Source organism: Engystomops pustulosus, chromosome 4, assembly GCF_040894005.1.
Source record: "Engystomops pustulosus chromosome 4, aEngPut4.maternal, whole genome shotgun sequence".
NCBI lineage: Eukaryota > Metazoa > Chordata > Amphibia > Anura > Leptodactylidae > Engystomops > Engystomops pustulosus.
The window spans coordinates 180,145,373-180,289,551 of NC_092414.1; the positions used below are offsets into that span (position 1 = coordinate 180,145,373).

The 144,179-nt window shown below is 43.1% G+C and overlaps 1 protein-coding gene across 1 annotated transcript; it reads left to right on the plus strand.

The window, feature by feature from the left end:
* Positions 1-11,812: 11,812 nt before the first annotated feature.
* PRLHR (prolactin releasing hormone receptor) lies at positions 11,813-109,878 on the plus strand. The gene is made up of 3 exons (XM_072148801.1): positions 11,813-12,360; positions 62,082-62,915; positions 108,581-109,878. Exons 2-3 carry the CDS (start codon positions 62,500-62,502, stop codon positions 109,212-109,214), a joined length of 1,050 nt encoding a protein of 349 aa, XP_072004902.1. The 5' UTR covers positions 11,813-12,360; positions 62,082-62,499; the 3' UTR covers positions 109,215-109,878.
* Positions 109,879-144,179: the final 34,301 nt, after the last annotated feature.

The following is a 144,179-nucleotide window of genomic DNA, read 5'->3' on the forward strand; positions in this document are numbered from 1 at the left end:
TCCTGTTTTGGGTAAAGTAACCACTAATGCTTGTACCAATTCCCTGGTAATTCGACCAGATGACATAAAACCACTGAACATTCTCTCAAGATATGGGGCAAGCACACTGTTATGGGCTTTATAGTAATTTTTTGAAAAACCATCTTGGCCTGAAGATGTATTAAGCTTCAAAGGAAATAACTTTAAGGTCTTCCTGAGATGTGATGGGAAGGATATTTGGGTACTCTGATCAAAGGACAATTTTGGAAGTTTAAGAAGGACGAAAAAACTACTGATGTCACCCTCCTCCAGCTGTGGCAAAGATGGATCATCTTGCAGATTATACAAAGCACTATAATAGTCAGCTAAGACATTAGTTATACGCTGCGGCTCCATAATTCTCATTTGAGACGTGTTGTAAATATATGGGACATGGGACTTTTTTGCCAACAAAGTGCCCGAACTATTACCCAACCAGTAATTATGGAAGTTCAGTTCATGCAGCTGTGTAGAAGTGGGCGAAATCTCAGAAGCTCTGTGGCGGAGAAAGCCTATTTATTAAGTCTATGAAGTTCTGCAAGATGTTCTAATAATTTGGTCTCCTGTTAGGAGAGAATTAATTTAGCGTAAGCCGACTGGTTGATGAAATGACCCCACAAGGTGGCCTTATGCAAACACCATAAAGTAAGGGTCGTCTACCTCTTTGTTATCATTAATCATAAAATAGTTTGCAAAGGTAGAGGTAGCTGGGGCATACTTAGGTGGTTGACAATATAAATATTCAAGCGACAGACTGATTTGGAAGGAGCAGCAAATTATTTTCTCACTGACAGCGAGATAGGTGTTTGATCCAACCAGGAGATCACCCCTATAGAAGCCTCTGAAATTTTAGGGAGCATTTTGTCAAATTGTAACAATTTTCACAGAAAAGCAAATGAAGTATAATGTTCCTGCTAATGTTCCCTCTAGGTGGCGCTATTACAGTTGGTGGTGGTGATTCCCTATTGGCGATTGTATACTTGAAGAAGAGAACTTGGCATTTCATACAGACCTTTTTTGGCTATGTATTCAACCAGGATGAGGTTAACTCCTACTTCCAGCCCATTTCCTATCTTATAATATTGTGATATCGTATTGAACTGCTTTAGTGAAAAAAATAAATGATGATCAACTAAATGTGGGCAAACCTGTAAACTCTGCGCTGCATCCCAAGTTCATCTTGCTGCAACAAAGATCTTTCTATTGATCTTCTTACACTTAGGTCTGTAACCATGACAAGAGGACATCCTCTACACCTTAAGAAAAGACAGTTTCCCATTGTCATAGACAGGGATTCTTTACTGTAAGAGCAGCGAGTCTGTGGAACTTACTCCATGAGATGCTTTATTGCTTGACACCCTGGACAAGTTTTGGAGGGATCTTGATGCCATTTTTGAATGGAAAATTATCACGTTATGGGAACTAAGTTTTTTGAGATGGGTCAGGAATTTATTGTGACAAGAAGGGATTTTTTCCCCCTACTATGTTCCAGTTAGCTTGAGCCTTAGGCCTTATGCACATGAACGTGTGCAAACACGGGCCGCAAACCCAGATAGATGTAAAAGTTGGGGTGTCTGTGCCACAAATCTGGGCAGGAACAGGACCTGCTCTATAAATTGTGGAGAAGCTGCCCAGTTTGATCATGGTGCAGTGAGAGACATTGTGCTCACCGCATAGTGCCGATGAACAATGCACCTCTAAGGCAGCTGACCTTTTTGCATCTAGCTCACAGCCGCTATATATGGCAGTCCCCAGGTTAAGTCGGGACTGTATATTTTATAATTGTAACCCCAGTAAAAAAAAATTTGGTCTCTATGACAATTGGATTTTAAAAATGTTGGATTGTCATAAGAACTAGGATTAACAATAAAGCTTAATTGCAGACACCTGTGATAACTATTATAGCTGTTTATTGTAGCCTAAGACTAAAGTACAGCAAATTACCAACATCCAGAGGTCCGTTTGTAACTAGGGGTCGTCTGTAAGTCAGGTGTTCTTAAGCAGGTGACCGCTTGTATGTGAATGAGGTTTTGCAGTCTTTTTTATTTACCTTCCTCAAGATTAACACTCCAGGATTTTAGGTTGGATAAGAAGTTCCTATGTTTTTAGTCAACCTAATCTACTATAATAGAGAAAAAAATGTCTTCTTATGGATCTTCTACACCTATTCCTGTAGGATACTGCCAGGAAAAGAGGGCTGTTTCCCGAACTCTGTATAGCAGAGTGGGTCTGGAAATGGCAGACGCCAGTAGGATTACCATCATATGCAGTAAAGGGAACTAAGTGGCATGGACTTCCTTCATAGACAGCCCTCTTCCTGCCACACAACGTACACTCACCAGCCACTTTATTAGGTACACCTGTCCAACTGCTCGTTAACACTTAATTTCTAATCAGCCAATCACATGGCGGCAACTCAGTGCATTTAGGCATGTAGACATGGTCAAGACAATCTCCTGCAGTTCAAACCGAGCATCAGTATGGGTAAGAAAGGTGATTTGAGTGCCTTTGAACGTGGCATGGTTGTTGGTGCCAGAAGGGCTGGTCTGAGTATTTCAGAAACTGCTGATCTACTGGGATTTTCACGCACAACCATCTCTAGGGTTTACAGAGATGGTCCGAAACAGAAAAACATCCAGTGAGCGGCAGTTCTGTGGGCGGAAATGCCTTGTTGATGCCAGAGGTCAGAGGAGAATGGGCAGACTGGTTCGAGCTGATAGAAAGGCAACAGTGACTCAAATCGCCACCCGTTACAACCAAGGTAGGCAGAAGAGCATCTCTGAACGCACAGTACATCGAACTTTGAGGCAGATGGGCTACAGCAGCAGAAGACCACACCGGGTGCCACTCCTTTCAGCTAAGAACAGGAAACTGAGGATACAATTTGAACAAGCTCATCGAAATTGGACAGTAGAAGATTGGAAAAACGTTGCCTGGTCTAATGAGTGTCGATTTCTGCTGCGACATTCGGATGGTAGGGTCAGAATTTGGCGTCAACAACATGAAAGCATGGATCCATCCTGCCTTGTATCAACGGTTCAGGCTGGTGGTGGTGGTGTCATGGTGTGGGGAATATTCTTGGCACTCCCTTGGTACCAATTGAGCATCGTTGCAACGCCACAGCCTACCTGAATATTGTTGCTGACCATGTCCATCCCTTTATGACCACAATGTACACAACATCTGATGGCTACTTTCAGCAGGATAATGCGCCATGTCATAAAGCTGGAATCATCTCAGACTGGTTTCTTGAACATGACAATGAGTTCACTGTACTCAAATGGCCTCCACAGTCACCAGATCTGAATCCAATAGAGCATCTTTGGGATGTGGTGGAACGGGAGATTTGCATCATGGATGTGCAGCCGACAAATCTGCGGCAACTGTGTGATGCCATCATGTCAATATGGACCAAAATCTCTGAGGAGCTTCCAGCACCTTGTTGAATCTATGCCACGAAGAATTGAGGCAGTTCTGAAGGCAAAAGGGGATCCAACCCGTTACTATCATGGTGTACCTAATAAAGTGGCCGGTGAGTGTATACCGACTAGCAGGAGTCCAAAATAGTACTCTGTAGAAGTAGAAGTGTTATGTATACTAAATGTGCCTTGCAAATTGTGGATGCAGTAGGAAAGGCTCCCTTTTCCTCCTTGCCAGGACACCTTTGGGCACTCTTTCACTGCTCCTGAGATGCATATAATAGTTTTGTGCAGGAATTGCATTTTGGATTTACATGAAATAAAACAGGGTATAAAACTGAATCTTCCTGGTCCTGTATTCAGTTTGTAGGATGAGGTCCAAGAGAAATAAATTTTGTTCTTGTAGGGTCTCCTTGACACAGATGGGTTCTCATCTCAATAATTACAAGTGAATCATTGCATAATGCACTGGTCACCTGATTAGATCCAGGGCCGCCATCAGGAATTTCTGGGCCCCATACAGGCAAATAAAACCAAAAACAAATAATTTTATATTACAGGCATAAAACCTTTATGTACTTCACAAACGCACACTTAATTTTCATTAGCAGTGTGTTGTGAGGAGGAATTGTTATAGATATTTCTGCCTGGTAATCAGATACAGACATAAATCTACCTTATTACAAGGTTACATCGCGTGATGTTGAGTGGATGCAATAAGTCTGTAATGGCCACAATACTGATAAGCGCTATCAGAAAACATGAAATTCAGATATAAACCAGTTAAGCTTAGCAAAGCTGAGTTTGTTATTTGGCACAAGGTATTGTAAGAAACCTATACATTTCTGCAGAGCGCCGCAGCACACACCGGAAGATTCACTGCATTATTTATGTATATTATAGGTCCGTTAGGCACAGGCCTTGGGATCCACAAGTTAGCTGAAAAGTCACCATATGCCAAAGGGTCTAATGAAGGAGATTAACGTGTAAGCATTAGGGGTGAGCCAACCTGAACCCCATTGTTCAGGACCATGTTGAACATTGTGGGTTCAGGTCTCTGAACTGCAAGACAGACTAGAATCCAGAGGTCTGTGTTTGGGTTTGGTTTTGGGCTCATCCTCAAAAGCTGGTTGATGGGATGCTGAGATTTTCGCCCCTAGTAGAGGGCTTCAACTGTCATTAGGGACAGTCAGGCTTGTATTTACAGTACAGGTAGGTAGGGAGAGCCATAAAAAAATTAAAGAAATTACAACGTCCTTTTCTTTGGTTAAAAAAAAAAATGTTATTCAATAACCATTTAATGATTTAAGTGCAAAATGGGCCATAGAAGGCCCTACTTGTTTTCCTAGCCTCTGTGTCTGATGTACCTCTGCTATTTTTAATGTTTTTTTAATAATTTTGTGTAGTGTGTAGTGGAGTGGAGGTGTTTTAAACATTTTGTGGGTCATTTACTAAGGGCCCAAATCGCTTTCTTTTCGTCGGGTTTCCCGTATTTTTCTGATTTGCGCCGTTTTTCCCTGAATTGCCCAGGGTTTTTGGTGCATGCGATCGGATTGTGGCGCATCAGTGCCAACATGCACACAATGGAAATGGGGGGGGTGTGGCCGTTGGAGAACACAGCGGATTCTGAAAAACGCGGTATTTAAAAAAAAAAAAAGTATCGCTTGACACGCGCTTACCTGCACCCAGGTTAGGAAGGTGAACTCCAGCGAACTCCGATGGACTTCAGCGCAGCAGCGACACCTGGTGGACATCGGGCGCACTACCTTAGTGAATCGCCGGTAGACCAGAAACTTCGACGGAGAACGCGGCGCTGGATCGTGACAGGACCGGGTAAGTAAATTTGCCCCTTTGTGTAAACTTATATTGAATTTCTGGTTTGAAAGGTTCCCATTCTCAATTTTTCTAGATTATTGTATATAAGTTGGGTATTTCAGCACAACTGTTTAGCTAAAAAAGAAGCACCACTTGGCTTGTACTCAAGTATATTGAAAAAAAAATCTCTGTACTCACCTTTCCAACGCCTCCCGTAGGTCCACTACTTGATCCAGTCCCACCGGCAGCACCAGGTCAGTGAGTGCACACAGACTATGATGTTGGCAAGTGCTGATGTCATAGTCTGTGTACCGCCAGCACACACGGACCTGTAACTGCCGGTGGGACTCGATAAAGTAGTGGAACCGTGGGGGAAGGGAGGGGCGTTGGAAAGGTGAGTACAGAGTTAATTATTTTTATGTGCTGGGCATGGGGCTGACAATATACAGAGGCTGGCTGACTATATACAGAGGCTGTCAAGCTATATACTGGAGCTGGATGGCTATGTACTGGGGGAAGAGCGGTGGCTATATACTGGGCACAGGGGGCTGGCTATATACAGGGGACTAGCTGACTGGCTATATAGTGGAGGCTGGCAATAAACAGGGACATCATGCAAACAGGGCGACAGCTCCTCCCAGTGCTTCTGTTTGCTCTTAATTCTTCTCAATTTCTTTGGTTGTTCCTTTTGGACTAAGTTGCTGGTCCCTCTATGTAATGCATATCATGTCATGGATATCAGTTGACGCACATCAAGATTAAAAGAGCCACCCCCAATATAGATCATGCAGGTCACATTTATTCTTCATTAACCATCTATCTTGATAAAAATGCCACAGAATATTAATACACGAAACTGAAATGAGTGTTACCCATTCATCAGGCTTGAGGGCATATGAAGAAGACACATTGCTAACCTTTAGGAGCCTCAGGAGCCTTGAAGGTCATTTTCCCCATACAGAGAGGTCAGAACTATTAACAATGTGACACTTATGTGGCCCTGATTCTATTTTGGGTTCCAGGAAATTTGTTGCACCAGTAGGTAGAAATATTGGTTATTATCACCCTAGATGTCCAGGTGTAGAAGACAACCATGAGATGACTTGACAATGTATAATATATAATAGATGCTTGATGACATGCTTGTGAATAGATACTGTATATGACTACATCATGGCAGATATTGTATAGGGCTGAAGGTTGCGTCTTTGCTGATCACGACAGCTCAGATATACAGTACACAGCACTTGTACCAACAAAGACATGAAAAGAAAAAAAATGAGTACAAAGTAAGTGGCCAGCAAGTCCCAGCAACACTTATAATGGAAAGCTATGGAATAGAACAAGATGTTACTCATTAAGATTTCACAACCAATGGACTCGGATTGGATTTGCAGCCACTTGACAACCTGTGTCTTGGAAGTCAATAGAGTAAAGCACAGGAAAAATATTATACAAATTCCAGAATACTACCGGATCAGTGCAGATCCATATACAGATATCCATATTAATTGTATAGAAGCAGTGTAAACATTTTCTTAGGGCTACAATATATAATATTAATAGAATAGAGTCCTACCAGTTCTAAAATGTATCTGGGGCCCATTACTACTTTAGACCTTGGCACCCCAGAGGATCTGCTGGTACTCGAGAGGAGCAAGTCTAACCCGGTATAGGATCTGTCAACTCTCCTGACATATAAATACTACAGGCAGTGCGGAGTCATGCTCCACTGAGAAAAGAAAAGGCAATACTTGGTTGTCAATCATATTATCTGGAAATCTCAAGCCTATTGATCATCGTCACTGCCATGAAAAATCCTCACTTCATGGTATGCTTTCCCTTCCACACTGTACTCCATATAGCATGTGGGCATGTGTGCTGGAAATGGTTAAATATTAATGTATACTAACCATATTATAACTAATCTTGTCACATAGACTAATATAATATTGGACCATGGTAAGCCAGCATCAGTGGTGTGTTCAACGTTTTGATAGGTCGCAAGCGTAGTCTTAAAAACAGATAGCAGAGTAAAAATACAAATGAAAACACCAAAAAAATCATAAAACCAGGTTACATTTACCACCACAGACGGACAATGTTGACATTTTTCACAGTGGCTCATGCTATATATCATGCTGATAATTGTATTGTTAAGTATGTTAGATCACTTCTTGGTGCATATTACACTATAATTATGGTACATTTTTCTTATTGTTTTATATGTGTGTTGTAAACAAGGGCATACACAGATGTCAGAGGGCCCTGGAGCGAAATGGAATAGGGATTCCCCCCATTGCATTTTCTTTATGTCAAGGTTATTTTGTGTTTGTTTTCATTTATTACAAAAAAAATTAAAACTCACACTCCACATCACCTGCATTCTGTACACCATAATATTCCACATATTTATACCAGAGAACTGATAAAAATACAATGATAGATTCCCTTTACAATGAAACTGGCTATCTGCAGCCACCACCAGGGGGAGCTCAGTACATAGGAATTAATAAAGAATCCATTGAGCATTTTGAATTGACTTGCCCCCAGTGCAGCAAGAAACCCTCGGGAGCAAAATAACATCAGGTTCAGACCCCCTTCCTTCCATGGGCCCCATAACAATTGCACGGTCTGCCCACATCTTAGTTATGCCTCTGGGTAGAGAAAATTGTTAGTGGTATAAAAGAACTTGCATAACCTCCCTGAAGTCTTTCCTCTGCGACTTGAAGATTACACTTCATGCATTCTGATGTTATGATACATTTTGTGAAAAAAAAAATCAGCTCCACAGGTTACGTATATATAATCAGCGGCTGAGGAGGGCGCTCATCTGCACGTACGTAAGTGCAGCCTAAGAGCAGTGGAAGTGTTAATCAGTGTTGGTAATGCTGCACATGTAATAAAAGAGGTAGCCGACCCTCAATTCTGCTTCTGCCCGCACTTAAAGAGAACTCTCACCTTCCCTCACTTGTTTCAGGAAATACTTGGATAAAGAATAAAACTTCTAGAATAATTTTTTTAGAAATTTGCATTGTGCTGTTTCTCTGTTTTTCCTCCTAGTAATCAATGAATAGATTGACAACTGGGTGTTACCAGTTAGGGTAGTGTTGTCAATTGAATACAATCCAAAGAATAACAATAAACAATAAAGACACAGCACAACGCAGAACACTAATAAAAGGGAACACCACCTTTCAACAAACTTTGCAGAAATCAGAAGTACCGTGTGTGTATCTGAGAAATAACATCAGTTTCTGGGCATTAAGGAACTTATAGGGGGAAATTTATCATAAGTCTCTTAGAGCAGGACTGTTCCGAGCTGCACATGGCAACCAATCGGAGCACAGCTTTCATTTTCCCACAGCCATTTTTAAAATTAAAGCTGAGCTCTGATTGGTTTCTATGGACAACTAGAACAGTTTTACCTCAGAAACTTGATGATAAATCTCCCCCATAATCTTTCTTTTCTAGCTGCTCTGCAGTCTCCGGGTGGGTGTTTGCAGTTGGCTCGGAGCTACCGACATGGCTTTTAGGACTCGCTGCTCCCCCTCCCTCCTCCATAGAGCTAATATGTAGTCAGGCACATCAGTCAGCTTCTGTCCGACTTGCTAGCAAGACACAATTTAGGAGAAATTTTAGTGTAGAAAAGCAGACGGCAGGAAGGAGGATGCAAATAAGTGAAGAAAATAAGACTTTGCTGAGACAAGATATGTTACAGTTTTTGTGTTTCCGTGTACTCTTCATTTATGCAAAGTTTATTGAAAAGATAAAAACAATTTAAGCCCTTCAGAATGCAGCCCTTTTCTGCATTTCTGATTTTTACTCCCCTCCTTCCTAAAGCAATAACTTCTTTATTTTTACATTTACAGAGATGTGTTACGGCTTGTTATCTGTGGGACAAATTGTACTTTTTAGTGGTGCCATTTAATATTCCATGCAATATACCTGAAAGCTGGAAAAAATTCCAAGTTAAAAATTCAACAGGCTAAATGCTGGATTGGTGTCAGCACTGACTGCGGCAGTAGCAGGCGGGTATCAGCTGTATTATACAGCTGACACCCGCTGTGTATGGAGAGAGCTCAGCCCGTGAGCTCTCTCCATACATCCCTCACAGCATTAGGACAACATAGTTTGTCCTGGTGTGCAAAGGTGTTAACAGGATTCTGTCACCAGATTTTACCCCATTTACCTACTACTCCCCTCAGGTAGGGCATGGAATGTCCTTTCTAGAATTCCTCTTTTATGTGAACTCTCACAAATTTTCCTATTTTAAAAAAATTATAAAGTGAAAATGTGCAGTGAAGAGTCATATTTACCTCAGTTAAGTCATGCTGGATATTTTAAGAAGCTTTATAATAGCTCTTGATAGCCCAATGGAAAGAATCTCCTCCAGTTTGGACCTTGTCTGATTTGGCAGAGATATCAACTATAGTCTGACGGTTTTTCTGGTGCCAAATATTGTAAATACTGTGGGCCAAGGCATTCACTTCCCTGCCCGCCAAAGTGGCGTAAGGGCCTAACAACCTCAAAAAACCTCAAAACAGGTTGAGGTGGAGCTTTATAGTTTCTGAAGTCCACTAACTAGATTATAAAGCCCTACTTGTTTATACATTGTCGCTGGGGCCCATTACTAATAACAGAGGGTCCACTGGTACTCTAGAGGGGCCAGTCTAACCCTGTATAGGAGATGTCAACTCTCCTGACATGGAAACACTTTGGACAGTTTGAAGACATTCTCCATTGACAAAGAGAAAGGCAATACTTAGTTATCAATTGTATTATCAGGAAATTGATTTGCGTATTGTCGTGTATATTGATTATTGACACTGCCATTAAATCATCATCAATTCATAGTTTTGTATAACATCCACAGCCTAGTCTATACAACATGTAGGGTATAGGCACTTTAGGACTGAAGCAGGGGTGTAACTACAGAAGTAGCAGTCATAGCAGCTACTATGGGGCCCACAGTGTCAGGGGTCCCCAGCATACCACCTGACAGACAAAAAAATAGAGAATGTCCACCTTTATATACATATTATGCCATGCTGCATGTTGTGCAGCATAATATGTATATAAAAATGCACAGTACACAACATGAATTGGCAGCTCAGATAAGAAATTTTGGGGGAGAGGGACAGGACAGCATAACGGAGGGACTATGGATATCTCATCTCTAATTCCTTCCGTGTACTTTCCCCATGTGGTCGGAAGACACGGGGAGAGAAGTGTATAAATGTATATTTTAGCCCATAAATGTGTGCGCATAAATTTATAAATGTGTGTAATAGTGTATAAATATGTACATTTTCTGAAGGGGAAGAAGGGCCCGATTCAGAAGTCTGCTATGGGGGCCCTGCCTCTCCTAGTTACGTCCCTGGTCTGAAGTGACTCCTCCCCTTGCACCCTCAAAATTTGACTATTCTATGCTTAAGTTTAATGGGGTAAAATCTGATGAAAAATATCTTTAAATAGATAAGGAGATCCTCACATCCGGTCAGGAGACAATTTTACACTAAAGGGATTTTCCAACATTAAAAATAAAAGTCTTGCAGGTGCAGGCAGGTGTACCAATCCGCCTCTCTGCTGCCTGAGGCAAATTATAGAAAGATGCTCCTCCCCCTATTTGAAGAGTTATATACTGTGCTTAGTGGTAATATTCAATTTGGGTACCCACAGATCACAAAATTGGTGGAGAAGCCAGTCACACAAGCTCCCTGCCCTATAATGCTATTTCCAGCAGCCCCCTGGACTAAAATGCCCCCTTTCCTGCATCTGCCCCCTTTTCTGTGGCCCCCTCCTGATACTGCTGCTTTCTGTTGTCTATCTGTATAAGAAGAGGGTTACAGAAAAGGGGACACTATAGCACCCCTTTTTCTATAGCTCCACATATCTATAATCTCCCCTTGTCTTTGGCTTTTTCACTATAAGGAGAAATCCACTGCAGAGCTCTCCTTTAATGAAATCATCAAAGCAGAGCCCCCTATAATGAAATGTCTACAGCAGAGCGTCCCCCATTAATGAAATGTCCACTGCAAAGCCAATGTCCACAGCAGAGCCTCTTTAATAAAATGTCCACAGCAGAACCCCCTTTAATAAAATGTCCACAGTAGAGCCCCCTTTAATGAAATGTGTAGTGCAGAGCCCCTCTTTAATGAAATGTCCACAACAGTGCCCCTCACTGCCTTTTACCTGCACGGATGCAGAGGTAAATATAGCAATGTTTTTTTTTTTAATGTTTAAATTATTTCCACGTCCCTGTCTTGAGCCAGGCGGTGTTACCGAGGGGGTGCAGCACTGTCCCAAAATGCTGCCCCCCTGTCAACCAGCAGGGGGTGTCCCGTGGAAGCAGCTCAGTAAAAATGCTCAGTGTTCACCTATGCAATGTACTATACTTCATAGCAACACTTCTGGTTCTACCGGATCAGAAGCCCCAGAGACTTCAGAATTATTTTTCACCTGAAGATTTTTAGGAAAAAAGTGTCAGAATCTAATGAAATTATATGTATTCTTCATTAATAAAGACATATACTTTTTCAATTACAGAGCCGAATTTGTCAAATTTCAGATATCCCAATGTCTTATCTTAGAATATGACTTGGAATATGAACCGATGCATCTGCAGGGGGTTGAGCTCTGCTACATGTGTGTACACACTATATAATGATGTACCACCTCCTCTTCTCACCAGCATTAATGGACGAGAGCTATAATAGGATCAGTGCATGCGTCTCTCCAGGTAAAAGCATTAACTCTTGTGCTGTTACATACTCCCATCAGATCACTGGGAGGGATTTACAGGCAGAATAAAGCCGAGTGTCGGACATAAACTTGTATCATGCAGAAGCTTTCTGTCTGGGGAAAGAGCAAGAAGCACAGGACCAATACAAGCTCTCAATGAGCAATTCTACTTCTGAGTAACCCTCATCCCTCCGGATATTATAGAGGAATTATTCTGAATCTAATCTAATGATTCACACATCAATGAAACAACTTTGAGGCTTGGAAAGTCTATTGATGATCTCCTGTGTATGGATTTCCAAGAATTGAGCAGACACATATCTGTTGATGATCCTTGTGCAGACTATGAGAATTTCGTGAACATGTAAGTAACCATCTGTCTTGGTTTTCTTGGCAGAGTTTATCGTTATACAAAATCTTTAGAACTGTATTTTTTATATTGCACCTAGATCAGTATTTTATGTATTGTGCTGTGTATTTTGGGGATGTAACCGGCTTTGGATCTGTTATACTATAGACATAGTGACATCTCTTCTGATCTGGATGAGTTGTCAGCAATGTGTCAGTCTGTCCCACTTCTATAGGGGGGGCATTGAATGAATCGGATTGTCAGGGACTGTCACAATTGTTGCATTGTGTCTTATGAAGATGGCAGTGATTGTATCCACTAAACTATAAGTTACATTGTATTAGGCTGATCCTTCACATCTGTTCTCAGTAGTGATTGATAATCTCATGGTATTCACAGTACCTACATAAGAGTCTCTACATGTGATTTTTACAATGTAAATAGGGGGAAACGGTTGGGGAATATGCCCCAGGTACCGGAGAAATGCCAATAAGATTTTATTCCACTTCAGGATAAAAGGGGTTTTCTTCCCATTTCAAACAAACAATGTTATTTTTTGTATAATGAAAAGTTATATACCGTAATTTTCCAATATGCTTTCTGCATCAATTCCTCACAGTTTTCTAGATCTCTGCTTGCTGTCATTCTTTATGAAGCTTCTATTTTTACTTCCAGTGGACATAAATCTGCCCATGGTCACACAGGTGCACGGCTCTGATTACTCTTTATGATATAACGAGCCGCGCACCTGTGTGACCATCTGGAAAACCAGGAATAGATGCAGAAAGTATATTGGAAAAATGCAATTTTCATCATACAAAAAATAACAGCAATTTGCCGAAATGAGACTACCCCTTTAAGTAAATTTATATATTTTGACATGTGAAGAAAAGCTCAGCTAGGACTGTTCATGTATCATATATTGAGCGTCATTTATTAATTTGGGCGCAGGGTGGGGCTGGAAGGGTGCTATTCTTTTCCGTGTGATTTAAGTTTGTGGCGCAAGGGATTAATGATTTGGCACACAAAACAAAAGATTAAGAACTTCCGCCACAAGATTAAGACTTGCTTTGAGCTGCTCTATTTTTGCGCAACAAATTGCACCACAAAACTAAGCGGAAAAATAAAAAAAGTGTTGGATGCATAATTTTACACCCAAAAACAGAACAAGTTATTATTGGCGCCCACTAGAGATGAGCGAGCACTAAAATGCTCAAGTGCTCGTTATTCGAGACAAACTTTTCCTGATGCTCGAGTGCTCGTCTCGAATAACGAGCCCCATTGAAGTCAATGGGAGACTCGAGCATTTTTCAAAGTTAGCAGATGTATGCAAACATCTGCAATCTATTCTTCACTGTTCCGTGCATATATTACCTCCCGACAAGTTAGCAGATGTGAAGAACAGTGAAGAATAGAATAAAAACAGTGAACACAGGATCATTTAAGTGAAAAACGCAGTGAAAAACACAGTGAAGAATAGATTGCAGATGTTCGGCACATCTGCTTACTTGTCGGGATCCGTGCTGCTGCTCCCCGGTGTCTCCGTTCTGCCCGATGTCTTCGTGCTGCCCCGGTGTCTCCGTGCTGCCCCGGTGTCTCCGTGCTGCCCCGATGTCTCTGTGCTGCCCCGATGTCTCCGTGCTGCCCCGATGTCTCTGTGCTGCCCCGGTGTCTCCGTGCTGCCCCGGTGTCACCGTGCTGCCCCGGTGTCTCAGTTCTGCCCGATGTCTCCGTGCTGCCCGATGTCTCCGTGCTGCCCCGATGTCTCCGTGCTGCCCCGGTGTCTCTGCTGCTGTTCCCCCAATGTCTCCGTGCTGCTGCTCCCCGGTGTCTCTGTGCTGCTCCCCGGTGTCTCTGTGCTGCTCCCCGATGTCTCTGTGCTGCTCCCCGATGTCTCTGTCCTGCTCCCCGGTGTCTCTGTCCTGCTCCCCGGTGTCTCTGTGCTGCTCCCCGGTGTCTCTGTGCTGCTCCCCGGTGTCTCCGTCCTGCTCACCGTGTTCTTCAATGTGTTCTTCACACATATATATATATTGTTCTTCACATAGTATTTTGTTCGCACCGTTCCGCACGTATCTTCCGACAAGTAAGCAGATGTGCCGAACATCTGTAATCTATTCTTCACTGTGTTCACTGTTTTTATTATATTCTTCACTGTTCTTCACTGTGTTTTTTTAATTAAATGCTCGATCTCGAGCAGGGGAAATACTCGTCCGAGCAACGAGCCGTTTCGAGTACCTTAATACTCGAACGAGCATCCAGCTCGGACGAGTATACTCGCTCATCTCTAGCGCCCACCTCTTTAAAAATTAGGCACATGAGGTGCAGGAAGGGGGAAAAAAAGCTGGCAGCACGCGTGCGCTGCCATATTGGCTAAGATTGTCCCCTTGATGTCATTGGGGATCGGCGATCTGTTGCTATGACAGCTTCAAATAATACAAAGACTCGAGGCTGTCTCGTTTTACACCATCTATTACAATGTGCGATTTGCACATTGTAATAGATGATGTGGTAAATCCCCATATACTGCTATACTGTGGTATGCCAGTATATGGTAGGATTAATCATAAAACCTATGGTTAAAGTAGGGGGTCTGAAAAATTGTAAAAAAATAAATTTAAAAATGTTTTTAAAATTTTATTTAAAAAAAATTAAATTCAAATCACCCCCCTTCCCTAGAACTGATATAAATATAAATAAACAGTTAAGATCATAAACATGTCAGGTATCACTGCGTACCAAAATGTCCGATCAAAATATAATAACGGTTATTCCCGGCGTTTAACCTCGTAACAGAAAATAGCACCTAAAGTTGAAAATGCCCCTTTTTTGCCAATGAGAGCCATAAAATCCAAGCCCACAAGAAAACTGTGCAAATGCTTTTTTTTAACAATTTCACTGCATTTGGAATTTTTTTCTTGCTTCCCAGTACACGGTATGGAATATTAAATACCATCACTATGAAGTGCAATTCGTTACGCAGAAAACAGGCCCTTGCACAACTCTTTATATTGAAAAATTAAAAAGTTATAGGGGGTCATTTACTAAGGGCCCGAGTCGCGTTTTCCCGACGTGTTACCCGAATATTTCCGATTTGCGCCGATTGTACCTGAATTGCCCCGGGATTTTGGCGCACACGATCGGATTGTGGCGCATTGGCACCGGCATGCACGCGGCAGAAATCGGGGGGGGGGTGGCCGAACGAAAACCCGACGGATTCGGAAAAACCGGCGCATTTAAAAAAGGAAATTGTGTCGCGGAGCTTGCACTCACCTTCATCCAGGATAGGATCGTGAACTTCAGTGCATTTCAGGGAACTTCAGCGCAGCAGCGCCACCCGGTGGACGTCGGAGGAACTACCTTGATGAATCTCGGCCGGCCCCGAATCCAGCGCAGAGAACGCGCCGCTGGATCACGAATGGACCTGGTAAGTAAATCTGCCCCATAGATTTTTGAATGCGGGAAGTAAAAAATGAAAATGCAAAAACGAAAAAGGGCTCCTTTTGAGGTGTTGAAGGACATTTACCACCAGTATGAAGGATTGTAAACCAAGCACACTGACAAACTAGTGTGTGCACCCTCTGCCAGGATCTGCTCTTCTCTTAGCTTCTCATGCCCTGGTTTTTATTATAAAATGAGCCAGAGGGGCTCCTGGCTCCATGGGTGTTAATAGAGCCTGGAGCCTCCCAGGCTCATTTGCATAATGTTTAAAGCTTTTTTTTTCTTAAACAAGGGCATAGGAAGCTTAAAGAGGAGCAGGTCCTGCCAGAGGGGGCACACACCAGTATGTCAGTGTGCTTGTTTTTCAATCCTTCATACTGGTGGAAATGTCCTTCAACACATTAAAGAGCAGCCCTTTTTCGTTTTCGCATTTTCATTTTTTACTTCCCGCAAATTTTTCACTGATATTATATATTTGCTTTTTAATAGCTTCCAACGTTTTTTATTTGTATGCATATAGCACCTACAACATTTAGAAGATAGAAAGCCCCCCCCCTGCCACAAGCAAACTGTCCCCTTAGTGCCCCCCCTTCCATCTCCCACATAGTGGATGCCCTCCTCAACACCCGCCTATGTTAGATCCCATACTGTACAACACCCCCTTGTGGCTGACACAATGTATAATGCTCCTCTTCACATACTTTCTGTACTGTCCTTGTCCCATTCCTCTGCAGCAAGTACATTGCACCTCCTCATGCACAAGCTCCTAAGAGCAGTGGCACAAGTATAAGGGTGGAGCCAGATGGTAGGAATGCAGAAGCAGGTGAGGTGGGAACATATCATGTGAACCCAAAATATGGGAGTATTCTACTGAATCCAAAGATTGTGAGAAAAAATATATATGTAGTAATCAACACTTATACTCATTATTGCTGAACTACTTATTTGTATGTTTTACTGCTTCTTAGTTGTTAATTGTTTTTAGTTGTGAATTGTTATAAACTTGCCAAAATGATCTACCAAGAAAACAATACATTTTTAATGAACCACAAGTAAACATCGGCAGCACACACAGCAGGAGGCAAAATTGTGTTTACTGTCCCCAATTCTCTTTAAATTACAGTCCAGATCAATTCATTTCAGCTACATGTATATATTGTACATGTATATAGTGGAAAGAAAGATTTGTCCTTATGGTGAATTTGAATTCCAAGATTGTTGGATTTATTAAAAAAAATGTGTGCATGTGGAAATGCTTGATTTCCCATCCTAAACCTGGATTATTCTTAACCCATTTCTCCTACATCTATTTTTAACCCTTGTTTTTTTAACTTTAAAAGAGCCCTCAGTTTTATATTTTTTTGGCAGTGTAGCTACACGAGAGATTGGTTTTTAAGGAAGTGTTGCCCTTATTCTGTGCAGTCTAGACAGTCTGATGTATTTAGCATTGTGTGTGCCAAAAAAGTGGTGCAGCCACCATAAGTTGGGGATAGGTTGGCAGCGGAACACAGGAGCTTCCATTTCTTTGCTTTCCCACAGTGCTGTCGTCATGTCCTGATCACCTCCAGTGTCAGGTCACATGATACAGAGCTGACCCGGCGCTGGCCACGTGTCATGCCACAGCTCCGGCATCTGAATCAGATGCCAAGAGAAGACAGAGAAACAACCAAGTTAAGTATTTTTTTTAAACTATGGGAGCCATGTTATTATAAAGGGGGTCTGTACTAAACAATTCAGTCAAAGTTCTGTGGCTACTATAAGGGTAACTAGGACTATGTGGGGTGGTCACTGGGACTTGGTGGTCTAGGTAGTGAGTTACCTTGACCTGGTAATGTATATACGTAATAGTCATGGCTGGGGCACTGTATATACGTAGTAACCTTGGTTCTGATAATGTATTTATGTAGAACATATCCCCAAGTCATACGTAATATTATAGGTTCTGTGCAAAATGATTTATTATTTTAGTGTTTTTATGTACCAAACGCCAGATCATTTCAAAACTCTGGACCATTGAGGAGAGCAAAATATCTTTACAGCCATGGTCAATGGACTTAGACCCATACTAACACTACACACATCACAAATTTAAGAAGGGAAACAAATGTGTAGGAGGAATTGGGGGCAAAATTTGTAAGGAGCCCTGAAATTCCTAGAGAAGGCAACTGGAAAACTGCTTCAGCTCCAACAGTATATAAGGACTCTCACCTAAAATAAGATTGACAATAGCCTTGAAACAAATGTAGTTATAGCTGCCGATCCTCGACGTCAGCGTTCACCCTGGATCCAGGAGCCCAGGAGGATGGTAGCATAGTACAAATGACCCAAAAAAGAAGAGGATGTGACGATGTTTCAATTCTCACTCGGAGACCAGTCGTCCAATATGGACGTACCGCTCCTGTACAGTGCCGTGCACTCATTGTGGTGTATGGGGGATGTATATATCCCCCGTATAAATATGTCCCCCATGCGTTCGTGTAAATACAGCCTAAGGCTGCATTCACACTACAGTATGGGGGACGTATATACGTCCAACGTATATGCGGCCGATATACGTCCCCCATACACTTCTATGGGCACACGTGCGGCACCGTACCGCTCCGTAGCCCGGGAAAAGATAGCAAATTTCCTATCATTTCCCCTATTACGGCGCCGCGGCCACACTTCGCTATGGAGAGGGGCGGGGGTGAGCTGCGCTCACCTCCTCCTCTCCCCACGCTGCCATGTGCCCGCCGTGCTATGGTGCGGCGGGCACACGGCAGTCTGCATGTAGCCTTAGAGTGTGTATTGCACTTGCAGCAAGTAGGAAGCTTGCTCATCTGCTTTTGGTCATATGTCATATATGCCACAGACCGAGCACTAAAGACCGAGCCTGCTCCCACCAGTTGTCTTACAGCCAGTAACAAATCAAGAGGAAGAACCTGAAACATGACTGACCTTCTGAGACATGTATAGAATAGGGGAGAGATAAAGGCAGGTGGGGTTGGAATATTTTACAATTTTCTGTGTTTTGTGTTAATCTCTATAAAAATAATTTTCTATATACAGTACTCTGATTTGTATAGTAATGTGTTTTTTCCAGCACCGTTTTCCATTCCATCTCACTAAATACACCAATGTGATGTAAACTACCAGACCAATGGATTAATTTCCATACAAAATGTTTTCAATATAGCCTTTAAATGGACTATGGTTACCTTCAACATAAAAAGAAATAGATTGTGTTGGGCCCCCACCAGATTGTTTACTCAGGACCCCCGACCAACCATAATCCGGCCTTGGCAGACAAGCACATTGCCTTTAATGAGCTAAATCTGTTCTAAATTAATAGGTGCAAATGAATGCAAGGTAATTATTATTTAATAGACACTGCTGATATAATGGGACAAATGAAAATGAAATATGTTGAAGCAGCTGTTATTTTTTATTCAGTAACATGCACAATGGTTTAGAGCATGGTGCCACTTAGCTTCCACTAGATGTAGCCAAAAGCCAAAAAAGGCCAATTTTTTAGGTAAACAGCAATTCTAGCAATACAGTAATCAACAAGCAATTTAAAAACTGTGCAGACGGTATACAAGTTGGAAATTCACTGGTATGCACTACCGGGCCGGCTGCATTTACCCGGCCCGGCCTCTTGATGTATTGGGCATGGTCTTGCACAGCATTTCTTTCTACACCAGGCCCTACCTGCCATAGAAATAAAGGCAGCCAGCGACTTATATTTTTCTATTGAACTACTGGTGTGATGCCAATTTTTTTGGTTTTTATTATTGATGGATTGATCAAGTCCACCAGATGTGCACCCGCTGTGGTTGCTGGTGAATATGTAAATACTGTATATTTATCACACAAATACTGTATATTTATCACACAAATACTGTATAAAGATCACACATATACTGTATAAAGATCACACATAATACTTCATTATGTAAAGATTCTTACCTTTTTTCTGCTTCTTTCTCCTATAATGAGCAGTGTATCTGAAATACATTTGAGCTCAGTCCACTTCAGGCAGATAAGGAGGCAAGATCTGTAAATAGTTAAATCATTAGATACTTTATCAGGTCCCTTTATCTCTGAGCTGTCAGTGGCTACAGGACAGAAAGCTGATTTAAACACAAGGCTTGAATGAGGGATAAAAAGAACGACAGGAACATATTTCTTTAATAAAGTATGTGCAAGGTTTAATATTATCATCTGCACTATTCATTTATAACGTTTTATCAAAAGGTGAATTACAGTTTAAATATAATCATATAAAATAATGTATACATTATACGGCTGCATTTACATAAATGTGTGCTCACCCGGCAGAAGTGCTGGAAAGGAGGAGGGATGAGCGCTGCTGACGTCTCCCCTCTCCATAAGGAACAGCGCCCTATGGCCGTTCTTACAGCCGAAGATAGGGCAGGCTCTATGTGTGCTTACCGTACCGCCACTGGGCGCCATAGTCATCTATGGGGGACATATATCCAGTCTCCCTACAATGTAAATATGAATGCAGCCGGAAAACACACATTTGTATTGTAAGACATACAAAGCATACAAACAAACTGTATAAAATATACTCATATAGTATAGGGCATATGTATAAATGGGCACTACTAGGGTTGATGGACCATTGCATGTGAAGGTTACCTAGGTCATCATACCAGAAGTTAAGACTTTGTGACTCCGTGAATCATTGTGCAATCTGTAAAATTCAGCCACGCTATGGTCTGTGATCCAGGATCTGACCATGGTCACATGTCACCTGTGATCGTTTTTATAGTGCAAGAGGTAATTATTTATACACATCAGACTCCACTCATTTATATATTTTCCTGAGGCATAACTGCATTGAGAAGTAGTCAGTAGCTCAACATTTCTGGATGTATTTATGTTTTGGTAATTGGTGCATAAGCAGTAATCTTTGTAATGCTTCATTTACAAAGAGATGCATTATAAGATTGCCCTGGCCAAGAATGACAAACAAAGCTATCTATGTAAAAAATAGAATGTGAATCCTCCGGCAATCCCCATTGTGAGCTAAAAAAAGCTCTTAAGAACCCTCAGTCCATAGCATGATGGGCAGGATAATAAGATAGGATAAAGGCAGGTTTGCCATGTTTTCAAGCCATCAAATAATTAAATTTACCAAATCTTTAAAAACTTTAACCACAGGAGATATGTTTATGTTGTCAATGCCAATAGAAAATCTTTCTTGGAAATCGAATTACTATTTTTTATATGCGCAACATGTGTTAGGTTAAGTTCCCTCTACCATCAGCTTTTCCATTTCTACCTTCCGCCCAAAAAAGTAAAAAACTGAAGTTGAACGGATCCTTATAAATCCCAGCTCTTGGCAGCACTGGCCCATCCCTATTGCACTTGCATAAAATTACAGTATTACCTTATAATTAATCCCTTTGTGGCACCATGTTTAGTTTTGGAGGCAAATTGGTGCCTAAAGAGGTTGTCTGAGAGATATATAAAAAATAGCAAAGTGGCCGGGGGGGGCTGCATAAAAAATTAACATGTACTTACCTTCCCTGTCCCTCTCGGTGTCTCAAGCCACTATCTCTCCACAAGTGCCCCTGTTTTGGTGGGCGTGCCAGGCCGCCCCCAAATTTTCTGAGTACAGCTTCTGTGACCTGTAACCCACTTCCCACTCTCCCAGGCCACAACGCTATTTTTTATATATATCTCAGACAACCCCTATAAAGATACTATCTGCATAAAGAGCCGTCTGTGTCTAGAAGTAATATGAACATTTGAGTATATCAACCTAATGGAAACATGTGGATTATGCATTATTTTTATAGATAACACTTCCTAAAGAGCATTTACAAAGCTAAATCTCAAGGCATAAACATTCAGATACCTACAGAATCTTATAGATGTAATGAAAGCAAATTTAGGAAAAAGGTGTGGAAGAAAAATTTTTTATATCGGTGTATATTTTTATATATGGAAAGTCCACAACAGCACAATGTCCAAAGGGGGGGGTGCAGAGGCCTCAGAATTCGGGGTGGGAACCCATGTATGCATAAAATCCAAAAAATGAAGCAGCACTCCAAATCATAGCAGGTAAAAGTAAAGAAGAGTTTGTTCCAAAACTGGCAAAGTTTCGGTGTTGGGAAAGGTGGTAAAACACCAAAACGGAATAAACTCTTCTTTACTTTTACCTGCTCGGATTTGGAGTGCTGCTTCTTTTTAAGGAATATATATGGTTTTCACTGTGGGTGCTCCAAATGACAATTCTTCTTTATTCTTTGGGTTTGCATGATCACAGGATACAAAATTTATACAGATTTTAATAGATTTTTAAAAAGTAAAACCTTTTGTACAGAGACCTGAAAATGTTGCATTATTTTGACGCTCATAACTTTTTCTTACTATGGGGTAGGGGGCTGTATAAGGTGTGGGATGGGATGATCTATATGGTACATTGCTACACTTTTGGGGACTATACAACCTATTGATCAGTTTTTATAACATTTTTTACGTCTTGCAAAATGTTGAAAAAGTGATAATTAGGACATTTGGAAACTATTTTTCATTATTGAGTTAAACAACGAGAAGAATTGGTTTTAATATCTTTACAGATCAGGACTTTTGGGATGTTGTGGTACCTAACATGTTTTGTTTATTTACTTTATATCAGTTCTAGGGAAAGGTGGGTGATCTGAAATTTTAGAGATTTTTTATTGTTTTTACTTTTTAAAAAGTTTTATTACCGTTACTTTAACCTTTGGGCTCTGATTTGTTTTTACCATATACTGCAATACAACTGTGTAACAGTGCTATGTATCTGTAACAGTGTGCCACCAGCACACTGTTACAGATCTGCATAAATGACAGCTCCTGCAGTTTTATCTAGACTCCAGCAGGCTGTCATGATTACAAATTGTAGCACCCTGATAAAGTCAAGGTGAGAGATAATATCATCCAATATGGCAGAGCCACACAAGCTATTGGCTTTTAAATGCCTCCAGCAGCATTGCCAGCAGTGTTTAGCGGGTTAATACATGTGATCGGAGCCAACAATGATTGTGTATGTTAGCCATGGGTATTTGCTTTACTTTGCCAATGTACTATTGTGGTGGTTTGTGTAATTCTCCAGGCATAAACAATGAGATACTTTACCGGCCTTCTATAGTTAGTTCTATAGCTTTATTGTATAGAATGGGGCAGAGTCAGCATGTAATGTACCCCCACCTGGTGTAAATAAGACAAGGAAATCCACTCTGTAAAAAATCAAAGAAGCACATATGTATGGGTGCCATAAGTTAGAGAATTGGGGCATCTACTGTTCATCACATTGAGACCCCTTTGACCTAATGGACACAGTCCCATTTTTCAAATCTGACATATGTCATTTTAAATTGTAATAACTTTGGAACACTTTAATATACGAAGGTTGTTTTTTGTGACACATTGTACTTCATGTTAGTTGAAACATTTGAGTGATGTATTAAAAAACTGAAAAATAGCAAGAATTTGTAAAAATTTGCTCTTTATAATTTTTGAACAAATAGTCACACCACACATATGCCTTAATAAATAGCATTCACCATATGTCTGCTTTATGTTGGCAACATTTAAAAAAGTCTGCACTAGCTGACCGATCACAGCAATTGCTTGAGAGCGGGCTTCTATTCCTCCCCTGACATGTTGCTGAGAGTGGCTCTCAGAAACCACTGGAACGTTGATCCTGTCATTCTACGTTTTGTTAGGATGACAGACAGAAGCCATGACGTTCCACAATGTCTTGTGCCCATGACGTTGGGTAATGTCATGGTGGTTTAAGACGTTAATTGTAATCAAATTGGATTTAATTCGATTATCCTCCCCAAAACATTTAAAGGAAACCTACCATTTCAAATGGTAGGTTTAAGCTGTAAACACCGAGCACCAGCTCAGGGTGAGCTCGTGCCGGTGCTTAGTTTCGTTAGTGTTAAAACCGCGGTATCGCGGTTTTAACACTTTTTAAACTTTATAGCAGAAGCCGCTTCGGCGCTGCGCGCGACCGTGCGCGCGCAACGCCTGCGGCATTTCCTATGTAGGCGCGCGCACGATCGTGCGCACGCAGCGCCGAAGCAGTTTATGCTATAAAGTTTAAAAAGTGTTAAAACCGCAATACCGCGGTTTTAACACTAACGAAACTAAGCACCGGCACCAGCTCACCCTGAGCTGGTGCTCGGTGTTTACAGCTTAAACCTACCATTTGAAATGGTAGGTTTCCTTTAAAATGACTAAAATACTAGTGCACATTCCAGGAAATCCATATACAGTCTATCCCAAGGATATAGACTGATAGATTTTGTAGGTTTGAGACTGATGGCGCCCATTGACTTTCTGGACACCAAAATGTCCATTATTTGGATGGAAAAAAATCAATGTATGTATATATAGTCTGACAGGGTTTCCAATGCAGAGCCTAGAAATCATTTGTATCCTGCACATACCAGACTTTCTGTAAGTAAAGTTATATAATACAAGTCATTATGTTATAATATCACATTATTTGTAACTGGCAGAGGCATAATGATCAGGAATAAAAGCAACTAACATTGCAAATAAATAAGTATTGTACAATCCTGCACGCTGTTCATATACTCCACAAAAGAGTAATAGAAAAGATGAATGCTATACATGATTATGAGAATAAAACCGTGCCATGATGTATAGCAATCCCTTCTTTTCTACAAACACATGCAAAACACATTGAAATAATGAATATGACAAGCAGATCAGTGTGTGGGGCTAAATAAATAATGTAAAAATGAAAATATCAGCATACCAAGCCGATCCTCCACACACAGCCTGGCATAGCTTCTTACTACGTAGCTGCCCAGACTGCCATAGCCACCGCTTGGAAGAAATACACTGTTTCACTGTGCTTGTCCACACTATCCTGTCTCCTGAGCCCGGGCCACTGCCAGCACTGGGCATACCTGGGGCAAGTGCCAGGGGCCACATAAGGCTTTACATAACGAATACAGGGGGGTGAAGGGGGCTGTATCTAATGAATCCATAGGGTAAGAGGGGGGCTTTATATAAAATATTTTTATGTGGGATGATAAACTAGGGAATATTTTAGGGAACAGGAGACTGTTTTAGTTCCTGAATTTTTAATGCTGCCACATGAGTTCACTACTAAGGGGCCCACTGAGGCTCTGTCGCCAGGGGTCTACGGAAACCTGGAGCTGATCCTGTCCTGAGCAGTAGTTTTCCGACCTCTATCTGTGAGGATGAACAGAATTTTTCTTCAGTATAAATGTTAAACACATTTACTATATTTATCATTTCATTTACCCTAATCGTGTTATTGTGAGTCTTGTGTGGAGGAAAGCTTAAGGATCCATTATGCTCATGGCTCGGGTGAAGATACATATTATATCAGCATTACTTTCTGCAATTTGCTGTAATATGCCCTTAAAAATGAACCAATATACGAACAATTTGCTAAACAAGAGTCATGCTTGGACTAAAAGTTCCCTTCCTTATTCGGCTCTTATGACTATTATCGCCTCCAGATTCTAGGATTATATGTATTAGCAGAAGACGTAAATGTAATACCACAAGAGGATGTAAACGCGGAGCCCTGGAGTATCATTTAGAGGCGTACGTACGGTCTGTAGCTATTATCAGATGCATATTGTGTTTGTCACTGACGGCAATCTTGGAACTGCATCAATTTCTTTAGCTAAAACAACTGTTTTATTTGAGGAAAACAGAACTTTAAAAACCGCTTTTAAAAGCCCTGGTCTAAAAAGATTTTTCCATGTTCATAATATATGGTGGAAGTAAAAATTGAGTCTGGGGTCTTCACCAAAACGGAGGTTATTATGGGTGTAGTTTTACAGAGGAAATTCGTGTTAGTCAGAAAATGCAATTAAGAAAAGCTAAGACCCAGTTCGCATCTTTGTTACATGTTCAGTTATTTTATTCAATTATTTTAAGCCAAAACTATGAGCGGTTGAACACATAGAACAGGCGCAAGTCTTTTCAGCATCAGTAAGATATAATAGAAAGACTTTCCCTAAAGGCGATTTTGACTCAAAATAACTGAAGGAAATAACAGAGGACCTAACGGAGATGTGGACTGGGTTAAGAAATACCATCCACAGATTGTGGGTGGCCCTGGTAGACAGACCCTCTACAATCAGATCTGTACTCCTTGCCATGCATTGCACACATTTGATAATATAAGATTACCCAGTATTAGAAGTGCAATATAGGGCAATTAAGGGGGCACCCTATAGTCTCTGGCAGTTGGACACCCAGCAATAAGATCTTTATACTGTATCCTTTGGTAAGGGGATTCATGTAAATTATAAAAAAATAACCTTTAATATAGCCTTGAGAGAAAGATGTCCACTTTTTCATTATATTGAAAACTCAACTCAACTGCCTTGGGTGTTTTAACTCCTTACAGATCCATATGTCCAATAATTTCAACAATACTCTACCTGAACTTGCCCCACATTCTCCATCTATGGTCCACAAGTTCTTAATCACATAAGAATAAGACCAGGGGTAGGTAGGCAGCAAGCTGACTCTCCTGCCAGCAATGTTGATGCTCTCAATCCATTAACCCCTTAAGGACGCAGCCATTTTACAGCTTAAGGCTCAGTCCCATTTTTTAGATTCTGACCTGCGTCTCTTTATATGGTTATAACTTTTGAACACTGTTACTTATCAAAGCGATTCTGAGATTGTTTTTTCCCCACATGTTGTACTTCATTTTAGTGGTAAATTTTGGCTGATAAGTTTTGCATTTATTTACAAAAAAAAGAAAAAAATTATGAATTTTTAGAAAAATTTGCCATTTTCGAAATTCAAAATCACCGCGTTTTCAGGCAGATCGATTTACCACCTAAATAACTTGCAGAAAAACATTTCCCATTTGTCTACTTTACATTTTCATAATTTTTGAAATGCTTGGATAATTAATTTTGACGTCAAGCGGCCTACAAATTGAATAGCGATTTTCCGTATTTTCAGAATTGACTATTTTGGGGATAAATACTGTTTGAAATCAAATTTTAGGTTTTTAGCAACAAAAACCCCCTATATAATCAACCCATTTTCAAATCTGCACCCCTCAAACTATCAGAAACAGCATTTACAAAGATTGTTAACCCCTTGAGATCTTTATAGTAATTGAATCAAAATGGCGGTGAAATTTAGAATGGTCAAATTTTGTCGGTTATAAGTTCATTTAGCCCTAAAATTTACACATTTCCAAAAGATAAAAAGAGAAAACTCACCATAAAATTTGTTCTACAATTTCTCCTGAGTGCAGAGACCCCCCACATGTGGACATTACTTGTGTTATGGGGGCACAGCGAGGCGCAGAAGGGAAGGAGCACCCTGCAGCTGCCAGGATTTTAGTTTTCTCGTTGCCCCCTTTTGAAGGCTATAAAATTTTCGCTTTTCCGTTATTTGGGTCATGTGATGCAATTTTTTTGCGGGATGAGATGCTTTTTCCAGTGTTACCATTTTGGAGTTGGTATCACCTATTGTTGAAAATTTAGGAACTTTTTTTGAGGTCATGAGTAGAAAAGCATCAATTCTGTACTGGATTTTTTACTTTTTTTTTTTTTCGTGTTCACCGTATAGACTAATAATCATGTTATCTTTATTCTATGGGTCGATACGATTACGGGGATACCAGACATGAATATTTTTTCTTATGTTTTACTAAATTTGCCAAATAAAACCCTAATGTGGGGAAAAATCTATCATTTTTGCATCGCCGTCTTCCAAGTGGCATAACATTGTTACGTTTTTGGCTACAGAGCTGGTTGATGGCTTGTTTTTTGCAAGACATGTTGTTCTTTGCAACAGTATCATTCTAGGGTACATATGTTTTGTTGATTACTTTTTATTGCATTTTTAGTGGGATATAATAGGTAAAAATCATAATTTTTGGTGGGTTTTTGACGTTTTTTTTTTACGGCGTTCATCATATGGGTTCAATAGTTATTTAGTTTTATTCTATGGATTGTTACGGACGCGGTGATTCTATATATGTGGGGTTTGTGTTTTGATTTAGACTTTTTTGAGCGTTATATGTCTCTTTATATGTTTTGGGGCTTATGGGCATTTTTAGTGATTTATAAAGTAATTTTTTATTGAAAAACATTTTTTTTTAACTTTTTTTACATGATCTACCATGGGATATGAACAAGCAATCATCTGATTGCTTGTTCTTGATAATACTCTGCAATACTAATGTATTGCAGGGTATTATCAGTGCCAGATGCATAGGCTGACACTTTGCCTTTAAGATGACATCACAGACGCCATCTTAAAGGTAAACCCTCCAGGCTTCTCTGGGGTCCCGATCGGACCCCAGAGGTGCCAAAACAGCGATCGCCCCCCCCCCCCCGAAAACGGTGCGGGGGGGGCGATCGTGGGGTAAAGACCCCCAGAAGGCATGTTAAATGCCGCGGTCGCGTTGACCACGGCATTTAACGGGTTAAACACCCGCGATCGGAGCCCACTCCGACCGCGAGTGTTAGCCGGGGATGTCAGCGGTAAATTACCGCTGAAATCCCGCGGCTAACGATGCCGGTTCGGCTGCTGTGCAGCGCTGAACCGGCATCGTCTCTGCGCCGTAGCTGTACTGCGCTGAGCGCTAATCGTCGGAAGCTGCGCAGTACAGCTACAGCGCGGAGCGCTAAGGGGTTAAATACCCCCTGAGGCCTTCTCTACTTTGCCATGATAACCTACTACTTTATCTGGTTCGGTTAATTGCAAAACAAAGGTTAAAATTAAGGCCAGTTGCATTAAAATTCTCTAGTGGACTCAACCCACATGAGTCTTCAGGTTTAATTTTTTTCCAGTGAAGTAAAAGTATGGAAAACGGAGTCTGGTAATATTAATATCTTAGAAGTGTAGTGACCGCTTCCCCTCCGTTCCGGTAGTTCTGCTCCCAGTGTCTGTTGTATTCTCTCAAAACCACAGAGATTTCTAAGAGAGGGCACTCAGTCAACCAGTGAGTGGGGTAATGGGGTCATCAAATTTAGGGATCAGATATCCATGTAACAGATCCAAACACAGATATCCAGGTAAAGCTACAATAACTAGATATGGTTCCCAAGAGTCTTTAAGAAAAGTTTCTGCTTCCAGAATGCAGCACTTTACATTGATTGTGTTTGTGTCACCTTGTCTTTCAGGATAATTTGTATATTTATGTCTGTGCCATTCTCAGACATCGGTAGCAGTAACTAAACGGGATGTGTCCTCATTTATCACGGAGCTGGATAAATCCCATGTGTTAGAGTCTAATACTTACAGTCCGCAATATTTAGTGATCCATCGATAAACACAAACAAGAATATTAACTGTTGCTGCCCAAGAACAAAAAAAAATCACATTATGGGATCTATTTAGAAGCAGTTGTGGTAGAGATGATGAAATGTTAATGTGTCCGAGAGAACTGTGACTCCATATATTGATCGAACATTGGACCCTCATTCATGTGAGTAGTCAGGGGCACACCCTTGATCTTTTAGCTGTGACATCACCAGTCACAGGATAGCTGATAAACTATTGTGTGCACCTCTGTGTTCTCCACTTGTCCTCTCAAAGGTGTGGTTCATTCACAAGATCCTGGTGGTCTTATATCTACTGTCTGCTCATTCTTAATCCAGGCCAAATCCAACTCTCAAGTACCTTAAGCACATGAGCACTGGAGAACATTGATTCCATCTCTAAGTGAGGTAGATATTTCAGATTTATTTTAATACCATGATACATGTCACATGCCACCCTGGCTTCCTTTAGGCATATGATATGGGAATGTCCACTATTGCAAATATTTTGGACTCAAGTTATATCCACATTATCTGATATTGTAGAGGTCACTATAGACTTTACCCCTGCAATTTGCCTTCTTGGTCCGCTTGAAGAACTGTGAGGATCTTTCTCCTTGAGACACTGTTTATGGCTCGTAAGGCCCAAACCAAAATGGAAAAACTAGTTAATGACATCATCACCTATGAAAAATTGGTATATAAAAATAAACACGCCCCCGAGAAAATAAGTAAAACTTTGGACAGGTGGCGTGATTCCCCATTAACTATTTACTCGATATCGACCCTCACCTACCCGCTTGACACGTAACAGTGATCACTGGGAAAGTACTTTTCCTTGTATACATGTCCGTCAGTAAAATGATAAACCATACTTATGCTCTGCTGTTTTAAGACATCACAAGTAGAGATGAGTGGAACTAACATTCGTATTCGGGGTTGGGGTTTCCCAGACATACTGGCAGCCAAACAGTCACTCTTGACCCCCCCCCCCCCAAAACAACTAGCCATGACTATGATTGGCCAGAGAGTGCTTGGTATCTTACCATAAATTGAAATGCGGCTCAGCTGCAAACAGGCCATATAACCGATGAAAGTGGCGTCACAGACCATGGAAGAGCCGCTTACTGGAGCATCTCTGCCACTTCAAACAGCTGATGGAGGTCAAGTAGGCACAGAACATTATCATAAAAATAAATAATCCTAAGGCTACATTCACACGGACGTATGAAAACGTCCGTATCCGTACCGTACCGTACCGTTTTTTTACGGATTACATACGGCCACATTAATTTCAATGGACAATACGTCTGACCATTTATATTGCCGTTGTTAACTCCGTTCCGTACCGTACCGTATACTGGCCGTATAAAAATATAGAGCATGTCCTATTTTCTCCCGTATTTCAGTTCCGTATGCCCTAGAAGTCTATGGGGACGTATAAAATACGGGTTACATACGGGTTACATACGTGCTGCATACGGATGAAAAACGTCACGTATATACGGCCCGTAAATACGGGACTGGAGAAATCATACGGTCGTGTGAATGTAGCCTAAGAGGGAAAAAAACCTCTTTACCACAGGACGGCTGTGGGACATTCAGTAACTACCAGACATCTCATATACAAAAGCTTTTTGTATCTTTGTGCAATCACTCCAGCAGAGGTGGTCGTATACAAGTCTTGTTTCTAAGGGACCAAATGACTACATTTATGAAAAATTATCCTCACACGGGTAATTTTTTTTCAAATAACATCTAATTGAAGAAATGTTTATATATGGCAGATTAATCAAATTGAATGTAAATGTCCAGAGAGAATACCCTTTTAACCAGTTTTTTGGTGCAATTAGTTTAATGGATGTGTCCCACATTTTTGTCAAGTTACTGAAATAAATATGCGGCACAGTCCGAATTGGTACCAGAATGCCCCTCTATGTGCTTTACACAGGGCAGCCGTGCCACAAACCTGGCGCAGGCACTTTATAAATACATGTGCAAGTCTTTTGCAAGTCCTTTCTTGTGCAAAGTCAGACAAAACTGGCACAGCCAGTTTAACCCCTTCCTGCACCTTAACATAACTCTATGTTATAGGATGCAGGTTGTTTTCACATTTTGATATAGAGTAACGTCATGTTGATTGCCTGGGCTCAGAAGCTGAGCTTTTGCGATCACCGCGGGATCCCGGTAGTGTGCAATAGCCGGGATCCAGCAGTACAGGCCAGGATTGCAACTACCGCGATCACCAGAGTTAAAACCTATACACACCATGGTCATAGTGACCACGGCGTTTACACTGTACTACCGCAACAAACGGCACCCTCCGTGCAGGGCACAGAGGTGCTGATCGTTGCCATGGCAGTCCTCAGGTCTGATGAAGGACCCTAGAGCTGCCTTCACTAGAGGTCTGCTAGATTGTGCTGAATGTACAATCTAATAGTGCTAATATCAGCCTATGCAGAAAGCATAGGCTGACTATATAATATGCTGACAAAACATTAGTATTGCCGTAGTAGTATTTTTTTTTTTTAAAGTGCCATCCCATATAATTAAATACAAGATAAAAAAGTGAGAACACAACACATTGGGACTTATTTACTAAGTGTCTGCGGACCGCTATTCTGTCGGGTTTCCCGAATATTTCCTTTTTGTGCCAAATTACCCTGGGTTTTTGGCACACGCGATCGAATTGTGGCGCATCGGCGCCGGTTTGCATGCGACAGAAATCTGGGGGGGGGGCGTGCCGTCGGACAACCCGACTGATTCGGACAAACGGTGGAATTTAAAAGCGAAATTGTGTCGCAAGATCAAGCACTTACATGCACCAGGAAGAAGAAGGTGAACTCCGGCGGTTCTCAGCAGGGAAGCAACACATGAAGGAAATTGGACGCAGCAAACCCGAATCCTCGTCGGACAACGACAAGAACGGGTAAGTTAATCTGCCCCACTGGGTATCACCACGTCCGTAACAACCCATACAATAAAATAAAATTGTCAATGAACCCGTACGGTAAATGCCGCAAAAGAAATTCACAAAAATGTTGACATTTTCACATCTGACCTCATAAAAACAGCATAAAAAGTGATCAAAAAGTAACATTTAACCTAACATGATATTAAGAAAAAGTACAGCTTGTCCCGCAAAAAATAAGCTCTAAAACAGCTCTGTAAACAAAAAATAAAAATTTTAGGCCCATTAATACATAGTGATGAAAGAAACAAGCAAACTTCTCACAAAATGAGTACCATAAAAAAGATATATAAATGGGGCACCGTTGTAATCATGATGACCCATAAAATAAAGATTTTCATGATACTGTAAACGTCCGGGAAAAAATATGCTAAAAACCATAAGCAAGAATTTATTTTTTGAACCCCCACCAAGAAAGAGTTAATAATATCTGATTATTAGCTATGGAACCCCCATAAATATTGTACCTGAAAAGTGGATCGCATCCGCAAAAAAAAAATCCCCCATATGTCCAAATTACAAAAAAATAAAAAAAAAACATTTTATAGACTGTAAAATGCGACAATGCAGATCTGCTCTGAATTGCGCTCCTTCCCTTCTTTGCCCAGCCGTGTGCCCATACAGCAGGTTACCAACACATTTGTGGAGTTTTTCATCATTTAATTCTTTGTGTCGGTTTAATTTTTGTCCAAAATTAATGCATTGTCTAAAAAAAATTACCACTTGTAAATTAGACCTCAAATTCGTTTTAACCCCGGTGAAACAACTAGAGGGTTAACACACTTCTTTAAAGTTGATATTTCACACATTGAGGGGTGTAGTTTTAAAACGTATAACCTCCTATAATGACACAGGGCAAATTTAATATGGTCCTAAAGCCATAAAAAGGCTTGGACCTGAATGGGTTCATACATCTGGCCCGATATGTTTCCACCCATCAAGTAGCCTTAAGATCCCACTTCTATAAAAAAGGAGCCATTGTTTCCCAAAACAAGACATAACAGCCTTATTCACTATACTAAAAGAATCTCCATTTCTTTCAGAGATTCTAAGCAGCTAATAATTTTATGTTGACTCCTGTATTGAAAGGCAAACACAAAAGATTCAGAAAAGGTCTTTTAACAAGACTTTGCCCTGAAAAGACAATAATATCATGTTGCCGGAAATGTATAGGCAATGTTCATTATTGGAATTACATAAACAGGTTTTTGATCTGGGATAACAATGGAATTCTTCTGCAAATTCTGATCATTATGGAACAACTAATCTGGGATTGTCTCCACGTTCTCACAGGTTATTTTGACATTTTTATATTTTTATTTCTCTGTGATGATGCTTGGGTCAGTCGCTATAAAAGTAGATAGAAGCCAAATCTATGTACATTACTGTGAAAATAACAGAGTAAAAAGTACACTACATACTTGACATTTTGCCATGAAATGTCATGTAGTTTTATGTAAATACGTCTTGTAGTAAAGTGCCTGTAATTACCTGTCTTTCCTTAAAGCGGGTGGAATTACAATATTCTTAATTGTGCGCCTCTTTGTTAGATGCTTCTTCCAGTTTTATCCTTGAGAGCATCACAAAAATGGCCACATTCACAATGATGAGAAGCCGTAAATCCTTGCAAAGTGGAAGTAATTCTGTAATTGATGTATATGTGAAGGGTTTGTGTGATCAAAATGTCCTGAAGATACCCATATAGATTCTTTAGGCTTATGTATCATCGGTCCCCTTTCAGACTTCATCCTCTGTCTGTAAAGTGCAGCAGAATGTGATGTTGACTATGATTTCGTATTTATTTTGTATTCTGTCTTGTTCTAGTCTGAATGCTGCCCTATTTCAGTCCTGGCTGTCTGAATTGAATTCCACCCCACCTCTCTGTCTCCTGCTGATTTTGTTCTGGGTTGCAGATGGTTAAGCTAGTTGTGAGGGACAGATGATTGCTGACCTTCTGGTCCATTTTCTGTTTGGGTTAGATGTTATAAGGGCTGATCCAATCACGCCATGACTCTCACTTTGCCATAGGAAGTTGATGTCACCCTTTTGTTACATACCATATAGGGTAGTATCGGCAAGTAGATAGGGACAACTGGTAGTGTTTACCATTATGGTTTTACTTTTTGTTTCCTCGCCCAAAGTTCTTTATCTTACATTTACCTACATTAAACTTCATTAGCAATTTCTCTGCCCAAGCCTTCAGCTTTCATAAATCCCTCGGTAATATTATAGTATCGCCAATGTATGAATTACTTTACAGAACTTAGTATCATCTGCAACTATGGAAACTCTACTGTGTAAACTCTCTACAAGGTCATTACTAAAAGTGATGGCCTATCATAGGGCCCACACTTCTAGTCTTTAGTTGTTTGTCATTCATGTTTGAAAAATAATTTTAGATTGCTTTTACTTTCTTTCAATATTTCTTTAAGTCTCTCAGTATTTTTGCTGCGTTTATTTTTTTTATAAAGTTCATTTCTTTCTATAATCAATATATAACGTAATGCCTTTCGGCTCACTTTCATGTTTTAGTAAATTAACAATTTAAACAACATTATTAATGATTATTGCCAGCCTTACTATATTTGTTAACTGCTTTGTTTTTTTTTCTGGTACAGGAGCTTTTTAGAATATTTTTGAAAATGTCTCATTTTCAGTACTTTTGTTTTTCATGCTACTGTCCCAGTTTACACCTTAAAAGTCCTCCCTTAGCAGTTGAAAATGTGCCCTCCTAGAGTGTTCATTACCACTCTACTAGCCACTAACATCTAACTACTTAGTAAATGATATTCCGAAATGAATGATGTTGTGATCACTATTTACCCAGGTGACCCCAAACCTTTAAGTTTGATACCCAGTCAGGTCTATTGGTCAAGATAATGTCCAAAAGCCCCCCCCCCTCCTTGTTGGGTCTTGTACCAGACATGTAATTGTTTTTTCTTATTGCCATAAACCTGCTGGTTTTCTGCAGGTTTCTGACCCACCAGTTTATATCAGGGTAGATGAAGTATCCCTTGATAAGTATTTCCTTGAGTTTGTTATGGGTCCCCAGACAAAATTTTTTAAAGGGAAACTACCACTTGGGTAGTCAAGATATACTTACAGTTTAGGGTTAGTAGAATGTAACAGGACAGGTAAATTGCGTCATTCAGGAGAAAAACTACTTTAAAAAATATGCTAATTTGCTCTGGGTGCTCCTGTGTACATAACACAGGCAACCTGGCACTTCTTCATCTAGTAATTATGCAGATCTTCATTCTTTTGTCCCTCCCACCCATCTGCCAGAGAGTCAGTGACATCAAATGCGGCTTGCTTAATAGTGATGTACACCACGCATGCGCGATAACAGTAACAATGATGGGCAGCCGCATCTGCTAGCTTGGTTTCACAAGACTTCCCATCTCGCTTCATTTAGTAATTATGCATGCCTCCATTCTTCGATTCACTAGCACTTGTCACGGGTGCCTTGGTGACCTCCCCCCCGCGTCGCAGGGGCACCCGTGCCACGCTTCACGGCTGCCCCGGTTCCCCGGCTTCTTACTTACCCCGTCCTGTTCCCACGCCGACTCCGGCAGCACGGCGCGCGCGCCCCCGCCTCCTAGGGCGCGCGCGCGCCACCTTCGGCAAATTTAAAGGGCCAGAGCGCCACTAATTGGCGCTGGCCATTTTCACTAGAACTACTTAAGCCTGCCTCTTCCTGTATCTCTTGCCGGATCTTTGTGCCTCACAGCTTGAGTGAAAGCTTTACTGCGATTAGCCTGCGTTCCTGTGTCTCCTGCGTTCCTGTGTCTCCTGCGTTCCTGTGTTACCTTAGCTCCTCCGTGTTCCCGTGTACTAGTGATTCTCCATGCTGCTGTCCTGTGTGCTGTGTTCCCGTACCCATCTGCTTGGACCTCCTGTTGCTGACCCCGGATTGAACTCTGCCGCTGCATCTCTGCCGCCTGCCCTGACCCTGTGCCTGGACTTTGACTACGAGATTGATTGCCGTTCTTGTACCTCAACCTTGGCCGCCACTGCAGACAAGTCACGCCTAAAGGAACGACCTGGTGGTACCACGTCGCAGCTTGTCTAACCCGCTTTGCGGCGGGCTCTGGTGAAAACCGGGTACCACTTAGACTCCGGTCCCAGGTAGTGGCTTGTGTCATCGTCTGCAGTGGTTCAGTGGATCCACAACCCGCAAGCCTGACAGCACTCTCTTCTCTCCCACCCATCTGCCCTTAGTGACGTCATCCAGCTTTCGGGAAGCCTCGTGAAGCAAGCTGGCAGATGCAACTGCTTGATAGTGATGTATACCGTGCATGTGCGAGACTTCCCAAGAGCCGGATTATGTCACCATCATCGTGCACGCTTGGTGTACATAGCTGTTAATCATCTGATGTCAATGGCTCTCGGGGAGACGAGTGGGAGGGAGAAAATAATGGAGGCGTGCATAATTACTAGATGAAGAAGCGCCGGACCGCCTATTTTATGTGCACAGGAGCATCCCGCGTGAATTAGCATATTTTTAAAAGTATATTTTCTCTGAAATTACGCTATTTACAGCTTAAAACCTGTCCTGTTACAGACTACTAATGACTGACCTGTAAGTATAAATTATGTAGATCCCCACTACACAAGTGGTAGTTTTTCTTTAAGCTGCTAGAACCGTGTAGGAATATTAGTATTCCTTACGTGTGTATAAATTGTCTACATATCTACAGTTTGGAAGCGACTCATACATCCTTTTCCATAATACCTTTACTTATACAGAGATAACTTTCAAGATGCTCTGTCTGAAATCGCACCAGAAGTCTCATGCCTGAAAACCCGGCTTCACTTGAGCCAGAGATATTGTAATAAGAGTTTTCTCCTACAGGCAATCTTTTCATGTTGAAATAAAGGACCTTTGCTCTCGGATGGCAGTTATGTGAAAATCATACTAAGTCCCTGTGGACAGGACTGAGAGGAACAATCGTAGGATCTGAGAGGTTCCAGAAGTAACTTCCATTTATTATTATTTGCTTCAAGGGATTGTACATTACTTTCTACTATCAGCAGATGTTCTGGGGGTTGTTTCTATTATGAATTTTATGATTTTAAGAGGTAGGAGCTGTAGTACAGACACTGTAACCAGACATAGCCTACGAGACTCCTATTGACGCCCCTTCAAATAGCTTGCCTGGATTAGATACATTTTGGGAAATTTTTAGTTAATTCCTTGAAGAGAAATAGAAATGTGATTTAGCCATTTCTAAGGCATTACAATCGAATAACGTCATGCCTTTCCCAACTAGAAAAGGACCTTGAAAGTGTTTATAGAAATTCAACATGGAATTTATGCAATAATCATATGTGAAACATTTAGATTGTGACACTATAATAGCTGATTTTTATTCAGAAATAGAAATGTGCCGAAATGTACCGAAATTTGTGTATAAGCACAAAAAATGTAGTGACACCCCAACCTCCCCTCCCCCCTCGGCTGAGTGTCCGTGCAATCTGCTGGCCGGCGCCCACTATGATGCCACAGTGTTGTTGGTAACATCATGCGTACCAGCGGGCAGAGTGCATGGACGTGCCTCTAACTGCTGTTACACACAGAGAGAAGAAAGAAGAGGAGCTGCGCAAAGCATCGGGGAGGGCTGGAAGGTGAGTATGCCTGGCTGCATGGGGCATTTCTTAACTGGGGTGGCTGGCTGCATGGGGCATTTCATCATAGGGGTGGGCTAGCTGCATGAGGCATTTCATAACAGAGATGACTGGTTGCATGGGGCATTTCATCAGTAGGGAGGTGGCTGACTGTATAGGGCATTTCATAACTGGAAGGGGGGCTGGCTGCATGGGGCATTTCATAAAAGGGGGCTGGCTGCATGGGGCATTTCATAAGAGGGCTGGCTGCATGGGGCATTTCATAATCAGCGGGGGGGGGGGGGGGTGCTGGCTGCATCGGGCATTTCCTGAGGGGCTGGATGCATTTCATCAGTAGGGGGGTGGCTGCCTGCATGCATGGGGTGTTTCATTACTGAGGTGTCTGTGACCAATGCATTTCCCACCCTAGCACCCCAAGCTAGTCAATACGTTTTCCAAGTTATTTGTGGCAAAATTGGGTCGACTTATACTCAAGTATTTTTGGTATATGCATTTTTAAGCAAAATAGTTTCTCATTGTATTTTTTCAGCTTCTTTCTCCTGTCATAAGTAGTGTAGCTTTCTGAGTTCGCTCCACTTATGACAAAAAGGAGTTAATGCATTACACACTATCAGGTTCCATTACATAAACTGCTTATGTAAGGAAGAAAGGAAAGGGAAAAGAACGATGCATGGTATTTCTTTAATAAACTATAATACAAAGTTTACAATTATCATCTTTACCATCATTTGTGAAATGTTGTCAAAAGTTTAGTTACATAATCATTAATTATTTTCCTATTACTCCAAGTCCCTGCATAGTGCAATGTATAGATGAGATGCCACTAGTTTCCAGACAGGTCAGCAGCACAAATATCCTCTAATTAGAGAAGTGTGAGGAGGATACTCGCCTTGTTACTGCCTTTGGATGATAGGTTTTGTATTAAATCCTGAGAGATTGCAAAGCTATTAATATATCACTTACACAAAGAACCGCTAATTTACATGGCTGCTGTGCGGAACAGATATACTACATATAATAGGTTTTAGCATATACTGGGTGTTAACAAACACAGATATAAAGATTAAAATATGTTATGATAGTATTTATCTCTAGAAAAAGGAAAAGCTATTTGCACTACAGTAAAAATAAATTATTATACATTGATTTGGAAGTGATTTAAGATGCAGTACCTGGGCACAATCCACAGGCTAGGGCATAGCTTCCTAATGCGTGAGAGTCCGACAGCTGGGACTCCCATGATCATGAGAAGGAGACACCCCAGAAATTAGGAGAATTAGGATTCCCTTTCTCACTAATGGGTGTAATGGCAGGCCAAGGCTGCTCCATTCAGTTCTATTGCATCGGCTGGAGCTAGCCTAGCCCTGTGTTTGACTATCTATGGCCACTTTCATAGAATTAAATCGAGAAGCAGGGAGCATGCTCAGCCTGCCGCTACAGCCATTAGTCAGACTGGGAGCCCATTCTCCAAATTGCTGGAGTATCCCGTTTTCATGATCGGTGAGGGTCCCAGCTGTCAGAACCTCACCTTTCAGGAAGCTATCCCTTTTCCTGTGGATTAGGAATAACTTCTCAAGTTACAACTCCTTTAAATCCCAAGGGCTATACATTTTTTTTCATTGACAGAATGTTCTAACGGCTTGTTTTTTGCAGCATTAGTAGTATTTGTTAATGGCACCACTTAATGTAATGTTCTAAATAAACATAGAAAAATAATTTGTGCAGTGTAATATAAAAATATAAAACAAATGTTTTGGATTGTCCAGCTAAAGAATATATAGATCTAGTCATAACAATGTGTATAATAAAGCATCACCCAATGGGCTATAGTCTAGTGACAATACACAAGCCAATGTGTAGAAGCCAATATTCTCTTTGTCGGGGGTTTATGTGATTGCTTGGTATATCTATTGGAGGAAGCCTTAGTAGTTTATCCTTGCCAGTTTATTACTCCTCCGTGTGCCTGTGCATTTGTTTGATTGCATCATTTTATACAACTGGGAAAATGTATTCATCCCGAAAAACTCAGCTGGATGGCACACTGATCTCAATGGCACATTAGCACGCAGGTCAATGAGTAATGTAGAGCGAGGTGTGATTAATCCATGCAGGCTGTGAATACGCTTAATATTGACAGGATGATGCAGAAGGACTTAAATGATCATTAACATTGCTAAGTGCCAGATAGCTAAATGAGATTAAGTCAGCCATTTAGTGATATACTCATAGATGATTGCGGCAGTCACTACGCCATGCTAGAGCTCCTTTGTGTCTTGTTTACCCAGTACAACAATTATTCCTCCTGTTAAAGAACCTACCATAAACATTTATGAGATGTCACTGCCATATGGCAGCCATGAACCTGGTGGAGACCATGGATTGAAATTTCATGATAGACAAAGTATCCAATGGCTGATGGGGACCCCCATTCATTAATAGATAGAAGTTGGGTATGCCTAATTAATGAAGACACATTAGGGAGAGAACCTGCACATAGTGGAGTTTGCCTCACTGATAGTAAATCTGGGCCACTGTACTTAAAATCTGTTTACAAATTTAGATGATATCTTTTGCATTAGTTCTAAAAAAAAAAAAAATGGGAAAAAATTGGGAAAAATTCACCATTTTCAAAGCTCTAAATTTTCTGCGCATGTCTATTCTGCTCCATTCATCTTTATGGATCTGATGGACGGACATGCACGGCCGTCTGCTCCACTCATCTCGGGGACCAACTATGGGTTCGACAGACGTACCTCGGACCCCATCAGACCCCCCTGTTTTTGAGATCTGTGGGGTTTTCATCAATGAGACCCCCACTGGTCTGCAGGGAAAACCCTTTCAGCCCAAGACACTGCACTGCAATACTAATGTATGCTGATGCATACACAGACAGTTCACATTCAGACCTCAAGAGGATCTGACTGGAGGTGTGATTGGGAGCCCCAGTGCTCTCCGCAGATCCCGGGGCTGTGCTAAAGATGATCGGATCCCCCTGGTAAGCTTGTGCTGTAAGGACTGTGCTGAATCCCTTTACATGCCATGACCATGCTTGACCAGGGTGTGTAAGGGGTTAACACCCACAATAGAAGGCAGTTGACACTGAATGCTTCTGGCACGACTTCGCTAAATGTATGTTGATTTGCTCTAAGTTGCATGCAAAATGTCCATTTGCAGGATGGGGTTAAGCAATTTGTGGAAAGCAGCTTTATTCCACTGACAGCTGGGGTATAAAAGAAGCTGGCAAATTGTCTAGTGACTCTCTACAGACAGTCCCTGGATAGTCTAATATCCTTAGAGAGCTGAATTATAAAGGGAAATATTCTCTTGGTATGGAAAGAGGTAATCATTAGCCTCCTTATCTGTCTGAAGTGGAGAGAGCTTAGAAGTCTTTCAGATACACTGCTCACTGCAGGAGAAAGAATCAGAAAAAAAGGCACAGAGAAGCTGCTTTACTTAATAAGGTATAGTGCAAAATTTACTAGTCTCATCTGTTGAAATAAAATAAATAAATGGCTTCAGAGGTTTCGTTACTGTTAGGATCAGTGGATCCTCTGGACCACCGCGGGAGATGTAACTAGCCAACACCCGGAACCGGAGCCTAGCGGCACCTGGTATTCACCAGAGCCCGCCACAAAGCGGGTTGGACTTGCTGCGGCAGGATACCACTAGGTCGTTCCCAGGTGTGACTAGCCCACGGTGGAAGCCGAGGTCGAGGTACCTTAGCGGATGACAATCTCGTAGACAGGTCCAGGCACAGGGTCAGGGCAGGCGGCAGAGATGCAACGTCAGGTCCAAGTCCGGGGTCAGCAACAGGAGATCCAGGCAGGTGGGAACGGGAACACAGGCACACGGAACACAGCATCACGGCAACACAAGACTCAGGAGCGGGAACACGCAGGAATGTGCAGGAATACAGGAATACACAGGAACGCAGAAATACTCCCTTGGAAGCTTTCTCTAAGGCTATGAGGCATAAAGATCCGGCAGGGGACACAGGAAGAGGCAGGATTCTTAAAGGTGAGGTGTTCAGCCAGTGCACCAATTAGCGGTGCGCTGGCCCTTTAAATTTTCGGCAGGAGCCGCGCGTGCGCCCTAGGAGGCGGGGACGCGCGCACGGCAGTCGGGGGAAGAGCAGGAGCCGGGAGAGGTGAGTGAGGAGACCGGGCTGCAGCGGGGGCACATGGGGGAGCACGGATGCGCCCGCGATCCGAGACAGGGATCGCGGGAGCACCCGTGACAGTTACTCTTAAAATAGTAAGTTTGCACAGCGGCACAGAGGAGGTAACATGAGCAGGCACCATTGCCTTTATGTTGTACTCCCCACCGGCATTCCAGTAGTCTGATAACCTGATGTCTGCATATGTCACTATGATTTGTCATCCTGCTTTTCCCCCTCTTGGATATATTTCTCATTATACAGGATGTGAGCGCAGCATCAATCATCTGTACACAGCATTAAATTCAGCACGTATTCCATTTTAATGAGGCCATTTACAGAATTCACTCACAGGGACAGCTGATAATTACAATGAAAACGTTGTTATATGTCTTTTTTATAATTAAAAACTCTTAAAATGGCAAGATCAAATTTTCTTGATGAAGTGGAAAAATTACACAGTAAGTAAAAATATATAAGTGTAAAATAAATAAAGCTGCAATTAGACTGACGGGAGGAAGGTGCCACAAGGTACAGCGATCTGCAGGAGATAGGCCCTCATTCACACAACCGTAAAATGAGGGCTATCAGCTAGCTCACAAGTCCAGTAAGTCACGTTGCAGTATGCACACACGTCTGACCGCACCATTAGCGTGGCTGTAAAATAAAATATGGAGCAGGTCCTATTCCTGCCTGGACATGTGACTCAACCACACATTTCTTCCCCTTATTTCCAACCGGCTGAAAAGGGCCTCAAACTTACCCCTGTTTGTGCACACAGTCATGTGCATGAGGAGTGCATGAGGCCTTACAGTGAACATGTGTCTGATGTGTAGGACATATGGTATAGATCTGGAGGAGCTGAGCCAAGAGACACATTGCTTTATGAGAAAAGGTTTACTAAATTGTATGTCCTATTCCTTTGGATTTTCTGCTATTTCTATACAATCTCCAGTAGGCAGTCATATTTAGTGATTGGCAGTCTTTCCAGAGATAGTCATTTACAAAATGATTAGAGTCACCCACTAAACTCCTATGCGTAGAAAGAGCAGAAGTAAAATCCAAGTTATAGTGGGTTTCAGTTATTTGCTTATATGAGGGAAACACTATAATGTTGATCTGTCATCTAAAGGGTAACTGTCTTTTAAAAATGTTTTGATATTTTGTATTAGTTACCGGAATCTGACTCATTTTACTTCCAACAAGCTATCAGCCTCTGTCAGTGATAACTCAGATGACCAATGCTATGCTCATTCCATCCTCTCAGTGTTTAAGATGGAGTGAGAATTTATATATTAACTGCTCGCTCCATGGCCTTGAAATACTTAATATGGAGCCAAACCTTAGTTGCGCTGGCTGTGTTTTGGATCATTGTTTTACTGGAAGACCAAACCACGACCTATCTTCAATGTGTTTATTGAGAGAAGGTTTTTGTCCAAAATCTTGTCATACATAGCCCCATCTGTCCTCCCTTCAATACAGTGCAGTCATCCTGTCCCCTTTGCAGAAAACCACCCCCAAAGTAAGCTTCAAGTTTGGGACAATGTTTTTAGGGTTATACTCACCCTTCTTCTTCCTCCAAACCCAGCAACTGGAATTGATACAAAAAAATTCTATTTTGGTCTGATCTGACCACATGACCACCTCCCATGCCTGCAGATGGTCAGTGGAGAATTTCAAACAGGCCTGGACGTGTGCTGGCATGAGCACAGGGATTTTGCAAGCCATGCATGTTTTAAACTATGATGGCTTAGTGTGTTACAGTAGCATTTGAGACTGTGTTCCGAGCTGGCTTCAGCTCATTGACCAGGTTCTCCTGTGTAGTTCTGGACTGATTTCTGACCTGTTTCAGAATAAATCTTACCCCACTAGGTGAGATCTTGCATGGAGCTAAATCAAGTGTTTCTTCCACTAACAGAGTGCCCAAGAATTAATATTCATTTAGTTATCTCCACAATTACGTGAAACATATAGTGGCCACCTTGTAAATAAACAATTTTTTTGCAGGTTATGCCTGCTTGTGTGATTCAGGGTTACATTTTAGGTGGGCCCCTGATGTGATGCTGCATGTCTTCCCATAGTGTATTAAAAAAAAAAAAAAAATTGTTGGAAGATACTGGACAAAATTTTGGCAACCTAGGAAATTTTGTGGACAAAGCCTATGAGAGCAAGAAATGTGACACCTACTGACTTTGTTCAAAACACTTTTCTCCAGTTAATAAAACAATGTGGTACCTGCGCCACCGATAATTAAAATGTTATACATTTTAATTATCGGTGGCGCAGGTACCACATTGTTTTATTGATTTTAGTGGCTCCTTCTTTAGGTGACACACACTATAGATCGGGTGCAGGTCACCATCTATTAGTACCAGCGACTCCCCCAAAAAAACACTCATTATACACTTACACATTAGCGCCAAATCCAAAAACGCTCTGTGTTTACAACTTTTCTCCACTTAGTTATATCTATTTTGCTGAAGGATTCGTTCCTTACTATATTTGACCAATCACATTTTTAAAAATTCTTCTAAAAAAGTAGAGGAACCAGTAAAAAAAAAAGTGCATTGCACAGGGGGGTACCCTAGGTCCAAAGTCTGTCAACAGTTACTGCCCCTTATGTGGAACTTGAATGGTTTGTGGAGTACCAAATACACAAATAGATTTGTTTCAATTTTTTTAGCCTACATAGGATATAGGATGTATATAGGAGAAATAATAAAATCCAATGCCTAAGACTTTGTCCAAACGCAAAAAGAAAAGAAAAACATTTGAAAAAAAGAGACAACAAAATAATAAAAGATTCTAAACCTGATGGGCTCAAATCAATGGTTCTTGGCAAAATACCATTGCCCACTGAAAATATATTTAATCTAAACATCAGCCATGAAGAACCAAAACAGGTTTGTATGCCACTTGAAGAAGTAGAGTTAGATTTTCCTAAGACTAACTGTACCATCGAAGTCCCAGATCTAGAACTTTCACCCATTCTTTAAACTGTACAGCCAGAATGTCTAGAGATGATAACAGTATTGAAAATAGTTTAACATTAATAGTTTAATAATTCTGAAATCTATGGTTCTTCTCCCAAAAGTGAGGAAAAAGACTTCCCTGATTACGGGGCTTAAGATAAACTTGTTTCTGAATATACAGACATTACCCATCCAAGACATACCCCCATCCTGTACGAGGAAAAGAATTAATTGTCTTTGAAATCGGCTTAGACCAACTGATACAAAAACTATCTTGTACAGTAAAGCATGGTTTTTTTACAGTTTTATTTCAGTTTATGTTGCATGTTGGAAAAGTCACTACTTTGGGAGAGTCAGCCAAAATGTTGGAGGAAGCCACTTATGAATGTAATTTTTGTAGCTATTTTATCTGCTTAACCTTCATAGAATTCGTAAATCATCTTATTATTAAAAATTATTTATTCCGAACCATTGACCATTGATGGAGTTAAGAACTAAAGGACACTATCGGTAAGATTGCATCATTCCCAGTCTGTGTTGTGAGTGACAGTCAGTCTGATTTCGGTATGAAATATTGCAGTTATAGCATGATAGACGTAGAAATCAACAAAATACTTGCGTTCAATATCCAACAAGTGGGTCTAGGTGTCACTTCAGTGGGGCTAGAAAAGGTTGCATTCAAAAATGTACTAGACAATGTAACATGCGCCGAAAGACGTGTCTATAAGGAAACATATTTGTGAAGAGTACAAAGGTATTACCCATGAATTTGACATCTGGCCAAAAGTGTGGGGGAAAAAATCTTGGCTGCCGGCCGCAAGATGAACTGCCAGGAACTAGTTATTTGGTCCAATAAAAAAAATTATGGCTTTGCAGCTCAACCTGTGGGGAAAACTATACTGTCCAAATAAAAAATGGAATTCCCTCCTATATCACATTGTAAATATACATGAGAAGATGCTGACTTTGGAAAGATGAAATGTGAGCATGATGCTTTGTTAGTGAAAAAGACAATGGCTGAATAAAAACACCTTCTATCTATGATCCTATCTCTAGAATTGAATTAGATTCCAGATTACAAAAGGACTTGAAATATAGTGTCCATTTTTGCCTCACTGGATGTCTGGTGGTCTACACAGTTCAATATTGAAATACAGAAGCAAGCAGAATCACTTCTTTTGGCTCGATATGTATGCCTGTACCGAATTGGCGGCTCTTGACCACAAAAACTCTTCAAAATTAAAAGCAGTAAAACAAAAAATTTTAACACAAAAAGTCAAAACAGGCCCAGCCTCCAAAGGGGAGAAAGGAGCAGATCCATTTATGAGCCGTTAAATCAAGATTTCAATTTTAATATCATACAGGAAGTTGTGGAGACACCATTTTTACTGGGCCACAAGGAGAGACTCCTCTGAGCCCAACATTGCACTATTTTCCTCGACCAAACATGGAAGAAAATAATATGAGGCATGTCAGTAGATTCTACGGTCAGGAGAACGCCACCTGAAACTTTCATTTTTATACCTTATATATGTTTTTTTGACATTATTCTAGTATTATCTGCACCATTCAAGGATGATGAAAGGGTTTACCAGGAACATACATCAATGATCAAAGTGTTATGTTATAAATTGTGGTAATGTAATCACTAGCCCCAAATCACATAGAGAATGTGCGAGGGACTGTAGGGGGGATTTTTATTTAATTTTCAAAGCCTCTTTCCTTCTGCCTCTGGACCAAGCGGCGAGAAGTCAGGACCCCCCTCTCAGCGCGCTCTTTTTGCCTACCCTCAGGATGGCATCTTTGGAGGCCCAGGTGCTGGAAAGAGTGGCATCTGAGGGGTCTGCATGGCTTGATGACCTGCTACAGCACCTCGCGGCTGCATCAGCCCCCCTACTGCAGCGCGCCCCAGAAGACCCCACATCCGATATGCAGGCCGCTACCCCGTCCATCCAGCCCACCCAGTGCTCCTCACCTCAGCTGGTTGCAAAATCTCCTAATGAAGATGTGATCCCCTGCAGTGAAGATATAGATGAAGATGTGATCCCCTGCAGCGTGCCAGCCCCTGGTGATGAAGAGGAGCAGCTGGATGCCAAGTGTGGGAGGCCCATGCGAAGAACCCGCCCCCCGGACCGCCTCAGCCAGGGATCACCTCCTTCCAGCAGGCGGCGCAGAAGATGAACGAATCCCCGGCTCCACATGCAGCAGCAAGGCCGAATACCAGCAAGGAATAGCGTGGGACGGACCCCGACGTTTCCCCCCACTTCCCCCCCCCCCACTACCTCTGGAGGCTTCGGGCCTTGGCTAGGCCTCAGCCTCGATTAGCCCCCGACCAGGCTCCCGCCCCCGACCAGGCCCCTCGCCACGTCCAGGCCTCCGGCCCTGATTAATCCCCCTGCCCGGAGTAATTCCCCGCCCCTGACCAGAGCAGGCCTCAGGCCTGGAGTGGGCCACAAGCCTCCCCCTTTCCCTCCAGAACAGGCCTTAGGCCTTGAGTAGGCTACAAGCCTCCCCCAAGGGCAGGCCTCAAGCCTACACCCCCCATCCTCCTTCCCTCAGCAGGTACCGGTCACCCACCCCCTCTTTCCCAATCCAGGAGGCCCCCAGGGCCCTCACTCAGGGCAGGCAACATGCTCGTCGGCCTGACTCCCCCTCCCCCCCAGGTCTTTTCCCAGTTGCAGTTCACAGGGATTCCAGGCACACATCCCCAAGGGACCATCACGGCAGCTCATTTACCCCACAGAGGCCATACCACAGTCATAGGGGTGATACTGGCTCTGAGCTCTCCTCCGCAGGTCACAGCCACAGAAGACATCACCGTTATCGCTACAACCAATACCAGAGCTCCTCCTCGTCAGGTTCAAGTGGCCGCTATTCGGCGCGTTTTCACGAGTACTCATCATTCCCGGGATCCACATCGCCGGCATAGATCGTCCCGGTACCAGCCCAAGCATTTCAGAAGAGCTTCTAGTCACCGACCTCCCAGAGCACCTATGGGCAGACCATCGCCTTCAGCTTCTCTCCAGTCCAACACCCGCGACCAGAGGCCTTCAGCAACGGCCGTGCAGAAGACAATTGAAGGAGAACGAAGATCATCACCTGTAGCCTCAGCCGCCCGCAGCCATCGTTCACCGCAGCTCCACCCATCAGCGCAACCAGCGCAGACAACAGCATCCGGTGAGTTCAGTGGTCTTCCTTTGTGGTCGACCATTACCTCTCACAAAAACACAGCAGACATGATCACTTCTATCAAGTCCTTCTTAGCGCAGTTAGAAGGTAGCCAGGCTAACCTGGGGGGAGGAGACACAGATCAGGTTAGCGAAAATCTAGGGTCAGGGGACCCTTTTCCTCAAGGAAAAGTTCTATTACGACATCTGCATTCCCATGGGCTGCTCCATTTCATGCTATTATTTTGAACTTTTTAGCACGTTTTTGGAATGGCTCCTGGGACACGCAACGGGAATTTACTCCACAACGCATTACCTGGACGATGTTTTGTTTGTTGGTCAACGGGACTCCAACACCTGTTCTCTCCTACTTGAGACTTTTACATCCCTGTACATCATTGGTGGCCCCTTGTCACCTGACAAAACAGTCAGTCCGGTTACCACTTTGTCTTTCCTGGGTATTGAATTAAATACTTTGGAAATGACATTCAAATTACCTGAGGAGAAAGTATCCCATCTGTGTCTGGAAATTGAATCCATTGTATGTAAAAAGAAAGCAGCCCTGCACCAGTTCCAGGTCCTCCTGGGCCTGCTAAACTTTGCTTGCAAAGTCATACCCATGGGCAGTGCCTTCTCCCGGAGGCTGTCTATAGCTACAAGAGGCACCCAGAACCCTAATCATTTTATTAGAGTTACCAACCCCCTGAAGGAGGACCTCTCAGTTTGGCAGGTGTTCTTCCAGGATTTTAACGGTTTTGGCATCCTTCAAGAGATCTAGTCTTTTTGTCTCTTCTTGCCACTCTCACAGTTTTGCTGCCATCTATGGTAAAAAATGGTGCAGGGGTTCTAGGCCCACGGAATGGTCACAATTAGGCGATACTAATAACTTAACTCTCCTGCAGCTTTTGCAGGTATTGGTAGCTCTAGAACTCTGGGCACCTCTCTTAGCAAACAATCGGATACTTCTGTGGTCTGATAATAAGGTGGTAGTGCAGGCCCTTAACAGCCTTTCCTCACCCTCCTATCCGGTGCTTGCTTCAGGAAGCTCCACGGGTCTCCAGACGAGGTAGGGATGGAATGCTCACAGCACTCATGGAAGCTGGTCGGGAACAGCTTGTGCAACTAATGAGTAAGTCATTATCCGAAGCAACTTGGCAAAAATATTCAGCAGCCTGTAACCATTGGTTAATCTTCACTGGCGGTACCATACCTGCAGAGGAATCCCTCCTCCTCAATTACACTCTTGATTGGCTAGTTTCTTTAAAAAATCAAGGCACTTCTTTTCACAAGGCAAACGTTAGTTTAGCGGGTTTAGCATTCATGTTAAATTTACATGACTGCAGGGATATTACAAAATAATTCCTGTTAGAACAATTGTTAAAAGGGTGGAAAAGTATGGGTCTAACACAAAATTCCTGTAGACCGGTGTTCCTTCCCTTACTAAAACGCATTATCGTGGCTTTGGATGGGGTTTGCAGCTTAGCTTTTGAGGCTTCCTTATTCAAAGCGGATTTCTCCATATCCTTTTTTGGGGCCCTTCGTATCGGCGAGTTAGTCCCTTTTAGCAGCGCTAAACAAGGTGGTTTACTTCAGTCGGAAGTCATTGCCTCCCCATCTCGGTTAAAATATGCATTCACTATTCCAAAAAAGAGATATTTGGCAGGGGCATTTGGTTGTACATCTTGCCTTTGGGTTCTGACCCCTGCCCCGTTTTCCATGTATGTAATTTCATACAGCTACGCCCAGCGGGTTCCAATAACTTCCTAGTACACAAATCGGGCGCCCCCCTTACTTGTTTCCAAATTTATTCTGTTTTCAAAAAAACCTTATCCTTTTAGGCCTGAACCCAAAAGAATTCAGAACCCACTCATTCCGCATTGGTGCGGCGACTACTGCCCACTCTTGTGGAATGAGTGCTGATGCCATAAAATCACTCAGCCGTTGGAAATCCGGTTGCTTTAAATCTTACATTTGGCCAGACCTTAACCTCTTGTTTTAATTAGCCTTCCTCTTTTCAGGTTCTGTCAGGCATGTTTGGATAGTGGGCCACTCATATATTTATTTGGGCGGAGAGCTGCGGTGCGGGCATGTGGACGGAACTTAGGCCTATCGAATGCAAAGGTGCAGTGGCGCGGCACACACGGCATGATGTGGTCTCAGGTCCTGGCATAGGTAGCGGAGATCAGTAGAAACTGTCAGGAGCAGGTGGTCGTCATTTTGCATGCTGACCTCGGCCCGGGTAAAAGTAGGGGAATTGATCTCCCTTATGAAGCAGGACCTTTCCCGCTTCCCTTCACTATTCAGGTCAATGTCTTTGGCATGGTCTGAGGTCATACCCTGATGCCACTGGAGAGGAGGCAGGGATTATGAAGTGATTGAAAGAGCCAGAAAAATCCTAAATATTAGGATTTCAAAACATGTAGCTTCGCTAGGAGGAGTGTCTTTTTGGCTTACAGACTTGGAAGGGGACAACCAGCATCTGTCAATTGGGGACGGAGTTCACCTGAATCCTATCGGGATGGATATTTTTTTGTTGGACCTTCAGGAACTGCCGGAGAAAGCTATGGCTTTGGCATGTGTGGGGGGTTGCAGCCGGCGTTAAACATTTTTTCGAAGCGGCTGCTCCTGTGGCAGATTTTCACATGCCCGTAAGCTAAAGGAAAGTCCCAACATGACGTCTGCCGTCCAGCAGCCGCCATTTCGGGCGAAGGTTTTTTTCTACAAAGAATTGTTTTTTCTTGTTTTCAAATGTTTTGCACTTTAAATGTTTTCTTATTTAATTAACTAAGGTTTTTCCAAAAAATAAATGCTGTGGCCTATCCACATACCCACAACAATTTAATGGTCCTTGTCGTTCAATATCGGTTTATTTTGGGGGCATGGCAAATCCCCGGTACTGGTACTGGTCTACAGGTCCCTACAGTCCCAGATTTTTTTGATACAGTTATTATTATTCTGCCTTGTGATCTGATGTCTGAATATACTGTTGCTTTTCTTTAGTTTAATGTTGCCAAAATTTGTTGCAGGTAAAAAAAAAATGGAAAACTTGGACACATTTTATCTGAAAATGGCAAACTTTTATTTTTCTACAGTATATTTAGTCATAAACTTTCCAAACTACCTAAACGTTTTAGATTTTAAACATCTAGAGCCATATCAGCAGCTTCAAAGTCCTCACCTCAATAGAACTCAACATATTTTCCTTTGTGGTCAGACATTTTTTTCCAATGTAATTCACCATACAGGATACAGCAAATCTAAAAACAAACACTGTAGCCATCATCAAATTGATAGTAGACACCAACTGCAGGTCATTTTAAATTATTATCTCATATGATGCTCAAATTCAAATCAATTACGTGTCATGTGCCAGGAAATGGTAGATAATGCACCTGTCATTTTGGCACTGACTATATCTGAATTAGCATTTTACCTAGAGGCACATTAATCATGGCATGGCACTAAGTGTATGTATGATGGTACTCCCCAGGCATGTGTATGCTGGTCCCCCCAGCCCGGGCACCCGCCAGATCTATCAGGAGGCTGCCCCGAAGCACATCTGCACCAGGTCTAAACCTTCAACATCATTCTCCTACAGTCAATGTAGAATTAAGATCCATTAGTCTGCAGTCATACAGCAGGTGGCAACATCGGGATTGGACAGAAGATCCACTTTATCATTCCCATTGTGGATCGTTCCTGTGCTTTATGTTCTCTGATTGTCAGGACTTCTGAAACATGAACAGACTACAATGTGTTTCCATATTTTGATGTATTGTGCTGCTTTTAGAGATTGAATTAAATGCGCAACCAGATGTCATGTCATTCACCCATTGTATGTAGGAACATTTGAGCCATTTATTTCCAAATGTCTAATACAATTTTCTTCAGTACAAATGTCCAGAATTTCTCAGAATTTCCTGAATTTTTTAAAAAATATATCAATCTCTATAGTAGGGCTGTCATTTTCAGTGGAGTACAAGTAGCAGTCTCATCTGAACACCACAAGAATCATCTGCACAATAGAAAATAAACCCATATTTATCCAATAAATTACACATGAGCCAACTAAATATGTGTATAAAACTACAGTATTTTTTGAACTATAAGGCGCACCGGAGTATAAGGCGCACCATCAATAAATGCCTGCTAAAACATCAAGGTTCATATATAAGGCGCACCGGAGTATAAGACGCACCTGATTATAAGGATGACTGACCAGCAGGTGGAAGACCTGTGCACAGTTCAAGGCAGCTGCTCTCTGTAAGTATGGTTCATATATAAAGCGCACTGGACTATAAGGCACACCTTTAATTTCTGAGAAAATCAAAGGATTTTTTGTGTGCCTTTTATTCCGAAAAATATGGCAATAACATTTGATTTGATTAACTTTTACCAGGTTATGTTGTTTACTAGGGAATTGTACTTACCATGGTTAACCCCGGAAATTGAGGCCAATCATTGTGGAGATTAAAAGTTGTGTTACTTTCTCGTGTACTTTATGTTCAATTCCTTACTATTTCTGATTATAAGTGGCCTCATTGTAAATACAACTGATTTTAGAGGGATTTCTTTACTGGAGCATTTCCTACAATCATTTGAGAGCAAGACTAGTTTTGTACTAGTTTTCCAGCCTTATAACATAAACCTGAACAGACCTGAATATGCACCACTCACACATATATGTGCAGCTCCAGCCAATTGGAAAGGTAAGAAAGAACGCAATGGCCCAGATATATTAAAACTAGTGCATTGTGTATTATGTTTCTTTGCACTTGCTTTGTGGATGTTGCAGCACATTATTCAATAGTGTCAGACGCTCTTCGTTAATCAAGTCAGTTTTCAGGATGACACAGTTGCACCTATTTATTTGGGTACACTTGGTTTAATGCTGTTGCGACAGAATAAATGTGGAGCAAATTAGGAACACACAGCATAGTATGAAAGTGTTAGACAAAATGCAACTACAACACAATTGGCACACGTACATAACAAATACATGTCGAAGCTCCAAAGACACAATAATGTATTTGGGCCATGCTGTCCCTGCCTATTATTGCAATGACCCCCAATTAAGCAGTGTTCCCTTTTCTAAATAATATAAAGGATAGAAAGAAGGGGAAACTAAAGCAGAGTCAGAAAGCAGAGTCAAACCAAAAGGGTATGTCAGAGACAACATCATGATCAGGTGAATATTTGGTGAGGTCAAAAACTAGTAGGCAATGTAGTACCAAATCAGGGAACAAAGGGTGGACAGGAAACGTATCAATAGTTTAGGCAATTATAGTGCAGGTCAGCCAACAGCTACAGCCAAGAACAGGTGCAACCACAATCACTGGCAGAGAAACCCAGCCCCAAGGATAGCTCTATAGCTGGCTTATGAGATCATTAAGAGCCAGATGAGCAAAATACTTCAAGGTTTCAAACCAATACTACCTCTCAGACTAGCATTGCAAAAAGGGAATGTGGCAACTCATTTATTAGATGTGGTCTTACCAGCATTTTGGAGAGCACTTTATAAGCTTTCTTTTTTTTTTTTTTTTTTTTTTTTTTTTTTTTTTTATTGTTTTTACAAAAAAATACATACTCTATAGTTCCAATATTTAAACTCGACAAAAGGTAAACAGCAATTGCATTTCAATTGTTACATATCATACATAGTTCATACAATATTCACTGAACCTTGTAAGGGGTAGAAGATGTAAAAAAAAAGAAAAAAAGAGAAGAAAAAGAAAAAGAAAAAAAAAAAAAAAAAAAAAGAGAAAAGAGAAAAAAAAATAAGAATTAAGGAAAACACAGGGGAAAAAAAAGATAGGTTTTATGATTGACTCTCTGGTGTCATCATTGAATATGAGAGGGATTTTATGCCATATTCCTATCATAACCTGGCCATGATTTCCACAATTCATCTAGCTCGTTACTCTTTATAATACCTTGTTCCCCAAGGCATTTTTCCATTCTCCATGTGGAATTAACCAAAGAAATTATTTCAGTAATAGTCGGATTGGTTTCATCCTTCCATTTTTTAACAAGTATAACCCTAGCTGCTGTCAAGATTTTATTAATAACCCATTTATATTTATAAATTTTCTTTTGTAAATCCCTTGTCACAATGTTTAAAAGTGCCCATTCTGGTGAAAGTCCAAGGGAGCCCCCTGCTACTAGTTCTATAATTTTTCCAACACCCTGCCAGTAGCTACTTAGCTTAGGGCATGACCACAATATATGGTATAGAGTTGCTTTTTTCCCACAACGTCTCCAACATAAATCAGATTGATCAAAAAACATGTTAGCAAGCCGTGCAGGAGGAGTATACCATCTCATATGAATCTTGATTAATATCTCATGATAATTTAAGCATAACGTATTCTTATTAATCTCTCTAGTAGCATTAAGCCAGTCCGCTAACGGAAAAGGTCTCCCTATTTCCTGCTCCCATACAGTCATGTATCCAAGTTTCCCATCGCTAGAGGACTCCACAAGTTCTGAATATGCTATTGATATACCACCTTTGTATTTAGCTTTTGATGTCAAAAACCTAAAAAATCTGGATGGATTTAACTCATTAGTTCCAATGCACATAACGTTTCTAACCGATCTTACGAAGAATTTCAGCCTTGCATACACCATAAATTCTGTAGCTGGAATACCAAATTTTCCCCTTATGAGATCAAACATGCATATACCATCCTCAGTCCAAATATCAGCTAATGTTGAGACCCCCTGCCTTTTCCAGACGTTCAGATTTATATCACTTATACAGGCACTCAGAGTGGCCATTCTCATATCTGATGGTTCAAGTATTAAGTGTTTTTTAATCCTCTGCTGTTTTCTACAAAATTTGATCCATACCACAAGCATTAACCTTGTGGTATCGAGAAGCTGGATATAACTTTTCTTCAGATCCAAATTAGTAGCTATGAGCAGATCTTTTAATAACTCATATGACGCAAACTCCGCCTCTATCTGCATCCAGTTTTCCGGAGGGCTCTCTATCCAGCATCTCTTGCAAGCCTCCAAGATTACCGCTTGATGATATATCAATATGTTTGGGAGGCCTGCCCCTCCCCACCATCTATTCACATATAGTGTTTGGCTGGAAACTCTTGGAGGCTTGTTATTCCAGACAAACTGGATCAAAATTTTCTTAATTATCTTGAGAGTGGACTCTGCAAATGATAGGGGAATACAACGAAAATAGTATAGTATTGTAGGAAGTAGGTTACTTTTGATGGCACTTATTCTCTCAAGCCATGATAATGAATTTGGTAGTTTTTTAATCAAAGTTTTTAATTTATCTATCAAGTCCGAACTATTCAAATTAATAATTACTTCTAGAGTAGGTCCTAACATAATTCCCAAATACTTTGTACCGTTTTTTGCCCAGGCAAAAGAAAACTTTGAACTGATTTTTTGTTTAAGATCACTAGTTTCATTTATCAAGAAAATATTACTTTTTGTTTCATTTATTTTATAATAGGATAGACTAGAGTATTTAGTAATAGTTTTCCTTATCTCCTCTAGAGAAGAGAGTGGATCCATACAAGTGATGATTATATCATCGGCATATAGCCCTATCACATGTTCTGAGTCTCTACTTTTGATCCCATGAATGCCTGGATTTCTTCTTATGGCTTGGGCTAGTGGTTCCATCATTAAGTTAAAAATCAATGGAGATAGAGGACATCCCTGCCTCACTCCATTTGATATAGAGAACTTTTTCGAAATAAGTCCCATTCCAGACACATATGCTTTCGGGCAAGAGTATAGGGACATTATTAATCCCAAAAATATGGAGGAGAAACCAAATTGAATCAGGACAGCTTCGAGGAACCCCCAGTGCACCCTGTCAAATGCTTTTTCAGCATCAATTGACAGGACTGCACATGGGGATTCCTGAAGCCCCGCTAATTGTATTAGGTTAATTATTCTGCGTGTAGCGTCCCTAGTTTGTTTTCTCGGCATAAATCCTACTTGATCTAAATTTATCAATGTATTTATAACTAGGGACAGTCTGGAGGCTATTATGGACGAAAGGATTTTTAGATCACTATTTAGAAGGGAAATTGGTCTATAATTATCAGGACGAGTTGGGTCTTTATTTTCCTTGTGTATGGTGACTACTTTTGCCAATACCATTTCCTCTGGAATTCTCTCCCCTGCCCTAAATGTGTTAAACAAGTTGGTGAGGTGAGGTATCAAGGTGTCCTTCATTTCAATATAGTAATCATTCGAAAAACCATCAGGGCCCGGGGATTTCCCTTTTTTTAATCTTTCAATAGCCAGTTTAACTTCTCCCAGCGTAAATGCTGCGTCCAGAATCTTATTTTGACCAGGATTCAATTCTGGGAGACCCAGGGTCATCAGATATTCCTTCATACTTTTGCTTGAAGGGCTATCAACTTCTCCGGCTAATGCCAAATTATACAAGTTTGAGTAGTAATCACTGAACCTATCTAATATTTTTTGTGGGTCATATATTTCTTGACCATTAAATATTAATTTATCAATTTTCCTATCTATTTGTTCTTTCTTTAATTTATTAGATAATACTTCTTTGGCCCTCAATCCTACTTTATATTTTGTCATTCCTGATTTAAATAGGTTCTTAACATAGTCCTTTTCCATAAGCTGTTGAAGACTCTGTCTTAACTCTAATAAATGAATGTTGATTTGATCTGTAGGAGATTTTTTATGTAATTCTTCTAAACATGCAATTTTTCCTATTAGGGAATCTCTCTCTTGATTTTCTTCCCTTTTTAAGCGATGATTTAGCTCTGAGAGAAGGCACCTAATTACTGCTTTATGTGATGTCCAAAGTGTCACTGTTGACAACAGGTTTGCCTCTTTCTGGTAAAAATGTTCCTGTATAGCCTTCTCAACTCTATCTCTATATTTTTTTAAAGTCCTAAACTTTAATCTCCAATTATTATTAGAAAATGGGATTTTATGCATTATTACAGTCATGGTCGTTGGTGCATGATCAGAGCATGTGATAGGGAGAATTTCTGTATTTAGAATTCTATTCAATAATTCTATCCTAGAATAGGATTGATGTCTGTTAGAGAAGAAGGTATAATTTCTTTCACTACCATGTGCATATCGCCATATATCATGCAGATCTTGATCAATAAATAATTTTTTAAGATCGATATGAGAAGTATTAATTCTATTGGAGCGGTCTATCCGAGAATCAATCACCGTATTAAAGTCCCCAGCTAGTATAAGTTTACCTTTAAGGGTATCTTTTATTTTATCTAATACTTTCAATACAAACTTTTTCTGGCCCACATTCGGCGCGTAGATATTAACTATGGTAAATAGTTCATCAAAAATTTCGCACTCCAATATGATATACCTGCCTTCTTTATCACTTATATTTTTAATCAATCTAAATTTTACTTTTTTATTTATGGCTATTAGTACTCCCCCTCTCTTTTTTTTTTTTTTTTCATTTGCCGCAAAAAATATTGTCGGGAACTGGGAGTCAGTGAATCTATAATTATCTTTGTCTAACAAGTGCGTTTCTTGTAGGAGTACTAGGTCACAATTATTTCTCTTAACCTCTTTCCAAACTGTGTGTCTCTTTACTGGAAGATTTAGGCCACATACATTCCAACTGAGAATATGCATGCTATCCATTCCCATTAAATTTTTCAAGATACCATCCGCCTATTCTCATTCGCCGCAGACCCTCATCTGATATAAACAGTATGATAACACCAATTTTTATTGACATAGGCTTTCTAAAAAGAATTATATATGCAATGAAGAAAAAACAGAGAAAAAAAACAAAAAAGCACAAGAAGAAAAAAAGAATACGAGAAAAAAAATATTTACATCCAGCTACCGCCCATAGGGGGCTATGGGACCAATCTAAAGCCAGGATCAGACACTATCTATCTGACACCTGGCCGGGAGAGATCGTTCCGCCGAACAGTCCATCATACTTTCTGCCAATCAATTGATATTTTTTTTGGTAATAAGCTTTCTTGACAGGTGCTTGTCATTATGCATATGAGTTTCTTTGTGAAATTTGGTCAGGGGCTACTACTATTGGTACCTTTTTAATGCAGCTGAGCCCCAGAAATAAGTAAAAAATGAGAAAAGCAATGCACGGATAGACATGGCCACAGCCTCAGCTCAGGCAAGTAAAAATAATAAATGCTTATAGAGCCACTTGGAGCTTGGCAGTCGACATCATTGCTGATCTAATATTAAATCTATTGTGCTGTATTGTAGAGATGTGTAATCTAATAGAGCTGGATTAATATAACCTTAGACTACATAATACACACTTTATATGCCCTTCATTTTCTGTGTCTGGCAGATCTTATTGAAGAATGACCTTTCCTCTCGCCTTCTTTATAATATTCTGCAGTGAAGTTGCTTCCCCGGGGCTTATTCTTCTGTTTCCTAAGTATCTCTGAATAAGTCTTTGTAGTATAAACATATACTGTACTAATTACTCTCCCGCTGGGACTAAGACGCCCCAGGCACGTCCAACGGCATCACAATCTCCTCTCCTAATATGTGAGTTTCACAGTTTTGTGCTCTCATCTCCTTCTTTGCTTTCTTCTGAGATGCCGGCTGTTTTAGCCTGTGTGCACACAATATTATATGCGCCTCTCAACACAAGAGTCAGATCAGATGATACATTCTTCAGATATTCTTTAATAGATTGAAGTTTAAACTTTGACTTGGTTGCTCTAGGACTTTACCATGTTAGACCAAGTGGCTGTCATTTAATAGTCTATAGGGTCTATAGTTTTTATAGAGGACCATAGAGGCCAGACAAAACTATTACTATTACTACTGTGGGTAATCTGAACTAAAAGAAAGATGAACTATGCTCTGCAAAACACTGGGGGAGATAAAAAAAAAAAATGTTAAAATATTTATAATGGCAGCGCGGTGGCTTAGTGGTTAGTACTACAGCCTTGCAGTGCTGGTAACCTGGGTTAAAGTCCCAGGGTGAACATCTGCAAAGAGTTTGTATGTTCTCTCCGTGTTTGCGTGGGTTTCCTCCAGGTCTTCCAGTTTCCACCCACACTCCAAAACATACTGGTAGGTTGATTAGATTGTGAGCCCCATTGGGGACAGGGAACGATTTGGCAAGTTCTGTGCAGCGCTGCAGAATCTGTGTGCGCTATATATATATATATATATATATATATATATAAAAAAAAGAATTATTATTAAATTAAAAATTGCCTCCAAATGAATCAAAACAATTGTAGCATAACCCTCCTTCCAGAAGTGAATTATACTGTAGGCGGTCCGGGCCTTCTTAGGGGCCCCTGGCCACACAAACCAAACACCAAATTTTATAATGAAAAGGACTTTAATCCTTGAAATCCTTGTGCATCTGTTCCTGCTCTCAATGCACATGTCCACAAGAGCCATTTCAGGATTTTTGAAGATCCTCCGAAGGTTCTGTAACTGCAGATTGAAAGTAGGGAGAAGGGAAGGAATTATTCTTAAAGTAATTATTATAATTATTATAGTATACTATAGCACAGTATACAAATACAGCACCAAAACCAAGCTCAGTACATAACTATAGGACCAAACTAAGCTCAATCCATAAATACAGCAGCAGGACCAGGCTCCCTACATATATATATATATTATCCCAAATGATACAGAGCTCGACATAATTAATTTAAATAGATTCACTGCCACAAATAATGACTTAATACATACAGTGCCACTTACATTACATTGATACAGACAATATAAAAAAATGGAAACATATAGTCCACTGATCTTAAATTATTACACGCAGTGCCCCTTATAATGATAAGTACAATGCTCCTATGATAAATTATGATATACATAGCCCCCTATAATGAAATATAGCCCCAGTACCAAGCTGTTTACAGAAATAAAGCACCAGAACTAGACTTTTTACACTAGGCTATTGATTTTTGTATAATTTTAGAACAAGTGGATATTCTGGAGTACCATATTTTTCGGACTATAAGGCGCACAAAAATTCCTTTGATTTTCTCAGAAATCAAAGGTGCGCCTTATAGTCCAGTGCGCCTTATATATGAACTGTACTTACAGACAACAGCTGCCTTGAACTGTGCACAGGTCTGTCACTTGCTGGTCATTCATCCTTATAGTCAGGTGCACCTTATAATCCGGTGCGCCTTATAGTCCAAAAAATAAACCCCCTACCTTATACATTTACCCATAATCTCTCTATATACTGATTTACATAAACACTATTGTGAACAAAATATTTGGACTTTTTAGCCCAATGACAGTATGAGTTATGGATATGAAGTACAAACTTTGTTGACCTCCTTCAATATTCATTGCAGACCTTATTCATTTCTATCTTTTTATCTAGCTGTACAGGCCTGTGAGCTGCGGCAGCTGCTTTGATCTCGCACAGATACATAACATTAAAGCATTTTCTCTGAAATTTCATTACCGTTTGTCTGATCTTGCTTTTTGTTGCTCATTACACTTCTAGAGACCCCAGGTGGGAAATCACTCTGCCATTCTTTATCTTGTGCGAGAACATATTGTACCAATGGCAGTGATGTGAGAGTTTGTTAAAAGTGACTTTGTGGGTGTCAAAAATCTATAGTTTCCTGAATAAATAAGTTTTTTTTTATAAGATCTACAAGTAGCTGGAGAATACAAAAACACCCTCTCCATCGAGCAGCATTGATCCCCCCGCATCACTGAGCAGAAGTAATAAAATCCTCCATTACATCAATACAATATGTAAACATATAGATAGAAATGTCAAATGGAGCTCAATAAACCAAGATTTAACCCTCTAAGGGTGCAATCACAGGTTGTGGTTTCCAAATGCAGTCTCATAATCCAAAAAGTGAATAATAAAACGGAGAGAAGTAACAATTTTGGATTAAATATTGTTTTTATTTCTTCATGGTCAATAAAAAGGGATTGGCTGGATTCATTTATTCTCTACCCCTTATCTCTGCTCCGGTTTTCCACATTAATGACCAATGTTTTTTTTGTCAATGCCTTCTACAATTTCCAACTTTTTTATTTCTCTGTCACTACAGTATGAGGTCTTGTTTTTATGGAACAAAAAGTAGTTTTTAATAGCCCAATCTTGGGTTTCGTATATATCCTACTTGTGAACTGTTATTAACCCTTTCTGTGCAGCATATTTAAAGAAAAGAACACAAATCTGACAATTTTTAATAAAAGTGTTCTGCCTTTATCATCAAACCTAAATGCAAATGCTAAATGCAGCTGTGCCACAAAAGGGTCATGTGAGACACAAATGTGGCGCAGACCTTGCTTAAATACCTGTGCAAGTAGTTTGCACAAGAACATGCAAAGTCCGGCAGAAAACTGGTGCACGGCCCTTAGTAAATGTGCCCCATAGTGTTGATTATACGATGATGGTAACAGTAGGGGCAGTAAAAGTTAGGAAAACAATCCATGCCTTTAGTCTATTTGATCCTTCACTGCTGCCCATACATCTAGGGGAACCTGAATGTATAACTAGTGACAAGATATTGGGGCAGATTTACTTACCCGGTCCATTCTCGATCCAGTGGCGCGTTCTCTGCGGAGGATTTGGGTTCTGCCGGGATTCACTAAGGCAGTTCCTTTAACGTCCACCAGGTGTCGCTGAAGTTCACCGTCCTATCGTGGGTGCAGGTAAGCGCGTGTCAAGCAGCACTTTTTTTTTAAATTTTTAAATGCAGTGGTTTTTCCGAATCCGTCGGGTTTTCGTACGGCCAAGCCCCCCGATTTCCGGCGTGTGCATGCCGGCACAGATGTGCCACAATCCGATCGTGTGCGCCAAAATCCTGGGGCAATTCAGGGAAAATCGGCGCAAATTGGAAATTTTCGAATAACCCGTCGGAAAAACGCGATTCGGGCCCTTAGTAAATGACCCTCATTGTACTTACAGTTTAAACAAAAGTCCACTGTGTTGGACTGAAAGCTATTCTTGTGCCACCAGATTGTGGTCTTGTCATAGCATACTGACGCTTGTCTCACTGTTACTTGAACACGCATCTTGCAACTGCACGTTTGTAAATGTTTTCATTTTTACCTAAATTATCTCTTTCTATTTTTTTATAGATATGAAAACTTTACAACAAGCCAACAGAAGAATTCAGAAGGACTTTGCTTCGTGAGGAAACACTGGTGATATCATACAATGTATATGCCATGAAGAAGAAAGAGGAGTGGTCTCTTCTTCACTCTTTGGGATAGTCATCTTCAGATAACTTCCCATATACCTAAAATGTCCCTCGTTAAATGTATAATGTTTGGAAGAAAACCTCCATATTAAATATATATGAACGAATATTACTGCCTTACTACCCAATATTGGCTTAGGGAATATATCAGCCACATACACATTCATGAAATTATAAGTTGTGTCTGTGACCAGTTAAGTCAACACCAAAAGACGTTCTTCAGATGTGGAATTACCTTCAATTTATTATCTCAATGTAACAATAATATGGCTTTTCTATAGACACTGGCTGACAATATGGAAAGCACCAGCGGCAGGAGCTATGGAACGGCCAATCTCACAATCTACATGGTCAAACTAAACAGCTCCAATTCAAGCTCCGTGTTTATCGGAGTCCAGCTCATCCAGTCCTACAAGCCGCTCATCATCCCATGCTACACCTTAGTACTATTGATTGGAATATTTGGGAACTACTTGCTCCTCTATGTTATCTGGAGAACCAAGAAAATGCACAACGTCACCAATTTTTTTATTGGGAATCTGGCTTTTTCTGACATGCTGATGTGTGCCACGTGTGTGCCCTTTACCCTCGCCTATGCCTTCAGCTCCAGGGGATGGGTATTTGGGAAGTATATGTGTTACATTGTGTTCCTGATACAGCCAGTAACAGTGTACGTCTCTGTCTTCACGTTGACAGCCATTGCTGTGGACAGGTAACAAATCTTTTTTGGTTTATTTTATGTCACTCTTGTACATCTACCTTGTACATTTACACAAATCTATTTTACGTTTGGTAGAAATTAGCAATCATTTAACTATATATATATATATATATATATATATATATATATATATTAGACAGGTCCATATTGTGATTTTTTTGCAACATCTGTGCTGAATGGTGTCATAAAATGTAGATAGGGCTTCACTGGACCTCCATATATAATGTTTAACAGAGGTATTTTCTCTTGAAGTACATATGAATATACATATTAAACTGGAAAGGACATGACCTTGTGGTTTGGCCATGAGCTAGCTGCACAAACTGCAAACGCAAACTCATAGCCCCATTGCCTTTTTTTTGGACACATTCACGGTACAGTCCATGCACTGTGGGGCAACATCTTTGCAGTTTGGGTAGTTACTTCCTATGCAAGGTGAGCAGGGCCGCCATCAGGGGGGTTTTAGTGTGACTGGGTTCAGGGGGCCGCAGAGGAAGAGAAGGGGCCCTAAGTCACATAAAACCCTCCTTGCTTCCCAGATGCAGGGAACTCACTGTGCACACAGGGCTGGATTTTCCTTCTGTGGGCGGGGGGCAGGGGGGTACAAAATTTACCCCAAACTTCCTAGTGGCGGCTCTAAAGTTGAGCAGAGTTCACTGATCAATGTCAGACAAGTCGCAAGCAACTGCACATGGCCCCTTGATTGTAGCCTGCAAAATGCACAGGTTTGTGTGTTTGAGGCCTTATCATTTATTGTGGATACAATTTTAATGGGTTCATAACCAGTTTTTTACCTGAACCTTTGCTATGCATTACCCCCATTTTTCTATAGTTGTCAAAGGATGCCTTGATAACCAGGGCTGAATCAACGGTATTAAATGCTTTCCATCAAGTACAGTGCCATAAAATATGTGACTAAATTAAAGTTCTTGAATGATTGCATTGCATTAATATTTACATAGTTAGTATAGTTGAAAAAGCACATATATCCATCAGGTTCTACCAAGGAAGGAAAGGGAAGGGATGGGAAGAGGAAGGGGTGTAAGGGAACACGATTCTATATAATAACATAACCATAAATGTTATTTTGCTGTAAGAAGGTATCTAGGACCTTTTTGAAGCTTTCTGCTGCCCCTGCTATGACCAGCACCTGAGCTCAGCTATTCCACAGATTCACAGTTTTTATAGTAAATCTATGAAAGATAATATTTACTAAAAAGATACCTTTCTGGCCATCAATACCCTGTGCCTGCCAATATTGGCAGTCTTATTAAACCTGCTAAAATATGAATAAAATCTTGAGCCCATTCTTTGTCTGGAACTTTATCAAAAAGACAAATACATAATATCAAAACACAAAACTGCTACTATCATATACATGAAAGAGACCTTTGAGGGTAAAGGACCATACAGAATTGCACTTTTTTAGACCTTTGTTGTTCATGTTGACCTTGTGACTTTCATTATGTTCATTATGTTCGTTATGTTCATATATAACATTTTCTATGACATAATGCAAACCTATGAGCCATCATGCCAGGCAACTGCAGTCATGTACATATCTTGTGCCATTTATGATTGACATTCACTTTGATGACATATGACATACTCCATAGAGCTGCTGTACTTAGCATAATGATAAACCTGGTTGAGTCCTCCTAAGGATTTTTTCACTTCATGCTAAACCTAAAATTTCCCTACAGTGGACATAATTTTAAATTCTTAGCTTGAAAGTTTTAAAGATTTCGTATAGCACATTGAGGTGGCACCTATCCATATTTACCTTTTAATGAGCCTCATATAATTGGGACTCCAATACAAAAATATCAAGGGGGCCATATAATACGGTGTAACAAGGTGTGTTTTAAGAAGCCTCTTCTAGAATATTGTCAAGATATTTGGTCGACCATTTTTGAAAAATCCAATTTTACTTGGCTCCTATAAATTATAGGGTTTTTCCTTTTGCCTTTTTCCATGCTCAACTTCACAAGACATGAATTTTTTAATTCTTCATCTGGTATTGGCATATTTCCTGTGGCCTCATTTTTAGGGTAACAGTTTTTGACACCATTTCCGAAATAAAAATGCTAAAATTATTCTACTTTAGCAAAGTAAAACACAACTTTTTAAGAAGAATTGTAACGGTACACAGACAACAGAACTAAAGTCTCTGTGGGAGGAGTCCAGAAGGAGGAGTCTGTGGACCAGTTGACCCTCTGGACCACCGTGGGAGATGGAGATGGTACTATCCGACACCCAGGACCAGAGACTAAGTGGCACCACCTGGTGTTCACCAAAGCAGGATGGTCTAGCTTCGGCGGGGTGCCACCAGGTCGTTCCACAGGTGCGACTGGGCCTGCGGTGACAGCCAGGGAAACAAGCGTTGCAGGACACAGTCCAAACCTGGGGATGACAGCAGAAGTGCAGTTTGGAAGAATGACCTGGAACTCACAGCAGACAAGCAAGCAGGACCCAGGCAGATAGGAACGGACAGGTCCTTGGAGGAGAGCTGGTGACTGGAAACGCTGGAAGACACACAGGAAACACAGAGGCGTCTGGAAACACTGGAGGACACACAGGAAACATGGAGGCGTCTGGGAAAGCTAGTGGGCTTTCTCTTCCTTAGGAGCAGCTTTAGGAAGCTAGGTCTGGAAATTCAGGAAGACCCTAGGAGAAGATCCGTCCAGACGGGAAGGGAGGTGTGGGATTGTAAGGGTGAGCCGGATTAGCCAGCGGGAATCAGGAGGACGCTGGCCCTTTAATGCTAGGAGAGCCGGCATGCGCACGCTCTAGTGAGCGGGGACGCGGGCGGCCTAGTAGGGCAGCAGGTGCGCGGCCTAGTCGGGAAGCAGGAGCACTGGAGAGGTTAGTCCGCAGGGAAGGGCACAGGTGTACCCGCCATCTGTACCGAGGATCGCGGGTGCGGCCGTGACAAGAACCTGTTTGTTTTGTGTCGCCATTTTTGAGAGCGATAACTATAGTAGAAGAATAAATCAAAACCATTCAGTTCTCCAGGTTGCTCTATGTTACATCCACGGGTGCATCCAAGGCAGCCAGGACAAAGGTACAGCACCATCCAAGAATAATAATAATGTACTCCTTTGTTGAAATATTTGTTGGAAATTCCACCAAACTGACGCGTTTCAGTGTGCAGACTGTCACAATAGAGAAAGGGAATGGCCCTAAACCTATAATCCCTGTCACCTACCTTACAAGCCTCGAATACCCTAGTGGTCAGAGACTTCTGGTTGACAATCCCTACACTGACTGAGTTCACAGGATTCATACTCATCCTGCATCCCTAACTGGTTAAAGGGTTCCTCTCATCTCCTGAATCATCTTATTGCAAAATCATACAAAACCATAGTAGTGAGCACTTTATAAGCTTTCCCGAAGTGTGGCCTTGACTCTTGGTGTACATGATTTCTTCTTATTTAAACAGGTAGCACCTGCCCTTTAAACATGACTCAAAGAAGCTATAGAAAAAAGATAACGAGGCACAAAGATACCCGGTTCAGAGGAGTTCACAGAAAGTGCATTGTCTGACAATAATGCACTGTGCCGCGATTCACTAAGATCGTGCGCCCGATATCCTGCATGTGTCGCTTCCCCGCTCAGGTCCGACGGAGTTCACCTTATTCTTCCTGGTGCATGTAAGTGCATTGTCTTGTGACACAATTTGAATCTTAACCCTTTAATGACTGCCCTATCGGCTTTTTACAGCGGTCATTAACGGTACTTCTTCTGACGCAACGCCTTTTTACGGTGGCGGGTTAGAAGAACATTTATGGACCTCGGGTCAGTATAGTGCCGGTGTCGGGCTGTGATATCACATTCCAGACCCGGCACTAACACCCGGGATCGTAACAGAGATCTCGGGTGTTTAACCCCTTACATACCCTCCTGCCTCAACCCCGGGGTCCGGCGAGTGCCCCGAGGCCGTCAGCTTCTCTCCCCGCCGGGTTCCACCTCCTGGCAGGACCCGGCTGTATGTAACTGAGCATGCTCGTCAAACTTTGAGAGACTAATGTTTATCAGCTCTGTGCGCATCATATATCTGGCAAAGTCTGACATATCTGACCTCCCACCTTGTGTCACCAGATTACCTTGCAATATCTCTGGGGCATGTAGATTCTCTGCCATATGGGGCTGAGATGAATCAGGATTAAATGAGATAGCATAAGGGTTAGGCGGCAATTTAGTCTCAGGATGATCCACTCGCTTGATGCTAGAAATTAAGTTGTTCTCGGTAGCTGGCGTCATCTGGTACTTCACAGGCATGGCCGTGTGGTAGGTTTGAAATTGTGCTGGAGATGATTGTTTTAGCACATAGTTGGCGGTGCAGTCATCTGGGTCGATCACTTCTTCAGGGATGGAGCAGTCGGTAACTTGGACTAATGCTTGCTCAAGAACCTTTAACTTGGCTAAGGCAGCTGCTTCCTCCTTTTCCATTTGGAGGATTTTCAGTTGGGCTTCTGCCTCCGCTTGTCTTTTCACCATTTTTGCTTCTTTCTTGGCAAATGAACTTCTGACACTAGCTTCCTCTGCATGAGCACGGATTTCTATAAGCTTGTCGTGTAATGCAGACCTACTGGAGCGGGAGGTTCTGGAGGTTCTGGAAGATCATAGTGTATGTTTGGTTGAAGTGGACCGGTGAGATCTTACTTCTTGTAAGTGTGCAATGCGAAGTTCTGCCTTATTTTTGGCGTCTTTCACCATGGTATCCTGTGTATGAAGTAAAGTCTCTCTCTTGGCTAGCTCTGCTATGGCATCATCAAATTCGGTGTTACTCAGGAATGTGATGTACTTTGCAGACAGCCGCTGGTAGCGATCATAGGCAGTAGATAAGCGAATTAATGTTGTACTTAATTTGGCTGCGTCACTGTCATAGTGTGAGATGGCTGCTACACAGTGTTCAATTCTTTGCCATAAATCATCAAGATTATCACAGAACTCTTCCTTAATTACATCAAAGTTCTCTCTGATCTTTTGTGTGGGTTTGGTAACACGTTGAGATTGTACGATTTGTTCTTCCTGGAACACGAACTCTGTATCTTGCACATCTGTGGGTCCGGTAACAGGGTGCACTTTGCTAGTTGCAGTGACAGAGGATTTTATAGAGCTTTTTGTGGACATGTTAATCCTTGTCAATGTGGTACTGTCTTTTTAAGATGGGGTTGCAGCTTGTTCACAATGGTGAGGAAGCCACGTGCTGCTAAGATGGTGGGCAGCTATTTGCTTGCAGACTATGTGTGGATCTTGCAGGAACTGCAGATTCAGCTGTGTTTTGACTATTCTGCCACAGATATACGTTGGCGAAGACCCTGATCGGTTGTGAGTGCAGTCTCCGTATAAACTGGATGGTAGATAGTAGAACTCGCTGACATTCATTGCACAGCGTTGCCATTTGCATGAAGGGAGGATGCAATGGATGTGCTTTAGGTTCAGTTTAATGTCTTTACCTTAGAAATGCGGCCATGCGGTCAAAACACATTGCTACTGCACAGTGAGGAGGAATATGTCTGCTACAGTCACAAATGGGGGTCAGCATGAGGAAGGAGGAAGTGATCTCAAAGAAAGAGGAGGAGAAACTGGGCAACAGTGCATGATGGGATAGCTAGCTTAAAGATACAGCAAGCAAATGATCAAACAATAAAAACTTTGACCACTAGGTGGCAGCATGCATAACATGAGAATGAACATATCATTGCAGACTGAATGTACAATTCAAGACCAATAACAACATATGACAGGCTGTCACAGCATACCTCAACATCCTAGAAAAATGACAGGACGCATAAAATATAATCTCATCATAAAGCAGACATTCCGTAAATGAGAATTATCAAGCTCTTTGGGTGGTTTTACTTCCTGTCTGGAAAGCAGAACATTTCAAACTTGGAAAATGAAAAATTTTTACAAACTTTTGCAAAATTTTCACTTTTTTTCACAACAAAACGCAAAACTTATCACTTAAATCTTACAAACATTCTCAAAATCACCTGGATATGTTAAAGCGTTCCGAAGTTATAACCAATTATCATGAGACAGGGCAGAGTTGAAAAATCAAGTCCGGTCATTGAGCTAAAAACTAGTGTCGGTGATAAGGGGTTAAATCCCGCACTCAGTCCGAATCACTCGGATCGTCTGACGGCACGCCCCCCCCCCCCCCCCCGATTTCTATCACATGGAAGCCTGCGCAGCTACGCCACATTTTGACAGTGTGCGACACAATCCCAGCGCACACCCCTGTTAAATACCTCTTAAAGCTGCGCAAATCCTGAAAAACCATGAACAGTCCGGCTATCTGCAACCCTTGGTAAATAAGCCCCAACACGTGCACCAGTAGGCACAGTTTCTGCACTGCCTCTGGTGCTCTGAGAAGCTGATTTACCTAAAGGTAAAAAAAACCTTTATATAGCATATCATTGTGACCATTCAAATATATGAAAGGTTCAGGTCGATTGGACTAAGACCCTGATTTTGTGGGGGAATTTTACGATGAGTGGCTGACCCCTACATTCTGGTTTCTGTGTTTCAAAGTGAACCCAAACCAGTCAAAATCGGTGTGTAACACAAACACTTCATCAGAGCATCCATAGTCCTGCAAATCATCCATTGATAAAATAATTTGTGTGCACCTGCTTTGCTTGTACCATCCACTGGATACCTCTGTAAATGTAAAATGCACTGAAGCACTTGATATAAAAAGTAAAATAAAAATTGTTCATAGAGAGGTAATTGGCCATTAGTTAAAGAAAGCGAATACTTTGTGCAGTCCCACTGCTTCCCCTCAGTGTAGTGCAGTCATATCTGCCAATTATCTTATATTGGATTCATTCGAGCATCCTGCATTACATTCTGCTAATGGTGTTCACTTTAGGTTATTTCATTTGCTAGTCCCGGCCATCGGTGTGCGGGTTTGGAGTCAGAACAGTTATCATTGCTTTGGCTTATCAGTTAATGGGATCGGCTGCAGTGTGGTCTCTACGCTCACATAAGACGACTAGAGGCCATGCAAGGAAGTAAACAGACCAGCATTACCCGAGGTATACTTTATGATGTGTCTGAAATTGGTGGAAACTTCATTTTTTGGAAAAAAATATAAGCATGTCTATTATTACATATATGTTAATATCCAAGAAAATCATTTCTGTTATAAAGGAATTACATGATATAGTTATGTGGTCATATCTCAACCCAACAGTGCAATTCTGTATTATAGAATGCCTGGGTGCCCACATAGATGGCTTTGAGTGCTACCTCTGGCACCCATGCCATAGGTTCGCCACCACTGACATAGGGGGTGCAACACAATACTGTCGCACACTGAATGATAAATGTGGCACACAATCTTTCAGAGCAGAATTTTGTGGCGCGGATGCAGTATACCCTACGCACAAAACACAAAATTTTGCACTAAAAGTACCAGACCAAGCACCACATTTATCATGCAGTGTCCGACAGAAGTGTGTTGCACGCTCTATGTTAAAGGTGCACCAAAAGAAAGTTGGTGCACTCTGTCGGGGCAGTGCAGGGAGCGCCAGATTCATGAAGAACGGGCACCAGAAATCCTGAATCTTGTACACTCTGCACACTACACAGGTTAACTGCACATTGGGGCACATTTACTAAGGGTCCATGGACCGCATTTCTGCCGGGTTTCCCGACTATTTCCGTTTTACACGACATTTAACAGGGGCATTTGGCGCACGTGACACAAATCGGGGGGGGGGGACTGATTTGGACTAAGCGCAGGATTTAAAATTCAAATTGTGTCACAAGACATACACTCACATACAACGGAAAGAAGAAGGAGAACTCCGGCGGACCTGACCGGGGAAGCGACACATGTGCAAGCAAGATCGTGCAAAGTGAGACAGAAAACTGGTGCAGGGACTTTAGTTAATGTGGGTCAATGAATCCTATCACTATGAGTCGAGGAAATGAACAAGGTAAAGAAGATACATTTCATATTCTTTCTTTATTACACATGGTAGAAAGTAGAGGCTTAACCTGTGTGCTGTCTGCAGAGCTGCAAACCACAGACACTTGATGTAAATGCTACAATTGTAAGCTGTGGCCTCCTACCCGCCGCATTGTTGAATCAGGATAGTTCGGCTCACTACTGCCTGTGATGTAAAATCCTCTGAGCTGTGTAAATGTACAAAATTACTTAATAGTCCCAGATAATGGAAAGGTCGAGGATTCAAGTTGTCGCCCTGGAAAATGCCGCGTCTAATGTCTTTTTTTTCCTATTAACCACTTTCTTCACAGTCAGTGATTTATATTACAAGCTCTGCAGTAAATGCATTTTCGTCTGATGTAGATACATGCAATTGTTTTCCTTTATCCCCACCCCCCCCCCCCCCCCCGTTCCTAAGCAAAGTTGCATCAGATTCTGCACTCAGTATGATAATTAGGCTCTATATTGTCAGGTGGGTGGTCTGGGACAGCCTGGCACTATCCACTTGACAGTAGAGGCCCGAATGAGCACATGTTCCCATGATGGGATGAGCGAAGAACACGTGTACAGTGCAGAGCGCACATGCGCCGCTTTGCTCGGCCCGGCACGGGAGCACGTGCAGGATCTCCATAGAAAGCTAGAGGCACCTCTGGTCCTCGCATCCAGCCGAAAGCATGAAGACTACGATGTAGAAGGTGGGACTGCAAAGGCTTGTGGGAGGTAGTCTACTCCACGCCCTATTAACCTCCGTAGGTTATTTACACTACATTACTTTATTTAAGTTTTTAAAATGTTAGGTTAGGGTCTAGGATAGGTAACATAAAGATTAGGGCAGAACCAGGCAGGAGGAATCTACTTCTGATGATTCCTTGCGGTATTTAATTTTGTTTAATTTGATATTATATTGTCCGATACACTCACCGGCCACTTTATTAGGTGCACCATGCTAGTAACGGGTTGGACCCCCTTTTGCCTTCAGAACTGCCTCAATTCTTCGTGGCATAGATTTAACAAGGTGCTGGAAGCATTCCTCAGAGATTTTGGTCCATATTGACATGATGGCATCACACAGTTGCCGCAGATTTGTCGGCTGCACATCCATGATGCGAATCTCCCGTTCCACCACATCCCAAAGATGCTCTATTGGATTGAGATCTGGTGACTGTGGAGGCCATTTGAGTACAGTGACCTCATTGTCATGTTCAAGAAACCAGTCTGAGATGATTCCAGCTTTATGACATGGCGCATTATCCTGCTGAAAGTAGCCATCAGATGTTGGGTACATTGTGGTCATAAAGGGATGGACATGGTCAGCAACAATACTCAGGTAGGCTGTGGCGTTGCAACGATGCTCAATTGGTACCAAGGGGCCCAAAGAGTGCCAAGAAAATATTCCCCACACCATGACACCACCACCACCAGCCTGGATCGTTGATACAAGGCAGGATGGATCCATGCTTTCATGTTGTTGATGCCAAATTCTGACCCTACCATCCGAATGTCGCAGCAGAAATCGAGACTCATCAGACCAGGCAACGTTTTTCCAATCTTCTACTGTCCAATTTCGATGAGCTTGTGCAAATTGTAGCCTCAGTTTCCTGTTCTTAGCTGAAAGGAGTGGCACCCGGTGTGGTCTTCTGCTGCTGTAGCCCATCTGCCTCAAAGTTCGATGTACTGTGCATTCGGAGATGCTCTTCTGCCTACCTTTGTTGTAACGGGTGGCGATTTGAGTCACTGTTGCCTTTCTATCAGCTCGAACCAGTCTGCCCATTCTGCTCTGACCTCTGGCATCAACAAGGCATTTCCGCCCACAGAACTGCCGCTCACTGGATGTTTTTTATTTTTCGGACCATTCTCTGTAAACCCTAGAGATGGTTGTGCATGAAAATCCCAGTAGATCAGCAGTTTCTGAAATACTCAGACCAGCCCTTCTGGCACCAACAACCATGCCACGTTCAAAGGCCTCAAATCACCTTTCTTCCCCATACTGATGCTCGGTTTGAACTGCAGGAGATTGTCTTGACCATGTCTACATGCCTAAATGCACTGAATTGCCGCCATGTTATTGGCTGATTAGAAATTAAGTGTTAACGAGCCGTTGGACAGGTGTACCTAATAAAGTGGCCGGTGAGTGTATGCATCCTATAAGAAACTATGTATCAAAATAATTTTAGGACAACGGGTCTCTAGGTCTTTTTAAACACTACATCTATACCTTGTGACAGGGAATAAGTTACAGATTACTAAAGGTCTAGAGACAGGGACAGGGATTCCACTAATTTCTATGAGGCTTCCAGACAGTGACCTTTTGCAGCCCGATAGAAGTAAATTGACCCCAGTTCAGCATTCAAATCCATGCACTCCATTCTCAGAGAACGAAAGATACCTTGCTCTTTGATCAGCAGGAGTAGACGTCCATAGTGACCTATTTGCAAACAGTATGTTATAGAGCAGGGGGAGCTGAGCAGGTTGTACGTAGTGTCCTCTCTGCAGGCAGCATGTTATAGAGCAGAAGGAGCTGAGCAGGTTGTGTATAGTGTCCTCTCTGCAGGCAGCATATTATAGAGCAGGAGGAGATGAGCAGATTGTACATAGTGTCCTTTATGCAGGCACCATGTTATAGAGCAGGAGGAGATGAGCAGATTGTACATAGTGTCCTATCTGCAGGCAGGAGGAGCAGAGTAGATTGTACACAGTGTCCTATCTGCAAGCAGCATGTTATAGAGCAGGAGGAGTAGAGTGGATCGTACATAGTGTCCTCTATGCAGGCGGCATGTTATAGAGCAGGAGGGGCTGAGCAGATTGTACATAGTGTCCTTTCTCCAGATAGAGCCAGCCCAGTGATCTCAATATAATTCATCTGCCTGTAGATGGTTATATGTTTTCAATGCTACAATACTTTCAAGTTTCAATAATATGAGAGTGCAATAATCCATTGGAAAAGCCAAAAAAAGCTATAAACTTGTACAAAGTGATGTCAAATGACATCTACAGCTGCACGAATTATTTTTAGTAGATGTAGTGATTACATTCACATAAATACTACTACTAAAAGCTACTTACTGGATGACTGAATGGACTAGAATTGTGCTTATTTACGTCTTCTTTCCATCCGCTGCCTGCCGTCACCATACTGTGCTGACACAGGGAAGAAATGAATATCCTGAGCATCTGATTTTATGCTTTTGTCATATAATGAATGGAAGCAATTGGGATGTGTAATTACAACCTATGGAATTTACTGTCCTATGTTGGAGTCTGTATCCATAAACAAAGACTTTACTTTTGTGTTTTCTGAGACTTTTTGTCTGGATTTTTGTTTATTATTTCTATTACTAAATTTTACAGAAGATAATTGTCCACAAGCTGCAAGCTGTAAATATAAATGCGATATATAAGAATAAGAAACACATTAGTGCACATATAGAGGCATAAGTTGAAGTTACAGGCCCCCAAGTATTTGTTTATGGAGGGTTTTTACAAATGGGACCTCTTTTTACCCTGTGCACCCCATCGATTTACAGCCCTGGACAGATTTCTAGGAACTTAGCAGGTAGTACACAGTATCTACATGTTATATAGTAGGAGGAGTAGAGTAGATTGTACATAGAGTCCTATCTGCAGGCAGCATGTTATAGAGTAGGAGGAGCAGAATAGATTGTACATAGAGTCCTATCTACAGGCAGCCTGTTATATAGTAGGAGGAGTAGAGTAGATTGTACATAGAGTCCTATGTACCCTCAGGCAGACACATACATGCATAGGCAGGATTTTGTGTAAAATGCCCCATCACAGAGATAATGGGGCACATTTACTTACCTGTCCAAGTGTATTCCCCATTCCGGAGTTTCCGACCGGAATGTACTGTGCCACGATTCACTACGATCATGCGCCCGATATCCTGCATGTGTCGCTCCCCGCTCAGTTCCGCCGGAGTTCACCTTCTTCTTCCTGGTGCATGTAAGTGCTTGGTCTTGCGACACAATTCGAAAGTTAAATCCCGCGCTCAGTCCGAATCAGTCGGATCGTCCTACGACCCGCCCCCGATTTCTGTCGCATGAAAGATGGCGCTGATGGGGAAAAATCCGATCATGTGCAACACAATCCTCATCTAAATCCCTGTTCCAGCAGCGCGATCCCCGAAAAGTTGGAAAACCCGACGGAAATGCGGCCGCGGGACCCATAGTAAATGAACCCCATTATCATGCTTTTTCAGTTCAGGCTTTCTCAAGTTAACTTTTGCGGTTCACATTTGCTATATTTGCTGATTTTCTACATCCAAAGTCAGCAGCATTGAAGCAAATCTGCTTTTAAAAAATCTAGTTAACAAGTCCGATGGGACTTATAGTGACAGCAATTACATTTAGTTACTTTTGGAAGCATAAAGGGAACAAAATAGATGGTAATTAGGAAACACTTTAATACACTTTTAACAACTTGACTTCGGGAAAGTAGCTTTTTGAGGTATACAAAGCTGGTTAATTATCTATATGCTTTGTCCTCTCATATCCTTATAATAATGTGGATGGGTGACTCTCCCCCAGGACTTAATAGTTTAGTCTCTTTATTCAAGATAAATTTCATTTTAAAATCTGAATATTGTAGGAAGTCAAAAGTATGAACTAAAAGTTAGATGCTATCATATTTAAATGGATGTTTTATTATGTAAATGGTAACTTTGCTTTAAGAGGTGCTTTATATTTCTAAAGTTCGATTATGTTTGTTCCCCAGAAACCTTGTGGCAGCAATATGCAAAAATATTTTCTGAACTAAACACAAAGAATATTTATGGCCAATATGAATTCCCGTAATGCTCAGGTATCCAACCCAGGAGACCAGAATATTAAATTCCAAGGTCCAAGGTTTCTGAGTCCAGTAGCTCTCTGTGCATGCTAACAAAGCTCTTGAATAAGAATGACACTGGGGAACTGATTATAATAAATTCAAGAGAACAAAAAGTTTATCATTTTTAATGCATCAAATATTAATTAATTTAACTTCCCATAGAGGAATACAGATGAGTCACTTTCAGTTGTATATATTAAAGCAATCCATAATGCATAGTTAAAATACCAGCTGCCATATTACATTTTTATGTGAGTTCTCTTAATCCTAGATCACTCCACATTTTTGTAATGGCCACCACCTCCTCCAAGTGTATACACAGTGTATAGAGTCGGAGTGTTATTATGTCTAACTCTAACCCCATCAGCCCCTACTATTTAGCCGATTACACTGCTGTTTTTTGGTAGTCCTAGACAATTCTTTAGTCTCAGACACTCCTCCAATCTTCTTCGGTAGTATGAACCCTTCCCTTGTCTTTGGTAGTCTGTAACATTTGTCTATGTGCTATGATAGTATGAAGCACTGACCTTGTAAACTTTGAACGTGTTAGACCGTTCCTTTCTATGGTTTAGTAGCTAAATAAATTCCCCTTTCATATGTTTGGTAATGTGATACATTCCCCCATATTCTTTGGTTGTCCAAGACAATCTCACCTCACAGAAAGGGGTATGAACAGGCTCAGCTCCAGGTATCAGTCGGCAGAACCTCAGTGGGCCCCTTTGCAGTGAACTCACATGGCGGTGTTAAAAATTCAGAAACTAAAACAGTCTCCTGTTACCTAGTTTATCATACCAAACAGCTCCCTCATGGTTATTTTACATAAGCCCCTCTCATGCCCTATGGATTCCCCCAGTGATTCCTTATGTACAGCCTTATGTTGGCCCTCCTAGCAACTATTGGCACTTGCCCAGGTACGCCCAGGGCTGGTGACGGCCCTGGGTATGAATGATTTGTGCTAGAGGTGTTTAGTGGGTTTCCAAGGGGGCTAGATGTGCCTGACGGGTTCCCTTTAAGATATCCACCCAAGAGTTCTTATAAACTCCCTCACCACTTAATGTCAAACAGTGGGCCCAGCCTCTCTTAGTAGTACTCCGTTGTTATCTTCCAGGTGATCATTTTCCCCAGAGGTGACCATCCATGCAACTCCAGGTGTGAATATGTGCTTTCTCAGAATATGTTGGAATATGATAGGCAATCATTTCCACTGGAGCTAGTTATTGCACTGGTAGCAATATATGGCATTCATTTGCAGTCACCAGAAAACTAATCTCAGTACTACAACCACAAATGCTATGAGAAATCTATATACGGTGTCAGGATCTGGGGTTTTATTCTCTCCAAATGTTGTACAGAAGCAAAACATAAAATATACACCTGCCCATCTGGGAACTAACTAAACAGAAATCGGTTTCATCACCTGTAATAACAAGTAGTTCACATAGTTCAGACAGTCCAAGACAGCCTCCAGCAGGAGCAACACACCTTTGTGGCTTTCCAGCCAAGCTCTGCCATTGTCTGCTCTAACAGCAGACTCCTTATGCTTCCGGGATAAGGACAATCTCAGTCAGCTGGGTTTCTTCAGGTGTGTCCACAAGATGTGGACTGGAGGGGATGGGAATGGCAAGGCCCTCTACCAACCTACCTGCCTGCTTGCTGAGAAACAAACAATCTCTCATCTCACCCATCTGAGCAATCTGGGTGAGATGTTCATCCTTTCCAGTAGCTGACTGGCCATGGGTTTACAACTGAGATACTGTATGGAGACCTTGAGGAGCTCATTCTACAAATGACTTCTTCAAAACCTTCTGTTTGGTTACAGATTGTATGTTAATAGTTCTAATTTACATTTCTAATTAAAACCATCTTCAAATTAGTCAATGTTTAACCTCTCTCCTACCGGAAAAAAAACTCATTATAATTTATTTTCAGGCTAACATCATCCTGGGAGAACATAAATGCAGTATAATTATACATCCATGTTCTTTTCTCATTGAGCTGGTGTTGGACACCCGTTTCTATATTATATGGATTTAATAGGTAAGATGGGTAATTGAATTAAGACATCTCGACAACTGAGAGCTGTGCGAGCACTGTCTGCTCATAAAGAAGCAAGCATAATGTCTGTAATTTTGTGCTATTAGCCAGACGGCCTGTAATAATGATTATTCTCCTTTAAAACTTATCGAGTGTTTTGCTGAATAGACGCAATCATTTCCACCGTATTATACATTTCCCAATCTTCCCCGAAACCACGCTCATGAACCTTTCCTGATCCCTGGCTTTGTTACTACTGTCTGTATCTATGGATGCTCCAACTACCTACAAAATGAACAGTCAAGGACACAATGCAATAAACAAATAGGAAAACATCAGCCAACTAAGTATTTCAGATAAAGTCAGAAACGTAAACATATTCCAGATGCCCAGACAAACCAACAAGAGAGACAGAGTGCACCAATGACTGCTCAGGTATGACAATCAAAATAAATTTTATTTCTATCCAAACAACAAGCGACAAGTAACACATACATTTAAAAGCAATTAAAACATGTAATGTACAAAAAATGCAGGGTGTCACCCTTGAGGAAGTCGCCTTGCGCGACGAAACGCGTAGGGAGCCTTTTACCCCTGCTCTTTCCTCCACCTGTATGCCTGCCCTGTAGCACCTTATTGGGTAACTAGGTATTACTGCATCATGGCTGACCTTTTTTGCACTAAATACTTTTATATGTGCCTAGGGATGTTTCATTTACTGTGCACTTGCACTTTATTCACCTAATTGACACTTTGCATAATTGTTCTATTTTCTCTACTAAATATTTCGTATCAACGCATACCTGGTGCAAATTTTGTGCGGGAGGAATCATAGTTCACCATTGAGTGTATTCGCAGGTGGTAGCACTGTGTAGACCTACACCTTGGTCTCCGGTTGCATTTTTTGTACATTACATGTTTTAATTGCTTTTAAATGTATGTGTTACTTGTCGCTTGTTGTTTGGATAGAAATAAAATTTATTTTGATTGTCATACCTGAGCAGTCATTGGTGCACTCTGTCTCTCTTGTTGGTTTGTCTATACATTTCATGCACCAGCTCAATTGTACCATAGGTAGTGCTGACCATTGAATTGTGTAAATGGAATATTCCAGATGCCCGTAATAAAACATAATTCTGTCATCTGTAATCTTAGTATCATAGTAAAAAAAGGTTGGAAAAATCAGTCCAAGTCCATCCTACTAAATGATACTGTGTTGATTGAGAAGAAGGTAAAAACCCTGCAAGGTTGATGCCAATGAAAATTCCTTCCCAACCCCAAATATGGTGCTCAGAATAACTCCCTAAATCAACAGAAAACACTAACAAAAAGTTCTATTCCCATAAAATGTGATATTATTGCTCTCCAGAAATGCATCCAGGCCTCTCATGATGGTGAGTCTTCAAAGTACGACTCACCATCTTTATATTGCACCAGATGAATCCCCCAGCATCAGACACAATGATTAATCTGGCAGATGGAGAATGGTCTAGTTCTACTCTGCACTGGCATAAAGACCGACACATTAATATATCTCCCCCAGAGTTTTTTTTTTCCTTTCCGTTAATTAATATGTCACAAGGTTTAAAGGAAGCTTGAAAGGATTTATTATATATAGTACATAGAAGTATGTGCCGTGACTTCGGTATCACATTTCGGTATACGTTTACAGCCATACTACTCACCATCTTCCTCCTTATCCAGCTTTACATGCCTAGCACATACTCTCTTGTTAACATTTCAAGGACCAGTGACCCCACCAAATATATGCCCCAGTCAATCATCAATAGTATATAAGGCACCTTCTTCTGCAGGAAACTGCCTGAGCACTATCTCCTTATTTATCCACCTGCCCTGACCTTGGCTTGTACTTAGTCTATGCTGCTGCATTTTCCTTTAGTACTACGGTGGTGTTGTCAAGGAAGATAAATATTCAGGCACAAGAGAATAAGGGAACAGGCATGGAATTCCTGTCACAAGCTCAGCAACTAGGGTCAAAGTACAGGGGTCAGATACAGGTTCAGACTTAAGGATCAGATTGGGGTTCAGGCCTGGATCAGGCAGGATACAAGGTTTGTGGTTCCAGATCAGACTGGGGTCCGAGGTTACGGATCAGGTGGGATACAAGGTACAAGTACAGGTTTAGGGTTCCAGACAGGCTGTATACAGCTATAAGTATAGGATTGATGTTCCTTATCAGGTTGGGGTTCAGGGTTCTGGATCAGGCAGGATCCAGACTCAGCTACAGGTTAAGGCTTCCAAAAAGCTGGGATTCAAGTCCAGCAAACACAAACATACAGAAGTACTGAAAGTAACAGCAGAAAGTATAACTATACCTGAGTAAACTGGTCATAGGCTATTTATCCAGTTCCTGGATGCCGCCCTAGCAGGTGACTGTCTCCTCATCACTGAGCTCAAGATTGAATAACCCAAGTTTCCATAAAAACAGATATTGCAAGGATGCTGTAGGTGTGGCTCAGAAGCCTTTAACCAGAACCCAGATCTTACAGGTGTCTCTTAATTTCTCTAATTCTTTTCCACTGACTGTCAAAGACAACTCCAGGTAGTTGTAGATGAAACCTAATATGGTATGCCATATTTTTTGGACTGTAAGGTGCACCTGATTATAAGGCACACCTAATTATAAGGATGAATGACCAGCAGGTGGCAGACCTGTGCACAGCTCAAGGCAGCTGTTGTCTGTAACTACGGTTCATAAATAAGGCGCGCTGGACTATAAGGCGCACCTTTGATTTCTGAGAGAATCAAAGGATTTTTTGTGCGCCTTATAGTCCAAAAAATATGGTAACTCATCTACTGTATAACAATTGCATGTTCTTCTACATTATAAAGCAAACAATGGGAAAACCGCCATACAACAATACACAGAAATAGGCCTCCATTTAGTGGAAAGGGATCTATTCATGGTTATACTGACCCATCAGAGTACTAGTGGAACCTCTGATGGGCCCATTGAAGCCAATAATTAGCTATTAAAATCCATTTCTTGGGCTCATTAAACTTTCCACAAAGATCCTATGAAAGATATACCAGGTGTGTGCAATCAATAGTGAATATGAAATTATCTGTATAGAAGGAGGACGGGTCCTTAGAAATATTTTCTCTGGTAGACCCAAGGTGGATCTTGGTCTGGTGCTGTTTCGCGAGGGCTCAATGTTCAGAATATTTTACTTTAAAGACCATAGATGAATTTGTTTGACTGTACAAAAATAAAGATACATGATACGCTTTTGGGTGAGCAGGACCCTATGAATTCCTTTCATGCATACAAATGGCCAATTCAAAATACAGTATGAAAGGACTAGTTTTATTTATCAGAAAAAATAGCATAAATTTGAATTTTATTAAATTTGTATAACATAAATTACTATTTTATTCAAATTTTATTTTTTACCATAAAGGCAAATCCTTCAATGAATTAATTAATTAGATACAGTCAGTAATGTATTTATCCAGGAATATTATTACCCAATTCACACCTGCTGCAGGAGGTCTAAGTCCATTCATTGGAGAATGAACACATCATAGTCTCTTGAAAGGCATAATCATTGACTAATATCCAGTATAAAGCTTAAGTGTAATGAGTAATAAAGATAATCTCTACCATCCAAAGATAAAACATTGCCTTGGTTACAATTCACAATCTGTATCAACATGACAGTGTCTTCCTGTTATGGATAAGTATTAGCAATGACTAAAACCCAGCAAGCACAGTGGCACACTAATAGGAAAAATGGACCATGGAAATAAAAATGGGCATTACTCCCAGTACCAATCTACATTCAAGAGGCTCTGCATTAATAGGAATCTTATTATCCAATATATCATTATTTCTATTCTTGTGCTTATTTACAAAAAAATCTTATTCTTATTAAAGAATAAATCCCCTTTTCAGGTGTCACTCTGTACTTGCCTGGTCTATCCTAGCTGGTAGGAAATTCTCTTCCTGAGAGGGATAGTGGCCAAATATCAAAACCACGAGTACAGCAAGGTACAAGATCACAAGGCAAACAGATAGTCAGGAATACAGGCCAAAGAATACAGAATGACAAAATAGCACAGCAAGCTAAGAACAAGGCTATAGCAGGCAAAGAGTACTGATTCACAAGACGTTGTATGAGAATCCATAGCCCTGGTCCAAAAAGTGATTGGATCAGAACTCTGACGTCAAACAGGATGGCAAATGGAGAGTGCTGTGAACCACCAATAATTGATATTGATCAGGAGGAGAGTGTAGGGATCATAAATATGAATGGCAGGAGCAGGGTGCAGGGATCCTCGATACAGGCCTGAACCCTCATGTTTCTCGCTTTCCTACACAACCCACAAAATCATGTCCTCTTTTCTCACACATTCAAGAACTGCCGTGTTACCCTTTCTTAACAAACCTGCAAACTGTGTCTCACATTACGCACTTCATACCTTAAAATCTATGGTGTAAAGGGACCAGATCCTCCACACAATCTTTGAACTACTCTGGCTCAGCTCATGGCCATAAATATATTATATGATGTATAAACTACGTTTTCCCTCAGTAATAGTAGTAGATGAGTTCTAGCATTCATCAAAGACAATAACATGATACATTCCATTTTGCTGTAAAGGAGTTAGAGGGATATTATATAACTGCCACTTGCAATGTGAAATGAAAAACCATTGATTTGAGCTTACGGTGTGAAACTTTACTAAAGGCAATATCAAAAATGAGTTCCATAAACTAACATAGCCTTGTATTTCATGCAATTGCAGTTTCCATAGAGACCAACCAGCTTTGAAACTATTTCTGCAATGTCCTTGTATTTAGAAAAGAAATTAAGCAAAATCCAATTTATGGTACATCTGGATTTCTTTGGGTTTATTGGTAAATGTACAGTATTTGTGTTCTAGCCTCTTGTTACTATACAACCCGTGTATATTTGTTATTATTGACTATTCATATTTTGTTAGGAAAATATTTCATATATTATGTGCACCCAAAGATATACAAGCAGGTATATGTCACCTTTAAGCTGGTTATGAAATAGAAACTTTGGACAGTTAGATTATTTTATGAAGACTATTACATAGATCAAGATACAAATTGAGGTTCAGTTCTCACCAGCATCCGGGGTTTCTATTTTAGGTGAACGTAAAAAAGAACAGAGGGTGAATGGAAAATCTTTGGTTTACCTTCTGTTCCCCATTGACTACAATGTATGGAAGGTCGCCTTCTGCTATAATAGCAAAAACATCAAATTATTCTGCCAGGTTGGATTTTTGTAAATGTTGAAGGTGCCTAATTTCTAAAATTCATTGATGTCAAATGACAGACCTCCCTCCACCCATTGGAAGCCATTGGACTATAGAGCTAGGCAATAGTTATAGGCTGCCATCAATCAGTGATTTGTTCTTTAAAATACTTTTCCAGCCATTTAAAAGTTTTCTTAAAAAAACAGCTCAAAAAGGTTATAAAATATGCTATATAAGCCATACTTATAGTATAGATGCCCATCAGTACTTTTCCAACATATTTTTCTGAAACCCTACCAATCTGTATAAGATAATTAGATGCTTCTTGAAACAAAAAAGGACCGATCACACCCATACCCATTCACTGGGAAGTATTCTGCTTAGTATTGTAAGCCAAGGCCAGGGGTGGGTCCTAAACATAAAAGAGGTAAAAAAAAACTTTCTATTATAGAAATAGTAGTGAAAAATACAGAGAAGAAAATTGCCAAAATTGACACATATCATTACTGATGTATACTCTATACCAGTGGTGGCGAACCTATGGCACAGGTGCCAGAGGTGGCATTCGTAGACCTTTCTGTTGGCACTCAGGCCATCACCCAAGCACAGAGTTCAACAGACTGGACTTGAGGCCTCCTTCTGCAGTCCAAGGTAGTCCACCTACTGCTTTAGACCCTGCAATTCTACCTGTTCAGGGAACCTTGGTGGAAAGATACAATAATATTCCAAAATTCTCCTCATTCTTTCTACTGTATTGTTGTCCTCAGGATGCTGATGAGATTGAAAGCTGTGACAGAGCAAGGGGCAATAAATTACTTAAATTGTTGGCACTTTGCGATAAATAAATGGGTTTTTGTTGTAGTTTTGGCACTTGGCTTCTAAAAGGTTCACCATCACTGCTCTATACCTACCATGTACGAGTATTTACCTTTCCCACATAATTCAGTAAGCTTGGTTTAATGATCTCAGTGAAATATCAGAAGCATTCAGGTAATATTCAGATACCTAAACTATGTAAACTTCATACAAACTGGTAGCGTTTGGGCACCAATCACTTGGCCTATACTTAGTAGTTACATGTACCAGTCACCTCATAAAAGATTACTGAAAACCAACCAAAACTGCATTGATAGTTGGCCATTATGTGTAATATGTGGTTGAACTGAAGATTTATCAATGAAAGCCCGGAGTGCTCTCTCAAAAAGACGGTCCCCGACTTAAGTACAACCACCTTATAGACAAAACTTTCTTCCCACTGTGATTTCTGGTGAGGCTCTCTGGATAAATTAGTCCCATGCAGCAACCATCAACTCTACAGTGTCTATAATAAAGCTTTATTGATAATCCTTGTTCCCATGACAGCACAAAATTTCGAAAATTAAATTGGCACAGGGGCAAAAAAAAGTTGTGTCTGGAGCTTCAATTAAAAAATATTCCACTTTCGACTTACATACAAATTCAACTTAAGAACAAACCTAAAGAACCTATTTAGTACATAACCCGGGGACTGACTATATAGCATGTAAGTTCTAATCTCTACTAAGTGCACCAACAGCATTTGCCACATTTTTACCATGTAATATTTACCAAATGATCCCACAAGTACCAACTTTTATTTTCCATCAAGATTATCCTTACATTAAATAATAGTTAAACTTCTCATGTATGGACATCTTCGATTATTTCATGTTGTCGGCACAGTTACTCATTTATGGAAAGATAAACCAGCTTTTCCTCCAGTTTGCTAATCTCACCTTATGTGTCCATCCATGTGAAGGTCCAAATTGGAGAGTGATTGTTTGTTTGTTTGCTTCTCCGGATGAGCAGCAGGACGGTTACTTGTATGGCCAATGCAACGTACACTGGATCGATGAATGTTGTTTACTTGCCATAGGTTACTGTAGTTTGCCACTTAAATGATAAATAACCCCCTTGGATTTAATTATCGGGCTGCTATTTGTCTTGTTATCATGTCTGGAACATTGGGCTCAGTCCTGTCTATTGATCTGCTGTAGACAGCCAGACCTGCCACCACTACGAGATGTTTTCTCAGCAATGACATAAACAGGGCCGGCGCTATGGGTAGGCAAAGGTGGCAATTGCTCAGGGCCCCCTGAAAGGGGAGAATCTCTTCTTTCAAATGAATCTTGAATTTTGTTTCTAGGTGCCAGGGATCCAGAGATATTCAGGTTTAAAGTGAGAATATCAGGTGCCATTTTTATATATAAAAATCACTGCCAACAGCAGTTCAACAGTTATTATCTCCATTTTCCTAAAACTTAGAAACACAACTTTAGATTCATATAAAAGAGGAGACTCTCTTCTTTCATAGGAAAAAAGAAGTGAGGTTCTATGTTTCACAGAGCCAGAGATACAGCCCCCTGAAGTGCACCCCCCCCCCTCCAGATTCTTAGCCATCAGGCTGCGGGAGCATTTGCTGGACACAGGAGCTGCTGCACCTCAGAGATAATGGAAATATTCACTTTATATGTTGCTATATTTTGAGAAGGGATAATATGAACTAATATTCATGTTTTTAACCCTTCTCTATGCAGAACTATCTAAGAACACACTTTCTCTCTTATTCCCTTTTATTTTGTGATAGTTTTTTGTTGTTGGGAAAATTGACTGATACAATGAACATTCAAACCCAGAACATGTCCATAAAGTTATATGTAACACCAAAAACACACACATGTTCTGGAATAAAGTTTTTATTTCCCATCATCCTCCATTACTTACACCTATGTTATGAGGTTCTCACTCTCCTTCTTATGATCCGCGGAGGGTTCTGTTATTGTGCGGCTAATACAATGGCGACATCTAAAAGTGACTTTATTATCTCATTAGCTCGGTTTATGGATATTTAGTTATTTATTTGGGTTACCATTGTGTAAGGAACATACAATAATAGATCTGTGTGAATTTTGTAACTGAAAAGCAGATATCTAGTTATTACAGTTTTAGTGATATTATGTGGATTTATTTATGTGAACATATCAATATGGGACATTTGTGAACTCTACACATGTCCATCTATTACATTTAGGAGATGTGAAGGTAAATAGTTTCTGTTTGGAGCACATTTTTTGCCATCAAAGTCAAATTTTAAGTATTTTTTTGTAAAATGTTTCATTTCGAATCAAAGTTGCATGAAGGCGTCTATGTCCATAAACTCTTTGATGCTATTTTGAAAATGGGGCAAGTGTCTGCTTTCAGAAAATATCAGTCCCTCTTCCCAATGGGCCTCACAAGTCTAATCAGCCTACCAGTAATTTTTTGGAATGTGGGAGAAAACCGGAGGACCCGGAGGAAACCCACGCAGACACAGAGAGAACATACAAACTCTTTGCAGATGTTGACCAGCGCTGCAAGGCTGTAGTGCTAACCACTGAGCCACCGTGCTGCCCATCAATCTCAGATCAGCTATCTATCTCCTATAAAATTCTGCAAAATTACAGTTTGTTTTACCATACTAAAGGGAGCCTCTTGCTGACTGTGACTGGTCATAAAATAGTTTTATTTTGGGGCCCCACTTTTAGTTTTGCCCAGGGCCCCACTTTGTCTAAAACCGGCCCTGGACATAAATATATTGATTGGCCTTTAAAAAAAAGGAACGTGAAGACAAGTATCAGCTTCTAAACTGCTTGTGTCTGCCACAACTAAATCTCCATGAACTTGTGGCTGAAAACCATCGCTTTTATCATTCTTTATGAAGACATTAATGGGGTTAAATTTAGAAGACTCAACTTCACCTATCTCTGGTTTGCACAGTATCTTTTTTTTTTTTTAAAGACCAATCCTTTATCTAGACCAGCTTTTCTTTTCTTATATTTGTATAGGCCATAATGTGCCCTCTATAAAATTCTGAGAAAAAAGTCTTTGACTGCCTAGTGGAGGCATGTCTAGCAGTTGATTAAAGTAGTTGCCCACTCTTTAACATAAGTTTCCCATGTGTCTTTACTGCCTTAACAATAATCCCTGAATGGTCATAAAGTGGATTCTGCATTCCTGATACTAACTTTAATACTGTATGCAGACTCTCCATGGATGAGCTCTGATTAATAGGAGGGGCTGCAGCAGAAGATTGACTCATCCTACTCCCCCCTCCCTGTGTATGTCAGTCTGATGGACTGTGAGAGAACGAGGCATATATCTCTATATATATATTTATATAGGGCAGCATAGTGAGAACAGGGAAAGCCTGAAGCTCTCAAAGGAGGACATGGTACAGTTACAAATACATGCAGAGACATGTCTAATAGAAGAGGTTTATTAAAAAGTGGCCAACTCCTTTAACTCTCACCAAGAGGTACACTACCCAAAGTATGCTTTCCTAGCTCTTTCTGCCCTATTGTGTCCAATCGGACCACATGTGTAATTATTAGAGATGAGCGAGCACTAAAATGCTTGGGTACTCGTTATTCGAGACGAACTTTTCCCGATTATCGAGTGCTCGTCTCGAATAACGAGCCCCATTGAAGTCAATGGGAGACTCGAGCATTTTTCAAGGGGACCAAGGATCTGCACAGGGAAGCTTGGCCAAGCACCCACCTCAGAAAAGGATGGAAACACCACGGAAATGGACAGGAAACAGCAGGGGCAGCATGCATGGATGCCTCTGAGGCTGCTTAATCGCACCATTATGCCAAAACTATGGGCAACAGCATGGCAATGACAGAGTGACCGAATGAGGCTAGATAGCATCTAAAACATCCAATAATTGACCCTGACACTATAGGGGACTATGCAGAGGCAGCGGAAGGCTAGAGAGTGTCTTGGCAACATACCCCAAATGGACTCAGGCTTAAAACCAATGGGTGGCAGAGAGGAACCAAAGGAGGTGAGCAAAAAGCGCTCAAATAATATCGGTAAATGATAAAAGTTTGCCAGTATATTTTGTGGATTACACAGCAGGGTGGCGACAAAGTTGATGTGGAAGCCATGAAAACAACCCAAAATTCTGCCTGACACAGCTCGTTTGATAAGGAGACCATGTATGGAGGCAGTGAACTAGTAGTAGATTAAAGGTGCTGCAGTTAAAACTATGTTAGTTGGATCTTGGGATGGAGCTGGCGCTCCGCTGCCAGGTGAGCTTTCGCCAATCCAAGCCCCTGTCTCTAGGCTACTCCCCAAACAGCACTTCTAAGAACCTTTTGTATAAGATCAAGTGTAGTAGCGTTCTTATAAGTTTGGGTTCTGGCGGGTGAGGGGAATGTAAACAGATGCGCAAGAAGCGCTGAAATAATATTGGTAAATGATAAAAGTTTGCCAGTATATTTTGTGGATTACACAGCAGAGTGGCGACAAAGTTAACATGGAAGCCATGAAAACAATCCAAAATTCTGCCTGACACAGCTCGTTTGATAAGGGGACCATGTATGGAGGCAGCTATATGGACTACTTTTGGAGGCAGCTATGTCGATGACGTGTGGAGGTAGCAATGGAGACAACGTGTGAAGGCAGCTAAAAAGACGACGTGTGGAGGCTGCTATGGAGACAATTTAATTTGGATAGTGCCTGTATGTGGCAGTCCAAAAAAGTTTTCAAACCAGAGGAGCAGGTAGCTGGTCCTCCAGAAAAATTAGATAGATTGAGTGCCTGTATGTGGCACTCCCAAAAATTGTTTAAAACAGAGGACAGGGTAGTTGGCCCTCCAGAAAAATTAAATACATAGAGTACTATAGCCAGAGCCAGTTGGCCCTGGCAAAAAAATAGCCAGTTTCCTCTGCTTTAGTGTACAAAGAGGAGGAGAAGGAGGACAATGAGGAGGAGGAGTGCATACATTATTCAGGTTGAGCTTCTTTCACCTGGTGGAGAATGGAAATGCGGAGAAATCCAGGCTTTATTCATCTTGATAAGCGCCAGCCTGTCAGCGCTGTCAGTCGACAGGCGTGTACGCTTATCGGTGATGATGCCACCAGCTGCACTGAAAACCCGCTAGGACAACACGCTAGCGGCAGGGCAGGCAAGAACCTCCAAGGCGTACAGCGCCAGTTCGTGCCACATGTCCAGCTTTGAAACCCAGTAGTTGTAGGGAGCTGTGTGATCATTTAGGACGATGGTATGGTCAGCTACGTACTCCCTCACCATCTTTCTGTAAAGATCAGCCCTACTCTGCCGAGACTCGGGACAGATGACAGTGTCTTGCTGGGGTGACATAAAACTGGCAAAGGCCTTGTAAAGCGTACCCCTGCCAGTGCTGGACAAGCTGCCTGGTCGCCTACTCTCCCTCGCTACTTGTCCCGCAGAAGTACGCCCTCTGCCGCTAGCGCTGTCAGAAGGGAAATACTGTTTCAGCTAGTGCACCAGGGCCTGCTGGTATTCATGCATTCTCACACTCCTTTCCTCTCCAGGGATGAGAGTGGAAAGATTTTGCTTGTACCGTGGGTCCAGGAGAGTGAATACCCAGTAATCGGTGCTGGAATAAATTCTTTGAACGCGAGGGTAACAGGATAGGCAGCTTAGCATGAAATCTGCCATATGCGCCAGAGTCCCAACGCGCAAGAATTCACTCCCCTCACTGGCCTGACTGTCCATTTCCTCCTCCTCCAACTCCTCCAACTCCTCTTCTTCTGCCCATACATGCTGAACAGTGAAGGACTGAACAATGGTCCCCTCTTCTGTCTCGCCAACATTCTCCTCCTCATCGTCCTCCACCTCCTCCGATATGCGCTGAGAAACAGACCTAAGGGTGCTTTGGCTATCAACAAGGGAATCTTCTTCCCCCGTCTCTTGTGACAAGCGCAAAGCTTCCGACTTCATGCTGACCAGAGAGTTTTTCAACAGGCCAAGCAGCGGGATGGTGAGGCTGATGATGGCGGCATCACCACTGACCATCTGTGTTGACTCCAGGCATGGCACATGTGTCAGTCTGCTGAGTTGCAGAGCTGCCACCAGGTTACGGCCGTTGTCACACACAACCATGCCTGGCTTCAGTTTCAGCGGTGCCAGCCACAGATCAGTCTGCGCCGTGATGCCCTGTAATAACTCTTGGGCGGTGTGCCTTTTATCGCCTAGGCTCAGCAGTTTGAGCACCGCCTGCTGTCGCTTAGCGATGGCACTGCTGCTGTGCCTAGAGCTACCGACTGATGGCGCCATGCCCACGGATGGTAATTCAGAGGAGGAGGTGGAGGAGGGGTGGGAGGAGGAGGAGGCATAGTAGGCCTGTGAGACCTGGACCTAGGTAGGCCCCGCAGTCCTCGGCGTCGGCAGTATATGACCAGCCCCAGGGTCAGACTCGGTCCCAGCCTCCACCAAGTTAACCCAATGTGCCGTCAGCGATATATAGTAGCCCTGCCCGGCAGCACTCGTCCACGTGTCCGTGGTCAGGTGGACCTTGTCAGAAACGGCGTTGGTCAGGGCACGGAGGATGTTCTCTGACACGTGCTTGTGCAGGGCTGGGACGGCACATCGGGAAAAGTAGTGGCGGCTGGGGACCGAATACCGAGGGGCGGCCGCCGCCATGAGGTTTCGAAAGGCCTCGGTCTCTACCAGCCTATAGGGCAGCATCTCCAGGCTAAGCAACTTGGAGATGTGGACGTTGAGGGCTTGGGCGTGTGGGTGGGTTGCGCTATACCTCCTTTTGCGCTCCAGCGTCTGGGGTATGGAGAGCTGAACGCTGGTGGATGCTGTGGAGGATCGTGGAGGCGAAGATGGGGTTTTCGCACGGGAGGTGTTTGGGCCAGGGTCCTGGGCAGGGGGCTGACTAGCAGATGACACAGGGGAAGGAGCAGTGGTGTGCCCGGCCGGAGGTGAACGGGCTTGGTGCCATTGAGTGGGGTGTTTAGCATTCAGATGCCTGCGCATACTGGTGGTAGTTAAGCTAGTAGTGGTGGAACCCCTGCTGATCCTGGTTTGGCAAAGGTTGCACACCACATTCCTTCGGTCATCCGGTGTTTCCTTAAAGAACCTCCAGACTTCTGAAAATCTAGCCCTCGCCACGGGAGCTTGACTACGGGCAACATTTGGCGCTGATGCACCAGCTCTGGCCCTGCCTCTCCGTCTGGCCCCACCACTGCCTCTTCCAACCTGTTCTGCTATAGGACTCGCCTCCGTCTCAGAAGCACTGTGTTCACCTGGCCTATCAACCCAGCTTGGGTCTGTCACCTCATCATCCTCCGATCCCTCAGTCTGCTCCCCCCTCGGACTTCCTGCCCTGACAACAACTTCACCACTGTCTGACAACTGTGTCTCCTCATCGTCCGACTCCTCTTTACACACTTCTTCCACTACGTGAATAATGTCATCATCACCCACAGACTGCGACTGGTGGAAAACCTGGGCATCGGAAAATAGCTCAGCAGCAGCAGGACAAGTGGTTTGTGACTGTGGGAAGGGTCCAGAAAACAGTTCCTCAGAGTATGCCAGTTCAAATGCCAAATTTTGGTGGGAGGGGGCAGACTGGGGGGAAGGAGGCTGAGGTGGAGGAGCTGGAGGAGTGCCGATTTCGGTGACATGGGTGGACTGCGTGGTAGACTGACTGGTGGACAAATGGCTAGAAGCATTGTCCGCAATCCACGACATCACCTGTTCGCACTGTTCTGGCCTCAACAGTGCTCTACCACGAGTCCCAGTAACTTGAGACATGATGAACCTAGGGAGTGTACCTCTGCGGCGTTCCCCTGCTCCCCCATCAGCAGGTGGTGTCTCACCCCGCCCAGGACCACGGCCTCTGACCCCTGCAGTAGTTGGACGCCCACGTCCATGCCCTCGTCCTCTACCCCTAACCCTCGGGTTAAACATTTTCCAAATTAAAGTGTAAACTTGAAAAAAAAAAAATTTTGTGTTTATTTTTTTTTATTTTTTTATTTTTTTTAACAAAACGATGCTATCCTATTGCTATGGCTAGTTTCTAACCTACACTGACAGCACACAACTGGATTTTGTTCTTTGCAAGAGGAGTTTGAGCTATAAAATGAAATAAAGGTAAAAAAAAAATAAATAAATCAGCAGACTCTGCCTAATTCTAATCAAACCCCTAATAAATTGTCCCACTTCGGTGTTTGAGGTGGATATGCATGTCACTAAGAGCTAAACACAATGGTCGCAGGTCTCCCAGCAAATTCCTCACAGTATGGTACTAGCTGCACTACTAGTGCCAGCAAGCCCAGTCACAAGCAAACAAAAAAAAGGAAAATATAACGCTATTGTAGGCCTAAGTAAGCCGTTGGGGTTCTCCTATGGCTATTTTGTAGCCTACAATGAGAGCACACTGCTTTGCAAGATGAGTTTGAGCTATAAAATGAAATAAAGGTAAAAAAAAAAATAAATCAGCAGACTCTGCCTAATTCTAATCAAACCCCTAATAAATTGTCCCACTTTGGTGTTTGAGGTGGATATGCGTGTCACTAAGAGCTAAACACAACGGTAGCAAGTCCCCCTGCAAATTCCTCACAATATGGTACTAGCTGCACTACTAGTGCCAGCAAGCCCAGCCACAAGCAAATTAAAAAAAAAAAAGTATAACGTTATTGTAGCCCTAAGAAGGGCCTAACACTATTCTAATAGAACACCCTAACGCTTTCCCTGACCAGCAGCAGCTCTCTCCCTAGCGGCATCCAGACACAGAATGATCCGAGCAGCGCGGGCAGCGGCTAGTCTATTCCAGGGTCACCTGATCTGGCCAGCCAACCACTGCTGTCGGCGTGTAAGGGTATCACGTCATGCTGGGTGGAGTGCAGAGTTTCTTGGCTTGTGATTGGCTCTGTTTCTGGCCGCCAAAAAGCAAAACGGCGGGAGATGCCATTTTCTCGAGCGGGCAAAGTATTCGTCCGAGCAACGAGCAGTTTCGAGTACGCTAATGCTCGATCGAGCATCAAGCTCGGACGAGTATGTTCGCTCATCTCTAGTAATTATGTATTCATTATGGTATTGTTGTACAGCAATTATTACTTTGTGTGTGCATATTAGAAATTAATGTATTACTAAGTTGTGTATCGTACAGGTATAAAATGTTAGTAATAACTGTTATCACAGTTATCACCATGACACTCATCATCTCATAACAAAAAAGCATCTTTGTAGGCATGACATGCCAACATGTATTCGCTGTCTATCAAGTTTGTTCTTCAAATAGTGCGGTATACCCAAACAGAGGACAGATGGCTGAACTTTTAGCAGCTTCCATGTAAGTGTCTTATCGATTCTGCAGAGGTGTTTGATTTGATAAATCCAATCTACTTTCTGCTCACATCACAAAGTCAGTCAGTCCACTCCTTTCATTAGACTTCAAAGTGGACTTGAAATGTGCTGACATGACATTGCCCCGTACATGGTACTAGACTGGCTAATGAGGAGTAAGACAAGGATTTTTTAAAAAGTAAGGTCAACGAGCTTGAATCTTCTCATTAACCTCTGTCACATCTCTTCCTGCCACTCATAGGAATTCAACCTAGTCATTGAGGAGAACTCTTGAGGATCACATTGAGGGTTTGCACTGGGTTGAAATGAATATTCACATGTCAAGCAATTCAAGCACATATTATCAGCATAACTTTTCTAAATTGACATTTATTACAGTTAAAAGCACTTATTATAACAAAAGCAGAAACGTTTCCTATTAGAAAGTCTCTGAATAACTAATGGAAGCTAGATGTATGACTTACCGATCTGAGATCTACTTTGAGCTAAAAAGGAACACTCAACACTGCATTTGAATCCTTATATGAACTCTGATACTAATAAGGACTAATATTTTTGCCACCAGGTAATAAATAGAGTCTGTATCAATAAGTAATCACTCCTAGAAAAGCCATTTAGTGCTAGTCCTACCTATATAAGTAAGCAGAGAAGTCTATTTTTGAGGCTACTGGCAAAGGTGCAGGCCCTAAGCTTACCCAGAACATCTGTCCCTGCCTACTCACCCGGCCCTTGCTTAATCACAGAAGGCACCTGGACGACAATGCCTACTTTGGGTATGTGCACAGAACAAAATTGAGTCAAAAACAAGATGGTGTTGAGGTACAGAAACGTAAAGCAAAGAATAGTCAATAATAAAGCTAGGGTCAGAGTACACAGCAATACGCACAATAGAGAAAGTAGGACAACAGGTATCAAGAGACCAGTATAACCAGTTTCTGGCCCACTTCACCACAGGTGAGAAAGACATTTGTCAAACATTTTCAGGACAGAAATTCCAGAACTTTGGAAAGAAAAGAGCGAGTAACACACTGGGGCACATTTACTTACCTGGTCCCTGTGCAATCCCCGATCTGAACTGTCCGACAAGGATGAACTCTGCCGCGATTCAAGAAGATTGTGTACCCGATTTCTGCATGTGTCGCTTCCCCGATCAGGTTCGCCGGAGTTCACCTTCTTCTTCCTGGTGTACATATGTGCATGACTAGCCACACAAATTTAAAAGCTAAATCCTGCGAGTAGTCCAAATCCGTTGAATCGGCCGATGGCTGGCCCCATATTTCTTTTGCATGAAAGCCGGCGCGATTGTGACACAAAACGATCGTGTGCCGCACAATCTCCGGTGTGATCCCAGAAAAGTTGGGAAAACTAACATAAATGCGGCCGCGGGATCCTTAGTAAATAAGACCTAATATGTGCATAGCTCTATTTGTTTTTAAGGTGTCCATTATTCTGTTCAATAACAGAATAGACTAACAGACACCAGTATAAGTGTGAACTTAGCATAATGCTGCTTTACTGAGAATAGCTCTGCTTTGTAATAATGCAACACAGATTTATAGACTATAGAAATCACAACACATATATGTCTAATACAGACATACACACACCTATACAGTATATGTATATCACAGGCATTTACACAGATATATATAAAGCTGAGTGTGTATGTATGTATGTCTGCTAAAGTCTGCTAAAGTTTTTAGCTGAAATTTTCACCCAGCGCTTTCCAGAATACACTTATTAACCACCATATACAGGAGCCATTGTCTCTTGCTTCGCCTGTGGCAGTTAAAAGCTGAGCCGTGATTGGTTGCTGCTCTGCCACATCATTAATAAGAGCTCTGAGCTTTGATTGGTTACAATAGGCAAAAAGTATAAGACGCTTAGGGGGAGATTTGTCTGAGGTAAAACTGCTCCAGTTGCTCATGGAAACCAATCAGAGATCAGCTGTAATTTTACATACAGTTTTGGGAAAATAAAACTTGAGCTCTGATTGGTTGTTATGGGCAACTAGAGCAGTTCTGCTCTCAGACACTTCTGATAAATCTCCTCATAGACAAAGTGATAGTCAAAGACAAAGACAGTCTGAGACAGTCAGAGACAAATACAGAGACAGCCACAGTCAGAGACAGGGACAAACAAAGAAAACCAGAGACAGAGACAGTAGGAGACAGAGACAGTCAGAGACAGACAGAGACAGTTGGAAACAAAGACAGAACCAGAGACAGTCGGAAACAGACAGACACACAGAGAGACAGTCTGGAAGATGCCTGTAGCCATCTGTCAAGAATGGTAGAGGTCATGTGATGGTCTGGGGTTGCTTTAGTGATGGTAAAAAGGGAGATTTGTACAATGTGAAAGGGAATTATAAGAAAAACTATCATTCCGTTTTGCAACACCAGGCCATACCCTGTCATACCCTGTGGATTGGAGCCAATTTCATCCTACAACAGGACAATGACCCAAAGCACCTCCAAATTATGCATGAACTATTTAGGGAAGAAGCAACAGCTGGTAATCTATATGTAATGGAGTGGACTCACAGAACTCACAGAGCAGGGATGAGCACAGCGGGCCATAGCGCTGTCTGGCACCTATCATGGACTCTCAGTGTTTCTTTACATTGAAACAAGGGGTGCTGACATTTTTCAAAACTGTACCAACTACTTTTTTTCCCGATTTGCACCATCCAAGACCAGTGCAGAGGTTCCGCCCTAGGTCGTCGCCTATGGCAGCCGACCCCTTGTCCTGACCATGAGGAGAAGCCATAAATATCAGAATGTGATGCAAAAGTTTTGTGTGAAAGCAGGTTCACAGTCTAATAATAAGAAGATAAAATGAGAAGAGATTTAGGCAGGAGAAGAGTGTTCCATATCTTACTTAGGAGCTATATAACATTCAAAGATTGAAATTTAGCTTTTTTAATTATTGTCAAACCTTGGCAGATTCTCAGATCTAATCTAATTTTATCCTTCTCAGATGAAGATTTGATGACAGGTCACAGTACTGCTGGCTCTCTCCGAGCCTAGAGATTAGATACCTGCACTATTTTCAGCCCTTCAAAATAACACAATCTTGACAAGTTCCTGATAACCAGCTTGGTTATATTTAACCACTCTAAAACTATCTGTATTCAATTAAAGGTCTCTTTAATCAAAAGTGTCTGAGAGCAAATTTTTTCTAGATGCTCATGGTAACCAATCAGAGCTCAGTTTTGATTTTATAAACTAATGCGGGAAACTGAGTGGTTACCACTCACAACTAGAACAGTCTTGCTCTTAACAAATACCCCCCTTAGTTTTCTGCATAATAAATGTAGCGGTTTCCTAAAATGTATCATTATATAGATAAGAAGTACTACACATTTATAATATACCTTGTGTCTCTTGTACTCAGAACCTCCAAGATATTCATTTTTTTCTGCACATAGCTACTTCTGCTCTCACCTGAGAAGTGGATCCATTGTCATGTAAGCTAAATACATTGTATATGTATAGCTGCTGAACATTCAGGCTATGCAACACTCTAATGGATAAAGTGCCTCAGCAGAGCAGTGGAAGTGCAGCAATTAAGTAAAACTGTGAATATACCGCAATGAGTTATGGCTATGCCATACTGAAGAGCTGCGCCATTGGTGTAACAGGGGAGGACCAGAGATGTAGTGAGGGTTGGTCCTATGGTAAACCAGAGTTATAGCAGAATTGAGGCTGCAAGTTTAGCAGGACTAGTGTAACCACTAATGTAACAATGCTACCCAATAACGTAGTAATGATAGTAACTGATCTAGCAGAGTTACACAGCAGGGGACACTGAAGTAAACCTATATATTAAGGTTACATTCTGATTCAGTGTTAAATAATCATTGTGTATGGATTCACTAGTGAGTGGCCAAAGGAGAAAAAGAGATTAGATTGCAGCAGGTGAGTAAGTAGATTGTGGTGGTGTAGAAAGGTAAACTCCCTTACAAACACCATATAGTGTTTTTAGAGAGCTTATTTGGATTGACGCATTTCAGATCTAAGTATCCTAATGCCCAAGTTATTATTTACTGTCCCTCTCAAATAGTTTGAACCCCTTAGATGTTCCAGTCTATAGCAATCTCCCTCTTTAATTACTCTGTAACAAAGTGGGGCTCCTATTACCAGTACCGGTCACAAGCTATTGCAACCAGAATAATTTTCTGATTAGGCAATGTCAGAATCGGGGAATAATACATGATACATTCCTGCTGATTCAATTTCCCTAGCTGGACAGAACGAAAAAGAAACAAAACAAAAGTTATTTTTTGAATACTGTAAAAAACATACTTAGTAGCCTCACAACATAATGACCCTCCAGCTCGTGGTCACCACTGGCTTTGTATGCTGAAAGATAAAAAATAAAATCCTAAAACATTTTTTTTATTGTAAAAAACATTATATTAAAAAAGCATTGAATAAGATAAAGGCACTTTATATGTCCACCCTAAAAAATAATAAATACATTCTCCGTGTCCCACCCCGGTAACCCCAGCGTTTTGCAGTGAGCACGAGCCCATAGCAATACATGGAGGTGTGCGACAGACGCAAAAAAAAAAAAATCTGAGGAAAAAATTATTATATGCAGGAGGGCTAAAAAGTCAGAGAAGACATTTTGTAAGTAGAGCATATTACATTGGTAATGTTCTGAACTAGTGGTTACATATACCAGTAACAAAGCTTCCAAACCTGTGTATAGGTCACTACATCAGCCTAGGCTGGAACAGGAGTTGTGCTGCTTCGTGACGGGACAGATAGATATTTTAACATATGGAACACCATTAGGTTTTAAGCTGAAATATATTTCAAGCGCCAACATGTCACATTAAAAAAAACACATAGAGCAAATCAACGCATGTAAACATAATAGAAAGTGGTCCATTTCTCTGGTAACCAGTGAAGACATTCAGCTTAGAGGACAGAAGGAGTCTCAAGAGTAATTCCCACCAGCCTCCTCTAACAAGTAATAAAGGGAACATCCATTGCAAGGCAATTAGTGTCTCGTGCTCCCATCACATCACATATGCTTCTCTCTAATTAATGAAGAACACGGATCTTCCTCTCGGGGCCAGGATTAGTTTTCCTGGATACAGTAAATACCACTGTCGATAACTTGATGAGCCAAGAATGTTTCAGAGAATCCTATTGATTCTTTTTTGGCTCATATTAAAGGTTTCATTAGACAGTTCCGGCCTGTTCGTTAGTAATACTTGGCCGAGGGGTCACTTCTTCTGCTGCAGTGTATTGTAGCAATAAAGGAAGGTTGTGACACCGTCTCTGGTAGTAACCGGAATGTGACATTTAAATCTGTTGAGCAGTGCAGCCTTGTGGGGTAACAATGTTCCACTAATAAAAGTGCTAAAGGGAAACTGTCATCACGAATTTCATTTTTAGCTGATGACAGGTTCTAATAGCCTATGCAATGATGAGTTTAAAAATGCCTTTTTCTACATTTTGAATAATTTACGTACTTTGTAAAAGTGTGTTACACTTTACCTGGCTCCCTGCCAGCACAGTCCAGTGAGTGATGGGGAAGGTCAGTTACTTAAATTCCCATCTCCTCGATTTATCTTCTCCTCCTCCTCAATCACCCTGCCTCCACCTCTCCCCTGTTGATTCCCCCCTGCCTGCGTCAGCTAACCGCAGTTCTATCTCTAGCACAGCCAGCACCATCTACCCGTCACGCAGACATGTCACCCAGACAGTGACGACATGTTCCTCTGTCCCCACTCTTACTGTGTATGTTTCACGTTTTGAGAATTGCTTGTGGCGGTGAGGTGACATAGATAGGGGGTAGCGAGCAATAAAGAGAGGGTGGGAGGTGATGAATGAGGAGGAGGGGAGGATGAATGCTAGCAATCTCACTCACCACCCCTTGAACAAGTGTAATAGACCTGTATGGGGGCCTTGAGTTAGCCTCAGTTGGTGTAGTCAGATCAAAGCCTCTGTACATGGTCATGAGGCCTAAGGAATAACAAGAAGTCTTGGAAGCCACTTTAATTTTTTCATCCTCATTGAGTCCGCCTGGGATTACATGAAGAGACAGAACTTTTGAGAAAGTTTACATCCACTTAGATCTGTGGTTAATTCTCCAAGATGTTTGGAACAACCTCCCTGCAGAGATCCGTTAAAAACTATGTATAAGTCTACCTAAAAGTATTGAAGCTATGTTGAAGGCAAAGTGTGATCACACCAAATTGGGCACACTCACGATACAGTGAGGCGTGGTGCATGCACCGTGTCTCTCTGCACAGTCAATGTGCCACCTGATGCGAAACAAATTATAGACCAAGTCCTATTTCTGCCAGGGTTGTAGCGTGACCAGTCTTTTTCAATTGACATGGGCGGGCTCAGCAGAGCAGGGTGTTTGCGGCCTATGTGAACAGGCAGTTATGTGCATGACTCCTTAGGTGGCTCCTTAGTGAACAGTGTGTATAAGGGGCCACTGACAAAGTATGGATCCATATAAGTCCTACACAGTAATGTTCGTATGCACTTTCAGTTGTGTTGTGTAATGTAGTAGAGCTTTTAGTAGCCTGGTTACTAAAATGATGTGCTCATAACTTTTCCTAGAACCCATTTTATGTGACTGGAAAATATAATTATTCACCCAGTACTTTCCACACAGTGTATTATGTTACGGTGATGGAAATTTTCCACACAGTTTTGGTTTTTACATCAGATGAAAAAACATTTCTATTCTAGCAACACAGTCTAACAGTCATACCAAACTCTTTCTATTTTTTGGTCCCATCGTCTACTTGTGTTTTCCAGGACACAAGACCAATTCTATGCTTCCATTTTAATGTTACAACTTTTACTAATAGTAGCAAGACAATTTATCAAGTAAGCATCAGGATTTCCCCACCTGCTAATGTGGGGGTCACTCTGTTAGAAGAACCAAGCCCCAAACTCAGTACAGACGGCCCCCTACTTAAGGTCACCTGACTTAGACACGACCCCTAGTTACAGAGGAAGCCCTCTGTCCACTGTGACCTCTGGTGAAGCTCTCTGGATGTTACTATAATCCCAGGCTGCAATAATCAGCTGTAAGGTGTCTGTAATGAAGCTTTATTGATAATCCTTTGTCCCATTACAGCAAAATATTTTGAAAATCCAATTGTCACTGGGGCAAAAAATTTTTGTCTGGAGCTAAAATATAAATATACAGTTCTGATTACATATAAAGTACAAGCCCAAGGAACCTATCTTTGTATGTAACAGGGGGACTGCCTGCACTCGATTTTAATATAGGCAATTTGAGTGGTAGCCCAGGTCCCAAACCTTCCAGGGGGCACACCAATTTCACGAGAAAAACCTTCACCCATGAAATCCTCATACTCCTGCTATCAATACACATGTATACAAGAGTGATTTCAGGACCTTTCGTGGTCCTCCAAAGGCCCTGAAGCTTGATTCTAGTACCATATGTTTGAAGTAATAGGCAGACTTATAGAGGATATAATATTGATACAGGGCCCCAGCCCCAACCCATTAATTCCCCACCAACCATCTTGGAGGGACCTGCATACATTATTTAATTTATAGAAGTTCACTAAACTGTACATTTTGTATCAAATGTAATTCACATTGAAATTAATGTGATAGACCTTCTATAAATTCAACAAAGTGGACAGGATCAAAATTTGGGGTTATTCAGATTAGAAAAAAAGACGGCTGAGGGGAGCCCTCATTACAATGTACAAATACCAGAACGGGCAGTACAAGGATCCCTCCAAAGATCTTTTTGTGACCAGGACAAGGGGGTATCCTCTACGCCTAGAGGAGAGGTGGTTCTACCATCACCATAGACAGGGGACATCCTCTACACTTAGAGGAGAGGTTGTTCTACCATCACCATAGACAGGAGACATCCCTACACCTAGAGGAGAGGAGGTTCTACCATCACCATAGACAGGAGACATCCTCTACACCTAGAGGAGAGGTGGTTCTACCATCACCATAGACAGGAGACTTCCTCTACACCTAGAGGAGAGGTGGTTGTACCATCGCCATAGACAGGGGACATACTCTACACCTAGAGGAGAAGCGGTTCTACCATCACCATAGACAGGGAGCATCCTCTACACCTAGAGGAGAGGCGGTTCTATCATCACCATAGACAGGGGGCATCCTCTACACCTAGAGGAGAAGCGGTTCTACCATCACCATAGACAGGAGACATCCTCTACACCTAGAGGAGAGGTGGTTCTATCAACACCATAGACAGGAGACATCCTCTACACCTAGAGGAGAGGCGGTTCTATCATCACCATAGACAGGGGGCATCCTCTACACCTAGAGGATAGGAGGTTCTACCATCGCCGTAGACAGGGGGCATCCTCTACACCTAGAGGAGAGGCGGTTCTATCATCACCATAGACAGGGGGCATCCTCTACACCTAGAGGATAGGAGGTTCTACCATTGCCATAGACAGGGGGCTTCCTCTACACCTAGAGGAGAGGAGGTTCTATCATCACCATAGACAGGGGCATCCTCTACACCTAGAGGATAGGAGGTTCTACCATCGCCGTAGACAGGGAACATCCACTACAACTAGAGGAGAGGAGGTTCTTCCATCACTATAGACAGGGGACATCCTCTACACTTAGAGGAGAGGTTGTTCTACCATCACCATAGACAGGAGACATCCCTACACCTAGAGGAGAGGAGGTTCTACCATCACCATAGACAGGAGACATCCTCTACACCTAGAGGAGAGGTGGTTCTACCATCACCATAGACAGGAGACATCCTCTACACCTAGAGGAGAGGTGGTTCTACCATCACCATAGACAGGAGACATCCTCTACACCTAGAGGAGAGGTGGTTCTACCATCACCATAGACAGGAGACATCCTCTACACCTAGAGGAGAGGCGGTTCTATCATCACCATAGACAGGGGGCATCCTCTACACCTAAAGGATAGGAGGTTCTACCATCGCCGTAGACAGGGGGCTTCCTCTACACCTAGAGGAGAGGAGGTTCTATCATCACCATAGACAGGAGACATCCTCTACACCTAGAGGATAGGAGGTTCTACCATCGCCGTAGACAGGGAACATCCACTACAACTAGAGGAGAGGAGGTTCTTCCATCACTATAGACAGGGGACATCCTCTACACCTAGAGGAGAGGAGGTTCTACCATCACCATAGACAGGGGACATCCTCTACACCTAGGGGAGAGGTGGTTCTACCATCACCATAGACAGGGGGCTTCCTCTACACCTAGAGGAGCGGAGGTTCTATCATCACCATAGACAGGAGACATCCTCTACACCTAGAGGAGAGGAGGTTCTATCATCACCATAGACAGGGGGCATCCTCTACACCTAGAGGAGAGGAGGTTCTATCATCACCATAGACAGGGGCATCCTCTACACCTAGAGGATAGGAGGTTCTACCATCACCATAGACAGGGAACATCCACTACAACTAGAGGGGGGAGGTTCTTCCATCACTATAGACAGGGGACATCCTCTACACCTAGAGGAGAGGAGGTTCTACCATCACCATAGACAGGGGACATCCTCTACACCTAGGGGAGAGGTGGTTCTACCATCACCATAGACAGGGGACATCCTCTACACCTAGAGGAGAGGTGGTTCTACCATCACCATAGACAGGAGACATCCTCTACACTTAGAGGAGAGGTTGTTCTTCCATCACCATAGACAGGAGACATCCTCTACACCTAGAGGAGAGGAGGTTCTACCATCACCATAGACAGGGGACATCCTCTACACCTAGGGGAGAGGTGGTTCTACCATCACCATAGACAGGGGGCTTCCTCTACACCTAGAGGAGCGGAGGTTCTATCATCACCATAGACAGGAGACATCCTCTACACCTAGAGGAGAGGAGGTTCTATCATCACCATAGACAGGGGGCATCCTCTACACCTAGAGGAGAGGAGGTTCTATCATCACCATAGACAGGGGCATCCTCTACACCTAGAGGATAGGAGGTTCTACCATCACCATAGACAGGGAACATCCACTACAACTAGAGGAGAGGAGGTTCTTCCATCACTATAGACAGGGGACATCCTCTACACCTAGAGGAGAGGAGGTTCTACCATCACCATAGACAGGGGACATCCTCTACACCTAGGGGAGAGGTGGTTCTACCATCACCATAGACAGGGGACATCCTCTAAACCTAGAGGAGAGGTGGTTCTACCATCACCATAGACAGGAGACATCCTCTACACTTAGAGGAGAGGTTGTTCTTCCATCACCATAGACAGGAGACATCCTCTACACCTAGAGGAGAGGAGGTTCTATCATCACCATAGACAGGAGACATCCTCTACACCTAGAGGAGAGGAGGTTCTATCATCACCATAGACAGGGGGCATCCTCTACACCTAGAGGAGAGGTGGTTCTATCATCACCATAGACAGGAGACATCCTCTACACCTAGAGGAGTGGCGGTTCTATCATCACCATAGACAGGGGGCATCCTCTACACCTAGAGGATAGGAGGTTCTACCATCGCCGTAGACAGGGGGCGTCCTCTACACCTAGAGGAGAGGAGGTTCTATCATCACCATAGACAGGAGACATCCTCTACACCTAGAGGATAGGAGGTTCTACCATCGCCGTAGACAGGGAACATCCACCTCAACTAGAGGAGAGGAGGTTCTTCCATCACTATAGACAGGGGACATCCTCTACACCTAGAGCAGAGGAGGTTCTACCATCACCATAGACAGGGGACATCCTCTACACCTAGGGGAGAGGTGGTTCTACCATCACCATAGACAGGGGGCTTCCTCTACACCTAGAGGAGCGGAGGTTCTATCATCACCATAGACAGGAGACATCCTCTACACCTAGAGAAGAGGAGGTTCTATCATCACCATAGACAGGGGGCATCCTCTACACCTAGAGGAGAGGAGGTTCTATCATCACCATAGACAGGGGCATCCTCTACACCTAGAGGATAGGAGGTTCTACCATCACCATAGACAGGGAACATCCACTACAACTAGAGGAGAGGAGGTTCTTCCATCACTATAGACAGGGGACATGCTCTACACCTAGAGGAGAGGAGGTTCTACCATCACCATAGACAGGGGACATCCTCTACACCTAGGGGAGAGGTGGTTCTACCATCACCATAGGGGACATCCTCTACACCTAGAGGAGAGGTGGTTCTACCATCACCATAGACAGGAGACATCCTCTACACCTAGAGGAGAGGAGGTTCTTCCATCACTATAGACAGGGGACATCCTCTACGCCTAGAGGAGAGGCGGCTCTACCATCACCATAGACAGGGGACATCCACTACAACTAGAGGAGAGGAGGTTCTTCCATCACCATAGACAGTGGACTTCCACTACACCTAGAGGAGAGGAGGTTCTCCCATCACCATAGACAGGGGACATCCTCTACACCTAGAGGAGAGGAGGTTCTACCATCACCATAGACAGGGGGCATCCTCTACACTTAGAGGAGAGGTGGTTCTACCATCACCATAGACAGGGGGCATCCTCTACACCTAGAGGAGAGGTGGTTCTACCATCACCATAGACAGGAGACATCCTCTACACCTAGAGGAGAGGAGGTTCTTCCATCACTATAGACAGGGGACATCCTCTACGCCTAGAGGAGAGGCGGCTCTACCATCACCATAGACAGGGGACATCCACTACAACTAGAGGAGAGGAGGTTCTTCCATCACCCTAGACAGTGGACTTCCACTACACCTAGAGGAGAGGCGATTCTACCATAACCATAGACAAAGGTTCTTTACTGTGAGAGAAGTGAGACTATGGAACTCTCTGCCGCAGGAGGTTGTTATGGCGGACTCTATGTACATGTTCAAGAGGGGCCTGGACGACTTACTGAAAAACAAAAATATCACGGATTAGAGAGAAAAAACATTTGTTTAATCCTTAACGGTTGGACTTGCATCTTTTTCCAACCTTATATACTATGGTATGATGATAGGGTTGTCCTTAATTGTATAATGCAATTGATTGATTATAATATGGGGGTCACCCTGTTAGAAGAACCAAGCCCCAAACTCAGTACAGACGGCCCCCTACTTAAGGTCACCTGACTTAGAGACGACCCCTGGGTTACAGAGGGAGCCCACTGTGACCTCTGGTGAAGCTCTCTGGTTACATTACTATAATCCCAGGCTGCAATAATAAGCTGTAAGGTGTCTGTAATGAAGCTTTATTGATAATCCTTGGTCCCATTACAGCAAAATATTTTGAAAATCCAATTGTCACTGGGGCAAAAATTTTTTGTCTGGAGCTAAAATATAAATATACAGTTCTGATTACATATAAAGTACAAGCCCAAGGAACCTATCTTTGTATGTAACAGGGGGACTGCCTGCACTCGATTTTAATACAGGCAATTTGGGCAGTAGCCCGGGTCCCAAACCTTCCAGGGGGCACACCTATTTAACGAGAAAAACTTCACCCATGAAATCCTCATATTGAGGTATTATGTAGAAGTGTATTAAGAATATATAAAAAAACATTTTTGTTAATCCAAATTTTAGCTGACAATGGAATGAATTGCCTCTCTATCACCATATGTCACAGATGCCATATGTGTTAAAAAATACAATAAATCCCCTCAGAAATGCACTAAAAGAGAGAGACTCCTACGTAATGATGGCTATTGTGGCCGCTTTTCTTTTTGTGCAGTCTCCTTTACAGGGACAAGACACATTCAGAAGAGATTTTCTTTGGAGTGAATTCTGTGGGTGTCTAAATCGATAATGACATCACCTCAGGAGTGACAATAAAGCGAGGTGTTATTAGCTTATAACAACTCCATCCTGCCCGCCGTGCCTGCTTTTATTGAATTATAAAGCCTAATGCACACAATAAAAGAGCCATCCTGTCCTGCAAGTGAGTGATTAGGTACAAACATTTCACCGCACTAAACAACAAATTTATTCTTGTCCAAGTTGTTTCCCCACGGGATTTAAAATAGACTTTTCCACCTCAGTTTGAGGCAGTTTTAGGATGAATTACTGCTATGTACAACTTCTGAGAATTATAGCGCTGTAACACAGAGCACACAAGGGGGGACATTTATCATAGGATTTGTTGCTGTACCATGTGGCTTTATTTATCATGTGTCAGCGCCAGAAATGATCTTCTTTTTCGACACAGGTGCCCCACAGTGGGGTACATTTACTAAGAACAGGGCAAACTGCAGTTTGCATGTGTAGTGTGCAGGGGGCACCAGATACAGGATTTCTGGAGCCCTTTCTTTATGAATCTGGGGCCCCCAGCAGTGCTCCGATACAGTACACCAACTATCGGACTTTACATGTTAAAACTGGTGCACGGTCCGACTGAGCCTCAGAACGCCCCTAATTTATGTTGCATGATAACTAGTGCAGCTGCGCCACAAAAGGGTTGCACGTGACACAAATGTGGTGCAGACGCTTCTTACATACCTGTGCAAGCAGTTTGCACCTAAAAGAATGTGCAAAGTCTTTCAGAAAACTGGTGCAAATTCCTTAGTAAATGAGCCTCAATAGGTTTTTTGACGCTAAATTTGGATACATATTATTAATCCTGACACTTTTCCTGATCTTCTAGTTTTTCCAACACTTTTTGGCGCAATTTAAATACTATGGAATCATTGGAAATTGTTGAGCACAGCTCTAGGTATCTTCAGAGTATAAGAGTGCATGAGATAGCTGAGGGCTGTGCTCAGCAATGTATGACAGCTCTTATAGTACTGAATGAAGTGGCAAGGTGCATGCTCAACCTTTTGCTTCATTCAATTAGAGAGAAGGACTCCTGTTGTCATAAACGCAGGGGCGTACCCACATTGGTAGCAGCCTATTCAGCTGCTATGGGGTCCAGTGTGTCAGGAGTCCCAGCAGAGTGCTGACAGAGGCTCCCCCTCTCTGCACATCACCACAAAAAGCTGAACAGAAGCTGTTCCCTTAGCTGTCCTGAGTAATAAGATGATACACAGTCTCCACATGGCATTTTAAGAAGCTCAGCCCCTGCTTCATAGAGTTGTTGAGGCACATGGGAGAGACCATGGTCCGATACTTTTGTTTGTGTGGCGCCCAAGGGAAAGGGGGCCCCATTCAGAAGCCTGCCCTCTCTTAGTTACGCCCCTGCATAAACGGTGGGGGGTCCATTCTCCCAATCAGATTGCAATCCCCTATACTAGGGAGATTGGATAACATTAACCACTTTAACATAACATGAGACACAGTAACTGGCTATGGCCACTGCACAGTGGATGGAGCTATCTGTTGATTGATAGTGTGGGGTATCAGACCCCCACAGATGTTATACTGGGATTTTTCAATATCTAAATCCAATTTATGAAGTATTGGTGCCATAATATTGGCTTTTTCCAAAACTCTCAACTTCTATTTTTGGGAGAAAAATTTTGGCACCACTTGTGAATTTTTGTGGCGCAATAATAGCACAGCTAAAACAGCTCACTGTCTAGGGAGTTCTAAACCTTTCAGTCCGTGCATCAATTCATTAATCCCTTGCACCACAAACTTATATCCCACTGAAAAATCTAGAATGCTTCTTTCTAGCCCACCCTGCGCCAAAAAATGATGAATGCCCCTCAAGCACTCTCAGCCGTGCACAGAAGCTCCCATGACTCGATCCACTTTGCAGATAGGAAGCCGGATATACTTTTGTATACTTTTAAAACTGCATGGAACTAAAAGAAGATTGGTCATTACTATTAAAAAGCCAATGGGAATCTGTCTTAAGGTCAAAATGTGAAATTCTGATGACAGGCTCCCTTTAAGATAATTTTTTACATTATGGCACCTCAATCAATATATCTTCTGTAGGTATGGTATATGGACATTGTTATGGACAATAAGATGCTCCTGACCCCCAGGAAGTTCTCAGTCAATTTAGCTGATGGCTGAGCTAGACCAGGCTTCTGGTAGGATACTACAGCAGTACATATAGTAGTGTGAAAGTAATACATTCATTGCATTTAGAAAGACAATCCTGGAATATAAAGCCAAATTCCACAGTCCTGCTGCCACTCATAAGGGTAGAGTTACACAAATCTCCAAGGACAATAGTTTTGATGGGTTGCCAACAGAATCCATGAAAACTCCTGCATTTCCCCTGATAGTATAGCCAGACTAACATAAAGATAGCTCATCCATCCACAGGATTAAGACTTCTTCACCCACAAGGCTGAACCTTCCTAATTCCAACACTTATTACATTTATTGGATTAACACATTAATTACATATGAAATTACTTCTCTGCCAAGTGGCATAAAGCTACAAATACGCCTATGCAGATTCTTTGCAAAATTGCTGTAAGAAGTAATTAATGTTGATTAATTTAGTGGCCGCGGACTGCCAGGAGGGAGCTTCTCATTTGTCCTTTTCTCTGCCTCTCCCCAGGTACTATGCAACTGTACATCCCCTGAAGAGAAGAATATCTGTTACCACATGTGTCTACGTCCTGGGAGGCATCTGGCTCCTGTCCTTCGCCTTGGTTGGACCTGCTATCGCTCATACTTATCATAAAGAGTTCCAGCAGCAAGGCTTTGCCATCTGTGAGGAGTTCTGGTTCGATAAAGAGACAGAGAGACTGGCCTACGCCTACAGCACCCTGATCATCACCTATATCCTCCCTTTGTCTGCAGTCTCATTGTCCTATATATGTATTACAGTAAAGCTGAAGAACAGAGTGGTCCCGGGCCACCCAACCCAAAGCCAAGCAGAGTACGATAGAGTCCGCAAGAGGAAGATATTCAGACTCATTGTGTTGGTGGTAACAGCCTTTGGAATATGTTGGCTTCCTATCCATGTTTTCAATATTATCCGGGACATTGACATCAATCTCATCAACAAGCATTATTTCCTTCTCATTCAGCTCTTCTGTCATTGGTTTGCCATGAGTTCCTCTTGCTGCAACCCTTTCCTCTATGCCTGGCTCCATGACCGATTCCGCAGTGAGCTGAAAAAGATGTTTACCTTTAAGCGTAAGATCATCCCAACCCACAACTGCGGGGCGGTGAGCGTGATGCTGTAGACATTAGCCAAGCTGTGATCATCTAACCAAGGAGAACCTATTGATCATTGCGGATTTTGTCTTTGTTGTTTTGGCGCAGTTGTGGTACAAATGCTGTTTTGCGACTTTCCATTGCGCCAAATGAACATAGGACAGTGCAACGTCACTTTAAAATAGACCCGGCTTGCGCCAAATTCATTATTTGTTTAACTATTTTTCACAAAACTGAACTAAATTCATGATATTTGCTTCAACTGTAGTGAACCGTCATTGTCATCACCATCAGAGACTCTTCAGAACACAGGAAAATAACATTGATAAAAAAAAAATTGCCTTCTAAGTGGTTATGTATTGGCTGCTTTTATTTTTATCAATTTTTATGATTCTGGACTTTAGTAACGTCTTAAGGGCTGATCATTCTTGTAAACACATTGCTGATGGGAAACATGTAAAAAGATGCTGTACAGCGAATTGTTATGATTGCGTGAACAGATCATTATTCATTAGACAGTCTTATCTCATCCGAAACATTCGGGTCATTGCTTTTCTAGCTGCATATCAGAACCAATTGTATTTCCATTTCTGGTCAATGAATGTACAAGTATAAATAACAATGTTTGTCTTGAATCAGATGAATCTGAAAAGGTTACAAAGGGAACAATAAAGTAAAATCATTGGTTGTAAAGTTTTTGAGTCAGAACAATATTTTTGTCACATATTTATACTGTTTAAAGGACATGTACCACCAGGATGAAAGACTGTAAACCGAGCACACTGAAATACTGGTGCGTGCCCCCTCTGGCAGGATCTGCTTATCACTAAGCTTCTTATGCCCATGTTTTTACAAAAAAATAAAGACTAAAAGTATGCAAATGAGGCTGAGGGACTCTAGGCTCCATGAGTTTTAATGGAACCCGGAGCCCCTTAGGCTCATTTGCATAGTTCTTATAGACTTTTTTTCTTAAAAGCAAGAGCTTATAAAAGATTAAATCCTGCCAGAGGGGCACACACCAGTATGTCAGTGTGCTTGGTTTACAATCTTCCTGGTGGTAGATGTCCTTTAACTCCATGAGGAAGATAAATCATAATTGTCTGAGGGATCACATAAAAGTGGAAACTTCCACAATATCACAAATCAGATATCACAAATGAAAAACTCTTGAAAAATTTATGAAGGATCTTGACCCTGGTGAATTGGTTCTGCATATATAAAACACATTGGGGGTCATTTACTAAGGGCCCGATTCGCGTTTTCCCGACGTGTTACCCGAATATTTCCGATTTGCGCCGATTGTACCTGAATTGCCCCAGGTTTTTGGCGCACGCGATCGGATTGTGGCGCATCGGCGCCAGCATGCGCGCGACGGAAATCGGGGGGCATGGCCGAACGAAAACCCGACGGATTCGGAAAAACCGCCGCATTTAAAAAAAAAATTGTGTCGGGAAAATTTAACTCACCTTCATCCTGGATAGGCCGGTGTATTTCGAGGCATTCCAGCGGACTTCAGCGCAGCAGCGCCACCTGGTGGATGTCGGAGGAACTGCTTTGATGAATCCCGGCCGGACCCGAATCCAGCGCAGAGAACGCGCCGCTGGATCGCGAACGGACCGGGTAAGTAAATCTGCCCCATTGGGCCACATTTATTAAACCGTTTGTGCTAGTTTTCTGTGTGACTTTGCACTGAAAAGAATGTACAGACTGCTTGTACAGGTATTTATAAAGTGTCTGCACCAGTTTTGTGTCGCGGCTGAGCTGTGTCTGACAAGACAGAAAAATGGAGCAGAGGTCCGCGCATGACTGTCTGCCCCATTAATCTCTATGGAGATGATGGATATTGCCGAGCGCTGCGCTCACCGATCTCCATCAGCTCCATAAAGAGTAATGGAGCAGAACGGTCATGTGAGGCCATCTGCTCCATTAGTGTGACGGAGCGACAAGGTACGTGGCACCCCATGGGACCCCTTGTTTTCGTGATCAGCCAGTTATAGGGCCTAACTTTTGTTTGTGGGAAAACCCCTTTAATTTTAAGTCTGTCATGAAAGAGACACCTACTACTACTACTCTCATCAGGTACACTATCCTATAGCAGACTGTATTTTGACTTCTGGGGTTTGTGGTCCTGTTACTATAAGTAAGAATGGCAGCTCCCCTCACACATCACACGGCCATGGCCGCCCTGCTCCCCTCACACGGCCATGGCCACTCTTTTCCCCTCACACATCACACGGCCATGGCCGCTCTGCTCCCCTCACACATCACACGGCCATGGCCGCTCCGCTCCCCTCACACAGCCATGGCCGCTCCGCTCCCCTCACACAGCCATGGCCGCTCCGCTCCCCTCACACATCACACGGCCATGGCCGCTCCGCTCCCCTCACACGGCCATGGCCGCTCCGCTCCCCTCACACGGCCATGGCCGCTCCGCTCCCCTCACACGGCCATGGCCGCTCCGCTCCCCTCACACGGCCATGGCCGCTCCGCTCCCCTCACACGGCCATGGCCGCTCTGCTCCCCTCACACATCACACGGCCATGGCCGCTCCGCTCCCCTCACACATCACACGGCCATGGCCGCTCCGCTCCCCTCACACGGCCATGGCCGCTCCGCTCCCCTCACACGGCCATGGCCGCTCCGCTCCCCTCACACGGCCATGGCCGCTCCGCTCCCCTCACACGGCCATGGCCGCTCCGCTCCCCTCACACGGCCATGGCCGCTCCGCTCCCCTCACACGGCCATGGCCGCTCCGCTCCCCTCACACGGCCATGGCCGCTCCGCTCCCCTCACACGGCCATGGCCGCTCCGCTCCCCTCACACGGCCATGGCCGCTCCGCTCCCCTCACACGGCCATGGCCGCTCCGCTCCCCTCACACGGCCATGGCCGCTCCGCTCCCCTCACACGGCCATGGCCGCTCCGCTCCCCTCACACGGCCATGGCCGCTCCGCTCCCCTCACACGGCCATGGCCGCTCCGCTCCCCTCACACGGCCATGGCCGCTCCGCTCCCCTCACACGGCCATGGCCGCTCCGCTCCCCTCACACGGCCATGGCCGCTCCGCTCCCCTCACACGGCCATGGCCGCTCCGCTCCCCTCACACGGCCATGGCCGCTCTGCTCCCCTCACACATCACACGGCCATGGCCGCTCCGCTCCCCTCACACAGCCATGGCCGCTCCGCTCCCCTCACACATCACGCGGCCATGGCCGCTCTTCTCCCCTCACACATCACGCGGCCATGGCCGCTCTGCTCCCCTCACACATCACACGGCCATGGCCGCTCCGCTCCCCTCACACATCACACAGCCATGGCCTCTCTGCTCCCCTCAAACAGCCATGGCCGTTCCGCTCCCCTCACACGGCCATGGCCGCTCCGCTCCGCTCACACATCACACGGCCATGGCCGCTCCGCTCCCCTCACACATCACACATCACACGGCCATGGCCGCTCTGCACATGGCCGATCACACATGGCTGCTTCCCTCACTGCCTCAGGCAGAACTCTCTAGAATTTCCTGAGGTAAAACTCCCTACATCCATGTCCACCCTCCCCTTGTCCAATCAGAAGCTTGATGTCAGGACAGGTGGTGTGAGGTGCATTATGGGGTGAGGCATTTAACCCTTGCTGGCACATGTTGCTGGTACACAATATATCACAGCAATACCATATAAATAAGTTGTGTAGTGTGACAAGAACACATCCCTGACATAATAAGAGCAGTACTGGGGTGTTACACCTGTACCAGCCATTTATACTGTTACATTCACACGGACGTTTATATGCAGCACATATGGAGCCTGTATTTTATACATCCCCATAGACTTTTAGGGCATACGGAACTGAAACACAGGAGAAAATAGGACATGCTCTATATTTTTATACTGCCAGTATACGGTAAGTCTAAGGTGTTAACAACGGCAATATAAATCGTTGGACGTATTGTTAATTGAAATGGTACCGTTAGCATACAGCCATTTTCATGCGGTCGTGTGAATGCAGTCTTAGGGTGAAGACACACATGGCGTTTTTGGGCCGTTTTTGGGCCGTTTTTACTAAGTGCGTTTTCAGATAGTTAAAAACGCATGCGTTAAAAAACGCATCTGTTTTTTAAAAACGCATGCGTTTTTGTCCGTTTTTCCGAAATTGCGCAATGAAAAACGGACAAAAACGCATGCGGTTTCAAAAAACGCATGCGTTTTTAAAAACCGGATGCGTTTTTTAACGCATGCGTTTTTAACGATCTGAAAACGCACTTAGTAAAAACGGACCAAAAACAGCCCAAAAACGCCATGTGTGTCTTCACCCTTAGGCTAAATTCACACTGCCGTGAGCCTGCCGCACCTTAGCACGGCGGGCACACGGCGGTGCGGGGAGAGGAGGTGAGCGCAGCTCACCCCCGCCCCTCTCCATAGCGCTCAATGGCCGCGGCGGCGTAATACGGGAAAAGATAGGACATGTCCTATCTTTTCCAGGGCTACGGAGCGGTACGGTGCCGCACGTGTGCTGCACCGTACCGCTCCCGTAGGGCGCCGCGAGCCCGTAGAAGTCCCCCATAATGTAGTCTTAGGGCGCATTCACACTGCGGTTGCCCGTCATAGTGTAGCACGGCGGGCACATGAAGGCGCCCCTCTCTATAGGGATGTATGGCGCATGGCAGCGTATGCCGAGAAAAGATAGGACATGTCCTATCTTTTCACGGCTATAAAACGGTACGGTGTCGCTGACCCATTGCCGGCCTACGGGGGACGTATATGCACCGTATATACTTCGCCGCATATATGTCCCCTGAACGGTTGTGTGAATTCAGCCTTAGGCTACATTCACACAGACGTATAGGGGACGTATATACGGCCGACGTGTATACTCAGTATATACGTACCCCACAGGCGGCAATGGGCACACGGCGGCGTACGTTCCGCTGTACTGTCCTATCCTTCCCTGGAATACGGTGCCTTGCGCCATATATCGCTCTCCCCCTCCTCCTCTCCTGGTCCTCTTCAGTCAGTGGCAGATTAAATGTCCCTTGAGCCCCCGGACTGTTTACACGACTAGAGCCCCCCCAGCGTCCAAACCTACATGTGCCCAAATGTTAGGACTTAAAGGGATGTTCCCATTTCTGGAAATTAATGTTATTGTTTGTATGATAAAAAGAAATTTAACCCGGGGAATGGTAATACTCCTTTAAGTGCTACTCTATAACCTCTATATACTCGAATTCCTCAACCTCGTACTGTTCATTAAAGGATTTTAATGATGAATGTAAATCTTGTTCTTATAACCCATGTATTAAGGAAAGCCAATCACAGATCACAGATGCCCCCTTTAATGAAATGTCTACAGCAGATGCCATCCTTTAATGAAATGTCCACCCCAGATGCCCCTTTAAATGAAATGTCTACCCCAGCTGCCCCCTTTTAATAAGATGTTCGCCACAGATGGCCCCCTTTAATGAAATCTCAGCCGCGGATGCCCCTTTTTAATGTAATGTCCACAGCAGGGCCTTCTTCAAATAAAATAATGTATACTCACCTTCCTGCTTCTTTTCCTTGGCCCCACGGCTCCGTCTTCTCCTCTTCCGGCCCAGGCACATACACCATGACTCTGCGGTATCGCGGCCATGTGAAGTCATTGTGAAGGGGCCAGCACGGTGCATACTCTATGATGTGTATGGTGTAATCACCCAAAAGATAAGAAGAAGAAGCCGCTGGACCAGGGAGAAGAAACCAGAAGGTGGCGGATGGCGGATCTTCACATAGGGCCCGGGTATAGGGCCTTTACTTCGGAGGGGCCCACACCTGCCCACGTCTATGCCCATACCGCCTTAATGAAGATCCACAATTGTTTCAGGTACTTAAAGCAAACAACCATGGCGTAGACACAACACTTCATATACTTGTGAAGCCTAAACTTAGCATCATGGCATCATTGCCAGAAGTCCTTAGAGCAAAGTTCTGTTAAAAATCACTAGCAAAGGCAGTATTAGGACTTCACATGACCATTAAGTCTTCATGACACCACCTATCAACAGAATCGGGAATATGGTGGAAATGTATCATATAATGGTGCCCGTGAGCCAACGTATGAGAAAAGTCATGCCCAGTTGCGGTGGATAGATTAAGAGGCATAGCCCTCTTGATGTATCCATCAGGCGATTACGCTGCCAAGTCTGACCTGGCATAGTTTTGCGTACAAACCTTTTTTGTACCCTATGCTTGCCCACACCACCCGCGTGGCATGAAAGTCTAGTGTAGTGTGCAAGAAAGTGTAATTATTTTGGTGCATCTACATCAGAAACTGTAAAAGCACTGCTAAATGCCCCCAAAGTGTCTAATTTTATGGTGTGTGACCACTGGGACCCCAGTGATCATAAGAACAGGGTACACAGTTCCCCAATGTGCCCCATGTGAATGGAGCACTGGTGCACATACCCAACCTGTGCTATATTCTAATCTATGGGATGTAGATTGGTACTTATGGGATTAGTATAGTAGTAGTAGTAGTATATTGGTCAGTATTTGTAAGCTAAACACCAAGATTGATTCCAAAATACAGGTGCAAGTCTTATCACAATACATTTCATTTCAAATACACAAGTTACCTTTGAAGGGATAGATTCCACTTTTTTCAAGTATTTTGCATAAAACAGCGCCTGGCAGGGAAGATGAAGAAAGAAAAACCATAAGTGGGCAATAATGTTTTCTGCTCTGCAATCTGGTTGGTAATTTTGTCTTTTTTTGTAGAGCTGAAGTCCCACTTTTGTCTCATTCAGTTACACAGTCTACATCACCTAATCCTGTGTGTTTATTACACATTTACTACAAAGCAAATCAAAAAACTCTACAAGCTGCCAAACATTATTGGCCACTCAGTGTAATTGAATATTGACTACTCGGGTTGAAATAAAAAACTCTACACAGGAAAATGCGATTGTATGTTAAAAAACTCACAGAAGCCATTTAGATGTGTACTAATAAGAAGTTCCTCAGGACCTCTTCTATTATAACTCTATATGCAAATAGATCGTGCAAATATAGAGTTATAAAATTTGGGGCTCATTTACTAAGGGTCCGAACGCCACACTTTCGTCGGGTTTCCCGAATATTTCCGATTTGGGCCGAATTGCCCCAGGATTTTGCCACATGGGATCGGATTGTGTCGCATCGGCGCCGGCTTTCACACGACAGAAATCGGGGGCGTGGTCGTCGGACAACCCAACGGATTTGGAAAAACTGCGGAATTTTAAAAAAGAATTGTGTCGCAAGAATTGTGTGGGAAGAAGAACTACGCAGGACCTTAGCGCAGCGGCTACACCTGCTGGATAGCGGGCGCACGACCTTAGTGAATCCCAGCAGACTCGAATCAACGTCAACGGATCGCGACTGGACCGGGTAAGTAAATGTGCCCCTTTATGTTAATTACCCTGGGGCGCTTAGGTTACGTCACCCTTAGGTAGCCTAGTATATTAATCTATGCATTCTCCTGCCTAATCTAATCTAGCGGTCCCGCCTGTCACCTATTTATTTATGCTAGTGCTAAAACTAAATTAAACATAAACTAAAATACAAAGCTCCCAAAGGCGTTGGGTGACATAGCCTGAGATCCACGGGGTAATTTGAATAACATTTATAACTCTATAATTCTATATGATCGCAGAAATCTAATTTTAAAAAAAATCATTAGTTACATCACTAATTAAACTCCATTCCAGCACATGTCCTCATGGTACATGGCATTAAATCATATCGAAAAAGTTTTACAGTCACATTAGAGGTCTCTCTCTAAAAAGATGATGTTGCCCTTGGGTAAAATGCAATAGATTGCTGTGTTGGCTCGCTGTGTAGAGAATGAACTGCTCCCAAACATGGAATGACTGATCAGAATACATGCAGCACAGTTCAGGAATGACATGGAGAATACATTACTACTACATGTCATTGAAAGAAGACATGCTGGGGGTTATGAAAGTGCTACTTGTGGAAAGGCATATCCTCTGTGGACAGAAGTATTGGAGCATTACACCTACAGGATCCTTTATGGCATTCTGTTCTATAGGCACTCATGTGTAATAATATTAATAATAATAATTCTTTATTTATATAGCGCTCACAGATTACGCAGAGCTGCACAAAAACATGCCCTGTCCCCATGGGGCTCACAATCTAAATAACCTACCAGTATGTGTTGTGATTAGAGATGAGCAAGCACTAAAATGCTCGGGTACTCGTTATTCGAGACGAACTTTTCCCGATGCTCGAGTGCTCGTCTCGAATAACGAGCCCCATTGAAGTCAATGGGAGACTCGAGCATTTTTCAAGGGGACCAAGGCTCTGCACAGGGAAGCTTGGCCAAACACCTGGGAACCTCAGAAAAGGATGGAAACACCACGGAAATGGACAGGAAACAGCAGGGGCAGCATGCATGGATGCCTCTGAGGCTGCCTAATCGCACCATTATGCCAAAATTATGGGCAACAGCATGGCCATGACAGAGTGACAGAATGAAGCTAGATAGCATCTAAAACATCCAATAATTGACCCTGACACTATAGGGGACGGCATGCAGAGGCAGCGGCAGCAGGCTAGAGAGTGTCATGGCGACATACCCTAAATGGACTCAGGCTTCAAACCAATGGGTGGCAGAGAGGAACCAAAGGAGGTGAGCAAGAAGCGCTCAAATAATATCGGTACATGATAAAAGTTTGCCAGTATATTTTGTGGATTACACAGCAGGGTGGCGACAAAGTTAACAACTTTGATGTGGAATCCATGAAAACAACCCAAATTTGTGCCTGACACACCTCGTTTGATAAGGGGACGATGTATGGAGGCAGCTATATGGACGACTTTTGGAGGTAGAAATGGAGACAACGTGTGGAGGCTGCTATGGAGACAATTTAATTTGGATAGTGCCTGTATGTGGCAGTCCAAAAAAGTTTTCAAACCAGAGGAGCAGGTAGGTGGCCCTCCAGAAAAATGAAATAGATTGAGTGCCTGTATGTGGCAGTCCAAAAAGGTTTTCAAACCAGAGGAGCAGGTAGGTGGCCCTCCAGAAAAATGGAATAGATTGAGTGCCTGTATGTGGCAGTCCAAAAAAGTTTTCAAACCAGAGGAGCAGGTAGGTGGCCCTCCAGAAAAATGAAATAGATTGAGTGCCTGTATGTGGCAGTCCAAAAAAGTTTTCAAACCAGAGGAGCAGGTAGGTGGCCCTCCAGAAAAATGGAATAGATTGAGTGCCTGTATGTGGCAGTCCAAAAAAGTTTTCAAACCAGAGGAGCAGGTAGGTGGCCCTCCAGAAAAATTGAATAGATTGAGTGCCTGTATGTGGCACTCCCAAAAATTGTTTAAAACAGAGGACCGGGTAGGTGGCCCTCCAGAAAAATTAAATGCATAAAGTACTATAGCTAGAGCCAGTGGGCCCTGTCAAAAAATAGCCAGTTTCCTCTGATTTAGTGTACAAAGAGGAGGAGAAGGAGGAAAATGAGGAGGAGGAGGAGTGCATAAATTATTCAGGTTGAGCTTCCTTCACCTGGTGGAGATTGGAAATTATGAGAAATCCAGGCTTTATTCATCTTAATAAGCGTCAGCCTGTCAGCGCTGTCAGTCAACAGGCGTGTACGCTTATCGGTGATGATGCCACCAGCTGCACTGAAAACCCGCTCGGACAAGACGCTAGCGGCAGGGCAGGCAAAAACCTCCAAGGCGTACAGCGCCAGTTCGTGCCACATGTCCAGCTTTGAAACCCAGTAGTTGTAGGGAGCTGTGTGATCATTTAGGACGATGGTATGGTCAGCTACGTACTCCCTCACCATCTTTCTGTAAAGATCAGCCCTACTCTGCCGAGACTGGGGACAGGTGACAGTGTCTTGCTGGGGTGACATAAAGCTGGCAAAAGCCTTGTAAAGCGTACCCTTGCCAGTGCTGGACAAGCTGCCTGCTCGCCTACTCTCCCTCGCTACTTGTCCCGCAGAACTACGCACTCTGCCGCTAGCGCTGTCAGAAGGGAAATACTGTTTCAGCTTGTGCACCAGGGCCTGCTGGTATTCATGCATTCTCACACTCCTTTCCTCTCCAGGGATGAGAGTGGAAAGATTTTGCTTGTACCGTGGGTCCAGGAGAGTGAATACCCAGTAATCGGTGCTGGAATAAATTCTTTGAACGCGAGGGTCACGGGATAGGCAGCCTAGCATGAAATCTGCCATATGCGCCAGAGTCCCAACGCGCAAGAATTCACTCCCCTCACTGGCCTGACTGTCCATTTCCTCCTCCTCCAACTCCTCCAACTCCTCTTCTTCTGCCCATACACGCTGAACAGTGAAGGACTGAACAATGGTCCCCTCTTCTGTCTCGCCAACATTCTCCTCCTCTTCCTCCTCATCCTCCTCCACCTCCTCCGATATGTGCTGAGAAACAGACCTAAGGGTGCTTTGGCTATCAACAAGGGAATCTTCTTCCCCCGTCTCTTGTGACGAGCGCAAAGCTTCCGACTTCATGCTGACCAGAGAGTTTTTCAACAGGCCAAGCAGCGGGATGGTGAGGCTGATGATGGCGGCATCACCACTGACCATCTGTGTTGACTCCTCAAAGTTACTCAGCACCTGACAGATATCAGACATCCACGTCCACTCCTCATTGTAGACTTGAGGAAGCTGACTGACCTGACTACCAGTTCTGGTGGAAGTTGACATCTGGCAGTCTACAATCGCTCTGCGCTGCTGGTAAACTCTGGATAACATGGTTAATGTTGAATTCCACCTCGTGGGCACGTCGCACAACAGTCGGTGAGCGGGCAGTTGGAGGCGGCGCTGCGCTGCCCTGAGAGTGGCAGCATCTGTGCTGGATTTCCTGAAATGCGCACAGATGCGGCGCACCTTCGTGAGCAAATCTGACAGATTGGGGTATGTCTTGAGGAAACGCTGAACTATCAGATTTAACACATGGGCCAGGCATGGCACATGTGTCAGTCTGCCGAGTTGCAGAGCCGCCACCAGGTTACGGCCGTTGTCACACACAACCATGCCTGGCTTCAGGTTCAGCGGTGCCAGCCACAGATCAGTCTGCGCCGTGATGCCCTGTAATAGTTCTTGGGCGGTGTGCCTTTTATCGCCTAGACTCAGCAGTTTGAGCACCGCCTACTGTCGCTTAGCGACGGCACTGCTGCTGTGCCTAGAGCTAGCGACTGATGGCGCCATGCCCACGGATGGTAGTTCGGAGGAGGAGGTGGAGGAGGGGTGGGAGGAGGAGGAGGCATAGTAGGCCTTTGAGACCTGGACCGAGGTAGGCCCCGCAATCCTCGGCGTCGGCAGTATATGACCAGCCCCAGGGTCAGACTCGGTCCCAGCCTCCACCAAGTTAACCCAATGTGCCGTCAGCGATATATAGTGGCCCTGCCCGGCAGCACTCGTCCACGTGTCCGTGGTCAGGTGGACCTTGTCAGAAACGGCGTTGGTCAGGGCACAGATGATGTTGTCTGACACGTGCTGGTGCAGGGCTGGGACGGCACATCGGGTAAAGTAGTGGCGGCTGGGGACCGAATACCGAGGGGCGGCCGCCGCCATGAGGTTGCGAAAGGCCTCGGTCTCTACTAGCCTATAGGGCAGCATCTCCAGGCTAAGCAATCTGGAGATGTGGACATTAAGGGCTTGGGCGTGCGGGTGGGTTGCACTATATTTTCTTTTCCGCTCCAGCGTCTGGGGTATGGAGAGCTGAACGCTGGTGGATGCTGTGGAGGATCGTGGAGGCAACGATGGGGTTTTTGTGCCAGGGTCCTGGGCAGGGGGCTGACTATCAGCTGACACAGGGGAAGGAGCAGTGGTGTGCACGGCCGGAGGTGAACGGGCTTGGTGCCACTGATTCGGGTGTTTAGCATTCATATGCCTGCGCATACTGGTGGTAGTTAAGCTAGTAGTGGTGGAACCCCTGCTGATCCTCGTTTGGCAAAGGTTGCACACCACAGTCCGTCGGTCATCCGGTGTTTCCTTAAAGAACCTCCAGACTTCTGAAAATCTAGCCCTCGCCGCGGGAGCCCTCGCCACGGGAGCTTCACTACATGACACATTTGGCGCTGATGCACCTGCTCTGGCCCTGCCTCTCCGTCTGGCCCCACCACTGCCTCTTCCAACCTGTTCTGCTATAGGACTCTCCTCCGTCTCAGAAGCACTGTGTTCACCCGGCCTCTCAACCCAGCTTGGGTCTGTCACCTCATCATCCTCCGATCCCTCAGTCTGCTCCCCCCTCGGACTTCCTGCCCTGACAACAACTTCACCACTGTCTGACAACCGTGTCTCCTCATCGTCGGACACCTCTTTACACACTTCTGCCACTACGTCAAGAAGGTCATCATCACCCACAGACTGCGACTGGTGGAAAACCTGGGCATCGGAAAATTGCTCAGCAGCAACCGGACAAGTGGTTTGTGACTGTGGGAAAGGTCCAGAAAACAGTTCCTCAGAGTATGCCGGTTCAAATGCCAAATTTTCCTGGGAGGGGGCAGACTGGGGGGGAGGAGGCTGAGGTGCAGGAGCTGGAGGAGTGCCGATTTCGGTGACATGGGTGGACTGCGTGGAAGACTGACTGGTGGACAAATTGCTCGAAGCATTGTCGGCAATCCACGACATCACCTGTTCGCACTGTTCTGGCCTCAACAGTGCTCTACCACGAGTCCCAGTAACTTCAGACATGAACCTAGGGAGTGTAGCTCTGCGGCGTTCCCCTGCTCCCTCATCAGCAGGTGGTGTCTCACCCCGCCCAGGACCACGGCCTCTGACCCCTGCAGTAGTTGGACGCCCACGTCCCCGCCCTCGTCCTCTACCCCTAGCCCTCGGGTTAAACATTTTGAAAATGAAAGTTATAACTTTAATTTTTTTTTTTACTTTTTTTTTGTGTTTTTTTTTTTTTTTGTGTTTTTTAGTTTTTAAAACCAAACGATGCTATCCTATTGCTATGGCTATTTTCTAGCCAACTATGAAAGCACACTGCTATGCCAGATGAGATGACGCTGAGTTATGAAAAAATAAACGTAAAATAAAAAGTAAATGGCACACTGTGCCTAATTGAAATCCAACCCCTAATAAATTATCCCACTTCGGTCTTTGCGATGGATATGTGCGTCACTAAGCGCTAAACACAGAGGTCGCAAGTCTCACTCCAAATTCCTCACAATTGGCTAGTATATGCACTGCAGCAAGGACAGCCACCAGCAGATCAACCAGAAATAAAATATATATAACGCTTTTGTAGGCGTAAGTAAGCCGTTTGGATTCTCCTTTGGCTATTTTCTAGCCATGTATGAAAGCACACTGATGAGATGACGCTGAGTTATGAAAAAATAAACGTAAAATAAAAAGGAAATGGCAGACTGTGCCTAATTGAAATCAAACCCCTAATAAATTTTCCCACTTTGGTGTTTGAGGTGGATATGTGTGTCACTAAGAGCTAAACACAACGGTAGCAAGTCCCCCTGCAAATTCCTCACAATATGGTACTAGCTGCACTACTAGTGCCAGCAAGCCCAGCCACAAGCAAACAAAAAAAAAAAAAGTATAACGTTATTGTAGCCCTAAGAAGGGCTGTTGGGTTCTTGGAGAATCACTCCTGCCTAACAGTAATCTACCTGCACACTAACGCTAACCCTGACCAGCAGCAGCTCTCTCCCTAGCGGCATCCAGACACAGAATGATCCGAGCAGCGCGGGCAGCGGCTAGTCTATCCCAGGGTCACCTGATCTGGCCAGCCAACCACTGCTATCGACGTGTAAGGGTACCACGTCATGCTGGGTGGAGTGCAGAGTCTCCTGGCTTGTGATTGGCTCTGTTTCTGGCCGCCAAAAAGCAAAACGGCGGGAGCTGCCATTTTCTCGAGCGGGCGAAGTATTCGTCCGAGCAACGAGCAGTTTCGAGTACGCTAATGCTCGAACGAGCATCAAGCTCGGACGAGTATGTACCAGAATATTTGGCTTGGCCCAAACCAAAAAAGGGATAGAGTTTGTGAAAGCTTCTACTAAAAGGTGATCATTCGCTTAGAGGTGGAATAAAAGTGCCCTAATTTTCATACATGAAAGATGGAATGTATGACTCCCCAGCTACATCATTCTCTATAAACCTCCATTTCTTAATACATTTTCTTAAAACAAGTCAATTCAAGCTTATACATAGAATTCAAACTTAGACTTGGACTTCAAATTAAGCAATGCATCTGTCACGGGTGGTCCCGCGACCCATGTCACGGGTGGTCCCCTGCAGGCTCACCCGTGCGCCTCCATGTTCCATCGCTCTGCGCCACAGCTACTCATCCTTCCTCGCTCCTGCTTCCAGGTCCTCGGCCGGGTGTGCACGACCCCGTCTCCTGGGGCGCACGCACCGGCTTCAGAAGATTTAAAGGGCTAGTGCACCGTTAATTGCTGCTGGCCTTACCCAGAATTCTATTAACCCTGCCTCTCCCTGCACACCATGCCTTATCTTCGTGCTCATGTCGTTGAGAAAGATTTTGTCCCTGCCTTGCACTAGTGTTCGGATTTCCTGTTCTGACCCAGGTTCTGCATTTGACTCTGATACTGTTTCGCCTGGGCCGACCTCCTGCTTTGTTCCTGACGTTAATCCTGTGATGTTTGTCTCAACTTCTTGCCTGTTCCCGACCACAAGTTTGTCTGACGATTCTGTACCTCGCCTTGACTGCCACCAGGGACAAAGTCTCACCTGTGGAACGATCTGGTGGTACCAAGCCACAGCAAGTCCAACCAGCTTTGTGGCGCACTCTGGTGAAAACCGGGTGTCACTTAGACTCCCACTCATGGTCCGTGGTGGACAAGTGGGTCCACTACCCCTGGAGCCTGACAGCATCCAACTCTAAATAGGCCTTCCATGGACAGCGTCATACAAGGCCTGCCTGGGAAAACAGTATATATGGGTTTATAAAGATAACAAAAGACTTGGAAAGTCTTCTAAAAGGAAAATCCAGCATCTGAACCACTGACTAAAAAAATACAATTTTTATTGTAGGCAAATAAGTTAAAAACAAGCCATGATCATAACAAGGTCTGACGCGTTTCGGACCAGCGCTTAGTCGTAATACTGCCCATAGTGCTGGTACCTTCAAGCTTTTTAAAAGAAAAGAAACAGTTAAAATGAACCCTAACATAAGTATATGTGGCAGAGTTTTTTTCTAAGTAATACTAAGTAGGACAATACGCACTACGCTTTACTGAATTTCTTATGGACACCTAATGCATTTTGCAGGGAAATTCGAAGTGCCATCCATGATTGTGAAGCTGCAGTTTGGCTGCTTGAAATCTGATGAGAGTGATTTGTTTTATTTCATCTTGAGCATTCTTATAAATCCAGGACCCTCTCATCCTCCTCTACTTCGCTCATTGCTGTGTGTTTACTGCTCACTTGACCAACTATCCAGAAAAGCTCAATGATTTGTAGCTATTAAACCACTTTTCTTTATTGCCCCAATATCCTTCAAGTACACACACTTAAATGTCTTAAAATCTTCTTTTAAAAGAGGCAGGTAAGTGGTTGTTCAGTAAAGTTGTGCGCCATCTAATACACGCCGAATGACAAACATAGGGTGTTTACAGTGATTCATCGCTTCATAAACCCCCGGAGCAAGTTGGAGACATTGGGGGTCATTTACTAAGGGCCCGATTCGCGTTTTCCGACATGTTACCCAAATATTTCCGATTTGCGACGATTTTCCCTGAATTGCCCCGGGATTTTGGCGCACGCGATCGGATTGTGCCGCATCGGCGCTGGCATGCACGCAACGGAAATCAGGGGGCGTGGCCGAACGAAAACCCGACGGATTCGGAAAACCCGCCGCATTTAAAAAAAAAAGTGTTGCGGGAATCGCGCTTACCTTCACTAGGAATAGACCGGTGAACTTCAGGGCACTCCGGCGGGCCTCGGGGAACTTCAGTGCAGCAGCGCCACCTGGTGGACGTCGGAGGAAGTACCTTAGTGAATCCCGTCCGGACCCGAATCCACCGCAGAGAACGCTCCGCTGGATCGCGAATGGACCGGGTAAGTAAATCTGCCCCATTATATAAAGCTTGGAAACAGTAAAGCATTCTTCTCAATGCTCACATCAATACTCCAGACTGCTGCACCTTTATATGTGTATATTAAGCACTGTGGACCACTGAAATACAGACTATGGGGCACATTTACTTACCTGGCCCATTCGCGATCCAGCGGCGCATTCTCTGCGCTGGATTCGGGTCCGGCCGGGATTCATCAATGCAGTTCCTCCGCCGTCCACCAGGTGGCGCTGCTGCGCTGAAGTCCGCTGGAATGCCTCGAAATACACCGGCCTACCCAGGATGAAGGTGAGTGAAATTTTCGCGACACAATTTTTTTTTTAAATGCGGCGGTTTTTCCGAATACGTCGGGTTTTCGTTCGGCCACGCCCCCCGATTTCCGTCGCGCGCATGCCGGCGCCGATGCGCCAAATTCCGATCGCGTGCGCCAAAAACCCGGGGCAATTCAGGTACAATCGGCGCAAAACGGAAATATTCGGGTAACACGTCGGGAAAACGCGAATCGGGCCCTTAGTAAATGACCCCCTATATGTTTGGAAAACAGTGATGGTCTGTTCTTGGGATGTGTGACTTCCAGAACCTCAAAACAATCAGTGCAACAATCTGTTTTACAATGTGCACAAGCCCATCTGTAGGAATGACATTGCAGGTTACCGGTTAAGGAATATGAAAATATTTTTCCCAGGGTGTACAAATGAAAACTTTCCTTCTATTGCAGCTCCTTATGAATCAATGATGACCTTTCAAGAAGCCTTTTGACCTGAGGGATAGTGGCCTTAACCTCTTCTAGAAGGAAATTACCCCCACCTGCAGTTTCAAATTCATTGCTCCTCATCAGTGCAGTGTAGGGAACTATTAAGGCTATGTGAAAGTCCATTGGTGTGCTCTGCCAGGTACTGAAACTTTGCCTTGGTCGGTCCTCATCAACCCGCCCTTTGGCCTTTGGATGAGTCCACAATTTTGACATCAGAAGTTTAAGTGGTAACACTCAATTGACTTGGAGAAATAACAGAAGAAGAGAACAGCATAAATGTATAAGAAAATGTGTTCCAGCATTGTCACTTTACATAGAAGAGAGGAGGGGTCTTAAAAGTAAATGAATGGCACCCACTTTAGAATAGTTTTAAGCTCAATAAATAAAGAGGGATGTCCATATTCAAATAATTATAACGTTATTGTAAATCCAAAATACAGTTAGTTAAGAACAATTAAAAAGCACCATTAGTGCATTAGACAACAACAATAGTCCCGGTGTCCACAAAAGGTAGACAAAATAATCACTAGGCAAAGAAGAAGTAAAGCCAACGTCCAGTCATATATCTAATACAGAATTGTCACTTTATAGGCAATACATGTATTTAATAAACCAGACTCGTCAGCAGTAATGAGAAGTCTTCTAATAAGACATTGACCCTGAAAACATTCTGTTATGATGAAATAAGTTAAAATAGCATACATCAAGATAAATTGGTATACAATAAAATAGAGTAATGCAGTTAGAATATGTAGAATATTATTATGTATGTTCACAATAGAATTACTTTCATTTAAAGGTCTAAACATACACAACTAGAGACTGTGTTAGGCATTGGCCCTGGAGATCTGTATAATCATACCCAGAAGCAACAGGACTGTGAAAATGAATTTAGATTCCAGTATTGTAGCTGCACTTGGTGCACTGGGTGTTGCTCTTACACTGCTTTATTGCACTTAGCTGCTTTGCTCTGAGTTAAGTCTATAGCAGGCTTATGGACAAATACTACAGCAGTTAATCAGAGGGAATGGGCTATGGAGCAGGGCAATACGGAGACACTCCACCAATGCTCCAAGTCCAGCAAAAATCCTGGAATATAAAAATCATTATAGTAAAAATTATTATAAAAAATTATTAGTTCTGTAAACTACAGAAAATGTACTTGCAATCTCAAGACTTATGTAGTGCTCAATATCAATCAGTTCATCCCAGAAAACATATTGGGCACTTCCTAAAATACATGACATTTTATACAGAATACAGACGGACTAGTAGAGGGTCTACATTCCAAAGAGAAGCAGAACTCTGTTAAAATTGGATTATTTTTTAAGTGGATAGAAGGCTCCTGCTCAATCTGTTATTTCTCTGTATACCAGCAAGATTGTTTTATTACCAAGCAGACGTCTGCCGTGTTCTGACTGTTAGTGCTCTTATTTTATTAGATGAAATAAATGGATAATGATGGTACGTCTCTATACACATTCTGTCCATTAGCTCTTCACTCACTTTATCATTTACAACAGTATTTACTCTAACAAAAGTAATTATCTGCATACATGTATATATGACTCATTCAAGCTTATTTCTATAGATCTAACCAAAATTCTAAGTTATCACCCATCCATGGAATAGGTGAAAACTTGTTGATCAGTGAGAGTCAAACTGCTAGGACCTCCACTCAGGGAAGGAACGCAGCATGTTGCTGTCAATAAGGGATATCTTGTAAACTTGGTGCAACCCATTTAAAGGCATGTATACTGTAAAACCCCACATAGTACCATACTATGTAGGGCAGTGATGGCAAACCTTTTAGAGACCGAGTGCCCATACTACAACCAAGACCCACTTATTTATCGCAAAGTGCTAACACAGAAATTTAATTAGTGATTTATACTCCCTTCTCTGTCACAGCTTTCATTCATACCAGCACCCTGAGGACATCAATAAAGGAAAATAGAAAAACTTGGATGATCATTGTAGCTTCCCTCCAGGGTCCCATAAACAGGAAGAATTGTCAGGGCCAGAGCAGGAGCTACAATGATAAAATAGCTCTGTGTACAGCAAGTCCTGGGCTGTCTGGGACTGCAGGAAGATACCTGGAGTCATCTCTGGTGATGGCCGAGTGCCCACAGAAAGGGATCTGAGTGCCACTTCTGGCACCCGTGTCATAGGTTAGTGACCACTGATGTAGAGGATTGTGGTGTATATGTAAGGGGGTCCTTCTTCAGTGTCCTGTACAGAACATCTAGGTGCCAGTAAGCAGGAGCAAATTTTCAGCAGTCCCTTAATGGGGGTTTCCCATATAGACTATTATAATCATCCTCAAGGTATCTAATAAATAGAAAATAAAAGTCTCACTTCTGGGACCTGCACCTATTTTAAGTGTCCTTGGATCCCTTTTCCTCAGTCAGGCTGAGAAGAGAGTGTGCAGCACATGCAGGGCTACTCTCTCTATTGGATCACTGAGCAGATTGTATGGTTATATACATACATACAGAATGTACATATGGTTGTTTTTATGGATGAACTCTCGCCATTCAGCCCAGCTGCCGGAAGGGGATCAGTGGACCTCTGTTCCCGAGATAGAGGTAGGACTCACATCTATCATCTATTTATAACATATCCTATATGTGTCATACATAGTCTAGATGAGAACACCCCCTTAATTTTTAGGATTGTTGTGAGTTCAGGAATTTGTCCCCAGCCATAAAGTGCAGTCATCTCTCAGCACTATGTACAGAACTAGCTCAAGTGGGGGACTGAGAAAAATATATTTTCTTGGGTCACATACCAATGACATATGTAATCGCTAAAAGAAAAGGAGTTCTCCAAAAGACCCAAATTTATATACAATAAATTATTATTATTTTTTATTCAGACTAGTAAACAACAACAAGAACAATTAAAAACACACACATGCATTTCACATAATCCATGGGTCCAGAACCTGCAGCCAGGACTGCAGACCCTGAGAATAGATTATAACTAGTGAGTGAAGTCGATGAGCGGAATTTGAAAATTTGAAACCGGAACTCCCACCAGTAACTCCCACGATTGGTGCAGGCACTTACATTAAGGACACCCGACTTACAGACGACCCATAGTTAAAGACGGACCCCTCTGTCCCTTATGATCTCTGGTGAAGCTCTCTGGATAAGTTACTTTAGTCCCAGATTGCAATAATCAGCTGTAAAGTGTCTGTAATGAAGCTTTATGGATAATCCTTGGTCCCATTACAGAAAAAAAATTTGAAACTCCAATTGTCACTGGGGCTAAAAAAAAAATTTGTCTAGAACTACATTTATAAAATATACAGTTTCGACTTACATACAAATTCAACTTAGGAACAAACCTATGCAGGTATTTTGTACGTAACTCGGGGACTGCCTGTAATCTATGGCATGGCGTACAGGACACAGAGTACATAGAACGACTACAGTGCAGAGACAAGCAGAAACATGTTAAAATTTTATTTTCACAGGAACACTCCAATCACAGCTGATTCATTGAATTATAACTTGTGAGGGGTCTGAAGGGAGGAGCAGGACTCATTTTCACCTTGCTAGAACCTGGAGTCCTGCTCCTCCCTTCAGTCCCTGCACAAGGTATAACTCAATGAATCCGCTGTGACTGGAGCGTTCCTTTAACTAAGGTTTTCGATTTATTACTCAAAATTGTCTTTGATTATCAGCAAGATTGTTACACTCTGAAGCTGAATATATTGTATCACATCTACTAAAGCGCCTCCATCTGTTGTGTTCCTTGGTGCCCTTACTTTATCTTATGGCATAAATGGATAATGAATGGTACGTCTCTGTACACACTCTGCCCATTAGCGCACCACTCATTTATGACATTTACAGCAGTGTTTGCTGTATTAAACTAATTTGTGAATATGTGACTCATTCTGCATACAGTAATTACAAGTTATGCCAAATGACAATATTACCACTGCTACATCCATCATAATTCCATGGTCTATTGGTAATATTGATGGAAGCTGCATACTCCATCAGAGAATATTTTGTATAATAACTGCAAATAGAATTGTAAAACCGGCTTCAATTTTATTTCATTGCTTGAAACTGGAACATACAGACCTTGTGACAAATCCAATGCATTTCGACCATTGTGGAATTACTCATAATGTGATTAAACACACAAATATATAAAATAAGAGATGGTATCACTAACATGTCACATCAAGCCAAATTAACCCTTACAGCGTTGAAACAAAGCAGTAACATACCGTATATACTCGAGTATAAGCCGAGTTTTTCAGCACAAAAAATATGCTGAAAAGCCCAAACTCGGCTTATACTCGAGTGAAAGAAAAACCAAAGAAAAAACCCTCACCTCTCCGGCGCCCCGGCAGGTCCCTGTGACGTCGCAGGCTCTGTTGTCAGCGGCGGCCGCTGGAATAGTATTGTGTGTGCCGGCTACCGGCACACACATTGATGTCAGCGGCGGCCGCTGGAATAGTATCGTGTGTGCCGGTAGCCGGCACACACACTGATGTCAGCGGCGGCCGCTGGAATAGTATCGTGTGTGCCGGTAGCCGGCACACACACTGATGTCAGCGGCGGCCGCTGACGTCAGAGGTGTGCGCTCAGGGCCGCCGATAGGGCAGTACAACTGGTACTGCCCTATGGGGCCCGGACTCTAAGACACTAGGGGGGGGGGGGCCCGGCGCTCTCACCCAGGGCCGCCGATAGGGCAGTACAACTGGTACTGCCCTATGGGGCCCGGACTCTAAGACACTAGGGGGGGGGGGGGGCCGGCGCTCTCACCCCTGCGCGGCCCCGGCGCGGCCCCGGCGCTCTCACCCCTGCGCGGCCCCGGCGCGGCCCCGGCGCTCTCACCCCTGCGCGGCCCCGGCTCTCTCACGCCTGCACGGCCCCGGAGCTCCCGGCGGTGGCCGCGTGGTCCCGGCGCCCGATGCCTGCTTCCTGCTCCTGTGCTCGCCTGCACCTGAGATGGCACGTTCCTGCGGCTGCTGAACACGGTAAGGTCCTCTGTGTGTGTGTGTATGTCTGTCGGTCGGTACTGGGGTGGGGGTAGGCCCTATTTCTATCCTGGGGTGGGGGGTGAGGGAGGCCCTATTTCTATCCTGGGGTGGGGGGTGAGGGAGGCCCTATTTCTATCCTGGGGTGGGGGAGGCCCTATTTCTATCCTGGGGTGGGGGGTGAGGGAGGCCCTATTTCTATCCTGGGGTGGGGGGTGGGGGGTGAGGGAGGCCCTATTTCTATCCTGGGGTGGGGGGTGAGGGAGGCCCTATTTCTATCCTGGGGTGGGGGGTGAGGGAGGCCCTATTTCTATCCTGGGGTGGGGGGTGAGGGAGGCCCTATTTCTATCCTGAGGTGGGGGAGGCCCTATTTCTATCCTGGGGTGGGGGGTGATGGAGGCCCTATTTCTATCCTTGTGTGGGGGGTGAGGGAGGCCCTATTTCTATCCTGGGGTGGGGGAGGCCCTATTTCTATCCTGGGGTGGGGGGTGAGGGAGGCCCTATTTCTATCCTGGGGTGGGGGGTGGGGGGTGAGGGAGGCCCTATTTCTATCCTGGGGTGGGGGGTGAGGGAGGCCCTATTTCTATCCTGGGGTGGGGGGTGAGGGAGGCCCTATTTCTATCCTGGGGTGCGGGGTGAGGGAGGCCCTATTTCTATCCTGAGGTGGGGGAGGCCCTATTTCTATCCTGGGGTGGGGGGTGAGGGAGGCCCTATTTCTATCCTGGGGTGGGGGGTGAGGGAGGCCCTATTTCTATCCTGGGGCGGGGGGTGAGGGAGGCCCTATTTCTATCCTGGGGTGGGGGAGGCCCTATTTCTATCCTGGGGTGGGGGGTGAGGGAGGCCCTATTTCTATCCTGGGGTGGGGGGTGGGGGGTGAGGGAGGCCCTATTTCTATCCTGGGGTGGGGGGTGAGGGAGGCCCTATTTCTATCCTGGGGTGGGGGGTGAGGGAGGCCCTATTTCTATCCTGGGGTGGGGGGTGAGGGAGGCCCTATTTCTATCCTGAGGTGGGGGAGGCCCTATTTCTATCCTGGGGTGGGGGGTGAGGGAGGCCCTATTTCTATCCTGGGGTAGGGGATGAGGCCCTATTTCTATCCTGGGGTGGGGGAGGCCCTATTTCTATCCTGGGGTGGGGGGTGAGGCCCTATTTCTATCCTGGGGTGGGGGGTGAGGGAGGCCCTATTTCTATCCTGGGGTGGGGGGTGGGGGGTGAGGGAGGCCCTATTTCTATCCTGGGGTGGGGGGTGAGGGAGGCCCTATTTCTATCCTGGGGTGGGGGGTGAGGGAGGCCCTATTTCTATCCTGGGGTGGGGGGTGAGGGAGGCCCTATTTCTATCCTGGGGTGGGGGGTGAGGGAGGCCCTATTTCTATCCTGGGGTGGGGAGTGAGGCCCTATTTCTATCCTGGGGTGGGGGGTGAGGCCCTATTTCTATCCTGGGGTGGGAGGTGAGGCCCTATTTCTATCCTGGGGTGGGAGGTGAGGCCCTATTTCTATCCTGGGGTGGGGGGTGAGGCCCTATTTCTATCCTAGGGTGGGGGATGAGGCCCTATTTCTATCCTGGGGTGGGGGATGAGGCCCTATTTCTATCCGACGTAGTCCTCTGCATTCACGACCCTGAAAAATAGAAAACAAACAAACAAACACAGTCCACTTACCTCTTCCTGCAGTGGGATAATACACACAGAGATGTCACTGTGCAGGGATAACAAACACAGTGATGTCACTGTACAGGGATAATAAACACAGTGATGTCACTGTACAGGGATAATAAACACAGTGATGTCACTGTACAGGGATAACAAACACAGTGATGTCACTGTACAGGGATAATAAACACAGTGATGTCACTGTACAGGGATAACAAACACAGTGATGTCACAGTACAGGAATAATACACACAGCGATGTCACTGTACAGAGATAATAAACACAATGATGCGACTTGTTAAAATGTGGCACTATACACAGAGGGCATATGGCACTATATACAGAGGGCACAGTGTATGTGGCACTATATACATAGGGCTCGGAGTATGTAGCATTACTATTGGGGGCCCTGCTGTGTGTAGCACTAATGCTGCTGTTTTATTCAGGGCACAGCATGTGGCACTGAGATGAGTCTGTGTCAGTCTGCAGGATGCCAATGTGTTGGTAAAGAATAAAGCTACAGAACTAAGAAAGAATAAAGCTTCAGAACTCAGGAGAAGACGTCACCTGTAAGTAACTAAATGGAAATGATTATTCTGCTACTGACTGTGTATGATGAGTGTTGTAGTCACCTGGGTGATGTACAGCTAAAGATGGGTGGTAGCATTGTTTTATGCAACAACAACTCTCAGTATCCCTTTACACTTCTTCAGGCCATACTGGGAGCTGTAGTTTCACACCATACAATGTGAACAAGTCCTAAGGATTTGGTGAAAGGGCTCTTTTAAATGGTACTAGCCCTACTGTGGGCACCTAAACATATATGAAATAAAAGGTTTTTGTACAATAAATCCCCCTCATAATAAAACTTCAAAAAAGCCCTTTTCCCATCTTCCAAATAAATAATGTAAGGCATCCCATGGTCTGTCACTTGCAATGGAGGCAGCAATCAGCAATCATGCTTTCACACGTAGCATGTTTGCTGCATGTTTCCCGCTGCGTGTTTCTCGGGACCAGCTCAGCAAACCCGCTGCGGGTATTTTCCCCATTGACAATCCACAAATCCAATACTACTGCGGATTTATTCCGATCCCATTATAGTCAACAAGGAAAATACCCGCAGTGGGTTTTCTGGGCAGGTCCGTCCTGAGAAACACGCAGCAAACACGCTACGTGTAAAAGCACCCATGAACACAGCCTTATACATAACAAGCAGTGTTTCATAGACCTTGATTACTAGCAAAAGTTAAACACTTTTATATGTTTACTGTTCACCATGCTTTAGTTTTTGATGCCATATTTGCACTATAATAAATATACTTGACCAAAAGTATGACTCCTATTGGCAATCTACCAGAAGAGTGTGCCTTGTCGTAGCAACAGGCCTCAAACCCTGTTTGTGAAAGGTCACTGCGGGGGGCAGGAGGCTTGTTCGGTTTTGGGGTGTGTTGGGGCCCAGACACTTTTGCTGTATGGGGCCCCGAATTTCCTGATGGCTGCCCTGTGTGCGCTGCACGGGATTGCCGCTGACTGATGCATCACACAGAAGACCTGCCGGGGCGCCGGAGAGGTGAGGTTTTTTTTTTTTAATCTAATGTCTGTATTACGGGCAGGGTAGGGGCTACATAACGCTGTCTTTTAGGTATAACAGATCGGGGGGGCCGTCTGCATTACGGGGTAGGTGATGGTTATATACTGGTGCACGGGGGCTGGCAGGCTATACAAAGGTAGGGCATGGGCTAGATGGGTATATACTGGGGCACGGACTGGATGGCTATATACTGGGGCAAGATGGCTATATACTGGGGCAGGGGCTGGATGCCTATATTCTGGGGCAGGGGCTGGATGGCTATATACTGGGGCAAGATGGCTATATACTGGGGCAGGGGCTGGATGGCTATATTCTGGGGCAGGGGCTGGATGGCTATATTCTGGGGCAGGGGCTGGCAGGTTATATACTGGGGCAGGGGCTGGCAGGTTATATACTACAGGGGCTGGATGGCTATGTACTGGGGTAGGGACTGTCAGGTTATATACTACAGGGGCTGGATGGCTATATACTGGCGTAGGGGCTGGCAGGCTATATACTACAGGGGCTGACTGTATACTACAGGGGCTGGTAGGCTATATACTACAGGGGCTGGTAGGCTATATACTACAGGGGTTTGGCTGACTATATACTGGGGGGGGGGGGCTGTGACCAATGCATTTCCCACCCTCGGCTTATATTCGAGTCAATAGATTTTCCCAAATTTTGGTGGTAGAATTAGGGGCCTCGGCTTATACTCTGGTCGGCTTATACTCGAGTATATACGGTAAATGCAAAGCCAGTACTGACATTAGTCTGATTACACATTCACATATAGCCAGTGGTGTAACAAGACAACAGTGGGCCCCGATGCAAACTTTGGATCTGGGCCCCATATACCTAAAATCACATTGTCAACCCCCTTCCAGAAATTTACACTTGAAAATACACCAAAGTATACTCTCAGCACCATACACATGCACCCTATATGTAGTGACCAGCAGCAGCCTCCCTTATTAAAATACTGGGGCCAGGGGCGTAACTAGAAGAGGCTGGGCCCCATAGCAGATTTCTACATTGGGCCCCCCTTCCACCCCCAAAATATATACATATTTAGGCTGCATTCACATAAACGTGTGCGCGGCTGGCTATAGCGTGGCAGGCACATATCTGGCGCGCTGGAGAGGAGGAGAGGTGATCACGTCTCACCTCTCCCCTCTCCATAGAGAATAGAGCCATATAGCCATTCTTACAGCCATAGATACGCTCTCTTTCCTTTGTGGTTACGGCTCGAAACAGTGAGTACTCGTTGTGCTCACTGTACCGAGCCCAGGTGCTATAGACACATATGGGGGAAGTATTTCCGGCAGCAAATTTGCAGCCAGATATACGACCCTCACACGTTCTTGTGAATGTACCCTTATACGGACATGTTCATACAATTAGACACATTTCTACACTCATATATACATACATTTATATACTTATATACACACACACATAAATTTCTACACTCATATATACACACATTTATATACTTATATACACACACATAAATTTCTACACTCATACACTCGCCCCTATATACATACAAGTATACACTTATACACACACATTTATGCACTGTTACACTGTATATACAAACTCATAAAGTATATACACACATACTGTATATATACATCACACATACTGCATACACATTATATATATATATATATATATATATATATATATGAAACACACCGTATACACTGACCATATATACACATACATGCGGTATAAATACGCCATATACACACATGTGGCATATACATACAGAATATACACACATACAGCATATATACACACATATGGGAAATGCACACACACATTCAGTATATAGAGCATATACATACATACCATATACACAGCATATACAAAAACACACACATCATATATGTACATATATTTAAATGTGCACATATATATGTTTATATAAATATGTGTGTGTAGAAATACAGTAGATGCATATATACACATATACACAGTATATACTCAAGGAAAATACAAACAGCACACACAATATATAATCACGAATACAGGCAGCACTACTCCAAGACGTCCAGTATTAGGTGAAAAAAATGTTCTTCTTTGTTCCATGTTTGAAAAAGGCTCCTAGCGAGCCGAAATGTTGCTGTACTTTGTTGTACTTTTTGAATATGGAATAAAAAAGAACATTTTTTTCACCTAATGCTGGACGTTTTTGAATGCTGCCTGTTTGGTGATTATACACAGTATATACATATATACAATAATATACAATATATACAATAATACACAGTATATACACATATACACAATATATACACATATACACAATATATGCATATATACACAGATATACACATATACACAGTATATGCATATATACAATAATACACAATATATACATATATACACAGTATATGCATATATACACAGATATACACATATACACAATATATGCATATATACACAGATATACATATATACACAGTATATGCATATATACAATAATACACAATATATACATATATACACAGTACATATACATATACATAGTATATGCATATATACACACAGATAAATACATGTATATACTTACCCTTTCGGATGTTTTGGGGCTGTATGGGTGGCCACCCAGCCGTGGCTTGAGACGGGGGTTCAGGTGGGTGTTCTGGCGGGTAGGTCGGTGATCGAACAGGTTCGTCTGCGGGCCGGGGAGGGGGGTGGTTGACGGGTGCTTGTTCGCTCGCTCGCAGGCGTGGGGGGACTTGATGGGAGTCAGGCGGGTGCCAATTTTGCCGCGCGGGCGGCATTTGCTTGTTCCGCCGCGCGCGGGGGGGGGGGGGGGGGCGTGAGGGAGGGAGGGATTGGAGATGGGCGGCAGCTTGTTCGGCCGCGCGGGGGATTGTGCGGGCGGGTTCTTGTTTGGTGAGTTGGGCGGTTAATTGTTTTGCCGGGGGGAAGGGGGGGCGCTGTAGACTGGGCGAGTGGGGAGGAGGGGCATCCGTCCGCTCTGTCAGCGGTCGGCTCCAGCATCCAGGGGGATGGGGGGGAGGTCACTTGTGCCGGGGGGCGGTCGGTCATCTGTGCCAGGGGGCAGGTGGCCGGCTCACGAAGGGGGCGGGTTTAGGAGTGGACACAGAGGTAGGGGCCCGGGGACACAATCCGGCAGGCACCGACACTACAAGGACACACGGAGTCCCTGCATCCCCGGGCCCCTTAACTCACGGGCCCCGTAGCAACCGCTACGGGTTGTTACGCCACTGACTGGGGCTCATTTACTAAGGGCCTTAATCACTCATTTTCGTTGGGTTTCCCGAAAATTACCATTTTGCGCCGTCAGAAAACCCGACGGATTCGGAAAACCATGGTATTTCAAAAAAAATGTGTCGCTTGACACGGACTTACATGCACCAGGAAGAGGATGGTGAACTCTGGCGGACCTCAGCGCAGCAGCGACACCTAGTGGATATCGGACACACGACCTTAGTGAATCCCGGCAAGCTCTGAATCAACGTCGAACAACGGGCCGCGGGATCGCGACTGGGCCGGGTAAGTAAATGAGCCCCACTGTTTAGCAACCCCTCTCATTAATAAGGTGTCCAGCAGCAGCCTCCACACAATGAAATGTCCAGCAGCAGCCTCCACTCAATAAATTGTTTAGCAGCAGTCCCCACTCAATAAATTGTTTAGCAGCAGTCTCCACTCAATGAATTGTACCATATTGGGCATAAAACTGTGTTGGGGTAAAAAAAAATTATTAGGGGCATAGTTGGGGTCATCGCTTAACATATTTATGCTGATAAAGTTTATCCTTCCTGTTCTCTTCTAGTGTGTCCCATCTGGAGGCATTGGGGAATATTTATAAGGACCTCTGCGCCATGGCAGTCCATTCTTGCAATTAATTTTGCCCTCTACACGCGGTGGAGCGGCCGGCTGCCTTTTTTCTACGCCAGACGAAAGCCTCTTGATGTATGCCGCTGCGAAAAAGTCAGTGGCGGGGCTATCATACGATGTCGCATGAGTGCCAGCGTATGATAAGTAAGCCCCAATGTGTTGTATTGTATAAGGAGCTGAGTGGATTGTACATAGTGTCCTATTAGCAAACAGCATGTTATAGAACAGGAGCAATGGAACCGATATTGCATAGGAGCTTATTTGCTAAGGGTTCGCGAAATGCATTTCCGTCGGACTTCCCAACGTTTTCAGGGATTGCACGGCTGTGACAGCTACTTAGCACGCGATCAGATTTTGGCGCAGCTGCGCCAGCTTTCATGTGACAGAAATCGGGGGGTGGGCCATAGGACGATCTCACTGATTCGGACTGAGCGCGGGATTTAAGATTCAATTTGTGTCACAAGACAATGCACTTACATACACCAGGAAGAAGGTGAACTCCGGTGGACCTGAGTGTGGAAGCGACACATGCAGGATATCGGGCGCACGATCTTTGTGAATCGCAGCAGATGTGCATTCCAGTTGGACAATGCACTTTCGGGGATCCCGCAGGACGGATCAGTAAATGTGCCCCGTAGTGTTCTATCTGCAGGCAGCATTTCATAGAGCAGGGGAAGCTGAGCAGATTAAACTTAGAATCCTATTTATAAGCAGCAATGTATAGAACAGACAGATCTGAGCAGATTGTAAGAAGTGTCTGATTCACAGGCAGAATGTTATAGAGCAGGAGGACCTGAGCAGAAGGTAAAAATGTCTTATTGTTAGGAACCATGTTATAGAGCAGGAGGAGCTGCTGGAGTTATTTCAAGTTGACAGGTTTCCCTATAAGAGATAAGTTTCACACTGATCAACTACATCATTCCAGTTAGGACATAGATTGTGATTTTCTGGAGTGTGACAATAAAGTGTAGCTCAAACTAAGTGAAAGCTCACAGGTCTCCTTATTAATAGATTTAGGTCACTGATCTCTAATTTACTGATGCAATATAAAATGACCTTGTGGGTATTGAAAATAATGAACACACATGAGGAGAAAGTGTGAGAAGTGATACATAAGACTTTCACCTCCTACACATATAGCCACAGCTGCATGTTGCTTATATGTGAGGCATAAATCACCAGCTTTATAGTGTAGGCAGCCACATATTCTTCATGATAAATCATCTATTTAACCAATTACATACATATAGAGAATAACATACTGTATGTATGATTGTGCCCACCACATACAAATTATCTTTGACCCTACAAATGGCCTTTTTAGGGCACCATTGAAGGATGACAGAAAAAGACACAGAAATGCAGATATTTTTGCTAATTTATTAAACAAGAAAATCAGAAATCTCACATGATGATAAGTATTCAGCCCCCGGTGATAAGTATTCCGCCCCTTTTCACAGTATTGTATAGATGCAGCTTTGGAGCTAGTTAAGCCAAGAGTCTTCTTGGGAATGATACTACAAGTCTTTCACACCTGGATTTGGGAATGCTCTGCCTCATCCTTGCAGATCCTCTCCAGTTCCCTCAGGTTGGATGGTGAATATTAGTGGAGGCCATTTACAAGTCTCTACAGGGATGATAAATTGGGTTTAGGTAAGGGCTCTGGCTGGGCCAGTCAGGAATGGACACAGAGTTGTCCTGAAGATTCTGCTTTGTTATTTTAGCTGTTTGTTTAAGGTCATTATCTTGTTGAAAGGGGAACCTTCGACCCAGTCTGAGGTCCAGAGAACTCTGGTTTTCATCCAGGATATCTCTATACTTGGCCATATTCGTCTTTCCTTCAATTACAACCAGGGACGTCCTGTCCCTGCCCCATAGCCTGATGCTGCCACCACCATGTGTCACTGCTGGGATTGTATTTGGCAGGTGATGAGCAGTGTCTGGTTTTCTCCACAAAAATTAACACCAAAAAGTTCAATCTTCGTCTCATCAGAACAAAGAATCTTATTTCTCATAGTCTGGGAGTCCTTCATGTGTTTTTTTGCAAACTGTATATGGGTGTTCATATGTCTTGCACTGAGGAGAGGTTTCCATCGGCGCACTCTGCTATAAAGCCCCTGATGAAGGGTTGCATCGATAGGAGACTTTGTGGTACTTTTTCCCATCTCCCTACTGCATCTCTGGAGCTCAGCGGTGATCTTGGGGTTCTTCTTTACCTCTCTCACCAAGGTTCTTCTTCTTTGATTGCTTTGTTTGACTGGACGCCCAGGTCAAAGAAGAGTTGTGGTTGTCCCAAACTTCTTTTATTTAAGGATTATGGGGGCCATTGTGCTCTTAGGAACCTTCAGTGCTGCAAAAATTCATTTTTAACCTTGGCCAGATCTGTGCCTTGCCACAATTCTGCCCTTGAGCTCCTTGGTCAGCTCCTTAGACCTCATGATTGTCATGTGCTCTGACATGCACTGTAAGTTGTGAGGTCTTATATAGACAGGTGTGCGCCTTTCCTAATTAAGTCCAATCAGTTTAATTAAACACAGCTGTGTACACAAGGACACCTTTCCACCCCAATGCATCCTATAGTATTGGGGAATGGATCTTTAAATGAGGGTCTATGTGAATGGCTGGGCTCCAGCAATTAATATGCCGTTTACCAGGGTATCTGCAGAATACTACAATACAATACAATAGTACTTTATTTATACCCTGGGGGGAAATTGTGTTGTACATAATATTTCAGTAGTTGTTACACACAAAGACATGCTTAACGTTACAGTTTCATAAATACAATACGAGAGGCGCGTTCTTACATGTTGCTAGTTCCTTAGTTGCAAACATACAGTTACAGGAAAATGAGTGATCAGTGATCAGTTGAAAGTGATTGCAGAAGAAGATGATGATGGATTGCAAGATCATATTTTATAATCCTAATTTAATTGGTCTAATTCTGTGCACTTATAAATGCACTTAAAAGTATGCATTGTTGACCAAGGTTCTGAGGTGTATGGATAGAATTACATGGGCATTTGATTTTAAGTGGCTTAGCTGCGATGTAGTGTCTTTATACACCTCCATCGCACATAATGTGGTGATGGAGGCATTGGGATACCATTTAAATACACACAGCAATTTTAAACAAGATAAAAAAATTTCATTAAACAGGCCTCATGCTATCTTATGTCACATAACTTCTTCACCTTTAATAATGAGCATTTTTTTTACAAATGTCTGGTGTATCCATGGGGACAAAATATTTTCGATCCATCGCCAATTTAGTCGTGGTGAGAAGAGCACATGATATATTGTTTGCATAATCCTTTTTTGTCCCATCTTTTCTGATATAGCAGGTACAACATGTTGATTGTTTGGTCTGGCAATGTATCTGCAATAGTAGATTTTGTTCAGTATGTGAACAATTTCAATTCTGCTTTGATGCTTTTTGGACTTAATTCTGACAGCACAGCCTTGTTTAATAATCATCACCAGAACCTTTAGAAAAAGCACAACCGGAAATACTATCCTCCATGCTCAGAGCTCCCAACCCCAAAAATATTATTAAAGCAATCCCAGTAGGAGAAATAACACTGGCCAATGTAATTTCTCTCAGACTTCTGATTTTGAATGAGAAATACAAGCCATTAAGGGCAGACTCAATAAAAGGGGCTACCCGAGATGGATTCTAGACAGAGACATAAAAATAGTCAATGACACAGAAAAAAAACATGTTATTGTAGACAGATAAAAGTAGCAAATGTAACACTATAAAATAACATTGTAACAAACATCAGCAAACAAAAAAAATGGTTTTGAAAAATGTATTTTATTTGAATACGGAAAGACATTCGTGAATTTCTAACCCCTATTGTGCTTGGCGCATGCATATGGTTTTTTTTGTATTAATTGTTTAAAAAATTCTTCTTAGAGAAATATTCCACTCATGAGGTCTCTTCTTTGCCAAAGTACTCGGAAACATTAACGGTGAGTTTAGTTATTTTTTAACTCAACCAACTTGTGGGTCATCCCCATATTCCAGCGCCTGTAATTAACACCCGAAAAGATAGATGTATATACTGGACCAATGTACAAACACAGTTTTTATTAAATGATAATCAATGAAGAAAACAAGACAAGACATGAATACAATAAAAACACTAAAAAGGTACAGCAGGTATATGTACCTAGGACTCACGGGCCAGAGGCGACCCAACACCCCCTGGTTCAAACTGCCCACCAATGCGATATGCTAGAGTACCAAAGAATTGCAAAGTAGGGTAGACAAGTGCACAATAATCTGTACTTAAAAGGTATATGTTCTAGTATATAAGACCTGCGCTACTGATACAATACCCAGCGAGATCATCCTCATGGGAACAAATGCACGGGGTGATGGAGGTGGACAGAGAGCCAGGAGGGTAGAGAACCCCACGCCTTTCGTCACCGCAAGGTGACTTCCTCAGGGGAGAGTGACTGAGTAGTGCACAGTCTTGTCTATAAAAGGGTGAAGCCCCCCTCCCCACCCCAATTGGTGCCCAACCAATGACAGATACATAAACAAATACATGTAAATAATACATTTAACAACATGGAAGAATGAGGATTAGAACAGTACAGCTCAGTGAAAAAGACCAGTACGGATGAAGGTAAGTTGAAAGGGAAAAAACATCCAAGACAGGCCTGGTCATCAAAATAAAGTCACTTATTAATAAAAAGATATAGTTTTCTGCAGATTGTCCCAAGTATTACTGTATGTATAGTAACCATGGACCATATATCCACACATCCAAGTGCAGAGCTGGTCCCAACAAATGTTCGAATCAAAATCTGAGATGAGTTGGGGGTATGACTACCCATTACCACTGGAACATCACTCCACAAGACTGTCTTTCTCCAAAAAATGCAGTAATGTATAGAGAAAAGGACTCAATCTGTCGGCAAATATCTCCTCAAAAGATATGCATGCTGTGATCAGCAACTGGAGTCAACGAATGTCATCACCTCAGCAGGTAAGGATACTGGATGCGATGTTCGGAGGGTAAATTCTTGAACCCGTCAACAAGTACACATTATGGAAGAATGCAAAAAGTCATAGTACAGGTCTAAAATGAATGTATAAAAACATTTAGGAAAAAGAGGAGGGTCTGAAAATTATGGCTAGGCCAAAGGGGCCTTAACATATACACATCCCAAAATGTAGTTATAAAACACAGAAACAAAGCAGGATGTATGCAAACATATGAAAACTTTATTGAGTCAAAAGGTACATAAAAACAATTAAAAAGCACTATACGTGCTGAAGTCCAGCAACCATCCCTGAGCTCAATGCAACAGAATATATGGTAGATATTCCAGAAAATGAAGCTTATTATGGCTAAAGCCACCAACAACCGTTTTGTGCTATCATATTCAAAGTACAAATTATACAATATAATGTAAACAGAGTGGTTTAGCCATAAAGATAGCGGTAGATATAATTACCTAAAGTGCATAGTGCAGTCAGGGAGGGAGCTGGAGGAAGGATTCCCCACGCGTATCGCCTGTCTATGCAGGCTTCCTCAGGGGTAAGTCAAGAATGTATAAAAACAAGATCGTGGGAGAATGGCAGGGTGTACCAAGAAAAAAAGAATACTAGAAGAACCAATCGTGAAAGAGTGTTGGAGAGTAGTCTGTGCCCATGAATGTACAGAGGAGGGTGTGTACCCATGGTGTGATAAAAAAAATGCAAAGATGTGCATAGACAGTGCAAACACAAGTAGGGGGATCAAGTGAAAACATTAAAAAAAATGTAAAAAATAAAAAAATTTTGAAAATCGTGTAAGAAACTCAAGATCCCAAAGTGAACCACAAAATAGTGTGTAGTAAAATAAAGGACTTACCTAAATAACTAAAGAAGTGATGATTCCACAGTGGATGTAAAGAATCCCTGCATATAGAGATTGCAACCTATAAAGAGATGTACCTGCAAAAAATGCATATATGTTCATGTAGTTGACATGACAGTCAAAATTACGAGATCAGAGGGGTTTATTGAACCCAGTAAACAGGAGGTCCTCATTTAGACCCCTAGGTGTTTGGCTACCCAGCTTAAAGATCCATTGGCTTTCCAAA

What these genes read in the sequence shown, in the direction of transcription:
- PRLHR (XM_072148801.1), top strand. Translation starts at nt 62,500, where the DNA reads ATGGAAAGCACCAGCGGCAGGAGCTATGGAACGGCCAATCTCACAATC. An exon ending in ACAGCCATTGCTGTGGACAG is followed by an intron (nt 62,916 to 108,580) that starts GTAACAAATCTT and finishes GCCTCTCCCCAG; the next exon opens with GTACTATGCAACTGTACATC.